This window comes from Bubalus kerabau, chromosome 6 (genome assembly GCF_029407905.1).
Source record: "Bubalus kerabau isolate K-KA32 ecotype Philippines breed swamp buffalo chromosome 6, PCC_UOA_SB_1v2, whole genome shotgun sequence".
NCBI lineage: Eukaryota > Metazoa > Chordata > Mammalia > Artiodactyla > Bovidae > Bubalus > Bubalus kerabau.
In genome coordinates this window covers 72,411,342-72,555,520 of record NC_073629.1, presented here as the reverse complement: position 1 = coordinate 72,555,520, position 144,179 = coordinate 72,411,342, and the positions used below count along the sequence as shown (strand labels likewise).

The following is a 144,179-nucleotide window of genomic DNA, read 5'->3' as shown; positions in this document are numbered from 1 at the left end:
GGGAAACGGTGGTAGACTTTATTTTTGGGGGCTCCAAAATCACTGCAGATGTCGATTGCAGCCATGGAATTAAAAGACGCTTACTCCTTGGAAGGAAAGTTATGACAACCTAGATAGCATATTCAAAAGCAGAGACATTACTTTGCCAGCAAAGGTCCGTCTAGTCAAGGTTATGGTTTTTCCTGTGGTCACGTATGGATGTGAGAGTTGGACTATGAAGAAAGCTGGGTGCTGAAGAATTGATGCTTTTGAACTGTGGTGTTGGAGAAGACTCTTGAGAGTCCCTCGTGCTGCAAGGAGATCCAACCAGTCCATTCTAAAGGAGATCAGTCCTGGGTGTTCATTGGAAGGACTGATGCTGAAGCTGAAACTCCAATACTTTGGCCATCTCCTGCGAAGAGTTGACTCATTGAAAAAGACTCTGATGCTGGGAGGGATTGGGGGCAGGGGGAGAAGGGGACGACGGAGGATGAGATGGCTGGATGGTATCACTGAGTGGATGGACATGAGTCTGAGTGAACTCTGGGGGGTGGTGATGGACAGGGAGGCCTGGTGTGCTGTGGTTCATGGTGTCGCAGAGTCGGACATGACTGAGTGCCTGAACTGAACTGAACTGAACTGGATTTACTTTGATTCATGGACCTAACATTCCAGGAAGATTTATTTGAACCTAAATGTTATTTGAATGATGTTGATGACTCCCATAAATTTTGTCATACATATTGAAACAATAGTTGTAGAATAAATTATGACTTCATGTATGAATTTAACTGTTTTCACAAAATTGTTAATATTCTTCACTAGAGAAAGATTCTTGGTGCTAAACTACATTATTTTAAATGTTTCTCTTGGTTTACACAGAGTATAAATTTTTTAAATATAAACAATGCTCTAGGTTTTTCATTTAACGCTCTGTCCTCTGAAGTTCTTTGGTGAATATTGTATTTATAGCCTCTGATGCCAGCTGCTTTAAAATACAAGGTTTTTCTAACTGCCTCTTTCATCTGTGGCATTAGAGATGTTCAGAGGACAGGCAGCAAAAAATAGCATGATTTGCATTCAATGCAGAAGGTGTACAGTTAAACTTTCAAGTCTTAATGAAAGGTCATAAAATCTTACAGTACTGACCAAATAGCTTTCCTAGAACATTAAATCCCTCATGAATCCTCCTGTACCACTTTAAACACAAGTTAAAATTGCATATCATAAATACTGAATGCTTTCTTCCCTAATGTAAATTCACTATTATAACCTTGTCTGGCAGAGATGCTCCACTTAAAGGTCGGTAACATTTTCATTATCAGCTCTCTCTCTGAAGGGTTGGCAATGCATCTGCTTCTGTTTGTAATGGGCTGAAAATGCTTATACAGATTTTTTTCTTTAAGTCAGCTGCTAGTGTAGCTCTTTTTGGACCCTAAGTTAAAACAAATGGAATTTCTTTAGTTTTCAATTTCTTTTCCCATTATTGTCCAGTTAAAACTACAATTCTGTAAGAGAATATATTTTTTATGAATATATTATATCCAGAGCTTTAGTTTCATTTTCTTATAATATATAGATTGTCTCACTGTGTGTTTGTGTGGGAGTGTGTATGTGGGGAGGGGAGGGTTAGGCATATGTATAAGTAAGAACAAATAGTGTTTTCTCAATGCTTAATATTCTTTGTGGTAGAAGAGATACAAAAGAAAAAAATCCCATTAAGATGCATGAGAACATCTCCACAAATTAAGTTCCCTACTTGAGTGGCACGAGTATACTCCTTCTAGTATAAAGTGTACTTGAAGCATACAAAAGATTAAAATGTTCTGAATTATATTGCATTTCACGAAAGCAATGGCTCTACTTCTCAATGAGAACATATGAAATGCATTTTTGAATGAAGTGAAAAGTTAATAAGAAATCAGTTTCACTTCTGTATTTTGTGGAGGTATTTGCTAAAATGCCTTAAAGTTTTAGCATTATCACAGAAGACTAGGCTGGATCTCATTTCTAGGAAACCTAAACCACCATGGTTGCCAAGATATTTTGAGGCATTGACTTTCTTAATGACAGATATACTCCAGGAAAGAGATGCTGAATGGCATAGTAGGGGGCTCACTGGATGGGTGAGTGAGTTTTCCCTGATTTCATTTCTGAAATTTCATATGCTTGTGTAAATATACTTGCTATCATTGACAAGATCCATTATCCCATTTTCCCTGGCCCCTTAAATTCTGGAAGTAATTTATTTAGAAAGCAGGGAATTATCTGACTCTCAGAAATTTAGAAGCATTTGTTGAATACTCGACATTTATTAGGACAGGAGAATGAAGGAATGACCTGACCTAAAATACAGAAAATGGACCTCTATGATAATTACAATATGTTCTAAGTCACCTCCCAGTTCCACTCACAGCTATCTTCATAATTTACACAGGTTAGGAAAAGTCATTCTTGATATTATCTTGTCCAGACATTATCCTATCCTTTGATCTAAAATTTACAACAGCCCAAAATAAGTCATAGTCAGAGACTTGGGGCATCACACCACCCCTTTATGTTAAAATTCTGTGTTTTTACATATTATATAAGAAACCTATAAAATATTATATCCTTGTTTAGTTAACATTAGGTATTTTACCAGATTTAAGTAGACATTGTATTAGTGCTTTGAGAATAGAAATACATATAGTCTCATACTGTAAATCACAGAAAATAAATAAATGCCTATTCTAGGCAGTTTCATTTTGAGAAGATAATACCAGATTTCTATAATATCAGGACTGATTTGTAAAAGATCCAAAAATATCCATCCAGCTTAATTTACTTCAATTATGTTTGAATAACTGATACACTTATTACTCTTAGGCCTGCTTCCTTATTATGTGTGTATATATGTATATATATATGAACTTGGAACTAAAAAGTAAATGGCTCTTGTGCTTCCCTTGGAAGACATTCTACAGTCTTATGCCACTTGAAATCTTCCCTTTCATTTATCAAGTAATGACTTTAATTATTCTTTTTGTTTATTTCTTTCACTGAAATACTTGAAACTCTAATAGATTCTGCCTTTTCAGTTCAGAGGGAGTTGTACCTGTGGTACTGTGTCAGAAAAGAAACAAATGGATTTATCAGGTGTTCTTTTAAGACCTTTAGTGACACACTAGGTAAGTAAGAAAGATCCTTATTAGGTCCCTTCAGTCCCATCACCTTCCCCAACTTTGTCATTGGGATGGTAATTCTTTGACCCTGCAGTCCACTTGAGCAGCTTAGATAACTTATTTCATTCATTTTCTCTGTTTCCAGGTTGTCCCATGCTAGTGATTAGTGCTCTGGTTAAGGACATGCTCTCTTGTGCTTTTCAACTTGAGCTGGAAGTGTTAGATGCTTGTGATCACTCCTGTCTTTATGGTTATGGTAGTAATTTGCATTTGAGCTGGTTACTGTGCCAATCTTGAGGACCTGCTATGTTCAGCCATGAATAGTAGTTGGAAATTATGGGACTATTACAAAGGATTCAGCCTTCAAGAAGGAGCCTTGATCATAAAAACTCATTTTTCAAGGATAAGCTTGGAATCTTTTGCCATTATAAGCTGTGTGTGTGTGTGTGTGCGCATGCGTGTGCGTGTGTGGCATACCTTCTTTAGTGAATTTTAAGCTTATGACAGGTAGGATATATTAAAATAAATCAGGTGATTTCACTACTCTACTATCAGTGAGAGAGCGTAGTGACCTCTCTCACTACTATCATCAAAATAGTACCGACACTACTTTGATAATGTGTTGCTTTATTAAAGAGATTTAGAAGCCTTCTACTAAGAAAGTTTTATTCTGCCAGACCTTTCTATTTTTGACCAGTTGACATTTGTTCCAAGCTTTTACTTCCTGTTCACCGTGACACTGTCGAACCTTGTCCTTAGCTAGGTGCTCAGTAGAAATATTTTAACAAAACGATTCATTAAAATGTTAACTAGTCATAATAAAATTAATTATAAAAACATGTTTATATAAGACTTAATAGGTATTAGTTACCAAAGATAATGCTGGAAATTCTAATATACTCAGGAAAAGGGTACCAATATTCAAAGAATATGAGGGGAAAAAAGATTAAGTCATTCATTTAACTATAGCTCTGTTGGTAAAGAAATTGCCTGCAATGCAGGAGACCCCAGTTCAATTCCTGGGTTGGGAAGATCCCCTGGAGAAGGGATAGGCTACCCACTCCAGTTTTCTTGGGCTTCCCTTGTGGCTCAGCTGGTAAAGAATCCATCTGCAATGTGGGAGACCTGGGTTAGATCCCTGGTTTGGGAAGATCCCCTGGAGAAGAGAAATGCTATCCACTCCAGTATTCTGGCCTGGAGAATTCCATGGAGTGTATAGTCTATGGGGTCGCAAAGAGTTGGACACTACTGAGTGACTTCCACTTTCACTAAGTCAACTAGATAAAATTTATCTACCTACATCCTTCTGTTATAATTTCTTTCCATTCCCACTATTCTTTATTTCAACTCACAGTTGACAATTAGCTTTGTGTTCTTCACAAACAAAATATGGGAATTCTTGACTTTGGACTTATTTATGTACTACCTATAATCATGTTAAAGCTTTCCTGTTGGTTCAGATGGTAAAGAGTCTGCCTGCAATGCAGGAGAACTGGGTTTAATCCCTGGGTTGGGAAGATCCCCTGGAGAAGGGAATGGTTACCCACTCCAGTATTGTCTGGAGAATTTCAAGGACAGAGGAGCCTGGTGGGCTACAGTCCATGGGGTCGCAAAGAGTCAGACAGGACTGAGCAACTAACACTTTCGCTTTCAAAATCATGTTAAATATTTCATAATCTATGCATGTCACCATTAAAGAAACTCTTTTCTAATTCTAATATGATCTCTTGGTTTTCCGGGGAAACCCAGGAACCTAGGAAAGGGATTTACAAGAAGGCATTAGAAGTGGCTCACTCAGTAAAGAGTCTGCCTGAAATGTAGGAGACCTGGGTTCAGTCCCTGGGTCAGGAAGATCCCCTGGAGAAGGAAATGGCAACCCACTCCAGTATTCCTGCCTAGAAAATCCTGTGGATGGAGGAGCCTGGCAGGCTACAGTCCATGGGTTTGCAAAGAGTCAGACATGACTGAGCAACTAACACATACATTAGATGAAATCCTAACTATATAGCAATAAAAGGAGAGAACTAACAAACAACAGAAAAATCCTCTTTTGTAAGTTAGAAGAAATCATCAGAGCATAAATAGAAAGAAAGCACTACAGAGTAGTATCACTGAGCGATATTGAAAGAATGCTTTAAAGTGATTATGTTTAACTGTTCCAAGCAGCAATTACAAATCAATAATAGCATTTTAAAGTGTTTAATATTATGGACTTTGACATCAAAGAGATTACACAGACAGGTAAAGAGTTGTGAAACTGAAATGAACCACTGGGTCTTGTATTAAATTGATCCTTGGCCATATTCCAGAGCCTGTTTGAAGGAGAATAATGTACTAGTAATCCTTGAGAAAAAATAGACAAGAGTGATGTGTCACTTGATTAAGAAAATAGGAGGGATAATGGCAGTTTAGACTACTCCCACTTCCAAGGATATGTGCATTTTTAGATACAGTATCAAACATCGGCACAAAGTATGTTAGATCGATGGATTTTGATGGTTATCAATCTTCAAATCACATTTCTTAAGGAGCCTTTAGGTTAGTATGGTGTTTTGTTATCATTAATCTCTGTCAATGTGGTGCTGTGCAGCAGAACCATGAGGAGGATTTACTAAAATACAGATTGCTGGGACCACCATACAGGGCTTATTATGCTGAAAGTATAGGGTGCCACTTGAGAATTTGTTTTTCTAATTCCCAAGTGATGCTGCTGGTGGTGATTCATGGACATTACTTAAATATATTAAAAAATGCAGGCATAAGATAATATATTTTTTTACTGTAGTAAATAAAATTACACATTAGGTTAAATTCAGTTCAACAGAGAGGAGAAAAAAAAGAAGGAACATAACATTATTGTGGTAATAGAATGCACTGAAATAAATACATCTCATCTAATACTGAAATATTACCAAACATGCTGTGATAGTTATTGTATAATCACTCATCTTTATGTGAAAAAAAAAAAAAAACTGCTGACTGAACAATATTCTGTTGCCATATCCTCCTGCTGAGGTTTTCTTTTCTAGATGCATAGACTTTGCAGCTCATGATTGCCCATAATTGTCTTCTTATATTTACTTAAGGGGATAATTTGGCTTTCAATAAATAGCAATTAAAACATATAAATATATTTTCAGCCATTTTCTGAAATGTGAGAGTGTAGTTCATACTTGAATAACAATGGTTGTTTATATATTATATAGTGATTTACTATTCCTTTTGCTTATTACAGAGTTCTTTGTTCTATTTATCTTAAATCAAGTTGTTACAATGTAACTGTCTAGATTTTTATCTCTGATAACACAAACACAAATCTAGATTTTTCAGAACAAAATAAAGATTGGATTTATTTTGCCTTTGGATCAGTTAAAAGTGATGAGTGAAAATTTCAACAAAATAACAACATTTGGGTTACCCCAAAGAGAATTACTCAGTTTCTGGGGGAAAAAAAACACAGTCCTACTACGTATATTCTCATAAATTTATAATTTTTGGACCACATTGCTAGTTAATACCTCATCAAATAAACAGGCAGTAGAAGAGGTAAAGTAGTTTGAGAAATGAACTTCAGGAAGTCTTCTAAAAACTTGGTGATGATAAGTGGATATTAATTTTATTGATTTTATTGGCATGTTACATATATTGTATAAGCATTCTAGTATGTTTTCATGTTCAAACATTAAAATTCATAATCCCTCTGCTTTAAAGAGTGTTAAAGAATAAACCAAGGTAGCCATTACTTTGAGATATAAAATTTCAGTGTCCTTTCTTCATTATACATAAGTTCATTAATTTTTTGAACTCACTACATGATCTTGGGTAAGTGATTTGCTTGATTCATACCTCCTTTTTTGTTAATTGAAGGTTAGATTAAATTTCCTTTACATTCTTCTCAAAGATGACACACTACAGTTTTCTGATTCCCTTGTTTCTAAATTTAAGCAGTTGTCATAAGAAAAACTGAAAATTTTTATAGCAATATTATAAAACTCCAATTGTTTACTTTTGAGTAAGACAAGTTCTTCTTTTCCTTTTTGTTTTTAAATTTCTATCTTCACTTCTAATGAGGTGGATGAAACTGGAGCCTATTATACAGAGTGAAGTAAGCCAGAAAGAAAAACACCAATACAGCATACTAATGCATATATATGGAATTTAGAAAGATGGTAACAATAACCCTGTGTACGAGACAGCAAAAGAGACACTGATGTATAGAACAGTCTTATGGATTCTGTGGGAGAGGGAGAGGGTGGGAAGATTTGGGAGAATGGCATTGAAACATGTAAAATATCATGTATGAAACGAGTTGCCAGTCCAGGTTCGATGCACGATACTGGATGCTTGGGGCTGGTGCACTGGGACGACCTAGAGGGATGGAATGGGGAGGGAGGAGGGAGGAGGGTTCAGGATGGGGAGCTCATGTATACCTGTGGCGAATTCATTTTGATATTTGGCAAAACTAATACAGTTATGTAAAGTTTAAAAATAAAATAAAATTAAAAAAAAAAAAAACAAAGGTTAAAAAAAAAAAATTCTATCTTCTAGAATGTTTCCAGGCACCATATTTCTCCCATTACATTTCTATCATTCAGTTCAGTTCAGTTCAGTCGCTAAAGTCGTGTCCGACTCTTTGCGACCCCATGAATTGCCCCACGCCAGGCCTCCCTGTCCATCACCAACTCCCAGAGTTCACTCAAACTCAAGTCCATTGAGTTGGTGATGCCATCCAGCCATCTCATCCTCTGTTGTCCCCTTCTCCTCCTGCCCCAATCCCTCCCAGCATCACAGTCTTTTCCAATGAGTCAACTCTTCACATGAGGTGGCCAAAGTACTGGAGTTTCAGCTTTAGCATCATTCCTTCCAAAGAACACCCAGGACTGATCTCCTTTAGAATGGACTGATTGGATCTCCTTGCAGTCCAAGGGACTCTCAAGAGTCTTCTCCAACACCACAGTTCAAAAGCATCGATTCTTCGGCGCTCAGCTTTCTTCACAGTCCAACTCTCATGACTAAGTATTACCTTACTTATTCTTAAATCACCCTGTTCTCTCGTCCTTCCCAGTTCACAGAAATTGGGCTCACAAAAGCTGGCTTGGAGCCCCCTCCCCTAAGCACTACACCTATTGCTGTGGCTGGTGTGTGTGGACGTGACCTGGCAGGTACTTCTATCATTATGCTGATACAATAAGCTTTTCTAAAAGTTACACCTTTTCTAAAAGCAGATAGAAAATATGAGCTAATCAAGAAAGAAAATGTTATGTCAAGTTGTATAAATGTCCTTTACTCAAATTTCCATAATAAAGTAGGAAACTAATGATGCTAAGTTACATATTTTAAATGAGATAATTTTTATTTTCAGGAAAAATGTTCATGGATATAAATGTAATCAATAGAAGAAGTAAGAGAACTAACTGTTATCATATGTTCATTATACTCTGGGAACACTGAGATACTAATTCTTTTTTACAGAAAAGATACTGTAATGATAAAATATAAATAAAACTTGTGCCCTGAAGAGACAGAATGGTTATTTAAACCTATACAAAATGGAAAATTAACTAATAGAGAAATATCTCTGAATCTTCAGAAAAAAAATATATATTATAGAAAATGTATAATGTAACCTAAGATGCAAGTAATATTAATAAAAGTTATCTACCTGTATATAAAAGATATATTAATATTAGTTACATTTTATTTGATGTCACAAAGAGTTGGACATGACTTAGCAACTGAGCACAAGCACACATCACATATAGATCAGGAGAGAAAGAGAGATTCAGAAAGATTGCATCATTTTCTCAGAAATATCAATTGCTCCACCCAGAGAAGTTTAAGTGGTTGAGAACTACAACATGGAGAAAATGAAATTTTATTCTGTGCTCGAATTATTGTTGTCCACTTGTTTACCCTGGAGCTTCCATGGTTATGTTTAAGAATATTAATTTTTAAGTAGACTGTAAACTTCATGCAACCATACATTATTGATTGTATCAATAGATTTTGTATATGTGTTTGATTTACCCAGGAAAGTGGTAGATATGAGTAGAGGAGATAGGTGGGTGTCAATAGACTTGATTTCTATCCCCCTCCCCTTACTTGATATATCTCTTGATCTTAATTGTGTTGTCCTATCTTTATCAACGGTACAAATAAATTAACAATGTTCTACGTCTCAAACTTGATTTCACACTTCTTAGTGAGTTCTGTGAAATTTTCATGCTTCATCATTTACAGCTACTTACAAAAAGTGTGTGTGAAATAACTGTGAAGGCAGAGAAGCAAAACACAAAGTTGTAATAATTCATCTGTAAAAAATAGTCTGTGTATCCTGTAGGAGCACTGACAGGACTCTTTTTTTTTTTTTTTTTTGACATTCAATTCCAACACTATAGAATTCTGCATTTGTCTAAGAAACTGGAAAAATGAATATTATAGGCCTGCCAAAACTAGGTGATGCTGTAATTATCAGGCCTTTTTAAACTTCTCCATATTTTCCAGATACTGACAATGGCTTAAGCATGGTATAATCATGTCTTATCCAAAGAATTATGTGTTTTTCCTCCTTTAACTGAGATTTTTTAGCAATCTTTTGTTAAGCTTCAGTTGCAAAATCATTTGAAAATCATATAATTTATCACTTTCTATATCTTTATGCTCGACTTATTGACAAATACTAGGTATGCAACTGCAGATACAGTTTTCAAAAAAAGTATAATTGGTATAGTTATTTAAAATTTTTCCTGTTACATAACTCACACTCATCTTAATGTAACAAATAATGCAGGGGCAATAATTTCAATTTTTCCATATGTTGTTATTCATATAAGAATGTTATCATATATCAGATACATTTATTGAATACTACTCTCAGTGAGAAAAGACTAAAGGCTTGTTACTATTAATATAAATGTTCTCAGTTCACTGTCTGTTAAAAGAATTTCAATTCATCAGGAACTAATCACATTTCATTTTCATTGTTTTTGTTTTTCCTGTGGTCAATGCAGAGTAGTTGAGGTGTATGATAATCAAAGAATTGTCCATGGTTGACTCAACTTACACTCTTGCTTCATCAGTGCAGCATATTAAAGACTGCCCCAAAATATTTAGCTTCACTGGTTAAGGCATTCTACTAGATTTCTGATATTATAGATTTCAAATATAGTATGAGTGGGGCAAGGATTTGCTTTTATCTATCTCTTATGTGATATGAAAAGTCTATGAAATAAGTTTCTTTTAAAAAATAAATTAATAAAGTTGTAATCTAATCTTTGCCATGTTAGTGGAGAAACAAACATTAATTTTCTTCTTATAAGGGGAGAATATCATAAATGTGTCAAGATATTTGGGACTGTAAAAACAATAGTGTAATACAAGTGGAAATAGGTATTTGTTTTCTCCGAAATGTAATTTAAAAACAAAACAAAACTTTCTAACCTATTCTCAATAGATTGGCTATAGAGGTCTAATTTAATATGCATTTTTTCACATTATCTGCCATCATGGCTCTTTGTAGAGTTATATAAACTCATATGGTATATTCATTCTTATTTCCTAGTCTTATCTCCCAAATTGTTCATGCTTTTTCAGGTTGCTAATACAAGCACAACCATATTTAAAAGTACTTCTTTTGTCTTGTTTAATTAGAAGTAGAAATAAACATCCACAATAACTCAGATAGGAAATAATTATTTACCCATATGAAAACTTCTTAGGCCTTTATGCATGTAGTTTATATAAATCCATTTCTTCTTCTGGATTAGAATTCCATAGGAAAAAAGAATCAGGTATTTTACTTCTTTGATTCTTCAGTGTTTAATACGATGTTTGACACATAGTAGCCAAAGAACAGAGAAGGCAATGGCAACCCATTCCAGTACTCTCGCCTGGACAATCCTATGGATGGAGGAGACTGGTAGGCTGCAGTTCATGGGGTCACTAGGAGTCAGACACAACTGAGCAACTTCACTTTCACTTTTCACTTTCATGCACTGGAGAAGGAAATGGCAACCACTCTAGTGTTCTTGCCTGGAGAATCCCAGGGATGGCGGACCCTGGTGGGCTGCCGTCTATGGGGTCACACAGAGTCGGACATGACTGAACCGACTTAGCAGCAGCAGCAGCCAAAAGAAAGGCTTTCTTTCTTTTAACTTATATTCACTTAGAAGTATTTGTTCATTCTCTCTCTGTCCTGCTTCCCTCTCTCTCTCTTTCCTGCACTACAATCTCTTATTAGAGTAGAATGATATATGAAAAAACATTTATAGAATTCTCCTCTTCAGATCAGAACAAACTAGCTGACATTAGATGTCTCTTAAGTAAGAAAAAAAATTGATGTGACAAGGTGATTGTTCAGACTATGTACATAGATGAATACTAGAAATAGAACATGACTTTCCGTGAAAAATTCAAGATATAAGATGTGGTATGATGCAATACCAAAATAAGAACTTGGTAGTTATAATCATAGTAAAGAAAAAGAAGACTAAGTTAAAACATCTTTTATTGATTCCCTTCACCTGGGAGTTTAGTGTAAATACGGATTTATACACTATATTAAAAACAAAGACACAAGTTTTTCCAATCAAGGGTTAATAAAGTCTTCATAAAAATTTTAAGATAACAGCATATTTGGTAGGTTAAGAAACTTGAAATAAAGAGTAGGATAAGGATAATGAGCCTAGAGTTTTAAATCCTGTAGATCTTTATGTGGAATAGCACTAGCATTTAAACTCCTATTGTAACCACGATTATTTGAGGGCTCCAATCGCTAACACAATTGTTTCATTGCTTTTTTCCCCTGTATCGAGAGGTTAATCTAGATGACATACTTACACATTTCTTAGATAAATATAAAGGTGTTAAATACCTTTTGAAATGTTAGCCACCAAGTGGCATTAAACTAGTATATTTAAATATGATATTTAATAGCTTAATCCTAAAAAGACAGTGAAAATAAAGTTTAATAATGTATAATCTGCTCTACTGATTATACTGAGAATTTAGAAGTGCAGGCTTAAGTGTGTGTGATATTGATCTGTCACCTCAGGAAAAGTTAATGAGATCACTCATACTTCCCTGGGAAATAAGCAGAGGGCACACCAGAATGGATAGAACATTGGTTCAAAGCTGATTTTATTACAATCTGAGTACTTAAAAGTTGTTTAAATGCTGTAGAAAGGCAACTGGAAATCATTTGACTTTTCCTCTCTAATTAAACCTGCCTGATATGGATTAGTGATCCATGAAATACAGAGAAACTTAGTCCTGATATTATGAATCTTGACCATTTAATTGGTCTATTTTGTGTGGATTACTTTAAAATCAGAACTGATTTTCTTATAGCTAAAATTCATCAAGATACACCCATTGTTTTGTTTCTGGCCACAAACCCCTCACTGGACCACTGGTCATATTACTCAACAACAGAATGACCTTAGAAAGCTCTCAGTTTTCCCAGGCTGAGCCATATAATGGAGAAAGCCTGAGGAAGTGAATGGTAAAAACTTTGGAATCAGGCTGAATGAAGCTTGAATCTTGGCTACTAGTTTATTAACTGGTTGACTTTGGATAGTTTGCTGACTTATCTTGCTTGGAATCAATTTTCTCATTTATCAAAAGTGCATAAAATGACTACCTCATATGGTTGTTTTGTAGACTAGATAATACAGGTAAATTATTTGGCTCTGTGCTTTGTAGCTGGTAAGTTATTATTTTAATTCATAATGTGTTTTATTGTTAATAACAGGGATAATGACAATAAACTGTTTGAGGACCAACAGTATAATCTATAACTGTAGTTTTTTTTTTGCTCTAATTTCAACTGTACATTTTCTGCCAGTGATAAATTCTAAAGTCACAATTTTTTCATTTTGAGATGTGTCCAACCAGTAGAGGAGAAACACTATCTCCCACTAGTATTGATTAAATTTATTTTTTTTATTTAACAATATTTATATAGTGGTTGATAATAGTTTTTATTAAACAAATATTTATCTATGGTTGATATGTACCAGCTATTAGGCACTTAAATGTTATCTCATTTAATTCTCAAAAAGACCCTATGATGTAGGTTCTCTTCTTCTCCCCATGTTACAGAGGAGACATCTGCGACACAGTGACATTACATAACTTGCCTGAGGTCAGTTTGCAGCAGAAAATGGCAGAGTAGGGATTTCAAAGCAGGTGGTGCTTGGTTTTAAAAACTGTGTCATCTGCTTCTCTCTTACATGGCTCTACAGCAGCAGGTTTAATGAGGCTGTTGCAGGCACCACTTCCCTCCAGAGATGCTCACGGTGTTGCCAGCTCCTGACCTGCTGTTGTCCTGGCATTTGCTCCCTTTTACTACCACTGTTGCTGACAAGCTAGTGGTCCTCTTCCCTACTGCTTGCAGCCTACAGCTGCTCTAAAGAAAAACACAATTCTTTTCACCTTGAAACAAAATAAATTTTCATTTTCTAAGTGTGAGCAAAGATGAACAGTCTTCTGTATAAATCCTAACATCTTCTGGCCTTCATTTCCATTGGTCAGATTCTTAAATTTTTGATTGATGGGTTCAGGAAAATGAATGTTGGCAGATTATTTTCCATAAAGGCAATGCCAGATGCACATATCACCAATGATGCATGGGAGTGCCTGTTTTACCATATAATCACTGAAAAAATGAATGCAATCAATGTTTTTAAATATTTTGTTAGTTGGGTATGTTGAAAATTTGTATCTTATTATTAGAGTTTTCAGTAAGGTTGAGCATCCTATGTTTACTGGTCATTTCTTCTTTTCTAAATTGATGGCTACAGCTAACTAGTATGAATTACAGTACTGCATGCTTGTCATGTCCTGACTCTGTGCTGTGCTTAGTTGCTCAGTCATGTCTGACTCTTTGCTACCCCAAGGACTGTAGCCCGCCAGGCTCCTCTGTCCATAGGGACTCTCCAGGCAAGAATGATGAAATGGGCAGCCTATCCCTTCTGCAGGGGATTTTCCCAACCCAGAAATCCAACCCAGGTCTCCTGCATTACAGGCAGATTCTTTACCATCTGAGCCATCAGGGAAGCCTGACTCTGTGCCACTAGCTGTTAACCCAGGTTCATTCCCCTTCTCTTCTCAATAATATCATCTACTTATTCAGTCACTTTTTCTAAGACTTTTCCACCAGAATCTTTAGCAATTTCAACATATATACAAATGATCCATGAATATTCTAGCCTTCTAGTCCTTGAAAAACCATCTCTCATTAGCAATCTTACATTCTACCCTATCTCAGGTGGAACTGCATCAGTTCCGTAATCTTAATATACTCCTCTTCTGAGGACTACTTCTTCATACAAGTTTGCTTTTACCTCTGACCTGATCCTCTGTACTAAGCCTCCAAACCATTGGCCATAGACCATTTTCATTGTTCTTCATTCACTTAATATCTTGACTCCCTTATTTTTATTGTTGTTGAGTCACTCAGTTGTGTCCAACTCTTTGCGATCCTGTGAACTGTAGCCCTCCAGGCTCCTCTGTTCATGGGATTTTCCAGCAAGAATACTGGAGTGGGTTGCATTTCCTTCTTCAGAGGATCTTCCCAACCCAGGGATGGAGCCCACATCTCCTGCATTGGCAGGTGGATTCTTTACCACTGAGCCACCAGGGAAACATGAATCCCTTCCTTATCCAGATTAAATTCTGTGGTTAATGATTATAATCAATTTCTTGCATAGTCTCTCAATTTTCTCAACACTCTTCTTTCAATTATTTGAATTTGCTTGATAATGAAATTTCATGAATATTGTTAAATTCAACTCTCTGCCTTCCCAGTCTCTGTGTTTTTTAGCTGATTACCTTTGTTTCTACTACATTCAGACATTGAATTTAGTAGAGCCACACTCCCATGTATAACCAACTACCATTCTCTGCACCCATATACCTTCCCATTCCTTCTCTTACCATACATTAGAATTTCTCAATGTTGGCATTATTAATGTTTTGGACTGGATAATACTTTGTTGTGGGAGCTGTACTCTGCATTGTCAGGTATTTAGCAGCATCCCTGGCCTTTACCCACTAACTACTAGTCAAAATCCCCCCCACCCCATCAAAAATATATCAAGGCATTGCCAAATGTTCTCTGGCAAGGAAAAGCAGATAAGCGGATTGTCTCTCTCTCTGAGAGTCACTGTCACAGATGAATATTTTTAGTCCCATCTAAGGCCTATTCCTCCTTTGTTTTCTCATCCCCATTTATTTAGTTAAGGACGTGGCTCCAAAAGTTTGATTCACACTTCTCTTTCATATGTCATCTATTTGTCACTCTCAGTTGTATAAACATGAAAACATGTGCATATTTCTATTTGAAGAAAAAGGAGGGAAAAGGTTATTACAATTCCAATTTCCTCTTATCTATCTCTCTATTTTTTACTTTTTTCTCTACTTTGGAGCTGTCAAAGAAAAAGAAGAAACTCACAGACAAACTCATAGTAATGCATGTGTAAAAATGTCCAACTTTTCAGAAGAATTGGATCACAGGAAAAAAAAGAGCAAATTTTATTGTTCAAAATTTAAATTATAAACAATTCTTTTTGGATAATGTTTGGGTTAGTTTTGTTTTAGAAATAGATTTTCCTGTTTCTAATAGGGGGAAAAACAAATTGTTTCTAAATTCAATGGCTTATCTCAGTATAAAAAAAAAGTTCAGGTATCCTTCTTGGTCATGGCTATCTTATAATGCAAAGTTTTCAGGAATGCAAAACCTTTCCATAATATGTGGTATGCTAACTTAATCAATGTGTTTGAGATTAACGAAAAGATGTATTTTTTTTATTCAAAATAAAGCTTCTTCAGAGCTGTCTATATTCACTGCATCTAATTCCTCTCCTTTCTTAGACTCATTGCAATCTGACTTTTGTTCCTACAAGTCCACTTAAATGCCTTTTATTATAGTCACTGACAACATCAACAAGGCTCAATTCATTTGTCAGTCTTTTTCTTACTACATCCACTAGCAGCAGCATTGGGCACAGTAGATCCTCTGTGATACATTTTCTTTACGTGGCTTCATTTTATCAAATTTACTAGAGTTGCTTCTACTTTTCTGGGTGCTCTCTGTCAGATTCTTTTGCAAGCTATTCCTCATTTTCCTCAGATATTAAAGGATACCAGGACTTATCACATACTGTTTTTTTTTCTTTTCTATCTGCACTTATTATCTTAGTGATCTCAAATGTGAAGTTTAATTTCAACTGTTACCCTGTGACTCCCAAATGTATTTCTCTAACACAAATCTCTCTCAAAACCTCCAGATATGTGTATTCTTTTCTTGACATCTCTATTTGAACATCTAATATGTTACTTAAAGTTATTACATCTAAAACCAAACCTGATTTTTACCACTCCACCTACAGTCTTCCCAATTGCAGCTATTGGAATTACAACTCTTTCAATTTTTCAGTAGAAAACCTGTAGTCATCCTTAACAATTATCCTTCTAATATATCAAATACTACTAAAATCTTTCTAGAAACTAGCCACATTTTACAACCTTCACTACTATTATCACCTGGTTGAACCTGCATAATCACTCACTTGGACTGTGTCAGTAGCCATCTGTTAAAGTGTGGTGTTAGTCACTCAGTCATGTCTGATTCTGCGACCCCATGGATTGTAGCTTGCCAGCCAGCCTCCTCTGTCCATGAAATTTCAGGCAAGAATTCTGGAGTGGGTTGCCATTTCCTTCTCCAGGAGAACTTTCTGACCGAAGGATTGAACCCAGGTCTCCTGCATTACAGGCAGATTCTTTACCAACTGAGCTTCCAGGGAAGTGTAGATGGTATTATTTTTATTTCTAATCATCCACATATTTATTGCCCTTTTACCTAAAAAAAGTATTCAGATCTATTTCCATATAACATGCAGTCGGGGCCAACTTCATGGGTTTTAATCTTCATTTGGTTTAATGCTCTGCTATTGCCTTCTTGGAGAAGGAAATGGACACCCACTCCAGTGTTCTTGCCTGGAGAATCCCAAGGACGAAGGAGCCTGGTGGGCTGCCGTCTATGGGGTCGCACAGAGTCGGACACGACTGAGGTGACTTAGAAGCAGCAGCAGCAGCATTGCCATCTTAAAATGCAAAATAATTTTTGAGCAAGAAATCTCATATTTTAATTTCACACTGGGGTCTTCAATTTATGTAGCCATTGTTGTTCATTGTGTCACTCCTTATAGAAAAAGCATTGGCTAATGTAACGCATTGGAATATCAGATGGTATTCCTGGGAGAAGTTTAAAGGGCTATTCTATAGTGTTGCCATGAAATTTTTTTTTCCCTCTGCAATGAGAACTGCATGCCCCAGGTATGGAAAACTTCTTTATCCTAGATGTTAAAATGAACAAGACTCAGGAAACAGAGGCATCACTGATTCTAGCCAATATGTAACATGTGAGCAATAAATGTTGCTGAAGTTAAAAAAAAAATAGCATATTGAGTTGTCTCACTTTAAATTTGGACTGGCCAACCTTTGTAAGGCCCTTAATTAAACATTTCCCTATTCCACTCACTGTCCCTTTCCCAGATGAAAATCTTTTATATTTTGCTTTTTTTTTTTTTTAACATCCAACTCCTTATCTTTTATTCTCTTGCTGAAACTCTTCTTTTCAAATTCCCTTTAAAAAACATATCTCAGAAAACTCCCACAAGCTCCCACAATTATAAACAACAACCCTCCTGCATTTTTGCCCAAATACTGTTCCAAATACTCTCCACATTTATATTGAGGCTATTTCTTCCAGTGGATGTTATCTTACCTTGCTTATTCAAAACATCATAGTGACAACCTTTCCCATCTGCAAAAAATAAATTTTTCAGTCTCTGGAGGATAATTTTTATCAGCATACACAAAAATCACAATTCTCCCATTTTGCAAAAGAAAAAACAACTTATAACTTTAACCAGTTACTGTATCAGTTATCTCCTCTTCTTTATAATGAGGCTCCTTAGGTAGGTTGTCTAACCTAGTTGTCTCCAACTCCTCTCCTTTTGGAATTTTCTTTTACTGCTACACTCTTCTACTTTTTACAAACCACCAATGACCTCCATATTGCTCTATACAATGGTTGACCCTCAAACCATAATGGATTTCATTTCCCATCAGCATTTGACACAGTTAGTATTCCTCTTGGAAATACTCTTTGCAGGTGGCTTCCAGCACACCGTGTTCTGCTATTTTTCTCCTGCTTAACCACTCCATTTCAAGCTTCTTTCTTGTTTTCTATTGCTCAAAGTAACCTTTGACTTTTCTGTCTGTACATGACCTTTGGTAATTTCAGGTAGTCTTATGAACTAAATATCATCTCTATACTAGTGCCTCTCTTCCTTATAAATCAAGATCTTATTTCACTTTTTACCTCCAAATTCACACATCCAGCTTCTTTCTTTCCATCTCTCATTGGATTTTTAGTAGGCATTTTTATTTTAACAAGTTCCAAATTACATATCTGACCTTCCCGTTCCTGCTTTCAAACCTATCATGTAGCTTTTCCTATTGTAGTTAATGGTAATCCCATTCTTCAGATTGCACAGGGCAAAACCATAGAGTTATACTTGAGCTCTTCCATTTTCTTACCCCCATAATCAATTCTTTAACAAATCATTTTAGTTATTTCTTCAAAATCTATCAAGAAATTTACCCACTTTTTTATTTCCTTCACTGCAAACATGATGGACTACATTACTAGTATATCTATATAGTATTATTTACATGACCTTCTAATTGATCCACCTGTTAATGGATTTACCACTTTAGAATATAATCTTATCAAAGTAGGCTCTGTGATTCTTTTAAAATGTAACTCAAATCATTTCATGCCCTGCTTCAAAGCTCCCCAATCATTTACAGCTGAAGTAATGCCAAACCCTTAGATGGTATTTAAAAGGCTCTACAGTTTTTAGCCCTCTCTTATCTCCTGCTTTTTGCCCTTGCTCACTTGTTCTCAACATTGTTGGCTATCTTGTTTTTCTTGAAACACACCAGATTTGCATTTTTTTGATGGATTTTACATGAGATCATCTCTGCCTGAAGTGTGTTATTTTCATACATCCTCACAGGACTGCTTCACTTTCTCTAGCTTTTAACTTAAGGAACAGGTTTATTGTGAACCTGTGACTAATGCTCTCTTTAAAATTATACCATTTTCTGGTATTTCCTATTCACTTTGATGCTTAATTTTTCTTTTTAGTAGTTACCATTTTATGACCTATTGTATTACTGTATATAATATTAACTTAAATAGAAGGAAATTTCAGGAAATCAGGGCATTTTGTCTATTATATTTAATGTTGTGTCTCCAGTAGTACTAATCTGTAATGGTATCTAACAGACACTGAGATATATAAATATGAATACAAAATATACATGCATAATAAATGAGTGGATGAAAAATAATAGAGACTATAAATAAGGAATTCCAACATAAAGAATTGGGATATGCCCCCTACACACACACACACACACACACACACACACATACACACATATATGTTGTGTGTGTGGGAATGGCACCAGGGAACGGTATTCCTACTCCAGTAGTGTTGGGGGCCAGCGTGAGGCACTCCGCCCATGGCAAAGGTCATGAGGAAGGAGGCTGGACATACACAAAGGCAGGATCAAGCCTCAGGAGTCCCCCTGGAAATCCTCAAGCATCTACCCCCATAACCAGAGCCTGCCTACTTTACTACTTTGCTTTCTCCCCTACACCTCTGACTTTACAGGGGGCTGTCCCCCACCACCTCTTTCGGAGAAGGAGTTAACTTAGAGCTCCAGTTAATAATAATTCCTGGGCGTGATAGGAGTGTTTCAACCTACAAACTCCTCTGAAGGTTCTCTAGCCTGCCTGACAGGCTTGTCCGGCCACATGTGATTGCTCACAGCCTCCCAACCGTGAGAGGCATGAGATGCTTTAAACCTTCTAAAAACAGGTTCTTTAGAGAAGTCAGAAAACCATTAGTATAAGTATAATGGGCTGATTAGAAATTGTATTGGTGAAGGGTTTTTCATTTGTTGAGCCAATGTTTGTTGCTAAGTCTCCATATCCCCTGCCCTTAACACACATTAATGAATATATAGAAGAAATAAGTATTAACCTTTGATATAAATCACGTTAGACCTTAGGCTAAGTAAATTCTTTCCTTAACTAAAACCCACTACACCCTCTCCCTATAGGAATGTAACTTTATTTGGGTGGCATCTGTTTTAAGAATAATCACCCCTGGAGAAATAAGTGTCCTGGTTGACTGACCGCTGTCACAAGGAGAGGGTCATAAATTGTCAGCAGGCCCCCTGTCCAGAAGATGATGTAACACCCCTAAGACCTCTGTATACATTTGTATGAAGCACCTGACTTTGATAAAAGTCAGGACTGCTGACCCCACGTGACTTTTGCATAACATCTCAGTGTATAAAAGTAGACCATGGAAAATAAAGAATTGGGATCAGTTCCTCAAAAGACTGGTCTCCCCATGTCTCTCTCTCACTCTGGCTGAGTCACCATCTGGAGCGCGGAACCCACCATGCTTACTAATTATGCCTGGGCTTCTAAGATCGGACCGGGGAGGCCTCAGTGTCTCCTCTCCTTCGGGAGAACGGAAGGACGCCTGTGGCCTACGTAAGTGGTGCAAGCTTATTGTCTTGAAGTTTTATTGGTCCCCCGCGTAAACCAAGCTACTCAGCCTCTTTTCTCCACTGAATTTTCCTACTGAGCTATCCTCATTCTATTACTCTTTATATCTTTGATGAATAAATAATTAAATAGGTCGCCAACGCCATCCCCGCTTCGAATACCCTGGATCAGCCGGGGCTGGACCCCAACACAGTAGGAATGGTGCCTACTCCAGTATTCTTTTAAGAGCCAGGAAAATTCCATGGACAGAGGAGCCAAATGGGCTACAGTCTACCGGGTCATAAAAAATCAGACATGACTGAGCACATGCATACACACACACACACACACACACACATATATATAAATTTACTAGGAGAGTGACATCAGCAACACAGAGGACTAGGACGATCAAGGACTTTGGTTCTTCAGGGAAACTTTAGCAGAGACTGACTAAAAACCTTTACAGGAGCTCTGGAAAGCAGCCAAACATCTCTGGCAACCAAGTAGATATTTCATTAAGTATACCTGTGGCGGATTTATGTTGATATATGGCAAAACCAATACAATATTGTAAAGTTAAAAAAATAAAATAAAATAAAAACAGAGAAAAAAAATTAAAGAAAAAATTCTTTCAAAAAAAAAAGAATAAAACAAACAAACAAAAAAACACATTCTAAAGGAAATTTGGGGGGTGTTTTTACTCACTTGCCCCACCTCCTCTTAGGTACAATGTAACTTTGGTGTGGTCTGTAGGAAGTGGCAGCTCTGTACTCAGTTACTTTCTGTGAATCAGAGAGAGCAGAACAGACCTAATTTACAACATTGTAATGTATCTGGTAGCTGTCTAAGTGAAGCAGAGGAAAGGGAGGAGGTCACAACCTTGTAAAGAATGACAGTCATCAGTTCAGTTCAGTTCAGTCACTCAGTCATGTCCTACTCTTTGTGACCCCATGAATCACAGCACGCCAGGCCTCCCTGTCCATCACCAACTCCCAGAGTTCACCCAAACCATGTGCATCCAGTCGGTGATGCCACCCAGCCGTCTCATCCTCTGTCGTCCCCTTCTCCTCCTGCCCCCAATCCCTCCCAGCATCACAGTCTTTTCCAATGAGTCAACTCTTTGCATGAGGTGGCCAAAGTATTGGAGTTTCAGCCTCAGCATCTGTCCTTCCAATGAACACCCAGGACTGGTCTCCTTTAGGATGGACTGGTTGGATCTCCATGCAGTCCAAGGGACTCACAAGAGTCTTCTCCAACACCACAGTTCAAAAGCATCAATTCTTTAGTGCTCAGCTTTCTTCACAGTCCAACTCTCACATCCATACATGACCACTGGAAAACCCATAGCCTTCACAGGACTTGACAAAAACTGACTAGAACCAGCTAGGTCCTCCATGGTGGAAGATTTGAATTCCAGTGGACCTTGAGCCTCATATATGCTCACTGTAATATGTTGCTGCTGCTGCTGCTGCTAAGTCGCTTCAGTCGTGTCCGACTCTGTGCGACCCCATAGACGGCAGCCCAGAAGGCTTCCCCGTCCCTGGGATTCTCCAGGCAAGAACACTGGAGTGGGTTGCCATTTCCTTCTCCGATGCATGAAAATTAAAAGTGAAAGTGAAGTCACTCAGTCGTGTCCGACTCTAGCGACCCCATGAACTGCAGCCTACCGGGCTCCTCCATCCATGGGATTTTCTAGGCAAAAGTACTGGAGTGGGGTGCCATTGCGTTAGCATAAGCTAAATGACACACCCACTGGCACCACAAGAGATTTGAGGCTGATTATTGAAGATTAAAAAACCTGCAGTGGCTCAGTTCCTGGAAATCTCTGCCCCTTCCCCCAAATGGTTGGAGTAATCCTCCCATTCATTAGCCTATAAAAACTAACCATGCCATATTTAGGTGCCTCTTGCCTTCTGATATGGCCCACACTGTCTGTGGAGTATATTTCTCTCTTAAATAAGTCTACTTCTTACTGATAACTTTTTTTCCACTGAATACTTTCCTCAACAAGACATCAAATTCATTAAGTCCTGAGACTGTGTGATCTCAAGGAAAAGATCTTGGGTTCAAATTCCAATCTCAGTTGCATGGTTTCATAGGGCACTGGTCTCTGTGGGCAGCATAAGTGGGAGTTCAGACCTCAAAAAACAGCATAGTTCAGATCACAGGCTACAAAAGGCTCAGTTCAATTCAGTTATTCAGTTGTGTCTGACGCTTTGTGACCCCATAGACTAGAACACTCCAGGCTTCCCTGTCCATCACCAACTCCCGGAACTTACCCAAACTCATGTCCATTGAGTTGATGATGCCATCCAACCATCTCATCCTCTGTCTTCCCCTTCTCCTCTAGCCTTCAATCTTTCCCAGCATCAGGGTCTTTTCCAATGAGTCAGTTCTACGCATCAGGTGGCCAAAATATTGGAGTTTCAGCTTCAGGATCAGTCCTTCCAATGAATATTAAGGACTAATTTCCTTTAGGATGGACTGGTTGGATCTCCTTGCAGTCCAACGGACTGTCAAGAGTCTTCTCCAACTCCACAATTCGAAAACACCAATTCTTTGGCACTCAGCTTTCTTTATAGTCCAACGCTCACATCCACACATGACAACTGGAAAAAACATAGCTTTGACTAGATGGACCTTTGTTGGCAAAGTAATGTCTCTGCTTTTAAATATGCTGTCTAGTCTGGCCATAAATTTTCTTCCAAGGGGCAAGCATCTTTTAATTTCTTGGCTACAGTCACCACCTGAAGTGATTTTGGAGCCCCCCCAAAATAAAGAGTCACTGTTTCCATTGTTTCTCCATCTATTTGCGATGAAGTGATGGGACTGGATGCCATGATCTTAGTTTTCTGAATGTTGCATTTTAAGCCATTTTTTTTCACTCTCCTCTTTCACTTTCACCAAGAGGTTTAGTTCTTCTTCGCTTTCTGCCATAAGGGTGGTGTCATCTGCATATCTGAGGTTACTGATATTTCTCCAGGCAATCTTGATTCCAACTTGTGCTTTATTTCACATGATGTACTCTGCATGTAAGTTAAATAAGCAGGGTGACAATATACAGCCTTGACGTACTCCTTTCCCAATTTTGAACCAGTCTGTTGTTCCATGTCCAGTTCTAACTGTTGCTTCTTGATCTGCATACAGATTTCTTAGAAGGCATGTCAGGTGGTCTGGTATTCCCATTTCTTTCAGAATTTTCTACAATTTGGTGTGATCAACAAAGTCAAAGTCTTTGGCGTAGTCAATAAAGCAGAAGTATATGTTTTTCTGGAACTCTCTTGCTTTTTTGATGATCCAGCGGAGGTTGACAATTTGATCTCTGGTTCGTCTGCTTTCTCTAAATCCAACTTGAACATCTGTAAGCTCACGGTTCATGTGCTATTGAAACCTGGCTTGGAGAATTTTGAGCATTACTTTGCTAGTGTGTGAAATGAGTGCAATTGTGTGGTACTTTGAACATTCTTTGACATTGCCTTTCTTTGGGAATGGAATAAAAACAGACCTTTCCAGTGCTGTGGCCACTGCTGAGTTTTCCAAATTTGCAGGCATACTGAATGCAGCACTTTAGCAGCATCATTTTAGTATTTGAAATGGCTCAACTGGAATGCCTGAACTCCACTATTTTTGTTTGGAGTGATGCTTTGCTTATAGTAGTGCTTTGTTGGTAGTGAGTCCATTCCAAGACAAACGGGTCATGGTGGAGAGTTCTGACAAAATGTGGTCCAGTGGAGAAGGGAATGGCAAACCATTTCAATATTCTTGCCTAGAGAACCCAATGAATCGTATGGAAAGGCAAAAAGATAGGACACTGAAAGATGAACTGCCCAAGTTGGTAGGTGCCTAATATGCTACTGAAGAACAGTGGAAAAATAACTTCAAAAAAATGAAAAGATCACCTGAAGCAAAAACAAAGTCTCAGGAGGTTTTAAAAATACTATAGATTAACAAATGCCTACCTGTGGCGGATTCATTTTGATATTTGGCAAAACTAATACAGTTATGTAAAGTTTAAAAATAAAATAAAATAAAAAAATAAAAATACTATAGATTAACAAATGCCTGAGGCAAGAGATTACTGACTGAGGAATACAATATAAAAGCTAAGGACACTAGCAGATGAAAGTGATGGAAATAACACACTGAAAAGCAGAAGAATGGGAAACAAGTACATAGACAGGCCTAGGGAAAGTACTTGCCCAGAAGAGTCCTAAGAGAACCATAAGTCTTAATCCCAAACTGATTCTGACTCTCAAACATGTCCTGCTAATTAGTGAAAATCTTCTCTGTCATAGAGGCACCTTCAAAAATGGGAGAGGTAGCTGATTTTTCAATTCTCAATTTCCAACAAAAGATTATAAAGCACACAAACAGGAAAATATGAATATTCAAAAGAACAAATACATTTCCAGAAATCATTCTTGAAAAAGATAGAAATTGAAGTTACTAGACAAAGATCTTGAATATGCTGAGAAAGCTAAAGGAAAATATGGGCAAAGAACTAGAAACAGAGGGAAACTACCTCAACATAATAAAAGCAATATATGTAAAACCCATAAATGACATTATTGTTGTTTGTTTTTTGTTCAGTCGCTAAGTCATGTCTGACCCTTTGTGACCCCATGGACTACAGCATGACAGGCTCCCCTCTACTATCTCCTGGGGTTTGTTCATATTCATGTCCATTGAGTTGGTGATGCTATCTAACCGTCTCATCCTCTGTTGCCCCCTTCACCTCCTACCCTCAATCTTTCCCAGCATCAGGGTCTTTTCCAATTAGTCGGCTCTTTGTATCAGGTGACCAAAGTGTTGGAGCTTCAGCTTCAGTATCAGTCCTTCCCATGAATATTCAGGGTTGACTTCCTTTAGGATTGACTGGTTTGGTCTCCTTATAGTTCAAGGGACACTCGACTCAATGGTAAAAACTGTACATTTTTTTTTTTTCCTCTAAGATTAGGAACAATACCATGGTGTTGATTTTCATCCCTTCTAGTCACCATAATATTGGAACTCCTAGTCAGAAAAATTAGGATAGGAAAAGAACAAATTGGAAAAGAGGAAGCAAAATTATATGCATTTCCAGGAACAATTTTATGTAGAAAACACTAAACCCTAAAGATTTTGGACACACACATGAAAAAAAATGTTTAGAACTAAGAATTCAAAAGTTGTAAATTACAAAAACAATGTTCAAGAAACAATCTGAAAAAATAGTATTTTCATTCAAAAGTAATAAATTACTTAGTAATAAACTTAATCAAGAAGGTCAAAGACTTGCACAAGGTAAGTTATAAATCATTGCTGAAAGAAAGTACATATATATCGAAAGACATACTGTGTTCATGGCTTGAAAGACATAATCTTGTAAAGATATCAATACTACTCAAAGCTGTCTATTCTTACCAAAATCCCCACTTTTTTTGTTTTTTCTAAATTAATGTGGAATATCAAGCAACCTCAAACAGCTAAAACAATCTTGAAAAAGAAGAACAAAGTTGATCTCACATTTCCTGATTTCATAATATACAATAAAACCACAGAAATAAATAATGTAGTACTGGTATAAAAATAGAAATATATAACAATTGATAGGATATAGAGACTAGAAATAAACTATCACATATATGTTACAATTATTTATAAAAAAATGTACCAAGACTATTGCAGAATGATAAGATTTTTCAGTAAATAGTGTTGGGAAAATTATATACCAATGTGCAAAAGAATAAAGTTGAATATTTAAGTAAGACTAAATATGAAACTTTAAAATAGATCAAAAAGCTAAATGTAAGAGATAAAATTATAAAATTCAGTAAAAGTAAATATTTTTTTCTACATCAAAATTAAAACCTTGTGCATAAAGACACTATAAAGTGAAAAGGCAACCTATGAAATGGGAGAAAATATTTGCAAATCTTATATGAGATAAGACTTAATATCCATAATATATAAAGAACTCATGGGAAATAGATGGGGAAACAGTGGAAACAGTGTCTGACTTTATTTTTTGGGGCTCCAAAATCACTGCAGATGGTGACTGCAGCCATGAAATTACAAGATGCTGACTCCTTGGAAGGAAAGTTATGACCAACCTAGATAGCATATTGAAAAGCAGAGACATTACTTTGCCAACAAAGGTTCGTCTAGTCAAGGCTATGGTTTTTCCTGTGGTCATGTATGGGTGTGAGAGTTGGACTGTGAAGAAGGCTGAGTGCCAAAGGATTGATGCTTTTGAACTGTGGTGTTGGAGAAGACTCTTGAGAGTCCCTTGGACTGCAAGGAGATCCAACCAGTCCATTCTGAAGGAGATCAGCCCTGGGATTTCTTTGGAAGGAATGATGCTAAAGCTGAAACTCCAGTACTTTGGCCACCTCCTGGGAAGAGTTGACTCATTGGAAAAGACTCTGATGCTGGGAGGGATTGGGGGCAGGAGGAGAAGGGGACGACAGAGGATGAGATGGCTGGATGGCATCACTGACTCGATGGACATGAGTCTGAGTGAACTCTGGGAGTTGGTGATGGACAGGGAGGCCTGGTTGCTGCGATTCATGGGGTCGCAAAGAGTCGGACATGACTGAGCGACTGAACTGAACGGAATGCAAAAACAACAAAACAGCCTACTTACAGAATGGGCAAAAATGTTAATAAATGTTTTTCTAGAGAAGATATTACAAAGGACAACAATCACACAAAAAGAGGTTGACATCACTAATCATTTGAGAAAGCTAATCAGAACCGTAATGAAATATCACTTCCTACCCATTAAGATGTAAAGTGAAGTCGCTCAGTTGCATCGGACTATTTGTGACCCCATGGACGGTAGCCTACCAGGCTCCTCCATCCATAGAATTTTCCAGGCAAGAGTACTGGAGTGGGTTGCCATTTAGGATAGTTATTATCAAAACCAAAACACAATAATAATAATATTTTAAAAATACAGAACATGACAAGCACTGGTGAGGACATGGAGAAATTAGAATCCTCATGCATTTTAAGCAGGAATTTGAGTTGCTGCAGCCACTGTGGAAAATCCTATGGCCCTTTTTCAGAAAAATTTAAAACAGAATTACCATATGATTCAGCAACTCAAAGAAGAGACTTGAAGAGATATTTGTAAAGCCATGCTCAAAGAAGCACTATTTACAATATCCAAAATGTGGAACCAAATCAAGTTTCCATCAACAAATGAATGAATAAACAAATAATGCAGTACATATATACACAATGGACTATTATTTATCTCTATAAAGGAAAGACATCTTGACACATACCTCAAAAGTGATCAGTCTTGAAACCATTATGCTAAGTGAAATAAAGCAGTCACAAAAGGACAAATGTTGCATGTTTCCATTTTTATGAGATATCTTTAGTAGTTGAAACCTTTATTTTTCAGAAACTTGTGAATTAGAGGAGTTAATTAACTTTCTAAAATGTACACAGCAGATATAGGCAGAATTAGTCTTCCATTTTGGATTAGACTTTATTTTCTGTGGAGTGTTTCCTGATTCCCTAAACCTAGATCAAGGACATCTCCCATACTATCCCACATCTAGCATTGTTGTTTACCTTCTCAGTTTGTATTTAGTCACTTCCTTAATAAACTCTAAATTTTTCAAGGATAAGGGTAGGTCTTTTCTTATTTCACAATTAAATCTTCAGGTTTTATTAAAATTCTCTTTCTACCCCCATGAGCCCTCCTCCCATTTCTTTGATTCTATCTCTATTATTAAAAACAGCCCTTTTATTTAGTTCTAACTATTAATACAAGCACCGTGCTGGGCTCTCATACATATTAACTCCTGTTGTTGCTGTTCAGTTGCTAAATCATGTCTGACTCTTTACAAACCCTGGACTATAGCACCTCATGCTCCTTTGTCCTTCACTATCTCCTGGAGTTTGCTCAGATTCATGTCCATTAAGTCAGTGGTACTACCTAAACATCTCATCCTCTGTCTCCTCCTTCTCCTTTGCCATCAATTTTCTCAGCATCAGGGTATTATCCTATGAGTTGGCACTTCGCATCAGGTGGCCAACATATTGACTTCCACTTTTTCCCCTTCTATTATTAACTTTTTTACACTTCACAATAAGTCCTGTGAAATGGTACTATTTTTACCTTATAATGAAACAATAGGCCCATCCTTTAATTAGGGCTAATTGAGACATTGAAAGTGAAGTCACTCAGTCATGTCCAACTCTTTGCGACCCCGTGGATTGTAGCCTACCAGGCTCCTCTGTCCATGGGATTTTCCAGGCAAGAGTACTGGAGTGGGTTTCCATTTCCTTCTCCAGGGGATCTTCCAAACCCAGGGATCGAACCCTGGTCTCCCACACTGTAGACAGACGCTTTACTGTCTGAGCCACCAGGGAAGTGAGGCTTTACTGTCTGAGCCACCAGGGAATTGAGACATTAGCAGGCCCTAGTGTCTGACCACAATGTTCTTGTGCATGCTCAAATAACCACTCTTCTATCTGTCTTCTCTCTGATAAGAGTTCAGTAGATTTCCTCCAAATACACCATAAAGACAGGTATCAGGCAATTTCTTTATGGAAAGCAGCATACAAGGTACTTTCAAGGCCTTATTTCAACAAAATTGAAAATAGTACCTATGACTCCTTCTCTAGAAGATTCAAAATATATTCATATTTTTCCATTTTGTTTTGGAAACACAGTTACTTCTTTTCTTCTTGTTCTTTTCCTGTTACTCTTTAAAAAAAGCCTATAGGATGATAATATATATAACATTCAGTAAATGAAAATAATATTTCATTCTTTTGAATTGTGATTCATAGGATGTGTAATGGGAGACAAATATGGCTTAATTTTGTTCAATTAATAAAATATTAAAAGATTCACAGTCATTGTTAATCATATAATTACACAAAGAACTAACAGCAAAAATTTGAAGTTGCTTCCTCAGATTTGAAACCCAAAGAATTTCCTTTATTGTATTCTGGCACACTGCAGAATTTGTGACTTCTCATTTTAAAATGCTACATAAAAATTTAGGCTTTCATTTCAAACTTTAACCTATATGTCTAAGTATTGGGAAGATTTATAGAATATTAATGGATATGAGAAAGAATTGATAATTTTATGTTTACAATATCCTGCTTTGTTTCTTCTTTTCTGTCCAGGAAAGAGTGACCCAAAATATTAAATACAAATATTCAGATAAAGTACACACACATTTATCTCACTTTATGTGAATATTATTAGCTAGGTGTACATACAAACTTTTTGTTCTGATAGGGGAAAAAAAAAAAGACCAGAGCATTTTCATATAGCAAAATCCTTTTTCTAAATTCTTCAGTATAATCTCAGAAATTCTTGTTCAGTGACCTGTTAACTGGCATTTGGATGCTTATACTTAGAACTCTATGGACTTCAGCATCTTATTTGATTTTGCAACCACTGCTGCTGACCCAGAAATATTTCGTTATGTGACTTCTTGTGAAGTGCTCAAATTGTACTGAGTAGGCCATGGAAATACCTTGCTTTGAAGTACAGTGTTCTATAACTGAATACAGGACTTAAAGTAAATCATAGCTTGAATAAAAGTAAAATAGGTGAATTGGACCTTACAAAATTGGTTTAGTTTATTGCTGTATTGTGGGATCTTAGAATTGAGGGGACCTAAAGGATCATTCAGCTTAACTTTATTATTTTACAAGTGTGGATTCTGAAAAACACTAAGAAAAGTGATTTTGCTACGACTCACAGCTACTTGCAATCTGCTCTAAGAATCTTTGTAACATAATGCCTGTTCTAGGAATATGTCCTTGTCAAGGAGTAGTATTGATTAATTAACAACATGAACAATACCTGAAGCTGAGTTAGGTTCACATTCTAGCTCTGAAACTTAATTGACCTCTAGCAATCAGCAATGAAACTTCTAAGCCTCAGTTTATTCATCTGTAAAATGTGTGCTAAAACTGGACTAGCCTCTTGTAAGATACAAATGAGATAATGCATATAAATACTTAGCAGTAACAGGCACATGTTAAACACTCAGGAAAGGCTAGTTATTTTTGTGAACCTTATGGGTTCCGTTTGTTCAATAAATATTTTATCTTTACTTATTTTAGTTATTAGTGTCTATACCCAAAATATTGTGGTGAGGCAAAGATATGTTTAAGAAGATAAAAATGCATAGTTATTTATTGGTTTGATTACAAAACATAAGCATCATTATTATATGTTTATATATATACACCTGCTTATGAATTAAAAGAACAGTTTCATATCCTTTGGGCAACATCTAATCTTTTTATACCTTTGTTATTTGCTATGAAAAAATTTTAAAACCCTCCAATTGCAGGAATGTATAAGGAGTAGTGGTGAATGCTTGATTATAAACATTAAAGACATAGGTGTAACTTTTGAAAACTGAAAGTAGTCTAGTTTAAAATGGGAGATTAAACAGTGCAACAATTAATACATTTCAGGCATGCCTCTTTGCACTCTTAAGTTACTAGAAGGAAGGAAATCTGTAATGAACTTTATAGTTATGACCCTGACACTGATATTGAACTGACAATTACAAAAGGCAGCTTGAGGGGATGGAGTGATGCATTGGCATCGAAACTAGGGCATCTGTTCTGCTTCTAGTACCCGTACTGTTTAAGCAAATATCAAGGGTCTAACAGCTTGATGTGTATTCATGGCCCAGAACCCTTCAATTATACCATGTGTCATGACATTGATGCAAATGCTATCCTCAACCATTTGAGGGAAAAAAAAGTTTAAAAAAATATACTATTGTGGGAGTGCATTAACCTGCTCTCAGCTACTCAGCAAGAGACAATATAAGTGTGCTTCAGTTAAGGATGACACAAACCTTTGCCTTTGACTAAAAGGGCTATTAAGTTAAACACAGCTCTTATAAAAAAGGTATTTATTGTTGGTTTGAAGACTATTACTATGTCATTACGTTCAGTTAATGAATTTTGTTATTTTAATAATAACTTGGAAGTGCAAAATTATTTCCTGCAGTTTCTGAACTTTAGAAAAGCAACATATCAAACTTTTGAGTTGCCTCAGTGTATTCTGATTGCTCTAAGTTTATGCTTCTTCATAATACAATATCTCCATTTGTTGATCTGGAAATGAGAAAGGACTTGCTCAATCATAACCAGAAGGAAGGAGCTGTTTTTGCTCTCCTATGAATACCAGCTTGCTTAAAGTGTACTTTGCTCTCAACTTCTAGGCTTATGATTATGTTTAATAATAACTCTTTAAAACACAAACTCTTAAAAATCAAATAAACACTTCCAAAAACAGCTGTGCCCTAATAGTAGACTGATTAATTTTTGATTCTCTTTAACATAACTAACTAAGACAACTTGGCTCCATTTCAGCTGAAAATGCATTTCTTCTAACACTAAGTTGGCATTTATCTAATGACTGTAATGAAGGCAAATGTTACACGTTAATATTTCTGTAAAAATGGAAGGAGCTTAAGAAAATCAAAGGCATGTTTTATTTACTTCAAAGAAACAAAATTGTTCTGAAGGCTTCCAAGGAGCTTTAAAATGATTCAAACCTACCGTCTGTGTTTTACTATTGTGACGGCTTATGTAGGAATAACTCTCGGTCTGATAGAACAAAAGCAGAGGGGAGTTGCCATATTGTAAGAGGCCATTGTCCCATCTGGTCTGATTCCTGCCTGTAGCCAACTAATTTTCTTTTACATCAAGCCTATATTACAATCCCATGACTTTTGCTGGGCTTCAATTCCCTGTGATCCAATTTTCCTACACAGGTGGTGGTAGGAACTGGAAATTCACCAATAGAAAAACTGGTTTGTGCCACCAGAAATAAAAATTTTTGTTTAATAATTCTAGGATGTAGAAGAGGTGGATAGTTTGTGGTTGGGAACAAAATTCGATATCCACCATGTACAATTACTTTCTGCAGTGTTTTTTATTATTCAAATAATTTTGAAATTTTAGGATGTGTATAATTACAGTCAAGGACTTGATTGTTTCTTTTTAAAGATCATGTTCAATACCATGATGATTATCAAGATATTTATAGCTATATCTAACCTTTATCAACATTGAATCTTCACATTGATGTTAATAATGTAGTAAAGTGTGTTGGCACATTAATTTCTGGGGCATTACTCATCACTGATATGGTATTTAACAAAAAAAAAAATTCATCTAAGATGAAAAATTTAAAACCTAGTTCACATTCTATAATTTTGCACAAAAATTATTAGTGGGCCAACATCAACTTCATATATTGAAAATTTTTCTGAAATATGTTTACTTAAAATCACTTGCAACTAATGCTTCTCTAAATAATTTTTGAAGATCTTATACAAGGACCACACAGTTCATAAGATCAATCACAATTATGAATTTGGAGACTGTGTATCAGTAAATCTCTAGGCTTTTAATTTTCTTATCTGTAAATAAGTGAATTGCACTAGATTTTTTTAAGTGACCTTATACAGAAAGACCCTAGACTGTATCTCCTACCATTTATTATGAGCATGAAATTCATGATTGTTATATAGTACTTTTGTTTTCTTTCATCCCATTAGATTTATTTTTTCCTGTGACAAAAGCTAAAATAAATTTACTTCTTTTCAACCTATCGTGTTATAGTTTCTATACTACTTAATTATTGAATTCTTGAGAAGATCCTCTATAGTTGAGAGTTAGTCAACAATTTATGGTTTAGTGGTGTCAAAGTCCAAAGCATTTCCTTTCATCCTATTTAGTCAAATGAATCATAAAGACTTGGTGTTAATATCTTACCTTTTCATAGTCAACTGAAAAAAGTACACAACCTGAGAGTTGTGAATTAAGTTTTATTTGGGCCAGTATGAGTACTGCAGCCCGGGAGACAGCACCTCAGAGAGCTCTGGGAAAGTGTTTCAAAGAGGAAGGGAGAAAAGACGGTATATATGTGATATATACGGTAAAAAGGGGTACATGCAATTAAGCAAGTACATGTAATCAAGCACATATTTTTGTAGAAAGTTTCTGCTGGGCTCATGAAGCTTCTGCTAGTCACAAGAAACAATTGTCACCATAAAGGATTTTACTGTTATTCTAGGTATGAGGAGAGAGCATTGGGCTCATAAAATCAGCTCCTGAGAGTATCTAATTATCTTAAGACCTGTCCTGCCAGTTTTCCTGGAGCACAGAGTGTGCCATTTCTGCTCTCAACCCTTAACTCCTTCAGGAGGTGTTGGAGGTCAGCAGCTGCAGTGACATGATTTAATCTTTGTAGAGGTAGATGGCAAGCACCATGGCAAGTGCCAATTTGTGTTTGACATAATGCATAGCCCTCTAAACCTCATCTTTTCCATATAAAAAATGGGATAAGTATATATAACACACAGTGCAGTTGTGAAATGAGATAATGCATTTTAAGGCTCTTGTATAATGCTTAAGCAATGGCACCCCACTCCAGTACTCTTGTCTGGAAAATCCCAGGGATGGGGAAGGCTGGTGGGCTTCCGTCTATGGGGTCGCACAGAGTCAGACACGACTGAAGCTGCTTAGTAGCAGCAGTAGCATAGTGCTTAAAACATTTATTTTTCAATATTGTGAACATTAATATATGAGCATTATCTTTACTAAGTACATCATTTTAATTTATTTCCCCGAATATAAATTTCTCTGTTGGAAAAAAAAAATACTGGTGTTCGGTTCAGTTGCTCAGTCGTGTCCGACTCTTTGTGACCCCATGAATCACAGCACACCAGGCCTCCCTGTCCATCACCAACTCCCGGAGTTCACTCAGACTCCCGTCCATTGAGTCAGTGATGCCATCCAGCCATCTCATCCTCTGTTGTCCCCTTCTCCTCCTGTCCCCAATCTCTCCCAGCATCAGAGTCCTTTCCAATAAGTCAGCTCTTCACATGAGGTGGCCAAAGTACTGGAGTTTCAGCTTTAGCATCATTCCTTCCAAAGAAATCCCAGGGCTGATCTCCTTGAGAATGGACTGGTTGGATCCCCTTGCAGTCCAAGGGATTCTCAAGAGTCTTCTCCAACACCACAGTTCAAAAGCATCAATTCTTCAGCTCTCAGCTTTCTTAACAGTCCAACTCTCACAACCATACATGACCACTGGAAAAACCATAGCCTTGACCAGATGGACCTTTGTTGGCAAAGTAATGTCTCTGCTTTTCAATATGCTCTTGAGGTTGGTCATAACTTTCCTTTCAAGGAGTAAGTGTCTTTTAATTTCATGGCTGCAGTCAAATACTGGTATAGTAATTACATTATTTACTGAGCTGAATAACTGTTTTTGATGCACCCAAGTCCATATTCTTGGAGTCTCTCTTACTTAAGCTGGATATAGTTTTATGGATAATTTAGTGTGTAATATCTTAATTTACTTGAACTGATAATATGGGAGTGAATTTACTCTTCAGTTCTAACTCAGCTGGTAAAGAATCCACCTGTAATGCAGGAGACCCCTGTTTGATTCCTGGGTCAGGAAGATCTGCTGGAGAAAGGATAGGCTACCCACTCCAGTATTCTTGGGCATCCCTTGTGGCTCAGCTGGTAAAGAATCCACCTGCAATGTGAGAGACCTGGGTTCAATCCCTGGATTGGGAAGATCCCCTCGAGAAAGGTAAGGCTGCCCACTCCAGTATTCTGGCCTAGAGAATTCCACGGACTGAATAGGCCATGGGGTCGCAAAGAGTCAGACAAGACTGAGCCACTTTCACTTTCTTTCTCTCCTTGGAAGAACTTTCAATATGAGGGTATGTGTGTTTCATATTGTTATTTGCCAGTAAAATGTGAATAGTCTGGATTCTCAAAGATAAATTTTATTCAGCATTTGCATGCCTTTCCTAAAGGAGCTGATGGATAAGAGGAAAAGTAATATCTGTTTTTCATTCATCATCCATCCATCTACCCATCCATCCATTTATTTTTAGTTTCTCTGCTATATGCCTTAGTGAATAAACCTTTTCCATTTTTGAATTTCCTGTAGCTTATTTTCACTGTTGCTAGTTTCTTCATAAATTCAGGTCAAATTCATTCTCTAGGAAGTCTCTCTTGTCTCTTCTAATTGACATGATTTTGTATTTCTTTGAGCATGCAAATCCTATAATATATAGATTTGCCTGGTAAATAGTTACATATTATGCTAAGTTGCTTCAGTCATGTCTGACTCTGTGCGACCCCATAGATGACAGCCCACCAGGCTCTGCCATTTCTGGGATCTTCCAGGCAAGAATACTGGAGTGGGTTGCCATTTCCTTCTCCAATGCATGAAAGTGAAAAGTGAAAGTGAAGTTCCTCAGTAGTGTCCGACTCCTAGCGACCCCATCGACTGCAGCCTACCAGGCTCCTCTGTCCATGGGATTTTCCAGGCAAGAGTGCTGGAGTGGGGTGCCATTGCCTTCTCCAAATTAGTTATATATTGTGTTTTAGTATCTTTTGAATTGATATTAATCTACTGTATGGTTATTTGTTTTCAAACATGTATGTTCAATTTCTATAATTTAAATTTTAAAATTCTTAAAATTACAAGTTATGAATTATGCTTTTTATATTCTTTCACTTGTAGAAACACAATAATTATTTTGTGATTAGTTAATGCTGTAAGCAAAGACTACATATGTAGACAAACCCATTAGTGTCAAAACTGAAAGCACTAACTCTATTAAATAAAGACTCACTACAGACTTGGACTTAATACTTCCCAGGCATATAGATTCTTTGCTCTATGATTTTGCCAGAAAATGCCAGATTCTACCTTCTTGCTAGTAGAGAAGGAACAAAATAAATACCTGGCCTAAGCGTGACTTAACAAAGCATGATTTATTACTAGAAAGCTTAGTTTAACTCTAGAAAAAAAAAATATTCATGAGCTAGTTTAAATCTCTGTTTAAATACTAGTAATACTCTAAAACATGTTTTAAACCAAAAAATCTTCTTTTAGCCTAAATTTGATTTTGCAGACTGTGTCTCATTTCTTTGTACCTATCTTCATATTTTTCAGCAGCTGCTGAAATCTCCAGGGAGTATCTCTCCAAGGATACAGAGCCAGACAGCCCAAGTCTCTTCTCTGTTCTTGAGTTCCTGTTTTCAAGTAATGATTTGGATAAACTAGAGACCAGTTTTCTTTCGTGCAGCTCTGGCAGCTGAAATTAATTCTCTTAAGACTCCACTTTGGAGGCAAGCAGATGGTACACATGCACGTGTTTTAGTTTTGATTGTACCAGTTCTGAATAATTTAAAGTTCCAAATCTCTATAAAACTACTGTATTCCCATTTCCCAATGCAATTTTTTTTTTCTTTTGGCCTCAGAAATTCCTTCCTTATATTTTGACATTGGGCTGAAACTTCATTCATTTTGTACTGGCTTCATTGTCACACACCTCCTGCTGTTCTTTGTTACAATTTTAGATAAGTATGGCTTTAGAAAAGTAAGATGCTTTTAGAAACTATTTTGCTGGTGATTTTCCCCTTACCATTTGCAAAGCATTTTGTATACATAAACAGCACATTAGCCAAATGATGTTGTTATCACAGTTCCTGTTGGTCTGCGCTTGGCTCTCGCTTTAGAATTACCCCAAATAGGTTTGCAGAGTTTTATAGTTGCATTATGAGGCACTCAATAATATGTATGAACTTAGGTATTTTTCCCCCTGATATTTTCTTTGAGAAACAGCTTGTCCTATCTCTGTTGAAGATTCACTGCTGTTGCCAGTACAACATGGTAAGAAAGGAATGGTCACAAAGATCTCTAAGTAGGTTTCTCCATCTTGCCAAATGTAGTCCAAATTTTTCTGTGAGGGCTAGTGGTTTGTGAAGTTAATGGGGGCTGTGAGCTATGCATGTATGCACACTCACATGCATATATGTGAGGTATGCATGTATGCACACTCACATGCATATATGCACACACACGGATAGCTACCCAACTCAATAAGAAAGCTCTGCTGCTGTAGGCACTGTAGCTATGATTCAGTTCTGGATGAGTTTCACTAAGTTTTACTGTCATCTTCTCTTACCATGGCTAATGTACAAGCATATCTATAAAATAGAATGTGATGTATTAGCACAAGTCAAGAAATTTAACCATATAATCAGATAAAGATAAATAACAGTTCTAACTACAATATATAATTAGCCTTTACCAAGTGATGCTTTTATATTGTTTTGTGGTTCATTCAACCCTTACAAAAATTTCATAATTTTGTGTACCATAATGTGAATGCAGAACTTAAGCCTCAGAGAGACTTAGTGGCTTGAGTATAAACAATGCTGCATTGAAATAAGGATACTAACTCCAGGTGCCCTGATACCAAATTCTATTTTTTTCCCCACAGAAAATGGAACAAAATAAAAAGCATAGCATTTATAGAACACCCAAATACATTTTTTCCAGAATAACTTTACATCATTATTGAAATATAACTACATACAAAACACTATATTCAGTTCAGTTCAGTTCAGTTCAGTTCAGTCGTTCAGTCGTGTCTGACTCTTTGCGACTCCTTGGACTGCAGCACACAGGCCTCCCTGTCCACTACCAACTGCTGGAGTTCACTCAAACTCATGCCCATTGAGTTGGTGATGCCATCCAACCATCTCATCCTCTGTTGTCCCTCTCTCCTCTTGCTTTCAATCTTTCCAAGCATCAGGGTCTTTTCAAATGAGTCAGTTCTTCACATCAGATGGACAAAGTATTGGAGTTTCAGCTTCAACATCAGTCCTTTCTATGAACATTCAGGACTGATTTCCTTTAGGATGGACTGTTGGATCTCCTTGCAGTCCAAGAGTCTTTTCCAACACCACAGTTCAAAAGCATCAGTTCTTCGGCGCTTAGCTTTCTTTATAGTTCAACTCTCACATCCATACAAGACTCCTAGAAAACCCATAGCCTTGACTAGACAGACCTTTGTTAGCAAAGAAATGTCTCTGCTTTTTAATATGTTGTCTAGGTTGGTCATAACATTTTGTTATTTCTTGTATATGAATTTTGGAAAACAGAAACTTAGAACAACTGAAGAGAGCCTCAGAAATCTCATCTATTTGATAGAACGCTTCCTTTTGGGACCATAACAATTGCTATGCAGAATCAACAAATAAATAACTTTCAGTAGTGTTTCATCTCTCTTGATTTCAACCATTCAAGTGATGTGACGTCTACCACTTCCCTTGAGGGATAATTCCATAATCCAGCAGTTTCAGTGTCAAGAAGTTTTTCATGTATTCCATCCAAAATGTCTTTTCTCTAACTTCATTCCATTTCTCATAGTTACACCAGATCTGAGCCCATCACTAAATGATTTCTTATTCCCAATGAGGGTTACCCTCTTAAATATTTGGTGGCCAGATATTTTCTACTTTTATCTCTCACTTTTCCAAGAGTTACATATTTACCGCCAACAAACTGCCTTCTTCAGTCTCTTCATCAATTTTAAATTGCCTTCATCAATTTTAAATTCTTCCCTGAACAGCTATTTTTTTTGCTAAATGCCTTGAAGTCAGGCATAGGAAGATTATGGGTTTTCATTACAAAGCTATATCTAAACATATCATTCAAGATATTACCAACATCTATGCTTTTCAGTTCAAACATAATGCACAGCCAAATAATTAAAATAAATGACAATAAAATTCTCACCTTAAAGTAAGCTTTAATTTGACACCTGTTAGATCCCTTCTCAGGAGAAGGCAGCAAACCCCACTCCAGTACTCTTGCCTGGGAAATCCCATGGACGGAGAATCCTGGTGGGCTACAGTCCATGGGGTCGCTAAGAGTTGGACATGACTGAGGGACTTCACTTTTATTTTTCACTTTCATGCATTGGAGAAGGAAATGGCAACCCACTCCTGTGTTCTTGTCTGGAGAATCCCAATGACAGAGGAGCCTGTTGGGCTTCCGTCTATGGGGTCACACAGAGTCGGACACAACTGATGTGACTTAGCAGCATTAGTAGCAGCGGCAGATCCCTTCTCAAGAATACAATGAAGGGACTTTCCTGGAGGTTTAGTGGTTAAGAGTGTGCTTCCTCTGCAGGGGGCGCTGACTTGTTTCTGATTTAGGAAACCATGATCTCACTTGCTGCGTGCCACAGTCAATTAAACAACAACAGGAAAAAAAAAAAAAAAAAAAAAAGCAAGGCAGAAGCAGTGTGATAAAAATCTAAAAATCCCTTTTAGCATAATGTATATTTAAAAGGATGCCTTTTCTCTTGGTGAGCACAGAATATTTTTGCATCTACAAAAGTGGAAGTTTACTGCTAAGATAAAAAGATGAATTGGTGAGTTGGTAGAGGGACAAGGGGATTTGACCGTCCAGTTCGGCTAAGTTGCTCAGTCATGTCTAACTCTTTGGGACACCTTGCAATGCAGCACGCCAGGCTTCCCTGTCCATCACCAACTCCCAGAGTTTACTCAAACTCATGTCCATTGAGTTGGTGATGCCATCCAACCATCTCATCTGCTGTTGTCCATTTCTCCTCCTGTCTTCAATCTTTGCCAGCATCAGGGACTTTTCAAATGAGTCAGTACTTCGCATCAGGTGGACAAAGTATTGGAGTTTCAGCTTCAGCATCAGTCCTTCCAATGAATATTCAGGACTGATTTCCTTTAGGATGGCCTGGTTGGATCTTCTTTCAGTCAAAGGGACTCTCAAGAGTCTTCTTCAACATCACAGTTCAAAAGCATCAATTCTTGGGTGCTCAGCTTTCTTTATATTCCAACTCTCACATCCATACATGACTACGGAAAAAAACCATAGCCATGACTATATGGTTCTTTGTTGGCAAAGTAATGTCTCTGCTTTTTAATATGTCATCTAGGATGGTAATAACTTTTCTTCCAAGGAGTAAGCATCTTTAATTTCATGGCTGCAGTTACCATCTGCTGTGACTTTGGAGCTCCCCAAAATAAAGTCTCTAACTGTTTCCATTGTTTCCCCATCTATTTGCAATGAAGTAATGGGACTGGATGCCACGATCTTAGTTTTCTGAATGTTTAACTTTAAGCCAACTTTTCCACTCTCCTCTTTCACTTTCACCAAGAGGCTCTTTAGTTCTTCTTCATTTTCTGCCACAAGGGTGGTGTCATCTACATATCTGAGATTATTGATATTTCTCCCGGCAATCTTGATTCTAGCTTGTGCTTCATCCAGTCAGTGTTTCTCATGATGTACTCTGCATATAAGTTAAATAAGCATGGGTGATAATATATAGGCTTCAGGTACTCCTTTCCTGATTTGGAAGCAGTTTGTTGCTGCATGTCCAGTTCGAACTGTTGCTTCCTGAACTGCATACAGATTTCTCAAAAGGCAGGTCAGGTGGTATAGTATTCCCCCCTCTTTAAGAATTTTCCACAGTTTGATATATCAATAAAGCAGAAATAGATGTTTTTCTGGAACTCTCTTGCTTTTCTGATAACCCAACGGATGTTGGCAATTTGATCTCTGGCTCCTCTGCCTTTTCTAAATCCAGCTTGAACATCTGGAAGTTCACAGTTCACATACAGCTGAAGCCTGGCTTGGAGAATTTTGAGCATCACTTTATTAGAGTGTGAGATGAGTGCAATTGTGTGGTAGTTTGAGCATTCTTTGGTATTGCCTTTCTTTGGGATTGGAATGAAAACTGACCTTTTCTAGTCCTGTGGCCACTGCTGAGTTTTCCAAATTTGCTGGCATATTGAGTGCAGCACTTTCACAGCATGATCTTTAAGAATTTGAAATAGCTCAGTTGGAATTCCATTACCTCCACTAGTTGATACTTTCTAAGGCCCAGTTGAATTTGCATTTTAGGATGTCTGGCGTAGGTGAGTGATCATACCATCATGACTATCTGGGTCATCATTTCTTTTTTGTATGGCTCTTCTGTGTATTCTTGCCACCTCTTTTTAATATCTTCTGCTTCTGTTACGTCCCTAGAATTTCTGTCCTTTACTGAGCCCATCTTTGCATGAAATATTCCTTTGGTATCTCTAATTTTCTTGAATAGATCTCTAGTCTTTTCCATTCTATTGTTTTCCTCTATTTCTTTGCACTGATTGTTGAGGAAGGCTTTCTTATCTTTCCTTGCTATTCTTTGGAACTCTGCATTCAAATGGGTATATCTTTCTTTTTTTCCTTTGCTTTTCTCTTCTCTTCTTTTCACAGCTATTTGTAAGGCCTCCTGAGACAGCCATTTTCCTTTTTGCATTTCTTTTTCTTGGGGACGGTCTTTACCATGTCTCTTGTACAATGTCATGGACTTCTGTGCATAGTTCATCAGGCAATCTGTCTATCAGATATAATCCCTTGAATCTATTTCTCACTTCTCCTCTGTAATCCTAAGGGATTTTATTTAGGTTATACCTGAATGGTCTAGTGGTTTTCCCTACTTTCTTCAATTTAAGTCTGAATTTGGCTATAAGGAGTTCATGATCTGAGCAACAGTTAGCTCCTGGTCTTGTTTTTGCTAACAGTATATAACTTCTCCATCTTTGGCTGCAAATAATTTAATGAATATGATTTCAGTATTGACCATCTGGTGATGTCATGTGTAGAGTCTTCTCTTGTGTTGTTGGAAGAGGGTGTTTGCTATGACCAGTGTGTCCTCTTGGCAAAACTCTATTAGCCTCTGCCCTGCTTCATTTTGTACTCCAAGGCCAAATTTGTATATTATTCTAGGTATCTCTTGACTTCCTACTTTTGCATGTCAGTCCCCTATAAGGAAAAGGACATCTTTTTTTTGGTGTTAGTTATAAACGTTCTTATACGTTTTCATAGAATCGTTCAACTTCAGCTTCTTCAGCATTACTGGTCGGGGCAAAGACTTGGAGTACTGTGATACTAAATGGTTTGTCTTGGAAACAGATAACATTCTGTCATTTTTGAGATTACATCCAAGTACTGCATTCCAGAAGAGAAGGCAATGGCACCCCACTCCAGTACTCTTGCCTGGAAAATCCCATGGATGGTGAAGTCTGGTGGGCTGCAGTCCATGGGGTCGCTAAGAGTCAGACACGTCTGAGCATCTTCCTTTTCACTTTTCACTTTCATGCATTGGAGAAGGAAATGGCAACCCACTCCAGTGTTCTTGCCTGGAGAATCCCAGGGACAGCGGAGCCTGGTGGGCTGCCGTCTCTGGGGTCGCACAGAGTCGGACACGACTGAGCGACTTAGCAGCAGCACTGCATTCCAGACTCTTTTGTTGACTGTGATGGCTACTACATTTCTTCCAGTGATTCTTGCCCACAGTAGTAGATATAATGGTCCTCTGAGTTCAATTCATCCATTCCAGTCCGTTTTAGTTCACTGATTCCTAAAATGTTGATGATCACTCTTGCCATCTCCTGTTTGACCACTTCAAATTTGCCTTGATTCATGGATACAACATTCCAGGTTCCTATGAAATACTGCTCTTGCCAGCATTGGACTTTGCTTCTATCATCAGTCACATCTACAACTGGGTGTTGTTTTTGCTTAGGCTCCATCTCTTCATTCTTCTGGAGCTATTTCTCCACTGATCTCTGGTATTATATTGGGCACCTACCGACCTGGGGAGTACATCTTTCAGTGTGCTATCTTTTTGCCTTTTCATACTGCTCATGGAATTCTCAAGACAAGAGCACTGAAGTGTGTGATCAGATTGGTTAGTTTTCTGTGATTGCGGTATTCAGTTTGTCTGCCCCCTGATGGAGAAGGAAAAGAGGTTTATGGAAGCTTCCTAATGGGAGAAGCTGACTGAGGGGAAAACTGGGTCTTGTTCTTATGGGTGTGGCCATGCTCAGTAAACCTTTAATCCAATTTTCTGCTAATGGGTGGAGCTGTGTTCCCTCCCTGCTATTTACTGGGGCCAAACTATGGTGGAGCAACCCCCTGTCCAAGGAGCAGTGGTTGTGAGGGCACAGGAGGGCTGAGAGGAGCTACTCCACATTCAAGGTAGGAGGGGCGACTATGAGGAGATACCCCTCATCCAAGGTAAGAGAAACCCAAGTAAGATGGTAGATGTTGCAAGAGGCATAGGAGGGCAGACACACAAACCATATTCACAGAAAGCTAATCATTCTAATCACATGGGCCACAGCCTTGTCTAACTCATTGAAACTAAGCCATGCCCTGTGGGGCCACCCAAGATGGGTGGGTCATGGTAGAGAGCTCTGACAGACTGTGGTACACTGGAGAAGGGAATGGCAAACCACTTCAGTATTCTTGCCTTGAGAACCAGATGAACAGTATGAAAAGGCAAAATTATAGGATACTAAAAGAGGAACTCCCCAGGTCAGTAGGTGCCCAATATGCTACTGGGGATCAGTGGAGAAATAACTCCAGAAAGAATGAAGGGATGGAGCCAAAGCAAAAACAATACCCAGCTGTGGATGTGACTGGTGATAGAAGCAAGGTCTGATGCTGTAAAGAGCAATATTGCATAGGAACCTGGAATGTTAGGTCCATGAATCAAAGCAAATTGGAAGTAGTAAAACAGGAGATGGCAAGAGTGAATGTCGACATTGTAGGAATCAGTGAACTACAGTGGACTGGAATGGGTGAATTTACCTCAGATGACCATTATATCTACTACTGTGGGCAGGAATCCTTTAGAAAAAATGCAGTAGCCATCATGGTCAACAAAAGAGTCCGTAATGCAGTACTTGGATGCAATCTCAAAAACGACAGAATGATCTCTGTTCATTTCCAAGGCACACCATTCAATATCAGAGTAATCCAAGTCTATGCCCCAACCAGTAATGCTGAAGAAGCTGAAGTTGAATGGTTCTATGAAGACCTCCAAGACCTTTTAGAACTAACACTCAAAAAAGATGTCCTTTTCATTATAGGGGACTGGAATTTAAAAGTAGGAAGTCAAGAAACACCTGGAGTAACAGGCAAATTTGGCCTTGGAGTACAGAATGAAGCAGGGCAAAGGCTAATACACTTTTGCCAAGAGAATCCACTGGTCATAGCAAACACCCTCTTCCAACAACACAAGAGAAGACTCTACACAGTGGATCACCAGATGGTCAACACCGAAATCAGATTGATTATATTCTTTGCAGCCAAAGAATGAGAAGCTCTATAAGTCAGCAAAAACAAGACCGGGAACTGACTGTGGCTCAGATCAAGAACTCCTTATTGCCAAATTCAGATTACATTGAAGAAAGTAGGGAAGACCTCTAGACCATTCAGGTATGACCTAAATCAAATTCCTTATGATTATACAGTGGAAGTGAGAAATAGATTTAAAGTACTAGGTCTGATAGGTAGAGTGCCTGATGAACTATGGATGGAGGTTTGTGACATTGTACAGGAGACAGGGATCAAGACCATTCCCATGGAAAAGAAATGCAAAAAAGCAAAACACCTGTCTGGGGAGGCCTTACAATAGCTGTGAAAAGAAGCAAAGGAGAAAAAGAAAGATAAGCATCTGAATGCAGAGTTCCAAAGAATAGCAAGGAGAGATAAGAAAGCCTTCCTCAGAATTCAATGAAAAGAAATATAGGAAAACAAAAGAATGGAAAAGACTAGAGATCTCTTCAAAAAAATTAGAGATACCAAGGGAACATTTCATGCAAAGATGGGCTCGATAAAGGACTGAAATGGTATGGACCTATCAGAAGCAGAAGATATTAAGAAGAGGTGGCAAGAATACACAGAAGAACTGTACCAAAAAGATCTTCACGACCAAGATAATCATGATGGTGTGATCACTCACCTAGAGCCAACACCCTGGAATATGAAGTCAAGTGGGCCTTAGAAAGCATCACTATGAACAAAGCTAGTGGAGGTGATGGAATTCCACTTGAGCTATTTCAAATTCTGAAAGATGATGCTGTGAAAGTGCTGCACTCAATATGCCAGCAAATTTGGAAAACTCAGCAGTAGCCACAGGACTGGAAAAGGTCAGTTTTCATTCCAATACCAAAGAAAGCCAATGCCAAAGAATGCTCAAACTACCGCACAATTGCACTCATCTCACACGCTATTAAAGTAATGCTCAAAATTCTCCAAGCCAGGCTTAAGCAATACATGAACTGTGAACTTCCAGATGTTCAAGCTGGTTTTAGAAAAGGCAGAGGAACCAGAGATCAAATTGCCAACATCTACTGGATCATGGAAAAAGGGAGAGAGTTCCAGAAAATGTCTATTTCTGCTTTATTGACTATGCCAAAGCCTTTGACTGTGTGGATCACAATAAACTTTGGAAATTTCTAAAAGAGATGGGAATAACAGACCACCTGACCTGTCTCTTGAGAAACCTGTATGCAGGTCAGGAGGCAAAAGTTTGAAGTGGATATGGAAAAACAGACTGGTTCTAAATAGGAAAAGGAGTATGTCAAGGCTATATATTGTCACCTTGCTTATTTAACTTATATGCAGAGTACATCATGAGAAACACTGGGCTGGAAGAAACACAAGCTGGAATCAAGATTGCTGGGAGAAATATCAATAACCTCAGATATGCATATGACAGCACCCTTATGGCAGAAAGTGAAGAGGAACTAAAAGCCTCTTGATTAAAGTGAAAGAGGAGAGTGAAAAAGTTGGCTTAAAGCTCAACACTCCGAAAACTAAGATCATGATATCTGGTACCATCACTTTTGGGAAATAGATGGGGAAAGAGTGGAAACAGTGTCAGACTTTATTTTTGGGCTCTCCAAAATCACTGCAGAGTGTGATTTCAGCCATGAAATTCAAATACATGTACTCCTTGGAAGGAAAGTTATGACTGAACTAGATAGCATATTCAAAAGCAGATACATTACTTTGCCAACAAAGGTCCCTCTAGTCAAGGCTATGGTTTTTCCGGTGGTCATGTATGGATGTGAAAGTTGGACTGTGGTGAAAGTTGGACTGTGAAAAAAGTTGAGTGCCGAAGAACTGATGCTTTTGAACTGTGGTGTTGGAGAAGACTTTTGAGAGTCCCTTGGACTGCAAGGAGATCCAACCAGTCGATTCTAAAGATCAGCCCTGGGATTTCTTTGGAAGGAATGATGCTAAAGCTGAAACTCCAATACTTTGGCCATCTCATGTGAAGAGTTGACTCATTGGAAAAGACTCTGATGCTGGGAGGGATTGGGGGCAGGAGGAGAAGGGGACGACAGAGGATGAGATGGCTGGATGGCATCACTGACTTGACGGACGTGAGTTTTAGTGGACTGTGGGAGCTGGTGATGGACAGGGAGGCCTGGCGTGCTGTGGTTCATTGGGTCACAAAGAGTCGAACATGACTGAGTGACTGAACTGAACTAAAACTGTGGTGGAGGTAATGAAGATAATGGCAACCCCATTCAAAAGATCCCATGCATATACTGCTACACTCAGTGCTCCCAATCCTGCAGCAGGTCCCCACCGACCCACGCCTTCGCAGGAGACTCCTCCACACTCCCAGGCAAGCCTGGATCAGTCTCTTGTGGGGTCACTGCTCCTTTCTCCTGGGTCCTGTGCACACAAGGTTCTGTATGTGTCCTCTAAGATCTATTTCCTAGTACTTTGTCAGTTCTGGCAGCTCTATGATAGGTTTAATGGTGAACTCCTTCAAGAGGGCTTATGCCATACCCAAGTGTGCTGCACCCAGAGCCCCTGCCCCTGCAACAGTCCACTGCTGACCCATACCTCCACAGGAGATGCTTAAACACAGTTCTGTCTTAGTCTCTGTGAGGTCCCTGCATCCTGATGTGCACAAGGTTTGTTTGAGCCCTCTGAGCGTCTCTGGAGGGAATGGGGTTTGATTCTAATTGTGAATTCGCCCCTCCTACCATCATGTTGGGGCTTCTCCTTGCCCTTAGGCATGGGGTATCTCCTCACAGCCGCCCCAGCGCTGTGCAGCCACCACTCCAGCACCTATTGTCTTAAGGCTTAAAACAGATACCTGCATTGATCATGGCATGGGTCTTTGGAAAATAAAGGATTGCTACTTTTCTTTCAAATGCTAGGTCTGGCCCCTTGAGAATATCATATACGAATGGTTAGTTTTAGTGTTTGCCTTCCCTTTTTTGGACTTTAGTTCCATCCGAGTTTTATTTTTCCCATTTTTAATAATTTAAGATTTCTTGATTGTGCATCCATGGTCTTTATTTGCTGTCTCTAAGATTTCTATTTTTTAAATAACACTTTGATTATCTTAAAGTAGGAGCGCTTATATTGAAGCTAAATCATGATTTTAATTTACCATACAGCTTAAGGAATACCATGATATTCTTGATGTTAATTGCTAAGTCGTGTCTGACTCTTTTGCCACACCATGAACTATAGCCTGCCAAGCTTCTCATCTAGGTGACTTCCCAGACAAGAATACTGGAGTGGGTTGCCATTTCCTCCCCCAGGGTATCTTCCTGATCCAGAGATCTAACCTGTGTGTCCTGCACTGCAGGTGGATTCTTTACTGCTGAGCCACTGGGGAAGCCTCTTTATTTATGGTTACATATTACAAAACTCAATAGGGCCTATCTTGGCAGAAAATTGTTTTCACCTTTAAGTTGATCTAAAATATAATTTTTTAGGAAGCAATTATTAGATGTCTATGATGTTCAGACAAAGTGTTATGTTCTAGTTACTTATACTTGTCCATGTCTAGTGTGGGAGAAGCATGCAATTAAATTTCACTTATGTAATTACAATTAGATAATAGCAATCCATACAGGGTACACTGAGGCACACCAGAGAGAGATCAACTCTGTGAACAAGGGGGAGGGGGGAGCTTTTAAGGTTATTCTTCATCTGGGTGTTCAGTAAGAATAGCTTTTTATCAAACATCCAGAAGCAATGACCAGGTGATGGAGCACTGTGAGGTCACAAAGCACAGAACAAACTTATATGTTCAGAAATATTAAAATCTTTAAGTCCCTGGAGCACAGTAAACATTGAAATTTAGAGAAAAATGACATTTGTGATAAAGCCAAATAATGAGAAGAAAATACACATTATTAAAAAGATTGGATTTTCACCTCTTGTATATAAAAAGCAAAACAAAACAATTGTCGAGACACAGTCATACCAATTGTTTATATAGTGTCTATGGTGGCTTTGATGCTACGAGTACAGAGTAGTAGCAGTTGAGTTGAATAGCAGAGACCAAGTATCCTGCAAAGCTGAAACTATTTACTATCCAAGTCTACAGGAAAAGTTTTTTGATGTCTTTTCTGGGCAATGTTGAGCCTCTGAAAAATTTGAGTTGAGAGCTAGCATGATTGGATCTCCAATTCAGGAAGTTGAGTTTGGTAACAGTTTGGACAATAGATTGGAGGCATTATAAAAGTGATAGTCTGGCCTGTAATAAGTGCTTTTTATCTGTTGTGTCTAATTTGATTCCTGTCTTTTCCTTTCTATTTTCCCCCAAACTCTGTTTACACTGATGCTAACTGATACTTTGCCCTCTTGCTTATTATATAATTACTAAATATTTTACTTTAAAGATATAAGGGGCAAACAGTAGTTTCATAAGGCCTGTTTCAAAGATAATTGATAAAAAAAGATAAATCATAAAAAATATAATTCATAATGCATGGCTTATAAAACACAAATGTCTATTCTTGGTTATAAGCATTTTCTATTTTTATATAAAAAAGAAATCAATAAACATTTATTGTGCATCCACTGTTTATAAAGAATTTTTCTAGGTTCAAATGTAGTATATTGAAAGTTCTTCAGGATGAAGGGCAATGTAATTGATCAATACATTAGCTCCAGGTTTCTCAATAGCAGCATTATTGACATCTTAAGGCAGATCATTCTTTGTTGTAGAGAGCTGTTTTGTACATCATAAGATGTTTAGTGGCATACCTGGCCTCTCTCCACTAGATGCCAGTGGCACCTCCTACCTCAGCTGTGATAGTCAAAAAGATCCCTGGATGTTACCAGATGCCAAACGTCTCCTGAGGGAACAAAATGTGTGCTTATTGAGAACCATGGTTTTTTTTTTTTTTTTTTTTTTTTGCTTTCTCTTCTATGCTCTCACAGAATATATCTTTGCTAAAAATAACAAAAAAAAAAAAAGAAAAGAAAAGAAAGAAAGAAAAATGCTGTTTTTTTTTTTTTTTTTTAAAGATAGGGAGCTCTTTAATCAGGAAGTTGAGATCACAGGCTAATGGTATGATGAGGATGGATTCAGTCTGTGCTGTGTCCCAGTCTGTTCTTGAAAACTGACTTCATGTTGTTGAAATGTGACATTTTCAATTTTTGCAAAAATATTTGTCACAAAAACAAGGTATCAGATTTCAATTGTCTCATTTTTACATTCTTCTGTTGTAGTTTGTTGATCTTTTCAGTATTCTAAGCAAGATTAGACCAGCTTGAAAGAGCTGACCAATCCTTGGTCTTCCTAATAAAAAGTACAATAACCTATTGTGGAGACTAAGCCAACTGAGTTGAAGAATTTAGAAATGTAGAAATGGTCCATCATGCCAGATATTTCACAGTGGCTCAGCAGTAGACAAACCACCATCAATACAGGAGACAGGGGTTCAATAGCTGGGCCGGGAAGATCACCTGGAGGAGGGCAAGGCAACCCACTCCAGCATTCTTGCCTGGAGAAACCCATGAGCAAGAGGAGTCTGAAAGGGTACAGTCCATCGGGTTGCAAAGAGTCAGATGAGACAAAGTACACAAACATAAAGCATTTTGTTTGTTTTAACTATTTTTTTAAAGTAAAGTCTAATCCAGAGTTTAAAGAAAATTAAAGCATGCCTTGATTAATGCTCTTCCTAAAGTTAGTCTGACTTGTCGTAAAGCTTTTGCCGTGTGGTCATCATAGGGAAATAGAACTTTTATAACTCCAGTTCAGAATAATAATTTTTGATACTGCTAGGCAACTATCTGTAGTCTTTCTGAGCCCTGGGAATACTTATATCTCTGTGAGTTTACTCAGCTCTACAGAATTTCCAGACAAAAAAGGTAAAACTCATTCAAATAAGAGACATTGCATTTTCTGCTTCCTCAGCAACACTGCAAGAATTTCCATTTAACAAAGTGTCAGCATCAGCAATACCATTATCAATGGACATCTGGTTTTCATTCTCATATACATAGGCAGCAAATTTAAGGTACGGTTTAGAATATTCAGTGAAGTAAATGTTTAGGAGGGATATTGGTGGGGGGAGGTAGATGTGTTTCTGCACTTCCTTTGAATCAGAATAGAATTTTAAATTACTTAGATATCAAAAAGCTGAATGTATTAGAACACAAGACTTGTACTAATATAGGGACTTTAAAATACAATATTTGTAACATATGTAAATGACATGAATTCTTGAATACAACAATCATGTAAAATTGTGCCTATTCTCTTTGTATTTAGTACCTGGAAGTACCAAGGGACACAGCTGCTGCCTGAATACTCAATACTAAACTGAAACAAAGGGTAGCAATTGGATACCAAAATATATTTTCTTCTTGTAGTTTGTGAAATCAGTTTACAGGTGTCTTGGGAACTGAGGGAGAGGAGTGACAAGTATAATGTAAACTAAAGCAAAAATTGTCTTAACACACTGTTAGCTATATGTAAAAGGAAAAATGGCTTGACCCTCACATTCAACATTAAAAATTTTAATAATAAAGTTATTTCTGACCTATGAGTCAGCATATTACATCTCCTAAGGCTGAAATTTCAGAGAAGTGAATATGGTCAGTGCATATTTTCTGTAGGGGAGCATAGAGGCTCTTATCCTTAAAAATAATTCAAGGTAGGAGTCATAAAAACTGGTTTTCAGTTTACATCATGTGTGCTTTTATCTCAAAAATTTAGGTATATGTTGTATTTCTTGGCAGATTTTCTTCAGGGAGATGATATTAATAAAGCTAAATTACTTAAAGGGGAACTATTGAAAAGCTATATTAAGTTAATAGGTTTATTTTATATTATACTTGGAAGCATCTACATTCACAGTGCTTGGAGTTTCACTTATAAAAATATACTTTGTTTAACAATTCCATGTGCAAAATTGAGAGGGGAATAGAAAATGTACAATAGATTGTTTCTGCCTTGAAGAAATTATTCTCTAAAAGAACAGGGAAAAATGAAAATACTTTGATAAGTAAAGTATTGTATAGCTTAAAACAATATTTAATTATACAAATCTGATCAATAAATTTTTGATTCCCATTATAAACTAGATACCCTGGTTGGCTAGGAAACACTGAAGAATTGTTTGTGATTTTGAATAGCTTATAGTCTAATTAGGGGGTATGGCATTCCAAGTATTACAGATGTAGTATACAGGTAAAGATGTAAAAAGTGTGTAACAAGGAACACAAAGAATAGACTGGTATAACTAAATTCAGATGTGAAAAGATAAGACCAAAATAGTTACATGCCTCAGTTCAGTTCAGTTCAGTTGCTCAGTCATGTCTTGACTCTTTGCAACCCCATGAACCATACCATACCAGGCCTCCCTGTCCATCACCAACTCCCAGAGTTTACCCAAACTCATGTCCATTGAGTCAGTGATGCCATCCAACCATCTCATCCTCTGTCATCCCCTTCTCCTCCCGCCCTCAATCTTTCCCAGCATCAGGGTCTTTTCCAATGAGTCAGCTCTTCTCCTCAGGTGGCCAAAGTATTGGAGTTTCAGCTTCAGCCTCAGTCCTTCCAGTGAACACCCAGGACTGATCTCCTTTAGCATGGACTGGTTGGAACTCCTTGCAGTCCAGGGGACTCTCAAGAGTCTTGCCCAACACCACAGTTCAAAAGCATCAATTCTTTGGCACTCAGCTTTCTTTATAGTCCAACTCTCACATCCATGCAGGGTTACTTGTGGTCAAAAATTAGAAGATTCAGAATTAAAATTCACATTTCATGCTTCCCAATCCAAAACTCTTCCCATGGCAGCTACTATCTTTTACAGTATATATTTACAAATAGAATATATAAGCCAGAAATATGTGAGTAAAAACAACAGATACAGAACATAATAGATATTAGGTGGTAAAAAGACAGTGTTATTAAAGCTAAAACAATAGCAGATTCTCTCTTATATTAATAGCATGGTGCATGGCAGTAATAGATGTCAGTATTTTTCAAACCTTTCAAGACAATCTTTGCAGGCATGTTGATGTGTTTACATATGTGAGCATGTATGTATATGTACACACATATATGTGTTAACATAACTCATGATGATAACTCATGAAAGTAATTGAGCTTTCTATACAGAGACTCATTATAGTATTCATACATCAATGTCTCTTCTTTGAGTACATGCATATGTATATGTGAATTCAAGCTCCTCTTGCAGTAAGCCTAAATTCTCCCAATGGCTGGATCAATACTTGAAAACAAATAGTACAAACAATTACTCATTGCATCATGGTCAGTGATATAGTAAACAATGATATGATAATACAATATATTATTGATATACTTATTTTTGCAATTTCACTATGCAAACTAAATCAGTAACTAGTTGAATCACTTATTTTGTAAGTAATGAAAATCTAAAAGTGAAAGTCGCAAAGACTTTGTGAACCCATGGACTGTAGCCTGCCATGGTCCTCTGTCCATCGAATTCTCCAGCAAGAATACTGGAGTGGGTAGTCATTCCCTCCTCTAGGGGATCTTCCTGACCCAGGAATAGAATCCAGTCTCCCACATTCTGTCTGCAATGCAGGAGTCCTGGGTTCAATCCCTGGGTCGGGAAGATCCTCTGGAGAGGTCATGGCAACTCAGTATGAAATCAAAATCTAAAGACTGTGCTAAATAAATATCAATAGCTAATTAAGTAATACTGTACATACATGATAAATTTTTCTATAAAGATTGTTTTTGTCAATCCTTACAGTCTGAAAACATTTTGGTAATTAGAGTCTTTGACTTGAGGAGCTGTGTTTAAAACACTAGAGTGGACTTCAGGTGACTTGTAGATCAGTCTCTAAAATTCATGAATCTTCAATTGAGTAATTTCAGGCTTGGTTATCTCACTTGCAAAAGAAGGAGTTAAAGCTACTGTTATCTCTAATACTCAATAACTTCAGATTGTTTTGTGTAATTAATCTCCTTCTCCCCCCCCCCACAGATTTATCATAATTACTAAATATTCTTTCCAATTTTACCTACTAAGCCTTAAAAGTCTTAACACATTTCATTATCTTTTCACATAAATCAGATTTTTGTATTATAATGCAATAAAATTTGATACCAACAACAAAAACAGCAAATATAAAACATATTAAAGTAAAAAAAGACTGAGCGAAATTGAGTTCAAACCAAATTATTTTTAAGAAATATTATCTTGTGGTAGACATATATTTTTAAATTCTCTTTATATAGTTAATTTTCACTTTATTTTCCCTCTGAAATTCAAATAAACTTCATAGAAAAACTATATGCAGAACACCCAAGATTGTCAGTTACATCACATGGTATTTGCTGATTTTTAATCTTAGAAAAAGTGCTGCTGGGTTTCTTAGAGAAAATTATAATAGATCCTCTCGCTCGCTCTGTCTCAGAGAAAGAAAATCTATTTTTATATCCACTAACAAACGTGATTGCTTTTCCTTCTGTTGTATACAAGTTTCCTTTTCTAAATTCACTGTCTACTCAGCATATTGCTGTATTATTAAATAATATTTTACATGACTTTTGTCAGCACAAATGATGTATACAAACCTTTATAAATTATGAGCATATAGTATCAAAATATTTCATGAGTCATTTAAATATGGCTTTAATAATTCTATCTAAAATATTAGATGCTGGACACACTGACAAAAATTCAATCTTTTGTTATAATGTAATGAGAAAATTTATTCCAACCTACTAGATAGTACTTTCTTTTAAATATATATCATAGTAAGAACTGCATGTGTCATGTATAAAATAAAATTGAGAAATGATTTAATACTTTTAATCAGAATGATGCCATCATAATCCAATATGAATCCAGACTTTTTATGAATTCCTTTTTAAAAGCTGAATAATTACTCACTTTTGGCTTACCAAACTAATTCACCATATAATAAATAATTTAAAGGACCTTAAAATAATTACCAGGCAAATAATTTACATAATTGATTACAATTTATAGACAATAATTACTTTGATATTTTATAATATCTTAATCAATTCAGTACAAGTAACTAAAATTAGCCAAGTCTTATCATATAATCCCTCTAGTACCAGAAAATAGCGTATGACATTTGGGAAGAATATTCTTTCTTTCAGACCACAGGGATGCTATTTAATAAACTGCCACTTCAATGTGCTAAATGATGCCCCAATGGATTGAAAGAGAAGACTTGCTTCCAAAGCTCTAATTTGCACTGCAGGAGCATTTTTATTCACCGGACAAGTGCTGACCTGATCTATCATATTTTGAAGTGCCAGCAGATTTATACAAGAATAATTGATGGCAAATGAAAGCTACAAAAGATGACTTTTTTCTTTATCCACTTCCAAACATTAGATCCCCAGTTCACCAATGTATGATTTTACAAAGAAGACATTTTATTACAGCACAGGGACTTGATGTTGACATTATAATTTAATAGATCTTCTCAGGATATATTATATGATATGACTCAGAATTTCTTTTTAATTAGTTCAGGTGTTGTCATTTAAGACAAATTTTCTGACAAATTCTCTTTTTTAGACTTGATATTGTATAAATTTTTTATTTTTATATATCTATTGCATGATGCATATTTTACAAAATAAAGTATGACACATTAAAAAAGAAATGCAGAGTCCTGTGAAAAATTCTAAGAACATCTTTTGTTTTAAAAAAGACCTTTAGAAACTATTTTAGACTTTGCCAAAATGGTGACAAGTGCTGGTCCATTAACATCGTTCTAGCTCTCTGGAGAAGAAGTGCCATTAGTATCAATTTCTTAATGTGAATGATAAGGCATTTTAATGTAATATTAAATATTCTCTTTGACACATTCTTTAGGGACCATTTTAAAAAATGCAAATGATAGGATCCAATGAGAGATATAATAAGCAATTCTGATCAAGGTTGTTAAAAAGTTTGGATTGGTCCAAAGGGATGACTGAAAAGGAAGCATGCTTTTCAGATGGCAATTGAAAGGAGGGTTGGAAAGGTTAACAGGGAATTCCCTTTTGCTTTCTTTTAACTTTGGCTCAAAGTCTGTTTTGTTGTTATTGTTTGTCTGTTTGTTTTTGCTTTTTAAACTATGTAGTGCCTCAAAACTTCTGTATATGCAGCATGCTATGCAATTTACAGTATTCAGCTGAACCATAGTACTTTAAAGATATAAAAGAACTTAAACATTTCATTACAATCCTTTCTAGTTAGTGGTGAAGAAACTGAACCAAAGATTAGAACACTGGTAAACTACTATATAGTTAGATAACAGCAGAGCCAGAATTTTTTTTTTCTTTTCCCTTGAGCCAAACTATCTTTTAAAATAATAATAGCTCAAACATTTGCATGATGTGTTTTAAAAGCATGAGGGAAAATTAGCACAAATTTTTATTTCTCAATTGAGAAGATCCACTATTTTTTATTTGATAAATCTAATAGCTCTTTCAAGGGATATAATGACATTTTACCCTGTTTCTTCTGTTTTCTTTAGTAGTGCTTTTGGAAATAATGTACTTTGGAATACAGTGGGATGGTACTAAATATTTTTTTTCAATAAATCATCATTTAATGAGAATTATATTTTAAAACTGGAAATTTACATGTTTATTTAGAAGACCATTCAGTCTCTACTTGCCTCATGATAAAAGCAAAAATGGACCAATTTATCCATTTACTGACTAAAGCAAGCAATTTAGAGGAGGACTGTCTACAGGCGTAAGGGAAAGCCTCTCCCTTTGTTGTATGTATTGTGGTCTGGGAATGAATTAGATATGGGGAAGCAAAACACTCTAAATATATGTCCTGAATTCTTCTCTTTGGGTGAAAGTATTGATACTAGTGAGAACTTCCAGATGTTCAAGCTTGGTTTAGAAAAGTAAAGGGAACCAGAGATCAAATTGCCAACATTTGCAGGATCATAGATAAAACAAGGGAATTCCAGAAAAACATCTACCTCTATTTCATTGACTACGCTAAAGCCTTTGACTCTGTGGATCATAAGAAACTGTGGAGGAGATGGAAATACTAGACCATCTTACCTGTCTCCTGAGAAACCTATATGTGGATCAAGAAGCAACAGTTAGAACCCTGTATAAAACAACTGACTGGTTCAGGACTGAAAATGAGTACAACAAAGCTGTTTATGGTCACCCTGTTTATTTAACTTAACATCAGGCAACATTCCAGGCTGGATAAGTTACAAGTAGAATCAAGATTCCTTGGAGAAATATCAACAGCCTCAGATATGTGGATGATACCAGTCTAATCACAGAAAGCAAAGAGGAACTAAAGAGCCAAAAGCCAACTTAAAACTGAATATTAAAAACAAAACAAAACAAAAAACAAAACTAAAATCATGGTATCTGGCTCCATAACTTCATGGCAAATTGAAGGGGAAAAGATGGAAGCAGTGGCAGATTTCTTCTTCTTGGGCTCTACTGCAAATGGTGACTGTGGCCATGAAATTAGAAGGCAATTGCTTCTTGGAGCAGAAGTTATGATAAATCTAGACAGCATGTTAAATTTAAGGTTAAAAAGGTCCCTATAGTCAAGGCTATGGCCTTTCCAGTAGTCATGTATAGGCATGAGAGTTGGACAGTAAAGAAGGCAGAATGCCAAAGAGTTGGTGCTTTCAAACTGTGGTTGTGGAGAAGACTCTTGAGAGTCACTTGGAAAGCAAGGAGATCAAACTAGTGAATCTTAAAGGAAATCAACCCTGAATACTCTTTGGAAAGACTGATAGTAAAGCTGAAACTTCAATACTTTGGCCAGCTGATGCGAAGAGCTGACTCATTGGAAAAGACTCTGATGCTTGGAAAGATTGAAGGCAGAAGGAGAAGAGGGTGACAGAGGATGAGATGGCTGGATGGCATCACCAATTCAATGGACATGAACTTGGGAAAACTCCAGGAAATGGTGAGGGACAGGGAAGCCTGGTGTGCTGCACTCCATGGGGTCTGAAGAGTTGCACACAACTGTGTGACTGAACAACAACAAACATTAAAACTAGATTTGTAAATCACAATATTTAGGCTGCAGAAAAACTTTACACAGGAATAATCTATCTATTGTTGTTGTTCAGTTGCTAAGTTGTGTCCAACTCCTGTCTATCTATCTATCTATCATCTATTTGGTGACCTGAGAATAGACTGCAATGGAGAGTGGCCACATGCCAACATTGATGTGATCAAAACAGTAGTAATAGTGGAAAGTGTCTGTGGATAAGCCTCAAGTAATCTCCTGATCCTCCCCTTTCTGCATGCTTCATTCAAGGGAACCCAGAGTCACATACCCAGGTGAGGGAATAGGTAGATAACCAGAGAACAGATGGACCAGCAAAGGATTGAGGTCACAATAAATAGGCCGTATTATTCACGAATTTAAATTGGAAATAAATGTTGAGGATGATAGTCTCCAGATGTGGGTATCAGCATGGCATTACCAGACTAGTTATAATATGTAACACTGACCTCTCTATAGTCCAGAGACTAAATGGTGCATATGTGGATACGCAAGTCATTGTAAATACAATATGCTCCTTTCTCTACTGCTGTTATAGAAATGCTTATGCCCACACCCAAATCTTTATCAATCTAAAGAGAAGGGGGAGTGGAAAGGGGAGCATGAAAATTTTACCCAAAAGAGAATAACCTGTGAGATACTTGTATTTAACTTAAATCTTAATTTAAAGCATTCTACTTTTTTTTTTCATTTAAAAAATGTATTCCACGTACTTCTCAATGGCCTATGTGAGAAATATGATCACATACCCCAAATCAAGGGATCGACTTGGAGACATGAAACAGTGAAAGCGAGACTTCTAATAATGGTCTTGTAATAACGGATATCTATCTGGTGAGCAGGCATACCCAGGACAGTTACAGCAAGCACCTTTATTCCCTGGCACGCAGATCCCTCCCCAGTTCCTCACTGACTGAGCACTGTGGGGTTACAAAATCTTCCCAGGTTGTAAGTCCAAGTCTAAGTAAGCCTAAGTCTCATAGGGTATTCTTTCTTTTCCCTTCCAATCCTAAATCCACATTTTTCAACAAAGACTTTAGTTTATCCCTTCTCAAACATCCTGTTAGCTTAGGGACTCTCCAGGTATAAGCTGTTAGGCAAGACTAGCTTTCCAGTAACTTTCCAGGACAAAACTAGCTAGCTCTGAGTGGAAAACCATTTTGAAATAATTTTCCACCCAAGGTCAGCTACTTCATTTTGAAAATAGACCACATCAAGTTCCATTTCTTAAAATTGTAAAATCATGAAAAAGATCTTATTCATCATAGTCAATAAAGAAACCACATTTTCTTTACATTTTCTTTGAAACACAATGTAGTACAATGTTCAATATTACAATACAGTATAGAATGCAGATTAGATGAAAATAGATGAGAGGCATATTTACAAGAATTGATATTTGAATACAGAATGAAATATGAGTATACAGCTATTCTTATACAGTCTGAAAATCCCTAGAAATACTAGAACAAGCACTGGAAAAGCAGAAAATTCAACCTATTGACCAAATAGTTTGTCAAATCCCTGAAAAATAGAAACCATATGATATAGAAAAACTTCAGAGAAACTATCAACTTAACCAACCAAATATGCAAACAAAGAGGGAAGCAGAGGGGACCCAGGAATTACAATAACTCCTGGGGAACTGGATTCAGAAAAACAGTCTCCTTCTCTCTCTCCACTGTTACCCTTGGGCCGAGTCAAAGTACTAGGATCAGAGAGGGAGTTCACAGACCCAGCTGCTAATAATTCTTCAAGTAGCATTAGAATATTCTTATGTAAATGATTAGCTACCTATACACTCCCAATTTTCCTAATGCCTAACCTTTTTTACAGACCAGAAAAACATAGTCATAGACTGTTTTTCAGAGTTCATATTCACAGACTGTTAATCAGAAGTTTTCAATTGAAGAGATATAAATTCACACCAAGTGTCTCAGGAAAATCAACATCCTGAAAATGGATCATTAAAGATGACATATATATATATATATATATATAAAATGAAAGTGAAGTCGCTCAGTTGTGTCCGACTCTTGGTGATACCATGGAAAGTAGTCTACCAGGCTTCTCTGTCCATGGGATTTTCCAGGCAAGAGTACTGGAATGGGTGGCCATTTCCTTCTCTAGGGGATCTTCCTGACCCAGGTCTCCTGTATTGCAGGCAGAAGCTTTACCCTCTGAGCCACCAGGGAAGCCTATATGTATGTGTATATATATATATATATATATATATATATATATACACATACAATAGTCAACTGATCGCTGGTAAAGGAACAAAGGCAATACAACATAGCAAAGATAATTTTTTCAGTAAATGATGCTGGAACATATGGCCATCCACATGCCAAAAAAAAAAGAGAAAAGAATCCAGGCATTGTCACATGAATCATTATTTAGGAGATAGCACAGGAGAAAATCTAGATGACCAAAGGTTTAGTGATGCCTTTTTAGACACAAGACCAAAGATACAGTAAGTGAAACAAATAATTGATAAGCTGTATTTCAGTAAAAGTTATTGCTCTGCAAAAGAAACTATCAAAAGAATGAGAAAGTACAGATTGAGAGAAACTATTTGCAAATCTAAAATATACAATGAATGCTTAAAAATCAGTAGAAGAAACAAAGAACCCAGTTGAACAATGAGTAAGCAAGCAGTTGGCAATAAACAATGAAAAGATGCTCTAGGTAATATGTTATTAAGGTAAGGCATATTAAAAAATAACAATGGAATACTACTAGACACACCCATAAGAATGCCCCGAAGCTGGAACACTGAAAACCTCTGTCAGGATGCAGAGCAATCAGATCAGATCAGATCAGTCGCTCATTCGTGTCCAACTCTTTGCGACCCCATGAATCGCAGCACGCCAGGCCTCTCTGTCAATCACCAACTCCCGGAGTTCACTCAGACTCACGTCCATCGAGTCAGTGATGACATCCAGCCATCTCATCCTCTGTCATCCCCTTCTCCTCCTGCCCCCAATCCCTCCCAGCATCAGAGTCTTTTCCAATGAGTCAACTCTTCGCATGAGGTGGCCAAAGTACTGGAGTTTCAGCTTTAGCACCATTCCTTCCAAAGAAATCCCAGGGCTGATCTCCTTCAGAATGGACTGGTTGGATCTCCTTGCAGTCCAAGGGACTCTCTAGAGTCTTCTCCAACACCACAGTTCAAAAGCATCAATTTTTCAGCACTCAGCCTTCTTCACAGTCCAACTCTCACATCCATACATGACCACAGGAAAAACCATAGCCTTGACTAGACGGACCTTTGTTGGCAAAGTAATGTCTCTGCTTTTGAATATGCTATCTAGGTTGGTCATAACTTTCCTTCAAAGGAGTAAGCGTCTTTTAATTTCATGGCTGCAGTCACCATCTGCAGTGATTTTGGAGCCCAGAAAAATAAAGTCTGCCACTGTTTCCACTGTTTCCCCATCTATTTCCCATGAAGTGGTGGGACCGGATGCCATGATCTTCATTTTCTGAATGTTGAGCATAGAAACTCTCAATTATTGCTGAAGGGAATCAGTTATCTAATAGGCTAAACATTCTCTTACCCTACAATGTAGAAATCATGCTCCTTGATATTGATCCAAGGGAACTGAAAACTCATGTCTACACAAAAACTTCCACATGGATGTTTATGCTCATGTGCTTAGTTACTCTTGGGAGAAAGAAATGGCAACCCACTCCAGTATTCTTGCCTGGAGAATCCTGTGGACAGAGGATCCTGGAGGGCTGCTGTCCATAGGGCCGCACAGAGTCGGACACAATTGAAGCAACTTAGCATGCACGTGTGCATTGGAGAAGGAAATGGCAACCCACTCCAGTATTCTTGCTTGGAGAATCCCAGGGATAGAGGAGCCTGATGGGTTGCTGTCTATGGGGCCGCACAGAGTCGGACAAGACTGAAGCGACTTAGCAGCAGCAGCAGCAGCAGCTTAGTCACTCAGTCATGTCCAGCTCTTTGTGACCCCATGGACTATAGCCTACCAGGCTCCTCAGTCCATGGAATTCCCAGGTAAGAATACTGGAGTGGGTTGCCATTTCTGTCTCCATGGGATCTTCCCAACCCAAGGATCAAACATGCATCTCCTGTGTCTCCTGCATTGCAGGAGGATTCTTTCCTGTCTGAGCCACTAGGGAAACCACCATGGATGTTTATAGCAGCTTTATAACATAGTCATCAAAACTTGAAAGAAACCAGGATGCCCTTCAGTAGATGAATGGATAAATAATAGTAGTACTATTATTAGTAGTAGTAAATAATAGTAGTACTAATATTATTATTATCCAGAATGTGTAGTATTATTAAGTGCTAAACAAAAGTGAGCTATCAAAGCCATTAAAAGACAAGTATTACTTAAGGGAAAGAAATCAAATTAGAAAGGCTACATACTGTACAATTCTAACTATATGACATTCTGGAAAGTCAAAACTAGAGATACAGTAGAAAATCAGTGGTTGTTGGGGATTATGGAGCAGGTGGATGAATAGGTAGAGCAGAAAGAATTTTTAGGGTAGTGACAATTTTCTGTATGGTATCATAATGATGAGTTCATGTCATTATATATTTGTTCAAACCCATAGAATATACCCAAGAGTAAAATCTAATGTAAATTATGGACTTTGGGTTATAAAGATATCAATGTAGTTTCATCAATTATGACAAATTTACAACTCTGATGAGGGGTGTTGATAATGAAGAAGGTTATGCATGTGAGGGGCAAGACAGTATGTTAGAAATCTCTGCACCTTCTTCTCAATATTATTTTGAACATAAAATGCTCTAACAATAAAGCTAATATAAGAGTAATGATAATAAAAGTAGCAAATACAAAAAATACTTATAATTTAGTATAATTAACTTAGAATGACTTCAGAGGATACTAAAGCCATAAAACAAAATATTGTTATAATAAAAGAGAAACAACTACAAAATCTTGGAAATTAAAAATAGGATATAAAAATTTAAACAGATGGGCTAAAAGAAGAATGAATGCAACTGTAGAACAAATTATTATGTCTTGATGATTAAGCTAAGAATTCTCTCAAGAAGTTTGGCAAAGGAACAAAGGGATATTTCCCTTCTAATACTAAGACAGACTAGATTTTATGAAATTACCTTTTATTTTTATACTTCCAAGTGAAAAATAAAATAACCATAAAAAAGGCATGCTTAGCTAGAAAAAAAAAAAAAAAGAAAATCCTTAGTGTAGAAGATAACATAGTGTTATAATAACACCAGAGGGATTAAAAAATAGTGCTAGGGTTTTGCTGGACACTGTTGCCAGCCCCAGGAAATTTTAGCTTTGGGAATTGACATTTGCATGATGGTCAACAGAAGAGGTCTTTTGTCAATTCAAAGAGAGAGAGCTGAATTTGACATAAAAGCATAAACCTAGAACATGTATGTAGCCATTTCCTTAAAATAATCTGAAAAAAAAATAGACAAGATTATAAGTGGAAACAAAGTGAAGCATTGAGGGAACCTGCCTTTCCATGGGATCTCCAGGTGGAATAATAAGAATAATTGTTTACAGTGGGAATCTGAAACATTAATGCTTGGCTCACACTGGAATATGATTCTACGTTACATTACTCATGTAGCCAAAAACATCATGTTGAGAAATCAAATTATTTTTAAAAATGGTAGAACCTATCTGGAGGTCAGCAAAAACAAAGGTAAATATTTTATGGAGTGAAGAATTCCCATTCCAGGTTGCTCAAGATTTCTCAAAATTAAGTTTTGTTAAAGATGAGCACATAAAAAAAATACACCAAACACAAGAAGGAAAATGTCACCATGAGATGAAGACAATAAATAACATATTACACTCTCAATAACTTGAAAATTGTAAAGACCATTTGCAAAACAAAAAATATGCATGGGATAAAAAATAAATTTACCTTATAGTTTATATCTTCCAATATATTAGTCTATGGTGCAAAATCACATTACATGTGTTATCTAGAAAATTTCATTTCAGAATTTTTTTAATTTCTGTTAGTATTGCCTTAATAGCTTGATAAATATTAATACAAATTCTCCACCCAAATGAACTCTCCAGTACAGACTTGCAAAACTCTTATTTGATGAGTATTGGAAGAAATATGCATTCAGTTGAAAGAACCCACATATGCATATGTGATTACACACTTACACACAAATACACACACACACACTCTTTGGATGACCACAAAGAAACAAGACTTTGTGACTGAGAATTAACAGGATAAGAAAATATTAATCATTATCATTTTTCCTAATATTTTAAATATAGGTGTTATCAGATAACTCTTAAAGTTAAAATAAATATATTTTTCAATAAATGAAAAAGGAAGTAGACATAAAAGAGAAGATCCAGTAGATTTGAAAATGAATAAAGCATCCAAAAATGTAAAATATAATCATTCATTTGAAATATAATTATTTCATTGGTTGATTATATACTAGTGGGTACACATTTGTATATTGGAGTAGGAAGGCAAAAATAAGTGAAGGAAAACAAAACAAAAGAAAGAAAGAAATATAGTCACACAGTTGTGACCAACTCTGAGATCCCATGGATGGTAGCCTGCCAGGCAGATATAAATACATAGTTATAAATATAGCTAGATGTAATATTGAAAAGTTCCCTGGTGAAATGCATGAGAAAGAAATAGCAGATAGTATTTAAGGAGAGAAAAAATGCAAATATAAATGGATGGATCAGAAAAAAAGAAAGCTCCATATTCCTCTCTCCAGGGGATCTTCCTGACCCAAGGATTGAATCCTAGTCTCTTGCATTGCAGGCAGATTCTTTAACATCTGAACCACCAGGAAAGCTTTAAAATGATGACATTTGCCCAAAGATTCGGAAAGATGTCCCCTAGGTGGCACAGTGGTTAAGATCCATCTGTCAATGGAGGAGACACTAGAAATGTGTGTTTGATCCCTGGGTCAGGAAGAGCCCCTGGAATAGGAAATGGCAACCCACTCCAGCCTTGCCTGGAAAATTCCATAGACAGAGGAGCCTGGTGGGCTACAATTCATGGAGTCACAAAGAGTTGGATATGACTGAGCAGGGAGCAAAATATAACACAGGTCTGAAAACTATTGCAGGAAAACCAACCTGGGCCTGTAGCATTCTTTCATCTGGCCTGGGAGCTAAAAGACTATTTTTCTTTTTTCTTTGGTTTAAAGATTGAAAAAATGAGAAGTTGTGACAAAGTTTATAGATTGCCTAGAAAACCCAAAATCTTTACTATTTGGATTTTTAAAGAAAATATTTGCTGACTGTATTTGAGAGGGAAAAAATGTGGGTAGAAGGCAAAACAAATGAAAAGGTTATTTGTAGATGGTGCCAGAAAAATAATTTAATGGGAAAATAGTGAAATTGAGTCCATCAGTTCAGTTCAGTTGCTCAGTCATGTCCAACTTTTTGTGACTCCATGGACTGCAGCACACCAGGCCTCCCTGTCCACCACCAACTCCCAGAATTTACCCAAACTCATGTCCATTGAGTTGGTGATGCCATTCAACATCTCATCTTCTGTTGTCCCCTTCTTCTCCCACCTTCAATCTTTCCCAGCATCAGGGTCTTTTCAAATGAGTCAGTTCTTCACATCAGGTGGACAAAGTATTTAGTTTCAGCTTCAACATCAGTCCTTCCAATGAATATTCAGGACTGATTTCCTCTACGATGGACTGGTTGGACCTCTTTGCAGTCCAAGGGACTCTCAGAAGTCTTCTCCAACACCACAGTTTAGAAGCATCAGTTCTTTGGTGCTCAGTTTTCTTTGTATTCTAACTCTCACATCCATACATAACTACTGGGAAAACCATAGCCTTGAGTAGACAGACCTTTGTTGGCAAAGTAATAACTCTGCTTTTTAATATGCTGTCTATATCTTACACCAAACAGAGAAATCAGTTTCAATGGGTTAAATGCTGAAATTTGAAAGGTCAAACTTTAATACTTCTACTAGAGAATATACAAAAATATATTCATTAATTCGGGATAGAATCAGATTTCTTAAACTAAAGTAGAAAGTGATAGCCACAAAAGTATTTATAGAACCATGACAATATTAAAGTTAAGAACTTTTTTTTTGTCAAAGTGTAGCAAAAGGATGTCAGATAAATTTTGAAAAGAAAAAGAATTATGACACATTTAAAACAAGGAAGAATTAGTATATTGAATATACAAAGAACTTAAAATAATTGATAAGAATAAAATGAGTAACTAAGCATAAACTAGGCAAATGACATAAACAGATATTTGTTCTGGTGAGGAAACAAGATTAACATATAAACATATGGGAAGATGACATAACTGAAGTCAATGAACATGCACACATGCACACAGAAAGATAGTTATCCTCATTTAAAATATAAGGAAGCAAATTAATTCCACAGTGACATACTATTTTTGACAAACTATGTTGGAGGAGATTAAGACACTTTGCTTAAGGATGTGAATCAATGAGACCACTATACACTGATAATGGAAGTATGAATTATTAATATTACAAATATTTTCAGAAGCTATTTGGCTCTTGCTTATTGAATTGGGCATCTGTGTGATCTACAATACTGAAATTAGAGTCCTGGATATGTATTAGTTTAACTTACTCTGGAAGCTGACCCAGTCAAAAATTTCAGGAGACTCCATTCTCCTGAAAGGAGTATGAAACTGAGATAGAGACAGAAAGAAAGTTAAAAAGTAAAAAACTGAACAAACCAAACCAAACAAAAATGAATACATAGATACAGAGAACAGGGAAGTAGTTACCAGAGAGGAAGAAAGATGGGAAGAGAGCAAGGAAGTTAACTGTATGTTGATGGATAGAAGCTAACCTTTTTGGTGTTGAGCATGCTGTAGTATATGAGTCAAAATATAAACTTACATATTAAACTTATAATGTTATAGACAAATGTTACCTCAATTAAAAAAAATAAAAATAGATTATAGAGCAAGTTACCACTGTAGGCCAGTGCAGTGTTAAGCTAGTAATTCTGAGGCAACATGTGGCTCTAGGGTTATCCCACATGCAGGGGAGCAAGGGTGAAGCAGTGGGATGTATTTATGGACCAACTTCCATCGGTCATTGAGTTCAGCTCCTTATACCTTTTAGTCTCCCAAGATTTTTGACCTACTGAAAGGCAAATCATGCTTCAAAAGTCAGAGAAAGTCATCAGGCAAAGGTATGTATGTGCTCAGTCATTCCTTCATGTCCGCCTCTTTGTGACCCCATGGACTGTAACCTTCCAGATTCCTCTGTCCTTGGTATTCTCCAGGCAAGAATACTGGAGTGGTTTACAATTTCCTCCTCCAGGGGATCTTCCAGACCCAGAGATGGCACCCATGTCACCTGCATATCTTGCCTTGGCAGGTGGATTCTTTACCACTGAGCCACCTTATAGTTTGCATAGGCAAACGTATGCATCAGCTTTTGTGAAGCAGTTAGATCCCAAATAAAAAAGATAAAGGAAGAGGCATACACGGGGAACACTGGTCTCTTCTGCTACACTGTATATATTAGAGGATATTTTGCCCATGGGTAAGAATATAGCAGAATGCTCATAGAAACATTGCTCATGGTAGTTAGTTAATATACAAAAAGAATTGGAGTCTCAAATCAAGCTCAATAAATTAGGGATTTTAAACAGTACCTAGTTTTACTGGTATTTTCAAGGATATAATAAATCAAGAGAGTAAGATGAAGCAGGTTGGGATCTGGGACAGATAGCAGCTCTCCAGGCCCTCCAATGATTTTTGGAAAAACAAAAATCACATAACAAAGGACTTAGGGCAGTGTCTAATGGTAAAAGACACACATTGTTTTGCTTTTTAATTAGATGGATATTGTATTATGCCAAATTGTAAGTAATGCAAAAAGTAACAAATATTAAAAAAATCACCTTCTTGAACCTCCTTAATCTGTATGAAATAAACAATTTCTGTAAAAACACTATTAATTAGAGTTGTGATACAATGGATCTTTGCTTTAACATTTAAAAAATAAGCTAAAATCAATATGAAGGTATATTTCAGTTTTGATTTTAGTATACTTCAAAAATTAAACATTGTGATTTGTGTGATTGCAAGTATTCAAAGTAGCTTATATTTCTACAAAACTGGCCATTTTAAAGCCATATACAAATGGAAAATGCATAGTCTCTTTTAAGCCCCTGCATTTTTCGCCAGGGATTACCACTTTTCTCCATCTCAAATACAGATAGATTGAAGTAACATAGTTTCAGATTCGTTATTTTGCAAAAATTTCCTTTCTTCCAAACTTGAAGCTATTCAATTATATTGACTATTCAATAGCATAAAATAAATTTTGAGGAGACTATATGGTCTTCAGTTTGGTCAACGTTGAAATTAACATTTTGGCTTTTCTGTTTCTAAAGCAGTATATTCTAAAATCAATTCAGAGAGTGCTGGTGAGAAAATTTGAACTACTACCTTTTATATAAAGCAAAGCATTACTTAAATAACTTTTAGCAAACAAAATGAACCTGTGATTAAGAATATAAAGGCTAACAGAAACTCAATGTTTTTTTTTGTTTTTTTTTTTCATTTATTTTTGAGTTTCCAAACACAGGAGATAGCAGCTCTGTTCCTCTCTGCTTTATTGCACATTGTGTCTTAGTTGCCATTGTTTTCTTTCTTTTTTTTTTTTTTAAGCATTTTTTTTTATTTTATTTTTTTTTTAACTTTACAATTGTTTTCATTATACTTGTATCAGTTTCTTTCTTGACTTTCTGACATAAAGCATTAGAGTAATCTATGTTTGGTAAAGACTCTGGAGCAAAGCCATTTCTGTTGAATGAAGCACCACCTACAGAAAAAGGATTTCAAAGCTTTAGCTGAAAGTCCAAGATGGTTCTTGTCAGGAACTCTTCATTAGAACAAGCCTGCAGTCTCAACAGCTCTGAAAACCACTCTGAGGGAAGTTTGCCTGGAGAGAGTATATCTATTCCTTAGATGTCCTATCTGAACGGTGATGCGTTTTTACTCCTTTTCCTCTCTCCCAAAAGTTTGTGTAATTTTGTTTTTTCCCCCCAGACTGTTCTTTTGATTAGGTTTATGGCCACTCATCATCATTTTGCATATATTTCACAAATGCTTGCATTTTGCTTTGAAAACGATATTTCGCTGTCCTCAGTAATAATAAAACAATGAAAACCATTGTAAATTTAGAATGCTTCAAGTGCAGCAAAATTTATGGAAGTAAAGAGTAGTCTCCCTTTTTTTAATGAATACATATAAATAAGGAAACTTTATATTTCTAGGCTCTTAGAAGAGCTATTCCCTTTCCCCTTAACTATTTCTGTTATTTCCTTAACAACTGAAAACTTCCCTTTGCTCTTATTTCTTTTTGTTGCTATTAATCCTATAGGTTGCTAAAATATGAAAATTGCCAGTTTTATTTGAATATTCCCATATCTAAACTTACCAAATATGTTCTTAAATCCAATACAAAAAGAAAGTCAAATAACTCATAGTCTTAGACATGCTTTATATTTTGTTAAGAATTTTTAAAATATCAGAAAATGTTATTCTTCAACTGCTGCATCATATACTTTGTGGTATAATAATGGTTCTTAAATGAGTACAATATTGCACTATATTTTTCACTTTCTCTAGTATAGCTAATTCCTTAGCAAGCTACATATTCAACACTTAGGAGCACATAAAATAGAGTAACCTGTTTCCTTCAATATGATTTCCAATTATAACTCAGAATATTCTTTGGAATCATTATATTCTATAATCCTGCCAATTTGCATTATTTACAGTTTTACTTTCCCTTTGGAAGACACAATTCTTTACAAATTCACACTTCGTTTTTTGTTTGTAGAAAACAACCATACTGCCAGTAGTATTTTCTGAATTCCTTCTGTAAACTGCTACTTAAATATTGGCGTGGCCAAATGTGCATGGCTTTGGGCAAAGTCAAGAAGCATAATATATAGCATGGTGCAAAGTTAAATTAAAATTGCTTTATTTATTTTGTATTTACATATCTCAGGTGTTGAATTGGTTTCTTATTTAAAGAAAAACCCCTCTGATTCTTATTATGGATTGTAAAAACTTATGTATATCTATAGCATTTCATGATGAATACAGATCATAGAAATTGGATTGAATTCACTGAGAACAGCACAATTAATGAAAATGACTGAATTGTAATTATAATTTATATCATATAATGTTATAACCGAATGACTCTAATATACTACTCAATATTACATATGTTAAAATGAATCTTTTTTATTGCAAAATTGTTATAATCCAGCCATATTGATTTAATGAGTATTAAATAACATTTTTAATTTAGTACTCACACATACCAATTTCTATAGTTTAAGTTAAAATTTAATTAACATTATAATAGACTGGAAGAAGAAAAAAATATAAAGCTGTTGACAAGAAATATATTTTAATGCCACTCTCAAATTGTTTTCATAGTCCTTTCTTTTATTAATTCAGTATCATATCTATAAGCAAATAGAAATAAATGCTTAATAGATGCAGTTAAACAACATTGTTATCTCCCCTTTTCCTCACTCGTCTTTTTCTTCTCTTTTCTTTCACCCTGTACAAGAATCTCCCCTGACCTCTGCTTCCAGATTTGCCCATGTGTAAGCTTTTGTGCTGGTGTGAACACATATGCAAACACACACACACAGTAGAGAAAACAAAAACAGATTTTGAAGCAACTCTGCTTGCCTTTGAACGTTTGCTCTGGTTGTAGCTGGACATGGGCAAATTACTTAATGACTCTATCAATTTTCTCATCTTTCAAACAGAGATTATGATAAAACCTATCTTACATAAATGTAATGAAGTTTGAATGAATTAATATATGTAGAACACTTAGATGGGTGCCGGGAACACTGTAAGGTTTGTAAAATGGTGTTTGTTTGTTTGTTTGTTTCCATAACAAACATTTAGATATATGAATAAAATTAAAATTGGAAATATTAACATATATTCTCTTTGGCCAATGAATGAAGCGTATATGATATCTATGAGGTATAGTGAATATCTAAAACTTTTGTAAGAAGCCAAATTTGCATATCTTAGGCCGATCACTGAATTTATAGATGTTATAGTTAGTTTCTCTTTAGATCAGAACTAAAATACGAATACATTTTAACTTAGAAAAAGTCATAAATATGCATAATGATTAATATGCTATCTTAATATGGAGGTCTATAATAATGATTAAAATTTATGAAAAGCTGCTTCACAATTATTCTGTTTTTATTGGCTAAAATAGTCATCAGACACTTAATTCAGTTCCTCATACAGTTGTAATTTTATAAACTAGCATGGATTCTCACCAACTAAATTTTTAGTAATTGCTCTATGGTGTTCTAAAGTAAAACACTATAGTATATCTTTTAAGATTGGTAAGCAAGGTACTGATTTTAGTAGATGTTATTGGGATTTCTTCCTAGGCAATGGTGACTCCTGTTATGAGCATCTATTGATTCCACTGGTTGTTTGTAATTTGTAACCCACCTTCTGATAGTTGATTGCAGGAAATCTGATTCCTAATCCAAATTGGAATATTCAACTATTTGTCCTCAGTTCAGTTCAGTCGCTAAGTCATGTCCGACTCTTTGTGACCTCATGGACTGCAGTGTGCCAGGCCTCCCTGTCCATCACCAACTCCCAGAGCTTACTCAAACTCATGTTCATTGAGTCGGTGATGCCATCCAACAATCTCGTCCTCTGTCGTCCCCTCCTCCTCCTGCATTCAATCTTTCCCAGAATCAGGGTCTTTTCAAATGAGTCAGCTCTTCATATCAGGTGGCCAAAGTATTGGAGTTTCAGCTTCAGCAACAGTCCTTTCAATAAATATTCAGGACCCATTTCCTTTAGAATGGACTGGTTGGATCTCCTTTCAGACCAAGGGACTCTCAAGAGTCTTCTCCAACACCGAGCATCAATTCTTCAGGGCTCAGCTTTTCTATAGTCCAACTCTCACATCTACATATGACTAGTGGAAAAACCATAGCATTGACTAGACAGAGCTTTGTTGCCAAAGTAATGTCTCTGCTTTTTAATATGCTATCTAGGTTAGTCATAACTTTTCTTCCAAGGAGTAAGCATCTTTTAATTTCAGGGCTGCTGTCACCATCTTCAGTGATTTTGGAGCCCAAAAAAATAAAGTCTGACACTGTTTCCATTGTTTCCCAATCTATTTCCCATGAAGTGATGGGACCAGATGCCATGATCTTAGTTTTCTGAATGTTGAGCTATAGACCAACTTTTTCACTCTCCTCTTTCACTTTCACCAAGAGGCCCTTTAGTTCTTCTTCACTTTCTGCCATAAGGGTGGTGTCATCTGCATATCTGAGATTATTGGTATTTCTCCCAGCAATCTGGATTTCAGCTTGTGCTTCATCCAACCCAGCATTTCTCATGATCTACTCTGCATATAAGTTCAGTAAGCAGGGTGACAATATACAGCCTTGACGTACTCCTTTTCCTATTTGGAACCAGTCTGTGTTCCATGTCCAGTTCTAACTGTTGCTTCATGACCTGCATACAGATTCTTTAAGAGGAGTATGTCAAGGCATCCGGTCCCATCACTTCAAGGCAGATAGATGGGGAAACAGTGGAAATAGGGGCTGACTTTATTTTTCTGGGCTCCAAAATCACTGCAGATGGTGATTGCAACAATGAAAAAAATGCTTAGTCCTTGGAAGAAAAGTTATGACCAACCTAGATAGCATATTAAAAAGCAAAGACATTACTTTGCCAACAAAGGTCCATCTAGTCACAGCTATGGTTTTTCCAGTGGTCATGTATGAATGTGAGAATTGGACTATAAAGAAAGCTGAGTGATGAAGAATTGATGCTTTTGAACTGTGGTGTTGGAGAAGACTGTTGAGGGTCCCTTGGATTGCATGGAGATCCAACTAGTCCATCCTAAAAGAGATCAGTCCTGGATGTTCATTGGAAGGACTGATGTTCAAGCTGAGACTCCAATACTTTGGCCACCTCTTGTGAAGAGTTGACTCGCTGGACAAGACCCTGATGCTGGGAAAGATTGAGGGCAGGAGGAGAAGGGACGATAGAAGATGAGATGGTTGGATGCCATCATTGACTCGATGGACATGGGTTTGGGTGGACTCTGGGAGTTGGTGATGGACAGGGAGGCCTGGCGTGCTGCGATTCAATGGTTCACAAAGAATCAGACAAGACTGAGCGATTGAACTGAACTGGACTAAGAAGAAGGACACCTTCCTTGGTTATTTTAAAGAAATTACCTATAAAATTTATTTGGACCAGTGTAATGACTATCATATGTGATTTTATCATTCTTCTGATGAAAGAGTCTACTTCTTAGTAAATATGAGAATCAGGAAACAATCAGTTACCAGTGAGGTCATAGAAATCATATTCCTAGACTCAGGCATTGATTTTGGGATGGGCATCTTACCCAGTAGTGTTATATCAGATTCTGTTAATTATCCAAAAGGTGTGCTCAGGAAGATGCACTGACGCTCTAAAGAAATGCGTCCATGGAGAAGACATAGTTCCAGGCCACAGAAAGAAGAAGGAGAAAATGTAGCTAATGACACCCAGCTAAAAATAAAAGGCAGGAGGCAGAAATAGATTCTTGATGGCCTTATATTCATAGTCCCAAGAAGCTAATGGGTTGCAATTGTGTGAGGTAAACAAGTCTGTTTTAGTCAGATTTTTTTTTTTTTTTTTACTTTGGCACGCTATTGGACTCATGAATTTTGCAATAAGGAGTTCATGATCTGAGCCACAGTCAGCTCCCAGTCTTGTTTTTGCTGACTGTATAGAGCTTCTCATTCTTTGGCTGCAAAGAATATAATCAATCTGATTTCAGTGTTGACCATCTGGTGATGTCCATGTGTAGAGTCTTCTTTTGTGTTGTTGGAAGAGGGTATTTGCTATGACTAGTGCATTCTCTTGGCAAAATTCTATTAGCCTTTGCCCTGCTTCATTCTGTATTCCAAGGCCAAATTTGCCTGCTACTCCAGGTGTTTCTTGACTTCCTACTTTTGCATTCCAGTCCCCTACAATGAAAAGGATATCTTTTTTGGGTGTTAGTTCTAAAAGGTCTTGGAGGTCTTCATAGAACCATTAAACTTCAGCTTCTTCAGCATTACTGGTTGGGGCATAGACTTGGATTACTGTGATACTGAATGGTTTGCCTTGGAAACGAACAGAGATGATTCTGTAATTTTTGAGATTGCATCCAAGTACTGCATTTCGTACTCTTTTGTTGACCATGATGGCTATTCCATTTCTTCTAAAGGATTCCTGCCCACATACTTGATATAATGTCATCTGAGTTAAATTCACCAATTCCAGTCCATTTTAGTTCGCTGATTTCCTAGAATGTCGATGGTCACTCTTGCCATCTCCTGTTTGACCACTTCCCATTTGCCTTGATTCCAAATTCAGACTTAAATTGAAGAAAGTCGGGAAAACCACTAGACCATTCAGGTATGACCTAAATCAAATTCCTTAGGATTATACAGTGGAAGTGAGAACTAGATTTAAGGGACTAGATCTGATAGACAGAGTGCCTGATGAACTATGAATGGAGGTTCGTGACATTGTACAGGAGACAGGGGTCAAGCCATCCCCATGGAAAAGAAATGCAAAAAAGCAAAATGGCTGTCTGGGAGGGCTTACAATAGCTGTGAAAAGAAGAGAAGGGAAAAGCAAAGGAGAAAAGGAAAGATATAAGCATCTGAATGCAGAGTTCCAAAGAATAGCAAGGAGAGACAAGAAAGCCTTCCTCAGCGATCAATGCAAAGAAATAGAGGAAAACAACAAAATGGGAAAGACTAGAGACCTCTTCTGGAGAAGGCGATGGTACCCGACTCCAGTACTCTTGACTGGAAAATCCCATGGACGGAGGAAACTGGTGTGCTGCAGTCCATGGGGTCGCGAAGAGTTGGACACGACTGAGCGATTTCACTTTCACTTTTCACTTTCATGCATTGGAGAAGGAAATGGCAACCCACTCCAGTGTTCTTGCCTGCAGAATCCCAGGGACAGGGGAGCCTGGTGGGCTGCCGTCTATGGGGTCACACAGAGTCGGACACGACTGAAGTGACTTAGCAGCAGCAGCAGAGATCTCTTCAAGAAAATCAGAGCTACCAAGGGAATATTTCATGCAAAGATGGGCTCAATAAAGGACAGAAATGGTATGAATCTAACAGAAGCAGAAGATATTAAGAAGAGGTGGCAAGAATTCACAGAAGAAGTGTACAAAAAAGAACTTCATGAACAGGATAATCACGATACTGTGATCATTCACCTAGAGCCAGACATCTTGGAATGTGAAGTCATGTGGGCCTTAGGAAGCATCACTATGAACAAAGCTAGTGGAGGTGATAAGTTATTTCAAAATCTAAAAGATGATGCTGTGAAAGTGCTGCACTCAATATGCCAGCAAATTTGGAAAACTCAGCAGTGGCCACAGGACTGGAAAAGGTCAGTTTTCATTTCAAAGCCCCAAAAAAGGCAATGCCAAAGAATGCTCAAACTACCACACAATTGCACTCATCTCACATGCTAGTAAAGTAATGCTCAAAATTCTCCAAGCCAGGCTTCAGCAATATGTGAACCATGAACTTCCAGATGTTCAAGCTGGTTTTAGAAAAGGCAGAGGAACCAGAGATCAAATTGCCAACATCTGCTGGATCATGGAAAAAGCAAGAGAGTTCCAGAAAAACATCTATTTCTGCTTTATTGACTATGCCAAGCCTTTGACTGGGTGGATCACAATAAACTGTGGAAAATTCTGAAAGAGATGGGAATACCAGACCACCTGACCTGTCTCTTGAGAAACCTATATGCGGGTCAGAAAGCAACAGTTAGAACTGGGCATGGAACAACAGACTGGTTCCAAATAGGAAAAGGAGTATGTCAAGGCTGTATATTGTCACCCTGCTTATTTAACTTATTTGCAGACAACATCATGAGAAACACTGGGCCGGAAGAAGCACAAGCTGGAATCAAGATTGCAGGAGAAATATCAATAGCCTCAGATATGCAGATGACACCACCCTTATGGCAGAAAATGAAGAGGAACAAAAAAGCCTCTTGAGGAAAGTGAAAGAGGAGATTGAAAAAGTTGGCTTAAAGCTCAACGTTCAGAAAACAAAGATCATGGCATCTGGTCCCATCACTTAATGGGAAATAGATGGGGAAACAGTGTCAGACTTTATTTTGGGGGGCTCCAAAGTCACTGCAAATAGTGACTTCAGCCATGAAATTAAAAGACGCTTACTCCTTTGAAGGAAAGTTATGACCAACCTAGATAGCATATTCAAAAGCAGAGATATTACTTTGCCAACAAAGGTCCATCTAGTCAAGGCTATGGTTTTTCCGGTGGTCATGTATGGATGTGGATGCTGGACTGTGAAGAACGCTGAGCACCGAAGAATTGATGCTTTTGAACTGTTGTGTTGGAGAAGACTCTTGAGAGTCCCTTGGACTGCAAGGAGATCCAGCCAGTCCATTCTGAAGGAGATCAGCCCTGGGATTTCTTTGGAAGGAATGATGCTAAAGCTGAAACTCCAGTACTTTGGCCACCTCATGTGAAGAGTTGACTCACTGGAAAAGACTCTGATGCTGGGAGGGATTGGGGGCAGGAGGAGAAGGGGACAACAGAGGATGAGATGGCTGGATGGCATCACTGACTCGAGGGACATGAGTCTGAGTTAACTCCGGGAGTTGGTGATGGACAGGGAGGCCTGGTGTGCTGCAATTCATGGGGTCACAAAGAGTTGGATACGACTGAGCGACTGAACTAAACTGTACTGTACTCATGATTAAATCCTTCTTTTCCATTGTCTCCCAGGATTATCGTTCAATAGTTTTTCAGTCTTCTTGAACCAGTTTTGAAAATGTATGTAATATTTCCATTTCATCAAAACTTTCAAATGTATTATCATTGAGTTTTAAGTAAATTATATTCTTTAAAATTTAGATCAATTTTTAGTTAGTCTTTCTAAGTGTTATGTCTTAAAGCCTAAAATATTTTTTTGGCTTTATATTTTTCTGAATGGGTATATTCAATTATTAAATAATCCTTTTTTTAAAGTCTGTTCTTTCTTCCAATGAATTGTGTTGCACTTACATTGAAAATAATTGAACAATATATGTGTGGGTTTATTTCAAGTTTTTCTATTCTGTTATACTGATCTATATATCTATCCTTAGGGCATTCTGATTGCTTCAGAATTATGGTGAATCTTGAAATCTATAACTATTTCATTTATTTTTAACAATCAATTCTTGGCTGATACATAAAAATTTTTTTAAAATTTATTAAAAGTTCTCCCTCTATTATTATTTTTGTATTTTATTGTTTTCTTAGACATTTTTTCTAAGCCTGCTATATAAGTTTAATTTCTTTCTCAGTTTTTTAAGTAATTGGAGCATTATGTCTTGAATTTTCTTATTTTACTTTGTAAAATTTTCAAATGATGTGATATATGGTCTTATTTAGCTGTTTTTCAAATAACAATATCTGGCTGTATTTTACTCTATATTTCATTAATTTATATTTATTGTCATAATTTTTTAGTTGTCATCAATGTTGATTTTTTTAACATTGTTACATCTCATAATGAAAAATTAAATTTGCTATTATTAGCATGTATAGTTTTGAATGGCCCATTTTCATTAATATCTCTATGTGGAACTTTTTTATTTCTGAAAAAATTAGTTAAAATTTACACATATATAAAAATTATGTTGACCCAGAAGAATATTAATCTTTACTCACTACAAATAACAGAATATGATTTATAATAGTCAAAAGAAAACCAACATTTGCAGTTTAGACAAATAGCATTAGAATTCTCTATAATAATCCACATAAAGAAAAGCAAGTGAACATAAAATTCATTAATTTTAAATATAGAACTATATCTGCACAGGTTAAAGAACATGTGATATATATCTTGTATATATCACATAACATGTAATTTCAAATGTGGCCAAGGACTCTAATATTCAGTAATAAATCAATCATAGAGAAGACAACTGAATTTTGATTTATGGAAGAGATTTATGACCTATTTTCTACTTTGGAAGGAGAACATACTGTCATCTAAAAGAATATTTTTGCATATGAGGAATGAATATCCATGCATTCCTATAACCAGAAAAAACTAATTAGAAAAGATTTTATTTTAGTTGAAAAACAAGATTGTTTGCTTTTGATTAGAATCCCTTTGCAAATTTTATATCATTTCTCCAGAAGCTGTATTTATGTACCTTTAATAAAATTCAAGCAAATATACCTGTTGGACTGGTAGAAGCACACCTATGGAGACAAAGCCTAAGCCTTTAATGAAAGAAATCAAAGAATCATTATATGTAAGTTTACTACAGACTAACTTTACATTCATTTCAGCTTCCTCACTTTTACCTACTCAGAGTACTGGGTTTTTAACTTGAATTTAAAAATCCATTTTTTCAGACCAATATTTTCCCTATGTATGAGTAGCTCTTATTTTTCTATTTCAGAAATGTAAATGTGGAATTCATTCTTCAAGTCCTCACATATGTGCTGTAATCTGGTGTTCTGCCTAGGCATTTTTTGCATTTTAGTATCTAACCAATTCTTGATTTCATTTTTCACTACAAGAATTACTACTCTTCTTTGCATAATGTCTTATATAATTTCTGCTAGGAGACTGACATGATTGGAACTTGATATTATTTTCTAGTGAAATTGTTCTTGATCTTATTGTTAATAGTTGTTACATGGATATATTCCTTTGTTAATCTCATCAAATCCTATGCTTAAGAAATGAACATTCTATTTTATATCAGTCAGACCTCAAGCTATCAAAGTAATAGGAGGAGCAAAGTAAAATTCAACAAATACAGACTTGATTTTTGAGGTGGTTTCTTTTCAATGAGTGTAGATAACAAGTAATTGATGTTATCTGCTATATGAAGTCCAACTATATGAAATTGTATATAACTATATGAAGTCCAAAGAAATTTTCTTTTGTTATTTTTTTTAATTTCATTTTATTTTTTAACTTTACAATATTGTATTGGTTTTGCCATATATAACTGGGATAATTAACAGATATTTTCTGTGTTGATGAAAATAATCAATAGAGAAATAAGCAATGAGGGTGAGGAATACAGGCAAAAATGCAGTGACTGTGCTCATGGGTAAACAAAAGTGGATGAAATTCAGTATACCGGCCATATGTTGTGGAGAAGGCAACGGCACCCCACTCCAGTACTCTTGCCTGGAAAATCCCATGGGCAGAGGAGCCTGGAAAGCTGCAGTCCATGGGGTCGCTGAGGGTCGGACATAACTGAGCGACTTCACTTTCACTTTTCACTTTCATGCATTGGAGAAGGAAATGGCAACTCACTCCAGTGTTCTTGCCTGGAGAATCCCAGGGACGGGGAGCCTGGTGGGCTGCTGTCTATGGGGTCGCACAGAGTCAGACACGCCTGAAGCGACTTAGAAGCAGCAGCAGCAGCCATATGTTGGCTTCAAATAGAATAAGAGGTCATATGTGTATATGATAATGAGAGAGAAAGCACAGATACAGAGAGTGACTTGTTTTGTTAATTGGAATTTACAAAAGTTAATTTCTGATTGTTTTTATTTTATTCAGATAGATAAGCAGGTATCAGGTTTGAGAAAAAAGAAAATAAAAAGGGTCTTCCCTAGGTGATGCAGTGATAAAGAATCCATCTGAATATTTAGGATATGCGAGAGATATGGGTTCAATTCCAGGATTGGGAAGATCCCCTTGAATAGGGAACGGCAACCCACTCCAGTATTTTTGCCTGAAAAATTCCATGGACTGAGAAGCCTGGTGGGCTACAGTCCATGGGGTCACAAAGAATTGGACATAACTGAGCATGCGTACATGAAAAAGGAAAAAATAGGACAAACTGAAGATGTATTTCCAAAGTGGATTTAGTACCGGGTTTAGTACCAGGTGAGGTAAAATTCAGTGATGAGCCTAATTTCATATTTTTGATGGATTCTGTGTTTTACCTATTTGATCATGATAATACAAGAGGTAGATAATTATAAACACCCAGAATAATAGTGACTGTCTTGGAATTGTTTCTCTGGATAATCATTCTAACTATATCAAGATCACTGGAGGGATATTTTTCATGGAATTCTTTCTAACTTTTGTGAAATAGAAAGAGGATCTTGGAATTGTGTTATAAAAAGAACTTGTGTTATAATATATACAGGTTTTATGGCTCTGTGAAAATTACTGGGCAAGATATTTTAAAATTTCTAATACTGGGGGAAAAAAATCATTGATGAGTTCTAGCAGCTTTCTGGTAGCATTTTGGGGATTTTCTATGTATAGTATCATGTCATCTGTAAATAGTGACAATCTTAATTCTTTTCCAACTTTGATTCCTGCTAATTATTTTTCTTCTTTGTTTGCTGTGGCTGGGACTTCCAAAACCATTTTGATTAAAGGTAGTGAACGTGGGTATTATTACCTTGTTCCTGATATTAGAGGAAATGCTTTCACCTTTTTCATCATGGAGTATAAAGTTAGCTGTGGATTTGCCATGTATGGCCTTTACTATGTTGAGGTAGGCTCCTTCTATGCCCACTTTCTGGAGAGTCTTTATCATAAATGGTTGTTGAATTTTGTCAAAAGCATTTTCTGCATCTACTGAGATGATCTTATGGTTTTTATTCTTCAATTTTTTGATGTGGTGAATCACACTAATTAATTTGCATAAACTAAAGAATACCTGTATCACTGGGATAAATCCTCACTTAATTGTGGTGTGTGTGATCCTTTTACTGTATTGTTGGATTTGGTTTGCTAATGTTTTGTTGAAGAGTTTTGTGTCTATATTCGTCAGTGATATTGTCATAATTTTCTTTTTTTGTGGTATCTTTGTACGCTTTGGGTATCAGGTTGATGGTGGCCTCACTGAATGAGTTTGTGGGTGTTCCTTCCTCTGAACATTTTGGAAATGCTTAGGACAGGTGTTAACTTTAGAAGGATAGGTGTTAACTTCAGAAAAGTTGCAGAACACAAAACTAATACCCAGAAATCTATTGAATTTTTATACACTAACAATGAAATATCAGAAAGAAATTAAGGGAAAATCTTATCTACTATTGCATCAAAAATAATAAAATACCTTTGAAAAAACCTACTTATGGAGGCAAAAAACCTGTACTCCAAAAACTGTAAGATGCTGATGAAAGAAATTGAAGATGACACAGACAGAATGATATACCATTTTCTTGGGTTGCAAGAATCAATATTGTCAAAATGACTATACTACCTAAGGCAATCTACAGATTCAATGCGATGTCTATAAAATTACCAGTGACATTTTTCACAAAACTAGAATGAAACATCTTAAAATTTGTATGGAAACACAAAAGACTCCAAATGATGAAAGCAATCTTGAGGAAGAAAAGTGAAGCTGGAGGAATAAGGTTCTCTGACTTCAGTCTATATTACAAAGCTATAGTAATCAATAATATGGTACTGGCACAAAAACAGAAATATAGATCATTGGAATTGAATAGAAAACTGAGAAATAAACCCACACACCCACTGGTCAATTTATTTATGACAAAGGAAGCAAGGCTCTACAGTGGAGGAAACACAATCTATTCAATAATTGGTACTGGGAAAACTGGACAGCTACATGTAAAAGAATGAAATTAGAGCACTCCCTAACACTATACACCAAAATAAACTCAAATGGATTACAGATCTAAATGTAAGACCAGTTAATATAAAACTTCTAGAGGAAAACATAGTCAGAACACTTACATAAATTGCAGCAATATCCTTTTGGATTCACCTCCTACAGTAATGAAAATAAAACAAAAATAAACAAATGAGACCTAATTAAACTTAAAAGCTTTTAGACAGAAAAAGAAATTATAAAAGTGAAAGGGCAGGATGTGTGTTGTGTTAGTCGCTCAGTCGTGTCCGACTTTTTGCGACCCCATGAACCACAGCTCACCAGGTTCCTCCATCCATGGAATTCTCCAGGCAAGAATACTGAAGTTGGTTGCCATTTCCTTCTGCAAAAGGACAGGATGGGAGAAAATATTTGAAAATTATGTGACTTACAGGGGAACAGTCTCCAAAATATATACACAGTTCATCTAGCTCAATATAAAAAAACCCAACAACCCAACCAAAAAATGGGCAGAGGAACTAAATAGATATTTCTCCAAAGAAGACATACAGATGGCTTAAAGGTACATGAAAATATGCTCAGTATTATTAATTATTAGAGAAATACAAATTGAAACTACTTCAAAGCATCACCTCACATCATTCAAAATGGTCATTCCTCCTGTAAGAATTGCCAGTGCTTACCTAACCAAGAGCTCTTTTTCTTTGTCTCTAGTCTCTGAATTTCTTAGAAATGGGTTTTAACTGGGTTGAACTAAAGGAGAGTTTGGAAAGAAGTCACCAGAAGGATGATGGTGGTTAGGACTACACTGTAGCTCATGGAAAAGAAAAAAAAAAGTGTAAATGAGTATGCTGTGCATATGAGAAGGTAAATATTGTTAGAAGTGGCTTCAAATATAGATTTTAATTTGGGGATGAATTGCTAACCACCACAAAATTATAATTAAGAAACAACAATTATAAAGAGATACTGCCATAAAAAACCTAAAATATGGCTTTTTAAATGTTTGACTATTACAGAAGTCATTTCTATGAATTAATAGTTTAGCATACATTGATACCTATTAAAGGTACTAATTTTTTGTCTTTTCCAAAATTATCCTCTAATTTTACTCCATGAATCAGGTAAATCCCTAAATTTTTTCTTTTCATTGGGTAACTTCAAGTCTTCTGTCCTTAGCTTAATATACAATATTGTTTATTCAGGCAAAGTAAGATCAGAGCTGTAATCATTTTTTTGGGTAAATATGTTTCTAAAATGAGTCTTAAATATAACTAGCTCCTAAAGAAACCCAAACTTGTAATCTTTTTAAATAAGGCTATTGTGTGTATGCATGAGTAACTCCACTTTAAAAAACAAAACAAAACACACTGGGTATCAAGCTTTACATTACCTACAGGGGAAATCAGATTCATTCTTTGTGAAATAAGCAACTGTTGCCATGGTGAGAATCTGACTGAGATACAGGTTGCTCTCATGTATAATGTTTCAAAATCCTTAATACTTTATCAGTGTGACCAGAGTGTCTGAACACTCTCAAAGGATTTACTAGCAGCATAAATACATTCTGTGTTTATGGTAACCATACAGTATTTAACAGATGATCTGCATTCAAAAAGTATCTGTTAAAATTTTATCATAAGTATGAAACTATGCCAAGTTCCTTTGGATAGATACAAAGTAAAATAACTCCACAAGGAACATACATTCCAGCTGAAGAGATGACATACACCCATTAAAATTTGAACTGAGAATTAAATAAAAACATGATACACAGTTCAAGAGAGGTTATACAAAATGTGAGGTATTTGAGGAATGGTAAAAATAATTAGGACAGAGTGCCAAGGGGGAAATAAAAATCTCTTAGAGGAGTATGTGAGATTTCTTTAAATGGCTTTCAGTAGTCTATGGCAGTTATATCTTAAAGAAGAGGTAAGATTTGGAAAAACTAAATGAAACAGAGCATATATTATCTTCTGGGAATAAATGCAGAGGATCTGAGGAAGCCTGGGGCCTACAGATTGTAAAAAATACTCAGAACTTTTACAAGGAGCAACAAAACAGCAATCCAAATAATAGAACTTTGGAATAAGGCTGATGCATTCAAGGCCAAGTAGAAGTCCCATTGTCAAAACTTCGGTACAAACTGTGAGCAAAATTAAGGAAGCATTAAATTTATATGGCCAGTGCATATATCTTTGGGGCTTACCAGATGGTACTAGTGGTAAAGAACCGACCTGCCAATGCAGAAGACATAAAAGACAAGAGAGACTTGGGTTCAGTCCCTGGGTCAGGAAGATCCCCTGGAGGAGGGCATGGCAACCCACTCCAGTATTCTTGCCTGGAGAATCCTATGGACAGAGGAGCTTGGAGGGCTAACAGTCCATAGGTTGCACAGAGTCAGACACGAATGAAGCAACTTAGCATGTATATATCTTTGACATTTTCATTAAGAGGACTGGATTTAACGTACAAACAGTGATCCTTTTGTGATTAACTGTTGCCAAAGGAGGTAAAAGAGATTTATGTAAGAAGCCTTTCCCCTGGGACTATACCTTTCAAAAAGTAGCCTTATAATTGTTAAAGAAAGATGTCTGAGGCTTAGAGTCTCCCAGATATGGTTCCACTCTCTCTGCCCTTCTACTAGCATGCACTCCATTATCCCACTTCAAAAAGGCTAGTAAAGTGATTACTGTACAACTGCAGTTTGCCTTTTTCACCCCCATCCATGGATTCAACCAACTGTAATTCAAAACTTTGAGAAACATTTCAGAAAGCTCCAAAAGCAAAATTTGAAATTGCCATGCACTGGCAACATAACATTTACCTAGTATTTACAACTATTTACATAACATTTATATTGTACTAGGTATTATATGTAATCAAGAGATGATTCAAAGTAGATGGGAGGATGTATACAGTTTATACATGGATATTATGACATGTATAAGGGACCTCAGTATCTGCAGATTTGAAATCTGAAGGTTTTTCTGGAACTAATACCCCACAGATACTGAAAGACAACTGCAACCTTCTTTAAATTTCCATGGACGACTCCTGTTAATTATTAGACTGAATCTCTGTTTTCTTTAATCCATCTTTCTATTCTATCCATTTAGAAAAACTCAAACTTTTTATCACAATTACTACATTCATTTCATTACAACCCATTTACTCCTTTGAAATCTGAAATAAGTAAGAAACAATGATTTCTTATTTATTCACTTCAGTGAACATTTCACCACTAGTATCTAGAGACATATCTGCAGCATTCGGCTTTTCTGACATGCCCTCTGTTTGGAAAAACTCCATTTTGTTTCTTTCCACAGCAACAAAATGCTAGTTACCCTCATGCCTGTGTGATCCTTCATCTTCATTTCTGCTTTATTTCACCATCAGAATTTGGAATGCCTGTTAATCTTCTCCTTGAATTCTGATGCTTTTAAATTTTTTCCTTGAATTCTGATGTCTTCTGGACAATGTCCTATGGTAAAATTATTTAAATTGCACGCATACACACACACATGCTGATAATGCAAAGATTCATATATCCTATTATCCGCTAGACACCTTGACTTGAATGTTTTCACCTATGTCTGAAATCTAGTACCTTGCCCTAAATCTTACTCTTAGGTTGTATTTTAGTTGATAGACACAGTATCCATCTGTTCACCAAAGTGAAAGCCTGATAGGCAAATTTGACTCATCCATTCCTCAGCCTCCAAATATGCTAAATCAAGTCTCACAGCTTGCTTCTAGACATTCTGATAATCTATTCTGCCCAACACTGTGCTGTAAATACTTAATGACTAGTTCTCTGGGAAAAAGTTTACAGCTTGATTTTTGGCACTTGATAATTATCTTTGGGTAGATAATATCCACCACAGCAGATTTCAAGCCATCAAAGTGATATAACTGAACACATAGTTCATTCAATTCTAATGAGTCAGCTCATTTTCAAGTGGCCAATTTTCTGCCTCACTTTCTACAACTGTTTATCCTTTATTTAGGGGCTATTGAATAAAGGATATTTTGCATTGCTAACATGGTAGTTTACTATGCTACTTCAACCGCTTCCTAACAGGCATCCTTGCCTCAACTGTTGTCCCTTAATAATTCATCTTCCATCCTGCTTGCAGAAATTTTCCTAATACATAAATTTGATCTTTTCATTTTATTGTCTAAATCACATCAGTGGCTTCCTGCTAACACATTCACATAGTCCAGAAAAGGAGAAATGATTGTAAGGTCTCTCATGGTTTGGTAGGTGTTGTCTCATAAGCATAATCTTTTCAACCACCTATATTGCACTTTTGTCATTCCACTTATACACCATGCAGTTTTCCCCTTTATGCAGTCTGTCACTTCTGCTTGAAATGAGCATCCCATTCTACCCACTTTCACACACTTACATCAAGTCTGGCTAACTCATGTTTAAATGTTTAAGATATATTAAAATTATTTTAATTCTAAGGAAGTGTACAGTGATTTTCTGCACACTCCCTCCCTGCTCCCAGTAAGCTAACCTCCCTAGTTTCACAGCTATTTGCATTACAAATGATAAACTGTGTCTGACTAGTCCAAAAAGAGAAGAAAGGAGGGAAAGGTAGGATTAACAGAAAGAGAACGTTCTCCATTAGATATGAACTAAATTTTGTCAGTGTTTCTATACAATGTATTTTAAATCTATATAAAAAAGGAAGATTGTTACAGAAAGTAAATAAAACAATATCCTTCTTACAAGAAAAAATATATCAAATAAATGCATATAAAACTTCCAATTAAAAATATGGAAAGATATGTTCTGTAAACATATTACAGAATAGTTACTTTAATTATCTTTCCCTCTTCAAAAACACACAAAATCTATTACGTCTATACAAATATCAGACAAAATAAACTCTAAAGAAAAAATTACTTGAGAAATACAAAGGCCCTTTCATTATGATTAAGAGCTTCTAACAATATTAAATCTGTACACACATAATAATATAACTTCAGACATTAAAACAAGCATTTACAATATTAAAAGACAGGAGAGACATAAATATACCTGTAAGTGTTAAATAAATGTTAGTTGCTCAGTTCAGTTCAATTCAGTCACTCAGTCGTGTCTGACTCTTTGCGACCCCATGAATTGCAGCAGGCCAGGACTCCTTGTCCATCACCAGCTCCCGGAGTTCACTGAAACTCACGTCCATCGAGTCGGTGATACCATCCAGCCATCTCATCCTCTGTAGTCCCCTTCTCCTCCTGCCCCCAATCCCTCCCAGCATCAGAGTCTTTTCCAATGAGTCAGCTCTTCGCATGAGGTGGCCAAAGTACTGGAGTTTCAGCTTTAGCATCATTCCTGTCAAAGAACACCCAGGACTGATCTCCTTTAGAATGGATTGACTGGATCTCCTTGCAGTCCTTTGGACTGCAAGACTGCAAGACTCTCAGGAGTCTTCTCCAACACCACAGTTCAAAGGCATCAGTTCTTTGGCGCTCAGCTTTCTTCACAGTCCAACTCTCACATCCATACATGATCACTGGAAAAACCATAGCCTTGACTAGACGGACCTTTGTTGTGGAAAATTTTGGTAAGGACATCCAAAAAGCCTCTCCTCTATAAAGACAGTGAGAACACTGGTAAAAATTGTCAGAATTGCCATTTTTATAACTGAAAATTTGCTATAAGCTTGCAGCAATTCATAGGGCATTTTAAAAAAGGATAAATGTCATTAAGAAGAGCAAGCTTTACAGTGCTTTAAATTGCCCTATTCCCACTCCCACCCCGAAAATTTTAGTGGCCTTGAAAACCAACAACCACAACCATAGCTAAAGCCAGCAGTTTGGCAGCCTTTGTTAGTTGCTCAGTTGGGTCCAACTCTTTGCAACCCCATGAACTGTAACCTGCCAGTCTTCTCTGTTCATGGAATTCTCTAGGCAAGAATACTGGAGTGGGTAGCCATGCTCTTCTCCAGGGGATCTAACCTGGTCTCCTGCACCACAGGCAGATTTTTTACCATCCGAGCCACCAGGGAAGCTCTACATATACCCATAGTAGGGACTTTGAAATGCTTCTCTCAGAAACTGATAGAAAAAACAGACAATAAATCATCAAGTAATCAGAAGATCTAAGCAACTGAGCAACTAAAAATATTGATCCAAGTGACATCAATGGAATAGAGCCTCCAGTGTTAACAGCACATGCATTCTTTTAAGTGTGCATGAAACACTTACAGAAGCTGATTATCTACTGTGTTACTAAGCGAGTATAATCTTGTTTACAATTGTGAACCTTCAATGAAATCCAACCATTGTCAATAATAACTCTGAGAAACATCTATAAATATTAACTATCCCTCTGCTGAAATCAAATTATATGTACTCATGTTATAAAAGTGGTGTATAAATGCTCTTTCTAGAATATGACCATTGGATTCTAGAAAAATGCAGAAGAAAAGAAGGGAAATTTGTGTTAGTCACTGGCAATAGGCTGAGATAGGAAATGGGAGAGATCTTTGTGTTTCAATTTCTCCCAGGTTGTCTCTTTTCTCCTTTCTTTCTGTCCCATGATTTTGCTTAGGTAAAAGCCTCAGAGCAAGATATTCAGACTGGAAAATTTTTTAAGTCTCCTCAGTGCATTGTTGATGATGAAGGAAATAGAGTAGAACATCACTAATATTTCTGATGTTTACATTACATTAGGGGAGAGAAATATTTCTATATATTAATTAAAGAAAGAAAATTAAATATTTCCACTAAACTGCCTGGTCAAACCTTAATAAAGACTTGAATCAATAATGAATACTCTAAGTATTTTTTAATTATACTCTGTTATCATTTGAAGAAAATATTCATTTATCAGTTAGTTATATTCACAAGATAATCTATATCACTCAATATTAAAGTATTACTGTGAATATGGTGGAAGATAGGTAAACATACCCAATACAATATGCAAAACCATAGAAATATCTTTTTTATTATACTCACTGTCTTACTTTTCACTCACTGTAATGTCTCCACCATATTCAGTGTATATAAGTTCTAAACAAATATTTAAATTTATTAAACTGAGCAGAATCCCATGAAAACCAAAAATGTGTAATAGTATATGGAGAAACTGTTTAATTATTTGTCCTAGAGATTCTTCATTTATAAATATAGATTCATTATCAAATATTGGAATTGTACAGTGAAGTTTTTGGAAGTACATATCGAAATGCAGTACTTGGATGCAATCTAAAAACGACAGAATGACCTCTGTTCGTTTCCAAGGCAAACCATTCAATATCACAGTAATCCAAGCCTATGCCCCAACCAATAACACTGATGAAGCTGAAGTTGAACAGTTCTATGAAGACCTACAAGACCTTTTAGAACTAACACTCAAAAAAGATGTCCTTTTCATTATAGGGGACTGGAATGCAAAAGTAGGAAGTCAAGAAACACCTGGAGTAACAGGCAAATTTGGCTTTGGAATACGGAATGAAGCAGGGCAAAGACTAATAGAGTTTTGCCAAGAGAATGCACTGGTCATAACAAACACCTTCTAACAACACAAAAGAAGACTCTACATGTGAACATCACCAGATGGTCAACACCAAAATCAGATTGATTATGTTCTTTGCAGCCAAAGATGGAGAAGCTCTATACAGGCAGCAAAAACAAGACTGGGAGCTCACTGTGGCTCAGATCATGAACTCCTTATTGCCAAATTCAGACTTAAATTGAAGAAAGTGGGGGAAACCACTAGACCATTCAGGTATGACCTAAATCAAATCCCTTATGATTATACAGTGGAAGTGAGAAATAGATTTAAGGGACTAGATCTCATAGACAGAGTGCCTGATGAACTATGGACAGAGGTTCATGACATTGTGCAGGAGACAGGGATCAAGACCATCCCCATGGAAAAGAAATGCAAAAAAGCAAAATGGCTGTCTGGGGAGGCCTTACAAATAGCTGTGAAAAGAAGAGAGGCAAAAATCAAAGGAGAAAAAGGAAAGATATAAGCATCTGAATGAACAGTTCCAAAGAATAAGTAGGACAGATTAGAAAGCCTTCCTCAGCGATCAATGCAAGGAAATAGAGGAAAGCAATAGAATGGGAAAGACTAGAGATCTCTTCAAGAAAATTAGAGATACCAAGGGAACATTTCATGCAAAGATGAGCTCGATAAAGGACAGAGATAGTATGGACCTAACAGAAGCAGAAGATATTAAAAAGAGGTGGCAAGAATACACAGAAGAACTGTACAAAAAAGATCTTCACAACCAAGATAATCATGATGGTGTGATCACTCAGCTAGAGCCAGACATTCTGGAATGTGAAGTCAAGTGGGCTTTAGAAAGCATCACTACGAACAAAGCTAGTGGAGGTAATGGAATTCCAGTTGAGCTATTTCAAATCTTGGAAGATGATGCTGTGAAAGTGCTGCACTCAATATGCCAGCAAATTTGGAAAACTCAGCAGTGGCCACAGGACTGGAAAAGTCAGTTTTCGTTCCAATCCCAAAGAAAGGCAATGCCAAAGAATGCTCAAACTACTGCACAATTGCACTCATCTAAGCCAGGCTTCAGCAATACGTGAACCGTGAACTTCCAGATGTTCAAGCTGGTTTTGGAAAAGGCAGAGGAACCAGTGATCAAATTGCCAACATCCGCGGGATCATGGGAAAAGCAAGAGAGTTCCAGAAAAACATCTATTTCTGCTTTATTGACTATGTCAAAGCCTTTGACTGTGTGGATCACAATAAACTGTGGAAAATTCTGAAAGAGATGGGAATACCAGACCACCTGACCTGCCTCTTGAAAAACCTGTATGCAGATCAGGAAGCAACAGTTAGAACTGGACATGGAACAAGAGACTGGTTCCAAATAGGAAAAGGAGTAGTCAAGGCTATATACTGTCACCCTGCTTATTTAACTTATATGCAGAGTACATCATGAGAAACGCTGGGCTGGAAGAAGCACAAGCTGGAATCAAGAATGCCGGGAGAAATATCAATAACCTCATATATGCAGATGACACCACCCTTATGTCAGAAAGTGAAGAATAACTCAAAAGCCTCTTGATGAAAGTGAAAGAAGAAAGTGAAAATGTTGGCTTAAAGCTCAATATTTAGAAAACAAAGATCATGGCATCTGGTCTCAACACTTTATGGGAAATAGATGGGCAAAGAGTGGAAACAGTGTCAGACTTTATTTTTTTGGGCTCCAAAATCACTGAAGATGGTGATTGCAGCCATGAAATTAAAAGATGCCTACTCCTTGGAAGGAAAGTTATGACCAACCTAGATAGCATATTGAAAAGCAGAGATATTACTTTTCCAACAAAGATACGTCTAGTCAAGGCTATGGTTTTACCAGTGGTCATGACTTCCCTGGTGGCTCAGATGGTAAAGCACCTGTCTACAGTGCAGGAGACAGGGCTTCGATCCCTGGATTGGGAAGATCTCTTGGAGAAAGAAATGGCAATCCACCCCAGGAGTATTGCCTGGAAAATCCCATGGACAGAGAAGCCTGGTAGGCTACAGTCCATGGGGTCGCAAAGAGTTGGACACGACTGAGCGACTTGACTACTATTCACTATGTATGGATGTGAGAGTTGGACTGTGAAAAAAGCTTAGTGCCAAAGAATTGATGCTTTTGTACTGTGGTGTTGGGGAAGACTCTTGAGAGTCCCTTGGACTGCAAGGAGATCCACCCAGTCCATCCTAAAGGAGATCAGTCCTGGGTGTTCACTGGAAGGACTGATGCTAAAGCTGAAACTCCAGTACTTTGGCCACCTCATGCGTAGAGTTGACTCATTGGAAAAGACTCTGATGCTGGGAGGGATTGGGGACAGGAGGAGAAGGGGACGACAGAGGATGAGATGGCTGGATGACATCACCAACTTGATGGACATGAGTTTCAGTGAACTCTGGGAGTTGGTGATGGACAGGGAGGTCTCGAGTGCTTTGATTCATGGGGTTGCAAGTAGTCAGACATGACTGAGCAACTGATCTCAACTGATGGTCATATTAAAGTAAAGTAAAGTAGTCGCTCATTTGTGTCCAACTCTTTGCACCCCCACGGACTGTATCTACCAGGCTCCTCTGTCCATGGGATTTCCCAGGCAAGAGTACTGGAGTGGGTTGCCATTTCCTTCTCTAGAGTCTCTTCCTGACCCAGAGATCAAACCTGGGTCTCTAGCATTGCAGGCTTTAAAAGAAGTTAGAGGGTGTCTTGGAGAGTGCAAAGTCTGGGCATTAGAAAAGCAGACACTAACTGACACTGTAACTCTAACCATATCTTTCTATTTTATGTACCCTGATTCTTCCAACTATATAATGAAGTCCTTGTTTCTAAAATCATTTTGATGCCATTCTAAATCATTTTGAAAGGAATCAGTAATTAGATCAAGAAAAATAATAATTATAAAATATACTTCTGCCTGTATTTATCATGCAGTATGTATTCATAACAGAAGTAAATACTTAATAACTTCTGAATTAAAATTGTGCATTATAACCAATACACACATGAACACCAAGTATACCATACAATAATTTCAATATGTTAAAGTCAACCAAGGGAAATTGGTAGTCAGATTTGTTTTTCCCCCACACTTAAGAGAACCAGCATTACTTTTCACTTACTAGGAATAAAAGTACCACTGTAGTAACCCCATCTCTCACAAGTTTTAAAGCATTTAATATGTATATTTCTGACTATAACACATTTACATTTTTTAAACGTTCCCAGGGCATAATAACTAAATGATCTCATTCTCTCACAAATTAAACAGGCCATACAGACTTTTTTCTTATTATTCTTGCCTATGAAGTTAATCCTCACTGAGCTCTCATAAAGACTTCTTTAAGCCTCCCAGGTGAGGGAGAAGCAGCCCTAATGAGCATGAATCAGTGGCATTTGATCCCCACCATAGTTAAATGCCGACACAGATACAATCTTTTGCTCTTCCAAAGCCTTTTAACTCTGAGAATAAAGAACTCAAAATCTCCAACATCAGCAAGCCTTTAAACTAGTTCCTTCTTCTATCCAACAGCTTATCCTCCATTATTTTGCAAAAACAAAGCTACAAGTGTTTTATGGGTTTCATTTGGAGAGAATATGGGGATTGTAGTAGAAAAGGGACCTATATTCCTTGTATTAGAGTTTCTCGTTTCTTCCATTTGATCAGGGAAACTTTTCCTTCTAGAGTATATTGAGCCAAATTGGCAAATAGAAAGAAATTAGTTTATACCATGAGTCAGTGAAGTTACCACATAAGTGTGGATTTATATAAGAAATATTTTAGATGAATTAAATACTCCTTTGGGAAATAGCTGGAAAAGACACAATACAGATAAGGCAAATAGAAACAGCACGATAAATTAAGTACATTCTCATTACATCGTTGCACCCCCTTGACCAGAAACAATAACCTCTCCCCCAATAAATACACAGTCTCAGAAAAAAGATTAGTGTACCCTCAGGGCAAAGCAAAGAGATATATCTTGTGATATGTTCAAATAATCGTAAAGCTGTACCTCTGGCAGATGATGGGTAGAAGTGAATTAGAGAGGTCTAGGTGAATTATAGAGGTGGGAATCTTCCATCAGGGAGGCCCAGCTGTCTGCCTCAAGGTGCTTGACCCTGGAAACAGACAACAGGAGAAGCCAAGCAAACGACAGCTGTTGCAGAGGGGAAAAAGGAAATAAGTGAGATTCTCATAATTGGGCCTGGGGATGGTAGGAAGTATTTTCCATCATCATATCTTTTAAGCTTGAGTCAACATCATAGTATTATTAAACTATGAAATTGTAGATGTACTATATATCATGCATACACACACGTTTACACAATGCATACACATATGCTCACACATACATACATAGTAAAAGGTAATTAGTATTGATATTGAATCTTTAAGTGATTTTTCCCATCTTAAAAAAAAAAAACTGATAACGAAAAGAAAGCACAAGTAATTACATGAGAGTATCTCAACAAAGCTGAAGATTTCTCTCTGACACATTCTCAGTTCTTGATGTTTTCTGTGGCTGCTCTCATTAAATTTTATACTACAGAAAACCTGAACAAAAGCCTGTGCAATGTAAGGGAACAATGATTCGCTTTTGCAAGGAAAAGATTTATAGAGAAAAATCACTTGTATCTGACAGTCACTGACATCAGTCCTTAGTTCATGAAAAGCGACTGGGGCCTGATAGATCCTTCTGCCGTTCATCATAAAGCAACTGTTTTTCTTGTCTCAGCAATAAATGGAAAATGAATAACGATCACATTGATGTGTGGGAAAAAGTCTCGTTTTATAACTAGAGAAAAGTTTTTACAAATTGAATGATGAATCATTAAAAAATGCAGATTAGACACCTGAAAGTATTTCACAGAATAACACCCTTCTTTTCTCTTTTTTTTTTTAAAGAAAATATCTACTTAAGAACAGATTTTAAACACATACATTTAAAAATAAAATTAGCTACTAAAATATTCCATAAAAACACTATTGAAAAACAAATTTGACTTCTGGGGAAGAAAGATCACTTATATTTACATTAACTACATAAAGCAAATATATAATACTTAACAGTGCACTTAATTTCTCATCACTAATAGTTTGTCTCTTTAGGTAGAAGCAGAAACTGTCCCTACATTACTAGTAACAAGCTTTGTTTGTCACTGAATTACACCTCCAGTATGAATTTACATCTTGACCAGATTGGAGAAAGCTCTAAATAGTCTCAATGATTTAATACATTGCTTAAATACAAAAGTATTTTCCTCTAGGCCTCTATTATTGCCCAGAATTATGTCAGTATAGCTTTACATGCCTCTATTGTTTATTAAAAAAAAAAAAAAAAGCTACTCTGTTTCTACTTGTATAGTAAAGGGTTTATAATGAAGAATTATGTTTAGTGATAAAACAATTGTGTTATTCCAAGAACAAGGCCTATAGCCATGGTAAGGTCCTTAGAATCCAGATTCTCTGGAATTGAAAAGAGTTCCTGGTTTCAGATATAAGAATTTAGCAGCTACAAAAACTGCCTGATTGAGTGACAACAAATGAGACTCATCAATATGGCTCTATCATGATCAAAACTAGGACTTCTTCCAAGGACTGGTACGTGATAGAGATTGACTTTGACTATTCCCTAATAGACATATCCAGTGAGAGAGGCTGCACAACTAAGGGAAATAGTAAACAGTACAACTCAAAAGAAAAGAGCAAGCTATACCTATCTATATAATCTATACAGCAGAAACTTTGGAATAGAAATATAAAAATATAAAACAAATTATAAATATCTTTAGAGAGGTAAAGAATGCAAATCATTTGAAAGTAAGATAAAAAAATATCATTTGGATATATTGTATATAAAAATGATAGGTGAAAAAGACAGAACCCACTAGATAAAGATAAATAATAGAATGAATAAAGACAAATAATTAAAGATCAGAGTGAGCACCTCCTACAGAAAACAGGAAAGAAATAAGACACAAAATACTTAAAAAAAAAAAAATCTTACCTAAAAGTTAAGTTCAAAATTCTAGATAGTAAAAATCTCTGAAGAAGAAAATACAAATAAAATGCATAAATATTTGAAGAAAAATTGGCATAGATATTCCAGGAGTATAGGCAGAAATATATTTATAATGTCAAAGATTAGAGATTACAAAAACTTAAGCATGTTAAGAAAAATTTGAGGAACAATTGTACATGAGTTTTATCAACAGACACACTGGAAGCATAAGGGACATTAAATAGCAATTTTAACGTTTTGATTTAAAAGGATGTTGAACTTATAATTTATATCCAGAAAGTTATTTCACTTAATCTATTATTATAAAATATTACCAAAATACAATTATTAAAGATTTGTAACCAAGAAACATAATAAAAATATTTTTAGAAGAAGTACTCAGATAATGCCACAAGACAAGTAAGAATTGTGAAATAGCTCGTTAAAGTTTAGGATGAGGGAAATGAAAGGATTTTCATTCCAAACTTGGACTAAAATTGTGGGCAATATTAACTTAATACAGTGAAGACAGAACTTATATTCATGAGAAGATTTATGAGAGGTAGCATTTTGTGTAAATACATATTAAGATGGATCTTAAGCTAAAAAACCTAACATAAGAAAAAGACAAATAACTTTTAAATAAACAGAAGAAATCTTAGTCTATTCAATTTAAATCAATAAAAAAGAAGAAAATAAAAAGAGACAACAGTAAAAAGAAAATAATATAAGAATCAAATCTTAACATAATAGTGAATGTAGAAATACATAAATTAAAAGTGCTGAGCTATAGGTAAACATTTGTAACCAGAGTAATTCACCTTGAAACAGGGAAATTTCACTTTAGATATATTAGATTAAAATTATAAAGTAAGATAATGTTAATCACCAGCAGGAAGCTAGGGATATAAGAACTCTAATCCTCTCCAGGAGGGACTGAAAATTAGGGCATCCACCAGGAAGCCATTTTGGCACAGTTTGTTCCAATTGCATAAAACATATTCTTAGAATCAAAAAGTCCAATCCTGGACATTTAAGATCCCAGTAAAATCTTACAGTTTATTAGGAATCATGTTCTAGGATAATCATTGCCACATTCACTGTGGTCAGAAGTTGGAGACTTCTGTATCCATAACATATCAAATAAATGTACAGAATTCAGTGACTGTGTCCCACATGTTCTTATTCAACAAAAAACAACATACAGTTAAAAATTATATTGTAAATTTGCTAATATGGATAGACTTTGAAATCAAAGCTCAATTAAAAAAATGAAACAGACTTTAATATACAACATAATGCTGTTTATGTAAATAAATAAGCACAATACATCAGCATATATTTTTCAAGAACATTTAAACATGAAAATATTAGAAATATAACGAGAGAGAGAATTTGAGTGGGTTGAGGGATGAAGCTTTAAATAAATAAACCAAAATGAGTAGACAAGTCAATAGTGAAGATGTGCTTTGAACTTCAGGAATATAATTAAATCAATTTTGCTCCTAAACTAAAAATAGTAATAAATATGAAAACCAGATGAATAAGGCATGGAGATTCAAATTATCTTTATAACAACTAAAGATAATAGTGGAAAATAAGATTCTAATATAGTGAGACTGCTAATGCTTCACACTCAGATTATTCATGTTTATTGGCAGTGCTGAACATACATAGACTGACATTGTGAGGATCTGACCTTGTATAGAACGCAGGTGCAGTGTTGATGTGTGTTCCCTATAGATAATTGTGTATCACAAAGAAGAAAAAGGAGTACCTTACAAAAGGAGTAATAAACAACAAACCTCCAAGTATGTTATTCTCCTTCTCTCTAGCTAAGCGCTTAGAAAATGGCAGGTTGAGTTGCCTTGTAGATGCTCCTCTATAAGGACTGGAGAATGGGCCCCTCTCATACAACTATATCTATAAACCTGTCGGATCTACTTTCTGAAAGGTGGAGCAGCCAAATAGCTACTGACTGGGACCATTTGAATTCTACTGCCTTGTGTTATTAAATGCTGTATCTGAAGAGACCACTATCCAAAAATATGAGATAAAGGAAAATAAAGTTATAAGAACATTGAGTCATGTAAAAATTCTACAGCACAAAGGAAAGAGAAATTTGCCTTGAAGACACAAATTTGAAAATAATTTACATAACAAACAACAATGTAGAGGAGAACTAGTGGAATCGTTAGAATAGATTTATTGTGAGGAACAGATATGAATGGACTGAGATTAAATGAGAGATGAAAATAGACTGGTTACAATAAGTAAAAACCATGACAACATGAAATAAATTCTTCACTGAAGAGAGTTAACTGCAAAAGATAATCATAAAGAAAATCAAGTGCATGATGATAAAAATACTATCAGAATGTAGAAAGATTAAAAGTAGGAAGAGGTTTATGAAAAAAATTTGAAAAAAAATGTGACAAATGACAAAACATTGCTATCTTTAAATATATTAAGGATGACAATAAAGCAGTATTAGTGTTAATTGAAACATTTAAAAGAAAAATGCAATGACAAATCTCAAAATAGAAATGTAACATATTACAATAATAAAGTAATACAAAATTTAACTTTATATATAAACAAAGTAAATTAAGTTAATATGAAGTAAAAAAAAAATCTACCCATAAAATAAAGAAGGCTTTTAAAATAATAATCAAAGACACTATCAGTCTGGTTCATTTATAAATATCAGTTTATATAACACAAATTTTCTGATTTAAAGTTGGAATTTTTTTTTTAATTAAAAAGATTTTTTGAACATTTTTTTTGAACAAACTACCATACGATTGAGCTCATTTCACATGCTAGCAAGGTAATGCTCAAAATCCTTAAAGCTAGGCTTCAACAGTACCTGAACTGAGAACTTCCATGTGTACAAGCTGGATTTAGAAAAGGCAGAGGAACCAGAGATCTAATTTCCAATATTTGTTGGATTATAGAAAAAGAAAGAGAATTCCTGAAAAAGACCAACTTCTGCTTCAGCTACATCAAAGCTTTGACAATGTGGATCACAGCAAACTGGAAAATTCTTAAAGAGACAGAAATACCAGACCACCTTACCTGTCTCATTAGAAACCTGTATGCAGGTCAAGAAACAACAGAACTGGACATGAAAATACAGACTGGTTTAAAATTAGGAAAGGACCATGACAAGGCTGTCAATTGTCACCCTGCTTACTTAATGTATATGCAGAGTACATAATGAGAAAGGCCAAGCTAGATGAATACAAGCTGGAATCAAGATGAATACAAGCTGGAATCAACAACCTCAGACATGCAGACGATACTACTCTAAGGGCAGAAAGTGAAGAGGAACTAAAGAGCCTCTTGAGGAGGGTAAAACAGGAGAGTGAAAAAACTGGCTTAAAACTCAACATTCAAAAAACTAAGACCATGGCATTCAGTCTCATCATTTCATGGCAAATAGATGGGGAAACAGTGGCAGATTTTCTTTTCTTTGGCTCCAAATCAATGCGGATGGTGACTTCAGCCATGGAGTTAAAAGACACTTGCTCCTTGGAAGAAAAGCCATCACAAAGTTAGACAGCATTTTAAAAAGCTGAGACATCACTTTGCTGTCAAAGGTCTGTATCATCAAATCTGTGTTTTTCCCAGTAGTCATGTATGTATATGAGACCTGGACCATAAAGAAGGCTGAGCACAGAAGAATTGATTTCAAACTGTAGTGCTAGAGAAGATTTTTGAGAGTCTCTTGGACAGCAAGGAGATAAAACAAGTCAATCCTAAAGGAAACCCTGAATGTACATTCGAAGGACTTATGCTGAAGCTTAAGTTCCAATACTTTGTCCACCTGATTTGAAGAGCCAACTCATTAAAAAAGACCCTGATGCTAGGAAAAATTGAAATCAGGAGGAGAAGCTGACAACAGAGAATGAGATGGACATGAGTTTGAGCAAATTCTGGGAGATGGTGAAGGACAGGGAAGCCTGGCGTGCTGTGGTCCATGGAGTTGGAATGACTTAGGGACTGAACAACAGCAACAACTAAGATTTTTCATAGTTTGATAATTTATCTGTAAGAAGCCTACGATGAAGTTTTAATTGGTGAAACACTACATGCAAAAAGATGCTTACTGCAACATAATGTATAAAGTAAGAAATAGACCCTGATGCTGGGAAAGATTGAGGGCAAGAGAAGGGGGCGACAGAGGATAAGATGGTTTAATGGCATCACCAACCCAAAGGACATAAGTTTGAGCAACTCCAGGAGATACTGAAGGACAGGGAAGTCTGGCATGCTTATGTCCCTGGGGTTGTATGTCAGACATGACTTAGCAACTGAACAACAACAAGGAATAGAAACACCAATGTATTCAGAAATAGCATTTGATGTGACAAATTATTATGCACTCATTTAAAAAATATTTTCAAGAACTGTTCAATGGTATTTTTCACAATGAAACAAATGTTCAAAGGTATTTATAACAATGAAAAAAAATGAAATAATGATTAATGTATATATTTTTATTTCAGTCTCCTAAAGAAGTTTCATAATACATTGTAATGTATGTGATATTAAAGATAACTGAGTTGGATGGCATCGACTCACTGGACATGAGTTTGAGCAGGCTCCAGGAGTTGTTGATGGACAGGGAAGCCTGGCATGCTATAGTCCAAAGAGTCAGACATGACTGAGTGACTAAACTGAACCGGAATAAAAAAGGATGAATAAAAAAGTAATTTCTGCTACATCATGAAATTAATGGTGATTTATATTTCATCTTTGTAGTTTTGTTATTCTCATATCATCTACCTTGGATTTATATTGGTTTATTAATGAGTAAAAGTCCATTGAATATAAAGATAAAAGTTAGAAAATATAAACAATTTCCTTGATCATATTGATTCTGAGTTGCATAAAGACATTCAGAAAATATATTTAATTGGAATTTAGAAATGTTAGTTTTAGTTATGGTGGTTTAGAAGGATTCATCTGTCAGTAACCCACATCAAAAGTACCTGAAACAGAGTGAGTATGATAATATTGAGAGAGTTTATAAACAATGACAAAAGTTGAATGTGTATGCACCCTGTGAAATTCCAACATACAATGAAAAGTAAATTATGAAGTAGTCTACCATTGTTTTTTTCTCACCATTACAGTTTTTGTACAATGAAGTAAAAACTGATCAATTTAAATTGTTAAACTAGGAAGTAAAAAGTGAGGGCAATTCTCTGGACAAAAAATGGAAATGCACTGAGAAGTTGTAAATGTGTTTGCAACTATGCACAGTTTTTCATCAGTGTGTAAAATTTCTCATGATCAAAGTTGCAAATTGTATCCATTATTTCCATTCAGGTCATTAACAAGGAGCATTCAAATAGGATTTTTTAGTATTGCCTTATTGAATGCACTCAAGTAGCACTTTATAAATGCACAACAACAACAGAAAAAAAATATCAACAAATATTTAGCTCTATTAAAGGATATGAAGACCAATAATAATGCCTTTGATTCAACTCCATTTAAAAACCATTTCACTGGATACAAAAACTATCAGCTCATGTGGCACTTCTATCTGTGTCAGCTGATTACGGAGTCTCATGCTTCCAATCTTTACTACAGAAATGTGTAACAAGTTGTTAATAAAACCAACTCAATTAAACTCAAAGTCTTAGGTTTGTTCCTAAATTTGTCTTTATATCACTTTCAAACAGTTAAAATCCAATAATTGTCAATGCATATGAACCTAAGCTATTCATGTTTTTGGGAAGGGAAAAAAAATCACAGTGAAAGAAACTGACATTTATAGAATGTCTCATGTGTTACAGACAAGCTGAGAGATTATTTATCATCATTATCTCATTAATTCAGAAAAGTCCTTTGTGAATTTGAAAATATTATTTCTATTTTATAAATGTAGAAAATTGATAGAATTGATAGATTCCCTAACAACCAGTGTAACAGAGCTAATAATTGCTGGAGCTTACAATGTCCTAGAGGTTAAAATTTTTGTAAAAACTGAGAAACTAATTTCAAAATTTAATTCGAAATGTGAGTTACCTAAAATAGTCAAAACAACTTTGAAAAATTATATTTAGAAGTATTAAAGTACCTACTTTAATGACTTACTTTAAAATTATAGTAATCAAGATATTGTGGTGTTGGCCTAGGGACATACATATAGATCGATGGAACAGAACATAAAGTTCAGAGACAAACTCATAGCCAGAGATTTTTCACAAAATAGTTTAATAATAAACTCTTTGTTGTTTAATCACTAAGCTTTGTCTAACTCTTTGCGACTCCATGGACCATAGTCTGCCAAGTTCCTCTGACCTTTGGGTTTCCCAAGCAAGAATACTGGAGTGGGTTGCTGTTTCCTTCTCTAGGGATCTTCCTGACCCAGGGGTTGAACTCACATCTCCTGCATTGGCAGGCGGATTCTTTACTGCTGAGCCACCAGAGAAACTCAAAAATAAACTGGGTAATCTTTAAAATGAATTTTGCTAAAATAGACTGCTATCTGGAAAAACTGAACCTCAACTTTTAGCTCACATAATAGACAGCAATTATTTGAAATGAATAATAGACTTAAAACTAAGAGCTAAATGTATTAAAAAAAGAAAAAACAAAAACAAACCTAGGGGAAAAAGAGATGAAAGCTTTTCTACCCTTGGATTAGGCAAAATCCCTAGGACATAAGAAGTCTGAACCTTTAACAACTATTGTATGTAGATAGATAGATAAGAGTTGAAATTCATCTAAATTTTAAAACTGCTCATTAGATGACATGTTAAGAGAATAAAGAGGCAAGCTACAGACAGGGAGAAAATATATGCATAACATGTATTTAATAAAAAACTTATCTAGAATGTTAAAATGAATGCTTACAACTCAGCAACAGTGGAGTAGAATATTAATATTAAAAATTGAGCAAAAGATTTGAAAAGTCATCTCACCAAAGAGTGACAAATAAGCATATGAAAGAACTCTTGACATTTGTTGTGGGAAAATTCAAGCAAAAGCATCAATGAGATACAACTACACAGAATTATGAAGGCTGAAGTGTTAAAAGATTGACAATATATGCATTGCAAGAAAGTGAAGTAATGACAACTTTCATATGTTGTTGAGAAAATGCAAAATGGTACTCCTACTTCAGGACAGTTGGTGGTCTCAAAAAAATTAAACACCAACTCATTATGCAACCCAGAAATTTCAGCTTCTAGGATGATACATAGAAGAATGAAAACATATCCATACAAAGAATTAGACAAAACTGCCCATAGAAGATTCATTTATAATAGCTAAAACTTGGACCAATTAAAATACTTATCATTCTGAATTAATAAACAAAAAGGTATATATCATTTTGAAAAACACCACTATTACTAATTAGTGAAAGGGAATAAACTAGTTATTTATACAGAGAACATGCATGGATCTCAAAAGCATTTTGTTGGGATAAGAAACACAGACATAAATGATCACTTAATGTTTCTATTTATATAACATTTTAGAAAGGCAGAAAAATTGGGATAGAAATCAGCTCTGTGGTTTTTAGAGACCAAGTTTAGAAGAAGGAAATAGTTGCAAAGTGGCACTAGGAAACTGATACAAATGTTCTATATGCCACTGCTGGGCATACACACTGAGGAAACCAGAAGGGAAAGAGACACGAGTACCCCAATGTTCATCGCAGCACTGTTTATAATAGCCAGGACATGGAAGCAACCTAGATGTCCATCAGCAGATGAATGGATAAGAAAGCTGTGGTACATATACACAATGGAGTATTATTCAGCCATTAAAAAGAATACATTTGAATCAGTTCTAATGAGGTGGATGAAACTGGAGCCTATTATACAGAGTGAAGTAAGCCAGAAAGAAAAACACCAATACAGTATACTAACGCATATATATGGAATTTAGAAAGATGGTAACAATAACCCTGTGTACGAGACAGCAAAAGAGACACTGATGTATAGAACAGTCTTATGGACTCTGTGGGAGAGGGAGAGGGTGGGAAGATTTGGGAGAATGGCATTGAAACATGTAAAATATCATGTATGAAATGAATTGCCAGTCCAGGTTCGATGCATGATACTGGATGCTTGGGGCTGGTGCACTGGGACGACCCAGAGGGATGGAATGGGGAGGGAGGAGGGAGGAGGGTTCAGGATGGGGAACACATGTATACCTGTGGCGGATTCATTTTGATATTTGGCAAAACTAATACAGTTATGTAAAGTTTAAAAATAAAATAAAATAAAAAAAATGTTCTATATGTCAATTGCTAAGGTAGTTACATAAGTACATATATTTGTCAAAATTCATTGATTTGAGAACTTAAGATCAATGAATTGTAGTGTATGTCAATTATACCACAACAAAGTTGAATTTACAAAAATTGGATTTGGCTAATACTGGAATCCATACTCTTGTGCACTGATAATTCTAATATAGCCAAATCATTAATCATGTCTGAAAATGTGCAAAAATTATTTTGTGTTCAATTTTAGTATCTGGGAGTTTGTCTGTTCACACTCAACCTATAGGTTTAATTAGAATATGAATGACTTTATCTGTATTTTGCAAGCACAAATGTTTCTTGATTCTAATCTACCTGGCATATCTTTTAAATAATGTAGCAAACATGGTGGTTTAGAACTGTTTTATTTATTTATTTTTTTTAATTTCAGTCACCAGTAATCTTTGAAATTAAGTAACTCTTAGGTATAATGGTAACATCTTTCTAGTCTTGATATTGTCCATATCACATGTCTGTCTAACTGTGAGTTAAAGTATATGGAAAACATTATAATTACTGGACTGCCATTTATTGCTTTGATTGCTAGTTGGCATTGCTTTTGTTTATTTGACCTGAAAACTGCATCTATTTTGATTGATAAGCAATATCTAGATAAACATCAAATAATGCATTCACTTATAATTTTTATGAATCCATATAAGGATATCAGAGAAGAAAGAATTTTATGAATATTTAATGAATTTAATGAATGTTAAAGAATATTTACAATTAATGACTGAGTTAACAAAATATCTAAACTTAATTAAATGGAATTCACATTTTAATAAATACATATATAATTTAATACATGTAGTATTTGTGAAAAACAGATGGTTATGCCCTGTTTTAAATGTATATAGAAATTGCTATTTGACTTTGCTATAAGAAGAAGTACAAAAAGGAACTAATATTTACTTAATGCCTTTTATTTATCAGTTGATTTCAGTTCTATTCATTCCTTTATTCATTAAGCAAGTCTTCACTACTTTTTAGTGATTATTATGGATGCTCTACCTTCAGTGATTATCAAGATTGACATTACATTTTCTGGTCCAAGATTGTAGGCTGGGCATATATGGTTAACTGTTTATGAAAGGACTTTAGCAAAAAACAAAATATATTTGACCTGAAAATCTTGGAGATAGGAAGGAACAAATAAGAGTATTTATCAGAGACTTCTAAATCTCCTCTAATGTCTCATCATCCCTCTAATTTTCAGTAGGTCCATTGTTGCATAGAATAAGGGTTACATTTTTCAGTTCTCGGGGTCAGTTGTAAATATTTGGCAAAGTTTTGCGGGGCCTGGAAGCCAGCTTCTTGGAAATTTATCTTCATTGAATCCTCCTTTATGATGACTGGAATGATGGAAGTAGCCCAATGCCATTTTTTGTATGGAGCACAAATGTGAGAGTACTTTCAAAGCTCCATGTAAGTACTACACTGATTTCCCATCTGAGGGTGATGTTCTCCACAGTTGTCTCAAACCCTGCTCCTGATTTTATATTCACTATCCTATTCTTGCTAAGTTTCCCTAAGCCTACTAGGCAGCTAATGGTGTTCAGCACATTCTACTCCCAAATATTCCACCTTGGCATATTGAATATTTTAAGTTGTAGGAGCTTGAACGGAATAAACAGGAAGTTCTTTCATTGACCTTCTTCTGTCCTTCTCCCCTGAATCATATCATGAAACCTTTATGCAAGAGTTACCCGCTCTATACCCAAGGAAATAATCACCTTTGATTTCAAGATAGCTGGACATTGAGGAACATCCAAATGAACAGGCCTTTCTAAATTTTCATCAGTTTAGCAGACTTAACTCATGCTCTTTGTAGAATCATATTTTTCTGTGATTTTCTGCTCATCAAACCTAACATAAAAACACACAGGATTAACCAGTTTTTCTTTTTATATTTATTTCCTTAGGAGATATTTCATCATGTAAAACTTATGCTAAAAATGTGTCCTCTTTTTTTCTGTTCATCTGTTTTTGCCAGTTTAATTTTCAGACATGCCAAGGACCATAAGAGCATAGGAAAAAACTGTTTTTTCCTGCAGTTTCCCCTTGAAGAACCTTCTCTGACTCAACTTAGAATTGAGAACATATAATTTAATGAATAAGATATAAGGATTGCTAAATGTATCATTACCGTTCACTCTCCTTTCCTAAATTTATGACCCAAATTATTCAGGCAGACAGCAATGTCTATGCTCATGTGCACTTCAGATTAAAAAGGATACATGCCGATTTTTTTTAGGAATACTTTCACATACTTTTATTTCTCTTCTAATGATTCATCAAACATCCAGTTGGAAAGCACGAGGCCAGCATCTCTTCTTTTCAGGCTCCTCAATTATCTATGTTTTGTTTTGTTTTAGTCTACTCAGTGGTATCTGAGAGGCAGCTTATATTGACTACAAGGAGCAGATTCACTGTATCTCTTCCCAACTATACATTCTCTGATATTAAGTTGGTACCTTGAGGAACCTAACACAGTATAAGTATTTATACCAAAAAAATTTACAAATACTCAAAAAGGTTTCTCTTTTGAGAAATTTATTAACGCAGTATTGAATCCATGTGTTCAGTTTGGGGTGTAGGGACTCTAGGTCTCCAAAATAGGATGATAAAACACTTACACATTCATTTATTTCTGTTAACTCTGGTATCATGATCATACAGACTGGTTGGAATAAGTGATGGGAGAGTTAAAAGGCAAACACAGCCGTCTGTTAAGTAGCACTGTACTTGATATATGTCAGCTCTTTTCACATAAAAGGAAAAGGCCCATTTTAAATATTGCTGTAAATTATAGACTTAATTATGACTGTGAAAGAGAACTTATTGATTACTATGTTTTAAATTTTAAAACTAACAGTCATCAGAAGTTTGGAGGTCATAGAGAAATATGTTTAGGCTCTAGATTTTCATGTAACAAATTAAGGAATCAAAAGATTGGCCTATAGATCCTGATCGAGAGAAAACAATAACAAAAAAGTCCACAAAATAAAAATTTGAGTATATTATTAAAAGTTAAAGAGATATTATAAATACAAATTTAGACAGAAGAGGAGTTTGGTTAGACCAAGTTAAATTTTCATCTATTATTATGAGAAAATAACTGCTAATGTGTTTTAAATAGCTCCAGAAACATTGACAGAAGCATATTATATGAAATTATGAGATCATATCTTAGAAAATGTAGATAGTCTAAATAGATCAATTTCCTTTGAGAAAAATAAAACTGAATGTTGGAAGTATGGGAGCAGTTTATATTATAAGCACCTTTGTATTATCAGATATTTTAAATAATTCATACATTACTTTGGAAAAAAGTCTTTTTAAAAGAGAGATTTATTTATCCTTGGTTGTTAGCAGTATAATATATTGAAAAAGATGTGCAGTTAAGTCAGAAATTTTAAATATTGCAAAAAAAGAGATATAATTGAAGGACATCATGGATGTAATACTAACCTGAGTTAAAGGGTCAGGAATGGCTGCATAAAGGAAGTGATGTTTAAGCTCAAACTTTAATAATAAATAGAACTTAATTAATTAAAATAAAGCAAAATTTCATTTTTAATGTCTGAGTAGTATTATTCTATTATATATCTTCAATCACATCTTCTTTAGCCATTCATCTGTTAATGAAGGTTGCTTCTGTATTCTTACAATTAAAACAATCCTACTATGAACACTGGGGTGCATGTATCTTTTCAAACTGGTGTTTTTGTTTTTTCAGATATATGCCCACAATTGGAATTTCTGGGTCATATGGTAGTTTTAGTTTTTTGAGAAAAACTCCATACTATTTTCTTCAGTGGTTGCACCAATTTACATTCCCATTGATTGTGTACAAGCATTCCCTTTTCTGTCCATCCTCACCAACATTTATTATTTATGTGCTTTTTGATGATAGCCATTCGACTTGTGTAAGTTAGTGCCTCATGGTTTTGATTTGCATATCCCCAATTATTACTGGTGTTGAGCGTCTTTCCATGTGTCTGTTGGACATTTGATTTCCTCTTTGGAAAAATGTTTACTCAATTCTTCTGCCAATTTTTTAACAGGGTTGCTTGATTTTTTGATGTGGAGTTGCATGACCTCTTTATATAATTTGTATATTAACTGCTTATTGGTAATATCACTTACAAATATTTTTTCTGATTAAGCTGTTTTTTTTTTTTGCTTTGTCAATGGTTTATTTTGCTTGCAAACGCTTTTAAATTTAATTAGGTCCCATTTGTTTATTTTTGCTTTTATTTCCTTTACTTCAGAAGAGGGATCCAAACAAATATTTGTGAAAGTGTTCTGCCTATGTTTTCCTCTAGAAGTTTTATGGTATCTGGTCTTACATTAAGATCTTTAATCTATTTTGAGTTTATTTTTGTATGTGGTGTTAGAGAATATTCTGATTTCATTCTTTTACATGAAGCTGTCCAGTTTCTCCAGGACCACTTATTGAAAAGTTTTTTTTTTTCTCTGTTGTATATTCTTTTCTCCTATGTCATACTGTAAGTGCATAGGTTTATTTCTGAGCTTTCTATCCTGTTGCATTGATCTATGTGCTTGTTTTTGTGCCCATACCATACTATTTTGATTATTATTATTTTGTAGTAAAATTTAAAGTCAGGGAACACGATTCCTTCAGCTCTGTATTTTCTCAAAATTGTTTTGGCTATGTTGAGTCTTTCATGTTTCCATATAGATGTTTTGTTTTAGTTCTGTGAAAAATGCCACTGTATTTTGATGTGGATTGCATTGAACATGTAGATTGCCTTGGGTAGTATGACCATTTTAACAATATTGATTTTTCCAGTCAAAAACATGCTTTATCTTTTTATCTGTTTGTATCATCTTCAAGTTGATACAAACCTTAATTGAAGGTTTATATCACCTTCATCAATGTCTTCTATTTTTCCAAATGCAATTCCTGTGCTTTCTTAGGTAGGTTTATTCCTAGGTGTGTGTGTGTTTTTTTTTTTTTTTTAATTGAAGGATAATTGCTTTACAAAATTTTGTTGTTTTCTGTCAAACCTCAACCAAATCATCCATACGTATTCATATATCTCCTCCCTTTTGAAACTCCTTGCCATCTCCCACCCCATCCCACCCCTGTAGATTGATACAGAGCCCCTGTTTGAGTTTCCTGAGTCATATAGCAAATTCCTGTTGGCTATCTATTTTACATATGGTAATATGTTTCCATGTTACTCTTTCCATACAGCTGACCCTCTCCTCCCTACTCCCCATGTCCACAAGTACATTCTCTATGTCTGTTTCTCCATTGCTGCCCTGTAAGTAAATTCTTCAGTACTATTTTTCTAGACTCCATATATATGCATTAGAATACGATATTTATCTTTCTCTTTCTGACTCACTTCACTCTGTATAATAGGTTCTAGGTTCATCCACCTCTTTAGAATTGACTCAAAGGCATTCCTTTTTATGGCTGAGTCAGACTTTATTTTTTGGGGCTCCAAAATCACTGCAGATGGTTACTCCTTGGAAGACGCTTACTCCTTGGAAGGAAAGTTATGGCTAACCTAGGTAGCACATTCAAAAGCAGAGACATTACTTTGCCAACAAAGGTCCATCTAGTCAAGGCTATGGTTTTCCCAGTGGTCATGTATGGATGTGAGAGTTGGACTGTGAAGAAGGCTGAGCGCCAAAGAATTGATGCTTTTGAACTGTGATGTTGGAGAAGACTCTTGAGAGTCCCTTGGACTGCAAGAAAATCCAACCAGTCCATTCTGAAGGAGACCAGCCCTGGGATTTCTTCGGAAGGAATGATGCTAAAGCTGAAGCTCCAGTACTTTGGCCACCTCATGCGAAGAGTTGACTCATTGGAAAAGACTCTGATGCTGGGAGGGATTAGGGGCAGGAGGAGAAGGGGACGACAGAGGATGAGATGGCTGGATGGCAGCACTGACTCAATGGACGTGAGTCTGAGTGAACTCTGGGAGTTGGTGATGGACAGGGAGGCCTGGCGTGCTGCGATTCATGGGGTCGCAGAGTCAGACACGACTGAGTGACTGAACTGAACTGAATATTCCATTGTGTATATGTACCACAATTCTTTATCCATTCATCTGTCGATGAACATCTAGGTTGCTTCCACGTTCTAGCTATTGTAAATAGTGCTGCAATGAAAAATGGGATACATGTGTCTTTTTCAATTTTGGTTTTCTCAGAGTATATGCCTAGGAGTGGGATGGCTGGGTCATATGGTGGTTTTATTCCTAGTTTTTTAAGGAATCTCCATACAATCTTCCATAGTGGCTGTATCAATTTACATTCCCACAAACAGTGCAGGAGTGTTCCATTTTCTCCATTCCCTCCCAGTATTTAATGTTTGTAGACTGTTTGATGATGGACATTCTGACTTTCTGATGGTGTGAGATGGTATCTCATTGTAATTTTGATTTGCATTTCTCTAATAATGAGCAACGTTGAGCATCTTTTCATGTGTTTCTTAGCCATCTGAATGTCTTGTTTGGAGAAATGTCTGTTTAAGTCTTTTCCCACTATTTGATTGCGTTGTTTGCTTTTCTGGCATTGAGTTGTATGAGCTGCTTGTATATTTTGGACATTAACCCTTTGTCAGTTGTTTCATTTGCTATTATTTTCTCCCATTCTGAGGGTTGTCTTTTCACCTTGCTTATAGTTTCCTTTGCTGTGCAAAAGCTTTTAAGTTTAATCAGGTCCCACTTGTTTACTTTTGTTTTTATTTCCATTACTCTAGGAGGTGGGTCATAGAGGATCTTGCTTTGATTATGTCATCGAGTGTTCTGCCTATGTTTTCCTCTAAGAGGTTTAGTTTCTGGTCTTACCTTTAGGTCTTTAATCCATTTGGAGTTTATCTTTGTGTATGGTGTTAGGAAGTGTTCTAATTTCATTCTTTTACATGTAGCTGTCCTGTTTTCCCAGCACCATTTGTTGAAAAGGCTGTCTTTGCCCCATTGTATATTTTTGCATCCTTTGTCAAAAATAAGATACCCATAGGTGCATGGATTTATTTCTGTGTTTTCTATCTAGTTCCATTGGTCTACATTTTTGTTTTGTGCCAATACCATACTGTCTTGCTGACTGTAACTTTGTAGTAAAATCTGAAGTCAGGAAAGCTGATTCATCTGGCTCCATTCATCTTTCTCAAGACTGCTTTGGCTATTCGGGGTCTTTTGTGTTTCCATATGAATTGTGAATTTTTTTATTCTACTTCTGTGAAAAATGCCATTGTTAATTTGATAAGGATCATATTGAATCTGTACATTGCATTTGGTAGTATAGTCATTTTCACAATATTGATTCTTCCTACCTGGGAACAAGGAAAATCTCTCCATCTGTTGATGGGTGTCTTTGATTTCTTTCATTAGTGTCTTATAATTTTCTGTGTAGAGTTCTTTTGTCTCCTCAGGTAAGTTTATTCTTAGATATTTAATTCTTTTTCTTGCAATGGTGAATGGGATTGATTCCTTAATTTCTCTTTCTGATTTTTCATTGTTAGTATATAAAAATTCAAGTAATTTCTGTGTATTGATTTTGTATCTTGCAACTTTGCTAACTTTACTAATTAGTTTCAGCAATTTTCTGATATTATCTTCAGGGTTTTCTATGTACAGTATCATGCCATATGCAGCAGTGAGAGCTTTACTTATTCTTTTCTGATCTGGATTCCTTTTATTTATTTTTATTCTCTGATTGTTGAAGCTAGGGCTTCCAGAACTATGATGAGTAATAATGGTGCAAGTGCACACTCTTGTCTTGTTCCTGATCTTAGGGGGAATGCTTTTCCCATTAAGTTTTTCACCATTGAGAATAATGTTTGCAATAGGATTATCATATGCAACCTTTACTGTGTTGAATTATGTACCTTCTATGCCCATTTTCTGAAGAGTTTTAATCAGGCTTCAGTAATACATGAACCATGAACTTCCAGATGTTCAAGCTGGTGTTAGAAAAGGCAGAGGAAACAAAGATCAAATTGCCAATACCCACTGGATCATCGATAAAGCAAGAGAGTCCCAGAAAAACATTTTTTTCTGCTTTATTGACTATGCCAAAGCCTTTAACTATGTGGATCACAATAAACTGTGGAAAATTCTGAGATGAGAATACCAGACCACCTGACCTGCCTCTTGAGAAACCTGTATGGAGGTCAGGAAGCAACCATTAGAACTGGACATGGAACAACAGACTGGTTACAAATAGGAAAAGGAGTACTTCAAGGCTGTATATTGTCACCCTGCTTACTTAATATATATGCAGAATACATCATGAGAAACGCTGGGCTGGAGGAAGCGCAAACTGGAATCAAGATTGCCAGGAGAAATATCAATAACCTCAGATATGCAGATGACACCATGCTTATGGCAGAAATGAAGAAATAAAGAGCCTTCTGATGAAAGTGAAATAAGAGAGTGAAAAATTCGGCGTAAGGCTCAACATTCAGAAAACTAAGATCATGACATCTGGCCCCATCACTTCATGGCAAATAGATGGGGACACAGTAGAAACAGTGACAGATTTTATTTGGGGGGGCTTCAAAATCACTGTATATGGTGATTGTAGCCATGAAATTAAAAGACTCTTACTCCTTGGAAGGAAAGTTCTGACCAACCTAGACAGCATATTAAAAAGCAGAGACATTACTTTGTCAACAAAGGTCCATCTAGTCATGGCTATGGTTTTTCCAGTAGTCATGTATGGATGTGAGAGTTTGACTATAAACAAAGCTGAGCACAGAAGAATTGATGCTTTTGAACTGTGGTGTTGGAGAAGACTCTTGAGAGTCCCTTGGACTGCAAGGAGATCCAACCAGTTCATCCTAAAGGAAATCAGTCCTGAGTGTTCATTGGAAGTACTGATGTTGAAGCTTAAACTCCAGTACTTTGGCCACCTGATGCGAAGAGCTGACTCATTTAAAAAGCCTCTAATGCTGGGAAAGATTGAAGGCAGGAGAAGAAGGGGAAGACAGAGGATGAGATAGTTGGATGGCATCACCGGCTCAATGGACATGAGTTTGGATAAATTCCAGGAGTTGGATGATGGACAGGGAGGCCTGGCATGCTGTGGTTCATGGGGTCGCAAAGAGCTGGACACGACTGAGCGACTAAATTGAATTGAATTGAATCATAAATGGGTGCTGAAGTTTGTCAGAAGCTTTTTCTGCATCTAATGGGATGATAGTATTGGTTTTATCATTCAATTTGTTAATATAATGTATCACATTGGTTGATTTTCCACATATTGAAGAATCCTTGCATCCCTGGAAGAAACCCAAGTTGATCACTGTGTATGAGCTTTTTGATGTTTGCTGAATACTGTTTGATAAAATTTTGTTGAGGAATTTTACATCTATGTTCATCAGTCGTTAGTTCAGTTCAGTTCAGTTCAGTCGCTCAGCCGTGTTCGACTCTTTGCGACCCCATGAATCGCAGCACGCCAGGCCTTCCTGTCCATCACCAACTCCCAGAGTTCACTCAGACTCACGTCCATCGAGTCAGTGCTGCCATCCAGCCATCTCATCCTCTGTCGTCCCCTTCTCCTGCCCCCAATCCTTCCCAGCATCAAAGTCTTTACCAATGAGTCAACTCTTCGCATGAGGTGGCCAAAGTACTGGAGTTTCAGCTTTAGCATCATTCCTTCCTCATACTGGCATGTAATTTTCTTTTTTGGTGTTGTCTTTCTCTGGTTTGGTATCAGGGTGATGGTGGCCTGGAAGCATGAGTTTGGAAGTGTTCCTTCCCCTGCAATTTTTTGAATGTGTTTTGGAGGGATATGCATTAACTCTTCTCTAAATGTTTGATAGAATTCTCCTGTGAAGCCGTCCTGTCCTGGGCTTTTGTTTTTGGAAGATTCTTGATCACAGCTTCAATTTCAGTGCCTGTAATTGGGTTGTTCATAATTTCTATTTGTTCCTGTTTCAGTCTTGAAGATTGAACTTTTCTAAGAATCTGACCATTTCTTCCAGGTTATCCATTTTATTGCCATATAGTTGTTCATAATAATCTCTTATAATCCTTTGTATTTCTGCATTGTCTGTTGTAACCTCTCCTTTTTTATTTCTAATTTTGTTGATTTGACTCTACTCTCCTTTTTTCTTGATGAGTCTAGTTAAAAGCTTGTCAGTTTTATCTTCTGAAAAAACCAACTTTTAGTTTTATTAATCTTTACTATTGTTTTTTTCATTTCTTTTTCATTTATTTCTGCACTGATCTTTATGATTTCTTTCCTTCTACTGATTTTGGATTTTTTTGTTGTTCTTCTTCTTCTTCTTTTTCCAGTTTTTTATGTGTAAAGTTAGGTTGTCTATTTGATGGTTTTCTTTTTTCTTAAGGTAGAATTGTATTGCTATAAACTTCCCTGTTAGAACTGCTTTTGCTCTATCCCATAGGTTTTGAGGTCTCGTGTTTTCATTGTCATTTGTTTCTAGAATTTTTTGATTTCTCTTTTGATTTATTCAGTAACCTGTTGGCTATTTAGAAATGTGTTGTTTAATCTCCATGTGTTTGTGTTTCTTACAGTTTTTTTTTTTCTTGTAATTGATATCTAGTTTTATAGCATTGTGGTTGGAATAGACGTTTGATATGATTTCAATTTTCCTAAATCGACTGATGTTTGATTTGTGACCCAAGATGTGGTCTATCCTGGAGAATGTTCCATGTGCTTTTGAGAAGGTGTATTCTTCTGCATTTGGATGGAATGTCCTGAAGATATCAATGAGATCCATCTCATCTAATGTATCATTTAAGACTTGTATTTCCTTATTAATTTTATCTTTTGATGATCTGCCCATTGGTGTGAATGAGGTGTTAAAGTCTCCTACTATTATTGTGTTACTGTCAATTTCTCCTCTTATGTCAGTGTTTGGCTTATATATTGAGGTGCTCCCATGTTGAGTACATAGATATTTACAATTGTTATGTCTTCCTCTTGAATTGATTCCTTGATCATTGTGTAGTGTCCTTCCTTATCTCTTGTAATCTTCTTTAAGGTCTATTTTGTCTGTTATGAAGCTTGCTACTCCAGCTTTCTTTGGCTTCCCATATGCATGGCATGTATTTTTCTACCCTCTCAATTTCAGTTTATATGTATCTTTAGGTCTGAAGTGGTTTCTTGTAGACAGCATATATATGGGTCTTGTTTTTGTATCCATTCAGCCAGTCTGTGTCTTTTGGTTGGGGCATTTAATTCATTTACATGTAAAGTAATTATTGATATATATGTTCCTATTGCCATTTTCCTAATTGTTTGGGGTTAATTTTGTAGATCTTTTTTCTTCTGTTGTATTTCTTGCCTATGTAAGTCCCTTCAACATTTGTTGTAAAGCTGATTTGGTGGTACTGAATTCTCTTAACTTTTGCTTGTTTGAAAAGCTTTTTATTTCTCCATCAGTTTTGAATGAGATCCTTGCTCGGTACAGTAATCTTGATTGTAGATTTGTCCCTTTCAATACTTTAAATATATCCTGCCATTCCTTTCTGGCCTGCAGAGTTTCTGCTGAAAGATCAGCTGTTAAGCGTATGGGCTTTCCCTTGTATGTTACTTGTTGCTTTTCCCTTGCTGCTTTTAATATTCTTTCTTTGTGTTTAGTCTTTGTTAGTTTGGTTAGCATGTGGCATGTTTCTCCTTGGGTTTATCCTGTATGGGACTCTTTGTACCTCTTGGACTTGATTGACTATTTCCTTTTCCATGTTGGGGAAATTTTCAACTATAATCTCTTCAAAAGTTTTCTCATACACTTTATTTTTCTCTTCTTCTTCTGGAACCCGTATAATTCGAATGTTGGTGTGTTTGATAGTGTCCCAGAGGTCTCTGAGACTATCCTCAGTTCTTGCCATTCTTTTTTCCTTTATTCTGCTCTTCAGAAGTTATTTGCACCATTTTATCTTCCAGCTCACTGATTCATTTTTCTGCTTCATATATTCTGCTATTGATTCCTTCCAGAGTATTATTAATTTCAGTAATTGTTTTGTTTGTTCTGTATGTTTATTCTTTAATTCTTCCAGGTCTTTGTTAGTTGTTTCTTGCATTTTCTCCATTTTGTTTTCCAGGTTTTTGATCTTTACTATCATTATTCTGAATTCTTTTTCAGGTAGTTTGCTTATTTCCTCTTTTTTTTTTTTTTTTTTAAATTTGGACTTCTGTGTTTCTAGTTTGTTCCTTCATTTGTGCAGTATTTCTCTGCCTTTTCATTATTCCTTTTTTTAAACTGATTGTGTTTGAGGTCTCCTTTTCCCAGTCTTCAAGTTTGAATTCTTTCTTCCTTTTGTTTTCTGCTCTCCTAATGTCAGTCCAGTGGTTTTTGTATGCTTTGATAGGGCGAGATTTGTGCTGAGTTTTTGTTTGTTTGTCTGTTTTTCCTCTGATGGGCAAGGCTGAGTGAGGTGGTAATCCTCACTCAATTTGCCAATGATTGGGTTTGTATTTTTGTTTTGTTTGTTGTTTAGATAAGACACCCTTCACAGGGTGCTACTAGTGGTTGGATGATACAGGATCTTGTATTCAAGTGGTTTCCTTAGTGTGAGTTCTCACTATTTGATACTTCCTAGGGTAGTTCTCTGGTAGTCTAGGTCTTGGAGTCAGTGCTCCCACTACAAATTCTCAGGGCCTGTTCTTGAGATTTGTGTGGTTCTGTATATTCTTTTCTTCTGGTCAGGTACTCCTGTCCACTCTCAGCTGGTGTTCTGCAAGCACTTCTGTGCCTGAAGGTGTATTCCTGATCTATCCATGGAGAGAGATGTAATCCATGTCCACCTACTCATCTGCCATCTTATTCTCCTGTTTTTGTTTTTTTTTTTTTCTTCTTTTTTTTTTCCTTTAAGCTTTCTAGTTTCACTGGCTCATTAGGTGGCCAGGCCCAGAGGCCTCTCAGCTTGTATTTCGGACCCAAGTCCTTACTTAAAGAAAAGCAGAATTTACCGGTAGAAAAGATCAGAGGAAGGAAATCCAAGCAGTTTTCAAGTCAAAGCAGGGGAGATGCTGAGTTTTTCAGGTAAGAGAGGGTTTACTAGCAAAGCAGCCCAGTGAGGATACAGGAGAGAAGTATCAAACCTGCCTTCGCAATGCAATGGGATTGCACATGGATGGACTTGGAGGGCATTATCAAAAGTGAAATAAGTCAGAAAGAGAAAGACAAATACTATATGGTATCACTTATATGTAGAATCATAAAAGTAAAACAAGATACTGAATATAACAACAAAAAAAAGCAGAGTCACAGATATAGAGAACAAACTAGTAGTTACCAGTGGGAGTAGAGGGAGTGATGGAGGAGAGGAGCAATGTATTGGTGGGAGTGTGGGAAGTATAGACTATTGGTTATACGAAAGGCTCAAGGATGCATGATATAACCTAATTGGGAATATATCCATTATTTTGTAATAACTGTAAATACAAACTCACCTTTAAAAACTGTATAAAAAGGAATTTTAAAATGTTTAAAAACATAAGATAGAGTAATATAGAAGAAAATATTCAAGAAGTTATTTTGAAGACAGTCAAAAGCACTTATGATTTGATTGGAATAAAGTCATGGAGGTTGAAAGAGTTAAAGTTTTGTCACTCTGGAGAATAGGAGACAGAGAAATGGGGAAGAGCACAATGTTTGGGAGACTTGAGGTGAAAAAAAAAAAGGTTACTTTATATTTGTATAAATCTGAGAAATTCTGAAATTTTCTTCAGTGGTGCTAGACTGGCACAACACTGTAACAAGAGTCCTGAGAAAATTTGTAATGAACCATTGGCCATGGCGAACCATGGTGAACTGAAGAGGGCAAGGAATAACATTTGTGGAAAGAAGTAAAAAAGTAGAGGGAAGAAGGGGCTGGAAATGTTTGATAAAAGCAATATATTGGTGAAAACAAGATGATATTTAAAAAAAAATAGGAGTTTCAAGTTATTATGTTAAAGGAAAAATAACTTCAGATAATTATAAGAAATATAAATGGATGAACTTACAGAAAGAAGTCAATCTCAGAAGATGAAGAGGCCAACAAACTGAAATGCCAAGTAATTGAATGGATACTGAAGATACCTGGAAATGGTGAGAATCAGGGATGAAATAGTAAGAAAACAACTGAGAGAAAGGAATCAAAAATGGCCTGAGGAAACAGTGGATATCAGCAATGCCAAGAGTTGGAGAATAATACAGGTGGTTGACAGAAATATAGATTTTACAGAGAGATGTAAACTGAACAAAAGCATTAGCATAAGCAAGGGGGATAATTAGTCTGCTCACCAATACTTTTAACTCATTAATCTATTTGTTTATTCATTCACTCTTCTCTTTATTCTTTCAACCATGTTTACATTTGTTCATTAAGCAACTTAATTCATGATTTACTATGTACCAAGTTCTGAAAAAATTCTTAAAGTTAAATACATACTTTCTGCTCTAGTTTTCCTAATCTAGTTGAGTAGAAAGATGTGTAAAAAGAGAATTACACATCAGCATAAGTTTTATAACAAAGATCTTTGCAAAATGCTCTCTGGAAATAAGAGAGAGATTATATGGTTATTAAAAGGACCCAATCATAAGCACTCCATGGAGACTCTGGAGGAGCTGTATTTTAACTGAATATTTACTTCTGAGAAATGTGAAGTAGAGAAGAATATAAGGACATGAGAAGGACATATGAACAATTCACTTAGAAAACACTCTCAGCAAATTTAGGAAATAGCAATGGCCATGAGGTAGTCTCTTGAATAAGTAGACCTTGATTTCTGTAGAATACCATTAATAGCAATTACCGAAGCATAATGAAGTAATACCTCTTGCCAAGTGCACTGAATTTAGCCTCTGTATCCATGATCATGTGGAGTCCAGTGATCTGCAGATTACTTACCTGAAAAATTTTAATTTAACTTTCTTTGTACTCAAGTGTCTAATTTATCTTTGAAGCAAGATGGATATTAACACTTTCTGATCTAATCATCCTTGTGCTTAATGTTGTCTCTCCTAAAGTTCTAATTAAATCCATTCTTCTTCTCCCACTGTTAAAACATCCCAAAGAGCATTGATTTAATGAATTATTTGTATACTGATGCTGTGTTGAATCTTTTCTTTTAGGTGTATATGAGAAGATTTTAAACATTCTGTAAAATATTTTCATTCATCCACAAGGAAAAATGTACTGGGCCCTTTGTTACTTGACAGAACTAGTTGTTCTAAGTCTAATATGACAGTGAAAATAAGATGCATATTTTCCACTGTTTTTTTTTTCAGGTCTAGGATTAGCAATTTTAATTTTAACTGTTACATTCACAGGCCTTCAACTGGCAGAAGACAAGCTGCAGAATAGGTGACAGTAGTTGGTACATCTTTGAAGATATATTTTAAAGACATTTAACAACTGAATAAAATATGATTATAAATAAAGAGACTGTATTATTGTAGTTATTTTTTCTGAATTAAAGATTGGTTTTCCTCTTCATAAATTTCTGAAGTAAAATAATAGTAAAAGTAAATAAAATTTTTATTGTCCTCACACTTTTCATTTGTTAGATCTGTGATATAACTAACCCAGACAAAACCACTGTCCTTTCAAGGCATCAGTTCAGTTCAGTCGCTCAGTCGTGTCCGACTCTTTGCGACCCCATGAATTGCAACATGCCAGGCCTCCCTGTCCATCACCAACTCCCAGAGTTCACTCAAACTCACGTCCATTGAGTCAGTGATGCCATCCCGCCATCTCATCCTCTGTCGTCCCCTTCTCCTCCTGCCCCCAATCCCTCCAAGCATCAGGGTCTTTTCCAAGAGTCAACTCTTCACATGAGGTGGGCAAAGTACTGGAGTTTCAGCTTCAGCATCATTCCTTCCAAAGAACACCCAGGGCTGATCTCCTTTAGGATGGACTGGTTGGATCTCCTTGCAGTCCAAGGACTCTCAAGAGTCTTCTCCAACACCACAGTTCAAAAGCATCAATTCTTTGGTGCTCAGCTGTCTTCACAGTCCAACTCTCACATCCATACATGACTACTGGAAAAACCATAGCCTTGACTAGACAGACCTTTGTTGACAAAGTAATATCTGCTTTTTAATATGCAATCTAGGTTGGTCATAACTTACCTTCCAAGGAGTAAGCATCTTTGAATTTCATGGCTGCAGTCACCATCTGCAGTGATTTTGGAGCCCCCAAAAATGAATTCTGACACTGTTTCCACTGTTTCCCCATCTATTTCCCATGAAGTGATGGGACCAGATGCATACATTAACATTATTCACTCAATTATATATTTAAGAAATATTTCTAGGTACTGAAAATTGTGGTCATAGTTAGATAAGACTGATTGGATAAGAAATATTTATTATATCTTTAATTATATCATCTATAATCTCTGATTAATATTAATATGGAGAAATTCTGATATCTAAGAATTGATGTATAAGAAAAAAACATTTATCTGTTCTTTTTTTAATCTCCACTTATTTATTTTAATCTAAAACTATTCATAAAGTATAATTCTGAAGCAGGAAGTCCAATTTTCAGAAACCAAACCGCAGTAGCTATAGTCTGCTTCATCTTTTTATCAAAGCAACTATTCCAAGATTCCCTCTGAGTCACATATAACCAATCCCTATATGCTCCATTGCCATCCTGCTCCTCAAGTTTGACATGAAGTATGTTTCAACCTCAGTGCCATAGCTTAAGTTTTCCTTTCTTCCTACAATATACAAAATTCTCTTCTCTTACTCTCATCATATATCCTTCTCCATCTGGAATATACATAATTATTCTTCCCATGGCTTAGTTATTTTATAACCAGAAGTTTGCACCCTTTGACCTCCTATTTGCTCATTTTATCCATCTCCAAGCCCCTTTCCTTCTGGCAATCATCAATCTGTTCTCTTTATTCATACTTCTTTTGTTTTCTGGATTCTATATGTAAGTGAAATCATACAGTCTTCAACTCTCTGATTTATTTCACTTAGCATAATGCCATCAGGTCCTTCCATATTGCCACAAATGATTGTTTTTTAAGGCTTAATGATAATCCATTGTGTATGTATAAAGAAGCAATGGAAAATTATTTAAAATCTACTCTAGAAGGAACATTATTGAGATAAATTTTAAAAACAGATTGAAAGACAAAAAGTTTAAAAATAAAATAAAAGAAAAAAAAAGTTATGAGAGTCTACTATATAATAAATGGTCATTCAAAAAAGCAAGTCACTATTTTTACAATTATATGTGAAATTGAGCTTCCTTGATAACAGATCATGTAGCATCGTAGTTTCATATATTTAAGAGCATTTTGTCAATAAATTGATGTCCATAGTATTTCCATCACAAAGTATCAATGAATAAAAATGGCTGACCTATTGAAAAATAGTCTATAAAACATTGGATTTTTAAGTTTTAAGTAGATATGGAGAATATAAGAATGGTGATTAATTAGCAATTTTTTAATTTGCAAAATTAATAAGGTAAACAAGATAAGGATGAGATGCTTCCATGGGTTTCACTGCAGACTATCCGTATAAGACATTTAGAATATAATTAGTGTCAGAGCTGCCATATCAATGAGAGGCCTATAATTAACTAGAAACAAAGATGAGTTAGTTGAATGAAATATATGATTTTACAGAAAAATTTTAACCTGTGAGGTGTAATCTTTTGCCTTTATAAAATATTAGAACACAGTCATTAATAAACTTGTTAGCTAAAATAATATATAAAAATGTTAAAGCTAAAGAGTATCTTAAGTTTGATTAATGTTGATAATTAAAATCTTGAAGACTGACCTTGCCTACATTGGATATTGCCATATTTTCCATTTTACCAGTGTTGTGACTCCTTTCATGGAATTTAATTTGCATTTCCTAATGAACTTTTTATACTATTGGTCATTTGGATACACCCTGCTATGAAATATCTGTTCAAGTCTTTAGCCCTTTTTGCTTTAGGAGTCCTAAACATACTTTGTAGGTGGAGCTATCACACTGCCTTCTCCCACTCTGTGGACTTCTGTACTCCTGTAATTCTATAATCTGGTAAAAAGAAGTCCCTAAACACTTTTTTTTTTTTTTTTTTACTGTGCCTTTGGCTTGTGGGTCTTAGTTCCCCAATAAGGGATTAAACTTGGGCCCTCAGGGCAGGGAGACCACCGGGTTCTAACCACTGCATCAGTGATGATTTCCTAAGTCCTTAATCTTTATATTATTCAACTAATCCCTTTTTTTTTTTTTTTTTTTTTTGTCATTTCGAGTCAGTTCAGTCACTGTCATGTCCGACTCTTTGTGACCCCAAGAACTGCAGCACGCCAGGCTTCCCTGACCATCACCAACTCCCGGAGCCTACTCAAACATGTCCATCACATTGATGATGCCATCCAACCATCTCATCCTCTGTTGTCCCCTTCTCCTCCAGCCTTCAATCTTTCCCAGCATCAGTGTCTTTCCCAGTGAGCTAGTTCTTTGTATCAGGTGGCCAAAGGACGGGAGCTTCAGCTCCATTCCTTACAATGAATATTCAGGACTGATTTCCTTCAGGATGCACTGGATGGATCTCCTGGCAGTCCAAAGGACTCTCAAGAGTCTTCTCCAACACCACAGTTCAAAAGCATTAATCTTTCAGCACTCAGCTTTCTTTATAGTCCAACTCTCACATCCACACATGACTACTGGAAAAAGCATAACTTTGAGTAGATGGACCTTTGTTGGTAAAGTAATGTCTCTGCTTTTTAATATGCTGTCTAGGTGGTCATAGCTTTTCTTCCAAGGAGCAAGTGTCTTTTAATTTCATGGCTGCAGTCACCATCTGCAGTGATTTTGGAGCCCCCCCAAAATAAAGTCTGTCACTATTTCCATTGTTTCCCCATCTATTTGCCATGAAGTGATGGGACCAGATGCCATGATCTTAGTTTCCTGATTGTTGAGCATTAAGCCAACTTTTTAACTCTCCTTTTTTTTTTTCCATATATATCACCTCAGAAATTTCTCTTAAGCTCTCTCTATCCGGTTTTTAGTGACCACTGATCTGAATTCTGTTACCATAGTTTTTCCTTTTTCAGAGTGTCGTATAAATTGAAATGTGCATTTTCTAGCTCTTTCTTTCCTAATTTTTACCTTTTCCTTTTCTACTCTTTTCCATACAATTCTTTAATTAAATAAACTCTATATTTTTTCTGGCTTTTCATGCTAATATAAAATTGCTGACCTTTAACACAAATGAACATTTTGAACCAATTCACTTAAACATTATAGTAGTATAAAACACCATATATTATGCAAATACATACTCTTGAAAAGAAAATTTACATATACAGTTTTATCTACTAGAAAGACATATAAAATATTTTATTACATAGAATAGGATAAATCAACTAAAAGCCATAAGTGATCAGTTAAAACTGGCCCTAATCAGTGAGGGAGGAATCAACTAGAATAGCTTGCTAGTGCATATGAGGAGATTATTGGTTCTACCCTATGTTTGTGCCCATTCCTATCTAAATCATTTATTAATGTTAATTTTAAAATCAAAATCAGGAAAGACCTTTGATCAAAACATTCAGTTCAGTTCAGTTGCTCAGTTGTGTCCGACTCTTTGCCACCCCATGAATCACATCACGCCAGGCCTCCCTGTCCATCACCAACTCCCGGAGTTCACTCAGATTCACATCCATCGAGTCAGTGCTGCCATCCAGCCATCTCATCCTCTGTCGTCCCCTTCTCCTCCTGCCCCCAATCCCTCCCAGCATCAGAGTCTTTTCCAATGAGTCAACTGTTCACCTGAGTTGGCCAAAGTACTGGAGTTTCAGCTTTAGCACCATTCCTTCCAAAGAAACCCCAGGGCTGATCTCCTTCAGAATGGACTGGTTGGATCTCCTTGCAGTCCAAGGGACTCTCAAGAGTCTTCTCCAACACCACAGTTCAAAAGCATTAATTCTTCGGCACTCAGCCTTCTTCACAGTCCAACTCTCACATCCATACATGACCACTGGAAAAACCATAGCCTTGACTAGATGGACTTTTGTTGGCAAAGTAATGTCACTGCTTTTCAATATGCTATCTAGGTTGGTCATAACTTTCCTTCCAAGGAGTAAGCATCTTTTAATTTCACGGCTGCAGTCACTATTAACATTGTATAATTTGGAAGTCTAAATATTCTACTGGTCAGCCACTGCATTTGGTAACCTTAGTATTTAATAAGAACAATGACTAAAGATATTTACTTCAGGTATATCTATAAAAAAGGGACTAAGAGGAAGAGGTCAGAAAAATACTATGGTCACTAACCTATGAAGATTTATTTATTTATTTAATTTAATTTTATTTTTAAACTTTACATAATTGTATTAGTTTTGCCAAAGATCAAAATGAATCTGCCACAGGTATACATGTGTTCCCCATCCTGAACCCTATGAAGATTTTATATAAAAATTTTCAGCTTTAAAATGATGCAAAAGCGATATGGATTCAGTAGAAACCCTACTTCGAATTTTGATTCCTGCCCACCCCCGTCCTCTGCCCAGGGTAGTGATATGTTATGTCATGATGCTAGGCAGCAGTAGGGAGCCACATCTGTAGGTCAGTCATGGAATCTCCAGGGTAACACGCTCATTCTGTATCCATAAAGCCATTATATTTCACTTTCAGAGTAGTATTCACTAAACGCATTAGATAGTCAACACTTTATTATAAGATGTCACATTTGATGATTTTCTCAACTGTAGGCTAATGTCATTGTCCTGAACATGTAAGATGGACCAAGTGGTTATGATGTTTGGTAGGTTAGGTGTATAAAAGGCATTTTCTTCTTAAGATGTTTAAGTAACTTATGTTAAGTTACTTAAGAAAAGTTCAAGAAACTTCTTGTAAGTTTTTACTTTAAACTTACAACCAGTTTATTGAAATATTATCCCAATATATTTTGAAGAATATCTGTAATCTGTGAGTTTGTTGTTATTCATCTGAAGTCTGAAGGAAGTTCCTCAAAAAGGAGATCCTAAAGCTGCACCTTTAGGCTCAAGGCTGTATATTGTCACCCTGCTTATTTAACTTATATGCAGAATACATCATGCAAAATGCTGGGCTGGATGAAGCACAAACGGAAATCAAGATCACTGGGAGAAATATCAATAACCTCAGATATGCAGATGACACCACTCTTAGGGCAAAAAACAAAGAACTAAAGAGCTTCTTGATGAAAGTGAAAGAGAGAGTGAAGGAGTTTGCTTAAGGAATTTGCTCCTTGATTAAGGAGTTTGCTTAAATTCAACATTCGGAAAACAGATTATGGCATCTGGTCCCATCACTTCATGGCAAATAGATGGGGAAACAATGGAAATAGTGACATACTTTATTTTGGGGGGCTCCAAAATCACTGCAGGTGATCACTACAACCATGAAATTAAAAGACACTTGCTCCTTGGAAGAAAAGCTATGACCAACCTAGACAGCATATTAAAAAGCAGAGACATGACTTTGCCAACAAAGGTCCATCTAATCAAAGCTATGGTTTTTCCAGTAGTCATGTATGGATGTGAGAGTTGGACTATAAAGAAAGCTGAGCACCAAAGAATTGATGCTTTTGAACTGTAGTGTTGGAGAAGACTCTTGCGAGACCCTTGAACTGCAAGGAGATCCAACCAGTCTATCCTGAAGGAAATCAGTCCTGAATATTCATTGGAAGGACTGATGCTGAAGCTGAAGTTCCTATCCTTTGGCTACCTGATGTGAAGAACTGACTCATTAAAAAACACCCTGGTACTGGGGACGATTGAAGGAGGGAGGAGAAGGGAATGACAGAGGATTAGATGGTTGGATGAGATCACCAACTCAATGGACATGAGTTTGGGAGTTGGGGATGGGCAGGGAAGCCTATCATGCTGCAGTCCATAGTGTCACAAAGAGTTGGACATGACTGAGTGACTGAACTGAACTGAAAGCTGCACCTGACAGATACATCATTTAGCTGCTAAACATCATTATTTGCAGATTCCATATTTGCAACTTCACCTACACACTCATTTATTTGCAACCCCAAAAACAATACTTGAGGTTTTTTTCCCCAATTGTTTGAAGATGCAAAGCAGTAAAAAAAAAAGAAATCAGTATTGCCCAATATGCTTGTTTCCAGCTCAGGTTGAAAAAACAACTGCTCTGTTTTCTGTTTTCCCCTCTCATACTGTATTCAAGTATCCTGCCAATCTTTTTTTTTTTCAATTTCTGTGCTTTTGTGACTTTGCTGTTTAAAATGGCCCTCATGCTGAAATGCTGTCTAGTGTTCCAAAGTACAGAAAGACTGTGATGGACTTTATGGAGAAAACATCGGTGTTAAACTAACTTTGTTCAGGCATGAGTTATAGGGTGATTGGTCATGAATTCAAACTTAATGAATCAACAGTATGTAGTATTTAAGATATCTTAAGGTATGAGCTCACAAAATTGATGAAAATGCTGTAATGGAACTCATAGGAGCCTAATCCTGTTTTTCTCCTCTGGGTAACAATTCATACTTGCTCATTCAGCATTCCTGACAACCTACTAGAATAGAACTCTTCTGAATAATAAAAATCAACTGTACTTATAAAGAGATTTTTTAAAAGAAGCAAGTGCTTAAAATTTTTTATTAAAAAAAATAGATAAACATTATTTTCAGGGAGATATCAACTAAACACTAGTAAATACTATATTTAATTTCATATTATCCCCTATATCATAATATATTCAGTGCTATGGAACTGCTATGTAAAAGTAAAAAACTTGAAACTTCAGAATAATTTGAATGTTACTTTGGAGCTGGTATTTATTGATCAGCTTATTACAGAAAAATTATGTAACTGTAACTTCTAGGCATTTAGAATGATAAAATTTGAGCAACTATTATGTATGTAGCTTTGACAATTTATAAGTAACAAAGTATTTGCTTAATGTCAGTACTAAAAACAATTCCAATATCTAAGAATGCTGCCATTTATCTCTTTTAATATTTATTCACAGTGGGGTGATTACTTGATTCATTCCACTATATTTCAAGTATATACCAATAATTTCAAGAATCAACAAAATGTCTGTGCTTCTTCTGTATGAACATTTTAGTAAATATTGTCTAAGTTCTTGTTTCACTCCTAATTTTATATGTCAAAACATGTTTGCTTTAACTCTGAAAGATTGTCAGAAGGTTTTACATATATTTACTCTTTCAAGCTATTGTTAAGTTTTCTCTTACTCTCTGTTAAGTTTCCTCTTGCTTCAGGAATAGGCACACAGACATGGAGAATGGATATGTGGACATGCCACAGGATAGGGGTGGCCAGAGAGGAGAGTGGGATAAATTGGGAGATTAGAAATTGACATATATACACTACCATGTACAAAACAGATAGCTAGTGGGTACCTACTATACAGCACAGGGAACTCAGCTCAGTACTCTGTGATGACCTAGATGGGTGGGATGTGAAGTTGGGAGGGAGATTTAAGAAGGGGATATATATGTACAAATAGCTGATTCACTTCATTGAACAGTAGAAACTAACCCAATATTGTAACACAATTAACTCCAATAAAAATTAAGTTTTTGACTTTTTAGTGGTATCTTGGTTGAATTGCTAAGATACACATTTGTGCCATTAAGGCAACTTATAAGTTTTAAAAATGTTTAAATTTTCAAAATGTTTTTTTACTGGAAGCAGTTAGATTACAGAGCTTAAAATAATTTATTTTGTTTATCACATCAGAATGGATGTTGAGTTTGAATCTTTATGACTTTGTATTCCTTAGAACACAAGGTTACAGTGTATTCTTATAAATAAATGTGAATAATGAAAAAGTACAACATTCTTGTTTAGACTAATGTCAATAATACAAAAATGAATTCTTCAAGGTATATTAAAATATCTTTATTACAATCTGTAATATGGTGGTAGACTCTGAAATATTGAAATGTCAATGTTAGGGGAAAACCAGCATGTCATCCTTGTATTGGATAATTTATGTCTATTCTAAAAACATACAAGATAAAGATATGTTCAACCAAATTAATTTAGTTTCCTAAATGGTCATACATTTGTTCATTTAAATATTATTTCAATTATTGTTCATAACTCTATGCTTTAACCCTGTGTCCTGAAACTAAGAGACATTCTTGTGGTGACAGGATCTTTTTGTCTTAGAGTCATCGATTCAAAAATCCATATCTACTACTTATTTGCTATTTGCCATTTAGCAAGTTATTTATATAATTAAAATGATTATCTTCCTTATCTCATTTTGTCTTGATTATTTGTTCACTTGTCTGCCCTAGATTGTGAGTTATGTTTGGGTAAATGTTTAGTTATTTTCGTCTGTATGGCACAAAGTTGTTAATATGCTTAGTGAATAAAAATGAAATATAATGAACAGCTAGTGGAAAGGGAATGAGTAAAAGAAGAAAGACATTTTCTTTTTGTATAAAAAATTCTATTACAAATTATGTTGTCCAAATAGAATAAATATCTTGAATATAGTAAATAGTCTTCCAAAAACACTTTTATGTATATATCTTTCTTAGAAATAACTTTTATGTAAAGTTTAAGTATGTTATTTAAGAAACTATATACTCCTGGGTATTTTATCACACATCAAATTATTAGATACTAATAATAAGAAGCATTAGTCAAATAATTCAACTTTCATGTTAAAACTTTACATTCATTGCAAAAATTATGAGAAGTAGTTTTTAAGGAAGCATCTATTTCACAGTTTTTTTAATTGAATTTCAAGTAAAACATAAATGTGATTTTCTTAACGTTTTTATGTAACACAATTAGTGATATATGCTTTTAATTGTCAGGTATGTCTTGTGTTTATTTTTATTGCAATATTTTGGTTCATTGTAATGTGTTGGGCTACTTTTTAAAAATTTCAGAGAAAGAATATCATTAGATTTTCTATATAGACAGACTCTGTGATTAAAGTTTGTCAGATAAAATAATGATTGATGTTGTAGTATGAATTTTTAATTAAGCTATTTTCTGTGGCTAATGCTTTAAAAGGAAGTTGAACTATAGCCTGAGTTGTACATCAAAAGTCACCATCTTCTGGGTTTTAAATAGTTTCAAGGGGTCATTTTGGATATGCTATGCTAATCTGTTTGTTCGACCTCTTATTTCTCTTAGCTCTTGTTCATCATGAATTTCAGTGAATACAAAAAGACTTCTTGACCTATCTGAGCTCCACATCTATGCAATGTGTTTATCACTTAAACTGTCTGTGAAGATCTCACACTTTCAATCAGTACAGCAGATTCACCTCCTATTCAGAACTTCTCTAGAAAATGCCTCACATAGAGAAATAATTCAGCTAATCCTTATCACTTTTTTGATAGTTTTATTAAAATAATTAAAGATCATATCATTGGAGGAAGAGGAGTGGTGGATAGGATAAAGTTAACAGACCAAGCTTCTAAAACTTACCCTTCCTCACTCAAGTCACTAAAAATGATAGAGAAATTTAGTGTATCCAGTGTATACACATGCAGATACATATACATACAAAAGCACACACACATACATTTTCTTGTCATCTTAGGATATGGACTGGAATATCAGACCCAAGGGGAATAAATGATAAATACATCATTCTAAAGTAAAGTGACTAGTTGGATCCTCCGGCAATCCTTTTTGATATCCCACCTGCTGCCTATACAATAGGGAACTTGTGCTATGGGACCAACATGATGTGGTGACAATGTGACAGAGCTAATACTAATTTTCTTTCCCTCCATTTGGACTTGCCTGTTCTGGATATTTCATGTGAAAAAAATCACTCAAGTTGTACTTGAGTTGAAGTTGTACCATATATTCCTTTTTGTGGATGAGTTCACTGTATGTATATATTAATAACAACTTTTTGTGTGGCTTTCACCTGTGTCTGCTATGAGAAGCCTGGCAGGCTACAGTCTTTGGGTTGTAGAGTCATACATGACTGAGCTATTGAGGAGGCATGCACATTTTATGAAGAATACTACTGTAAACATCCTTACAAAATTTTCTATGTAGACATATGTTTTTATGTCTCTTTGATATGTACCTAGGAACGAAATTGCTGGGTAGTATGCTAATTCTATGTCTAACTATTTAAGGAAACAATAAACTGATCTCCTCAGAGCCCATACATTTTACATTCCACTAACAATGTATGAGGATTTCTATTTATCCACAGCCTTATTAACACATTTTTTACATTAAGAAAATTATTGTACCATTCCTTGTAGGTAAAAGGTAATATCTCATTATGGTTTTAATTTGCATTTTGCTAATGCCTAGTGCTGTGGACATATTGTCATGTGCTTATTAACCATTCATATATCTTTGGAGAAATGTCTACTCAAGTCCTGTGCCCACTTTTTAATCAGGTTGTTTGTTTTTGTTGCTGCTGTTAAGTCCTAGAAGGACTTTATCAAATATATTATTTACAGGTGTTTTCTTCCATTCTATGGGTTTCATTCTCAGTATATTGATAGTGCTCTTTGAATATACAAAAGTTTATAAATTTGATGAAATCCAACTTATCTATTCTTTATTCCCTGTGCTTTGGGAATTATATGCAAGGAATCATAGCCAAAGTCAATGTAATGAAGTTTATCCCTATGCTTTTTTTTCTAAGAATTTAATACATCTAGCACTTGAATTTAGGTCTTTGATTCATTTTGAGTTAATTTTGTTTACAATGCAGTGTCAAGATTCAAATTGATAGATGTATATCTCTCTCTCTGAAAGTTCTGAAAGTGTACATATATATATAATATGTGTGTATATGTATACATATGTATATAAACATAATACATTGCTATATATATGTATGTGTTTTATATATAAGTATATAAATAAAACAATATTATGTATTTATTTAGTCATCCAATTTTCTTAACATCATTTTTTTAGAAAATTTTCTTTTCCTTATTGAGTTTTCTTAATACCCTTGTCAAAATCATTTGGTTATATATATGTAATGGTTTCATTCTGGTTCTTTACTTTATTCCATTGGTCTACATGTATTCAGTTCAATTCAGTCACTCAGTCATGTCTGACTGTTTGCAACCCCATGAAACACAGCACGCTAGGCCTCCCTGTCCATTACCAACTGCCGGAGCCTACCCAAACCCATGCCCATTGATTTGGTGATGCCATCCAACCATCTCATCCTCTGTCATCCCCTTCTCCTCCTGAACTCAATCTTTCCCAGTATCAGGGTCTTTTCAAATGAGTCAGTTCTTCACATAAGGTGGCCAAAGTATTGGATTTTCAGCTTCAACATCACTCCTTCCAATGAACACCCAGGACTGATCTCCTATAGAATGGACTGGTTGGATCTCCTTGCAGTCCAAGGGACTCTCAAGAGCCTTTTGCAACACCATAGTTCAAAAACATCAATTCTTCAGCTGCTCAGCTTTCTTTATAGTCCAACTCTCACATCCATACATGACTACTGGAAAAACCATAGCCTTAACTAGATGGACCTTTGTTGACCACATCCATACATGACTACTGGAAAAACCATAGCCTTAACTAGATGGACCTAAGGTAATGTCTCTGCTTTTTAATATGTCATCTAAGTTGTTCATAACTTTCCTTCCAAGGGGTAAGCGTCTTTCAATTTCATGGCTGCAATCACCATCTGCAGTGAGTTTGGAGCCTCAAAAAACAAAGTCAGCTACTGTTTCCACTATTTCCCCATCTATTTGCCATGAAGTGATGGGACTGGATGCCATGATCTTAGTTTTCTGAATGTTGAGCCTTAAGCCGAATTTTTCACTCTCTTCTTTCACTTTCACCAGAAGGCTCTTTAGTTCTTCATTTCTACCATAAGGGTGGTGTCATCTGTATATCTGAGGCTATTGATATTTCTCCTGGCAATCTTGATTCCAGCTTGTGCTTCCTACAGCCCAGCATTTCTCATGATGTACTCTGTATATAAGTTAAATAAGCAGGGTGGCAACATGCAGCCTTAAAGTACTCCTTTTTCTATTTGTAACCAGTCTATTGTTCCATGTCCAGTTCTAACTGTTGCTTCCTGACCTGCATACAGGTTTCTCAAGAGGCAGGTCAGGTGTTATGGTTTTCCCATCTCCTTCTGAATTTTCCACAGCTTATTTTGATCCACACAGTTAAAGGTTTTGGTATAGGCAGTAAAGCATCTTTATGCATTTACCATAGTGTTTTAATTACTGTGGCTATGTAGCAAGTTTCAAAATTAGTGTTAGATCTCCAAATTTGTTCTTCATTTTCAAGTAGTTTTATCTTCTTGGGATTTGTTGAGGTTTCAAATTAATTTTAAGGTATACATTTTTAATTATACAAAAGACATCATGGGGATTTTGATAAATATTATACTGTTTGGTCAGTGTTGATATCTCAACAGTATTAAGTTTTCCAATTCATGAACTTGAGATATCTTTCCATTTATTGATGTATTCTTTAGTTTCCTTCACTCATACATTTAGTTTAGTTTTTAGTATACAAATCTTTTCCTCTTTGTTTACATTTATCCTAAATCTTTTATTATGATTAAAATACTATTGTAAATGGGAAAGTTTTATTAATTTCATTTTCAGATTGTTTATTGTTAGTGTATATAAACACAACTGATTTTGGCATACTGATTTGATATTTTTCAACTTTGCTGAATTCACGTATTTTTTTTTTTAAATACAGAAGCTGTAAGGTTTTCTATACAGAAAAACATGTTTCCTGTGAACAGTTAATTTTATTTCTTTCCAATTTGTATGATTATATTTCTTTTTCTTGCCTTTAATTGTTCTGGCTAGGACTTTGAGTTAAGTAGAAGTGATGAATGCAAGAATCTTTGTCTTGTTCCTGATCTTACAGAAAAAATTTTCCAGTCTTTCACCATTGAGTATAATGTTGCCTATGGGTTTTTCATACATGGCCACAAATAAGTCAAGGTAGTTTCATTCTATTCCTAGTTTTCTGAGTTATTTAATCATCAGAGAGAGTTTAATTTTGTCAAATGCTTTTCCCACATCAGTTAAGATAATAGTGAGTTTTTCCTCCTTCATTCTTTAAAGTGGTATATTCCACTGATTTTCCTTTATATATTGAACCATTCTATCATTTCAGGAGTAAATTCCATTTGATTATGGGGTATAATTATATACAATTTATCTTGCTATTTTTAAGGCTTTTTTGTTTTGACTTTTGAAAGTTTACTCAAATTACTTAGATTTTTCATACATCTAAATCCACATCTTTCCTCAAATTTGGGAATCTTACAGCCTCTATTTCTTCAAATAAGCTCTTAGGCTTTTTATATCTCTTTTGTGTATCTGAAAGTGAAAATGAAAGTCGCTCAGTTGTGTCCAGAAACCATAACTGAAAGAGATACGTGTACCCCAATGTTCACTGAAGCACTGTTTACAATAGCTAAGACATGGAAGCAACCTAGATATCCATTGGCATACAAATGGATAAGGATGTTGTGGTACATATACACAATGGAATATTACTCAGCTATAAAATATAAGTCATTTGAGTCAGTTCTAATGAGTTGAATGAAACTGGAGTCTATTTTACAGAGTGAAGTAAGTCAGAAAGAGAAATACCAATACAGTATGTTAACACATATATATGGAATTTAGAAAAATGATAAAGATGAGTATATATGCAAAACAGCAAAAGAGACACAGATGTAAAGAATAGACTGAACTATGTGGAAGAAGGTGAGGGTGGGACATTTGAGAGAATAACATTGAAACCTGTATATTACCATAGGTAAAATAGAAGACCAGTGCAAGTTTGATGCATGAAGTAGGACACTCAAAGCTGGTGCTCTGAGACAACCCAGAAGCATGGGATAGGGATGTAGCTGGGAGTGGTGTTCCTGATGGGAGGGACATATGTACACCCATGGTTTAATCATGTCAATGTATGGCAAAAACCACCACAATATTATAAAGTACTTGGCCTTCAATTAAAATAAGTAAATTAATTTAAATGATAAAAAATAAAATAAAACCATTAAAAGCATTTAAAAAAAAAGGCTTCTACTGCACCACATTTTGAAAGTATCAATTCTTCAGCACTCAGCCTTCTTTATGGTCCAACTCTCACATCCATATATGACTGCTTGAAAAACCAGAGCTTTAACTAGATGGACCTTTATAGGTAAAGTGATGACTCTGCTTTTTCATATGCTGTCTAGGTTTGTCATAGTTTTTCTTGCAAGGAACAAATGTCTTTTAATTTCATGGCTGCAGTCACCATCTGCAGTGATTTTGGAGCCCCTAAGAATAAAGTCTCTCACTGTTTCCATTGTTTCCCCACCTATTTGCTATGAAGTGATGGGGCCAGAAGCCATGATCTTAGTTTTCTGAATGTTGAGCTTTAAACCAATGTTTCCACTCTCCTCTTTTACTTTCATCAAGAGGATCTTTAGTTCTTCTTCACTTTCTGCCATAAGGATGATGTCATCTGCATATCTGAAGTTATTGATATTTCTCCCAGCAATCTTGATCCCAGTTTGTGCTTCATCCAACCTGGCATTTCTCATAATTTATTCTGCATATAAATTAAATAAGCAGGGTGACAATATACAGCCTTGGGATACTCCTTTCCCAATTTGGAACCAATCTGTAGTTTCATGTCCAGTTCTAACTGTTGCTTCTTGACCTGCATACAGATTTTTCAGGAGGCAGGTAGGTGGCCTGATATTCCCATCTCTTTAAGAATTTTCCAGTTTGTTGTGGTCCACACAGTCAGAGGCTTCAGCATAATAAATGAGGCAGAAGTAGATGTATTTATGGAATTCCTTTGATTTTTCTATGGTCCAAGGAATGTTGGAAGTTTGATCTCTTGTTTCTCTGCCTTCTCTAAATCCAGCTTGTGCATCTGAAAGTTCTTGGTTCATGTATTATTAAAGCCTGGCTTGAAGGATTTTGAGCCTTACCTTTCTAACATGTGAAATGAGCGCAATTGTGTGGCAGTCTGAACATTTTGCATTGCCCTTCTTTGTGACTGGAATGAAAGCTGACCTTTGCCAGTCCTGTGGCCACTCCTGAATTTTTCAGTTTTACTGTCTTGCTGATTGCAGCACTTTAACAGCATCATCTTTTAGGATTTGAAATATATCAGCTGGAATTCCATCACTTCCACTAGCTTTGTTCATATTAATGCTTTCTAAGGCCCTCTTGACCTGACTTCAATCTTCAGAATATATGTCAGAATGATAATTATTAATGGTGGAGGAAGGAGAGAGTGGGACAAAGTGAGAGAGCATCATTGAAACATATACATTACCATATGTAAAATATATAGCTAGTTTGAATTTGCACTATGATGCAGGGAGTTCAAATCCAGTGCTCTGTGACAGCATAGAGGAGTGGGATTGGGTGGGAGGTAAAAGGGAGGTTGAAAAGGGAGGGTATTTATATATACCTATGGCTGATTCATGTTGATATATGGCAGAAGCTAACACAACACTGTAAAGGAATTATCCTTCAATTAAAAATGAATACATTTTTTTAAAAAAGGAAAGAAAAAATGAAAGAAAAACTAGGCAATAAAAAATTGTAATTATTTTTGTGGGAAATAAGGGATATTTTGAGGCTGATATGTAGTATATTAGATTGTGGACTTAGTAGTTTAATGACAGGTATAGATATATACAGATACAGTTAAACCTATAACTCTTTGCACTTATAACTCTGGTCTTGTGTGTGTGTGTTTGTATTTGTGTAAGGATATGTGTATGTATGTACAAAGAAAAGAAAGGAAGATAGAGACTTTTGTTTTGGTTTTTTTTATTATCTAATAGAATTCTTAAAGATTTATCTGTTGATTCTTGCCTCCTTTGTCAAAGATAAGGTGTCCATATGTGCGTGGATTTATCTCTGGGCTTTCTATTTTGTTCCATTGATCTATATTTCTGTCTTTGTGCCAGTACCATACTGTCTTGATAACTGTGGCTTTGTAGTAGAGCCTGAAGTCAGGTAGGTTGATTCCTCCAGTTCCATTCTTCTTTCTCAAGATCGCTCTGGCTATTTGAGGTTTTTTGTATTTCCATACAAATTGTGAAATTATTTGTTCTAGCTCTGTGAAGAATAGTGTTGGTAGCTTGATAGGGATTGCATTGAATCTATAAATTGCTTTGGGTAGTATACTCATTTTCACTATATTGATTCTTCCAATCCATGAACATGGTATATTTCTCCATCTGTTAGTGTCCTCTTTGATTTCTTTCACCAGTGTTTTATAGTTTTCTATACATATAGGTCTTTAGTTTCTTTAGGTAGATATATTCCTAAGTATTTTATTCTTTCCGTTGCAATGGTGAATGGAATTGTTTCCTTAATTTCTCTTTCTGTTTTCTCATTATTAGGGTTTTCTATGTAGAGGATCATGTCATCTGCAAATAGTGAGAGCTTTACTTCTTCTTTTCCAATTTGGATTCCTTTTATTTCTTTTTCTGCTCTGATTGCTGTGGCCAAAACTTCCAAAACTATGTTGCATAGAAACGAATGAAAATGAAAACACAACAACCCAAAACCTGTGGGACACGGTAAAAGCAGTCCTAAGGGGAAAGTTCATAGCAATACAGGCACACCTCAAGAACAAGAAAAAAGTCAAATAAATAACCTAACTCTACACCTAAAGCAACTAGAAAAGGAAGAAATGAAGTACCCCAGGGTTAGTAGAAGGAAAGAAATCTTAAAACTTAGAGCAGAAATAAATGCAAAAGAAACAAAAGAGATCATAGCAAAAATCAACAAAACCAAAAGCTGGTTTTTTGAAAGGATAAATAAAATTGACAAACCATTAGCCAGACTCATCAAGAAACAAAGGGAGAAAAATCAAATCAATAAAATTAGAAATGAAAATGGAGAGATCACAACAGACAACACAGAAATACAAAGGATCATAAGAGAGTACTATCAACAATTATATGCCAAAAAAATGGACAACGTGGAAGAAATGGACAAATTCTTAGAAAAGTACAACTTTCCAAAACTCGACCAGGAAGAAATAGAAAATCTTAACAGACCCATCACAAGCACGGAAATTGAAACTGTAATCAAAAATCTTCCAGCAAACAAAAGCCCAGGTCCAGACGGCTTCACAGCTGAATTCTACCAAAAATTTAGAGAAGAGCTAACACCTATCCTGCTCAAACTCTTCCAGAAAATTGCAGAGGATGGTAAACTTCCAAACTCATTCTATGAGGCCACCATCACCCTAATACCAAAACCTGACAAAGATCCCACAAAAAAAGAAAACTACAGGCCAATATCACTGATGAACATAGATGCAAAAATCCTTAACAAAATTCTAGCAATCAGAATCCAACAACACATTAAAAAGATCATACACCATGACCAAGTGGGCTTTATCCCAGGGATGCAAGGATTCTTCAATATCTGCAAATCAATCAATGTAATACACCACATTAACAAATTGAAAAATAAAAACCATATGATTATCTCCATAGATGCAGAGAAAGCCTTTGACAAAATTCAACATCCATTTATGATCAAAACTCTCCAGAAAGCAGGAATAGAAGGAACATACCTCAACATAATCAAAGCTATATATGACAAACCCACAGCAAACATTATCCTCAATGGTGAAAAATTGAAAGCATTTCCTCTAAAGTCAGGAACAAGACAAGGGTGCCCACTTTCACCATTACTATTCAACATAGATTTTTTATTTCTTAAGGGTTCAGTCTTGGTTGATTGTATGTTTCTACGAACATATCCATTTCTTCGAGGTGACGTTTGCATGTAATTCTTCAGTCTCATGAGCTATTGTATTTCTGTGGCATTGATTGTAATGTTTTCTCTTTCCTGATTTTGAGTTTTTTTTTTTTTAATAATTAGCATGGCTATATATTTTTCAAATTTATATATCATTTATGAGAACATCTCTAAATTTTGTTGGCCTTTTAAATTATTTTTCTTGTCTCTATTTCATGTATTTCTACTCATGAAGTAGAGTAATAACAGTCCTCTAAACTTTACACTCTTTCGGTATTGAGTTAGCTGATATGCATCTTTTCCCTGTCTGTATAAACTTTAGATGTCGTTCGTCAATATCTGAAAAATGACTTGGAATTTTGGTTGGACTTGTTTTAAATCCATACTTCTGGTTGAAAAGAACTGACATCTTGACAATATTGAGTCTTCCTATTCAAGAATATAACATATTTCTCCATTTATTTAGTTCTTGGTATGTTTCATCAGAGTTTTATAGTTTTCCTTACAAAAATAGTGCCAATATTTTGATTTTTACCTAAGTATTTCACTTTTTTTTAAGTATTTCACTTCTAAGGGTGCTAAGGTAAATAGTATTGTGCTTTTAATTTCAAATACATTTATTTTTTTATTATTGATCTGTAAGAAATCCATTAACATTTGGGTATTAACCATACATTTTGCAACCATTATAACCACATCTTTGCCAGTTTACTCTTTATTCTTTAGGCTCCTCTACAAATACTATCATTCCATCTGAAAACAAAGACCATTTTATTTCTTCCTTCCCAATCAATGCACCTTTTATTTTTCTAGTCTTATTCTAATTACTGCTTTAAGGTTTGATTATCCACCACTGCAGCAATGATAGATCCACATACCACAGAAATGAGAATGATATACTTTGCATTAGAGTTATACTATCTTTTTAGTTTCAATTCCTCAACACAATTTTAATATTAGTCCTATTCAATTCAGTCGCTCAGTCATGTCCAACTCCTTGCAACCTCATGGACTGCAGCATGTCAGGCTTCCTTGTCCATCACCAATTCCTAGAGCTTGCTCAAACTCATGTCCATCGATTTAGTGATGCCATCCAATCATCTTGTCCTCTGCCATCCCCTTCTCCTCCTGCCTTCAATCCTTTCCAGAATCAGGGTCTTTTCCAATGAGTCAGTACTTCCCATCAGGTGGCCAAAGTATTGGAGCTTCAGCTTCAAAATCATTCCTTCCAATGAATATTCAGGACTGATCCTCTAAGATTGACTGGTTTGATCTCCTCACAGTCCAAGGGACTCTCAAAGGTCTTCTCCAACACCACAACTCAAAAGCACCAATTCTTTGCTGTTCAGCTTTCTTTATGGTTCAACTTTCACAGTCATACATGTCTACTGGAAAGACCATAGCTCTGACTAAACAGATCTTTGTCAACTAAGTAATATCTCTGCTTTTTAACATTCTGTCCAGGTTGTTCACAGCTTTTCTTCCAAGGAGCAAGTGTCTTTTAATTTGTAGTGATTTTGGAGACCCTCCCCCCAAAAAAAAATAAAATAAAATCTGTCACTGTTTCCATTGTTTTCCCATCTATTTGCAATGAAGTGATGGGACTGGATGCCATGACCTTTGGTTTTTGAACATTGAGTTTTAAGCCAACTTTTTCACTCTCCTCTTTCACCTTCATGAAGAGGCTCTTAAGTTTCTCTTAGCTTTCTGCCATAATGTGGTACCATCTGCATATTTGAGGTTATTGATATTTCTCCTAGCAATTGTAATTCTAGCTTGTGCTTCATCCAGCCCAGCATTTTGCATGATGTTCTCTGCATATATGTTAAATAAGCATGGTGACAATGTACAGGCTTGATGTACTCCTTTCCCAATTTGAAACCAGGTTCGCTGTTCTGTTTCTGGTTTTAACGGTTGCTTCTTGACCTGCATACAGTTTCCTCAGGATGCAGGTCAGGTGGTCTGGTATTCCCATCTCTTTAAATATTTTCCACAGTATGCTGTGATCCCCACAGTCAGAGGCTTTAGTGTAATCAATAAAGAAGAAGTAGATGTTTTTCTTGAATTCTCTTGCATTTTTTATGATCCAACAGATGTTGACAATTTGATCTCTGGTTCCTCTTCCTTTTCTAAATCCAGTTTGAACATCCAGAAGTTCTTGGTTCACCTACTATGGAAACCTAGCTTGGAGAATTTTGAGCATTACTTTGCTAGCGTGTGAGATGAATGCAATTGAATGGTAGTTTGAACATACTTTGTCATTGCCTTTCTTTAGGATTGTAATGAAAACTAATCTTTTCCAGTCCTGTGGCCACTGCTGAGTTTTCCAAAACTGCTGGCATATTGAAGGCAGCACGTTCATAGCATTATCTTTTAGGATTTGAAATAACTGAGCTGGAATTCTCTCACCTCCACTAGCTTTGTTCATAGTGATGCTTCCTAAGGCCCACTTGACTTCACATTCCAGGATGTCTTGTTCTAGGTGAATGATCACACCATGGTGGTTATCTGAGTCATTGAGATCTTTTTTGTATAGCTCTTCTATGTATTTTTGCCGCCTCTTCTTAATATCTTCTGCTTCTGCTAGGTCCATACCATTTCTGTCCTTTATTGTGCCATCTTCGCATGAAATGTTCCCTTGGTATCTCTAATTTTCTTGAAGAAATCTTAGTTTTTCACATTCTATTGTTTTCCTCTATTTCTTTGCTTTCATCTCTTAGGAAGGCTTTTTTTTTTTTTTTTAATCTCTCCTTGCTATTCTTTGGAACTCTGAGTTAGATGGATATATCTTTCTTTTTCTCCTTTGCCTTTGGCTTCTTTTGTTTTCTCAGCTATTTGTAAGGGTTCCTCAGATAACCATTTTGCCTTCTTACATTTCATTTCCTTGGGTATGGTTTTGATCACTATCTCTTGTACAATGTTATGAAGCTCCATCCATAGTCCTGCAGGCACTCTGCATATCAGATCTAATCCCTTGGATCTTTTTGTCACTTTCACTGTATAATCAGATAAATGTGATATTAGGTATTTAATTTCACTAACTCTTCTGATTTAATTTCCAATACATTTTTTGGAAATGTGTATAATGAAGAAAAATTACTACTTTCCAAATTCTTTTTTCTTTTTGATGATTGTTACACCTTACAATTCCATTCAATTACCTTAGTTTTTCAAAATTGAACTTGTTGGTGTTTGTTTACATGATGATTAGTCTAACAGTGAAATAATACTAGCACTTTTAATTGATTTTCTATCATTGTTCTGAGATGGGGTATACGTTATCCTTTCTTTTGACACTTTTTCTTCATAATATGAGTCATGCATGATGTAGCTTTTTTTGTTAAGAACCATAAACCTAGTGAGTTGAGATTGCATCAATCAGTTCCATAAGCCCGCTACCATTTCTTTCATTATTTAAAAATGTTTGAAGCAAACAAAACACATGTGGCTTAACCTTGGCCTACCAGATTTCCAAGTTTGTTGAAAATTTGGTCTTACCAATAAATGAGCTATGTTTGGCTAATTTCATGAATTTGCTTTTGATAACTAAAATTATACCATTTTTTCAAATATCAGCTAAAGGTTTATGTTTCCCAGTATTCAGACACAGTTCTACAATTAACTACAGTTATTGATTCCTAAATCAACTATGTCCCTGTATTGGTTTGTTGTGGTTTTCCATCTATAAGCATAGCCTAGTTAATTTTTATCCATATTTTTATATCAGTGGTTATGGCAGGACACCACTCTTGGGAATTGTGCACTTGATGTTAGTATAGACAATTTAATCTTTGGTTTTTAAATTTGGAAATAGTAAAATTATATCCATATATTTTATGAGTTTAGCAATTTGAGTTAAGAGATCATTGTTATGTTATGATTAACAACTCTTATACTTAAAAAAAATAGTATCTAATTTAATATCACTTAATGATCCACTAAATATATTCAAGGGTTCATTAGAATCATTTAAATGTTCTCAAAAAACATAAATTTAAAGTACATACAGCTGAAGATGGTTCAACACAGTTCATAAGGCATAAAATGTGTCATGAGCTGATACTCAGCTGCTTGCTTTACTTACTAGGGAAACCTGAAGACTTGTATTCTTCTTCTTATTGAGCTGTAAGGATGTAACAAGCTTTCTTCCAAAACTTTTCAAGGGAATATAAACTATCCACACCTTTTATAGCATAGGCTGAACTTAAATCCACTAGCTGTGAAAAATGTTGGAGAAGACCTTCATACTGAATTATTTCCTCTAAATTTCTTTTACTAGTTCAGATAATGATAATAATAATCTTAAATGTGAATCAAATTCTTATGATTTCCCTTTACAAAACATCTCAGATATATCTCTATTGCCTTAGTTAATGTATCACTCTAGAAGTGAAACATTAAGTTGCATGCAAAACCTTTGCTTTCTAGGTTGAACTCACTCAGGGACAGGTATATTCTCAATTTGACCCTGGAGGTATTTCTAATGAAGAGATACTTGTTTATTTGCTGTTTCCTAGAAGAAGAGAAAATGAATTTACTTCAAGAAGAGAATATTACTAACATCAATTTAGAAAGCTTAAAATGTATGCCCTAAGAAAACCTATGAAATGCCATATGGCTTCACCCCTAAAATTATGATAATAAAAATGCTAACAATGTTTCTATTCCATATGCTTCAAATGCCTCAACTTCCCTATATTCAAGAAATAAGTGGATAAATTTATCTCATCTTTTGGCCAGAGGCATTGTGAGAAATTAATTTCAAAATTATTTTTCCTCGTTATATAAAAGTTGCTAGGACAATAGTCATAAAAATTATGACAGTCTTCCAGACAGGCAGCATTTTGGAAATTTGTACTCTTTTAGGTATTAGATGATTACTTAGGTCAAAACTTTTTTTCAATTTCCTTTGATGAGCTTGAAAAGCATCATGAATACAATGAATTACTTGTGCCTTCTTTTTAAAAATGACTTTGATTCTTCTAATACAAGTTTCTTAGTCACAATAGACTTGTTTCTACTTGCAGCACATATAGTAATCTTGACTACAGCTTCCTGTAGGTTCTAGGATACCCTGCTAAGCCTCACATGACCAACATTATAACAGAACTGCTTGCAACCCACTGCTTATCTACTACATATTCTCAACTCAAGATTATTCATCTCTTTCCCCCAGATATTAGGGGTTATTTAGCTCCTGTGACTTTTAAAAATCTGAACAAGGTCATTTTGGATTTTCAGGTCAGGATGGTAACCAGCCAGTTAATGCTTTCCCCAGACTTCCACTGAAAATGCAGAGAGAAGGAAAATTAGTAGAAATAGCAATTCAGAAAATTGGTTAAATTCTCTCAGGCCTTAAGAGAGTTTCTAATGACCAAAAGATGCTGATATGAAATGTCAGAACAATGCAGGAAATCAGTAAATTAGAACTAGAAATTATACCTAGTGTGTTCTCTGTGTCAGAGGTATGGATTATTTGCTGACCTAAGGGGAGATAGCCAGGCCTCATATCACATTGGATCTGCTCTATGAGGTAGGAAAGCAATGAAAAAGCCTTCATTTTCCTATTCCCCTCATTGGTGTTTCTTTTTGTCTGCCTCACTTATCAAATAAATTTCTCAGCAGTGTTCCTGGAAGGAGCAGGGGAAATCAGTAGTGCACTATGTCCTGGGATGTGAAATCAGCAATAGAAAATGGGTGGAACAAGAGCCTTATGGGGGTACAGTTTTATTTGATTGTTTTCAGGCAAGAAAAGAGTTCCAGACTGCTGCAAACTGTCTGTAAGAAATCCCCTTCTCAGAAACTGAAGATCAGGAATGGTGAGCAGGCAGAGCCATGGTAGATGAATGACTGCCAGATACTGCAAGTGTGACTTAGATTTAAATCAATAAACAAACAAAATATCAATGACATAAGTGATGCTTTTAGCAGGCACTCAGCTGATGCTTCCCGGTATGTGCTCCATGTACCACCTATATCAGCCTTACTTTGGAAGCTTGTTAAATGTATAAATCCCTCAGCCTTCCCCCTTAGTCACATTTGTCAGCTATGTTGTAATATAACAGTCCCACAACTTCAGGTACTTGCAACAACCTTCTGTTTATGGCTCAGAACTGCTGGTGATTTGAAGTACATGCTTCATGTTTTCTCATTCTTGGACTTACCCTGGAAGAACAGTTGCTTCCTGGCACATATTGTTCTCCTGACAGAGATGAACATCAAGAGATGGATTGGACTTGGATAATTTTGTTTGGAATGCATGTTTGGATGTGGTATGTGTTACATAAACATATTATTTTGCCCAAAGATACAAATAGGAAGTACTCTAAACCATGTAGCAGTAGGTGAGGATACTACTTCCTCTTTACAGGGAAGGAAGGAAACAGTTGTGAAAAATTCTACATGATCTCAGAAAATAATTTTTGAGTAGGTATAGTGGGGCCCATAAATTACATTTTAGCAGTCCTCCCATGTTATACTGATATATGTTTAATTTGAGAATCACTGAACCATGTAAATAGTGACAAGCTTTGTGTCATTTCTTGTATGAAAAGAAAAATATATTTTGGCAAAAATATTTAGGATACATTTAAAAAATATCTTTCTGAGTTTCAATATTATAGCATTAAACACTCTAAAATTGGGTAAATGGTGATAAAAATACAAGATGCTGAAATCAGTGGAAAGCAAATTATGAAACAAGCAGAAGTTAAATGAGACTTGAAGAGATAATCTTCAACATCAAGAATTTAATATGGATTAGAAACGGTGGTGAATGTAATTGGCAATGCAGAGTATCAAATCTACAATATTGAGAACTATCTTGAGAAATCATTCTCAAATATAGAGGAAAGTATAAATAAGATGAAATGGACAGAAGATTAACTTCCAAAATATACAAGCAGCCCATGAAGCTCAATATCAGCAAAACAAACAACCCAATCAACAGTTGGGCAGAAGACGTGAACAAATATTGCTCCAAAGAAGACATACAGACAGCTAATAAACACTTGAAATGATGTTCAACATTGTTCATTATTAGAGAAATGCAAATCAAAACTACAGTGACTTATCACTTCACACAAGTCAGAATGGCCATCATCAAAAATTTACAAACAATAAATTTGGAGAGGTTGTGGAGACAATGGAACCCTCCTGCATTGTTGGTGAGAATATACATTGAT

At 35.9% G+C, this 144,179-nt stretch overlaps 1 long non-coding RNA gene across 1 annotated transcript; it reads left to right on the top strand.

The window, feature by feature from the left end:
• The first annotated feature begins 43,630 nt into the window (after positions 1–43,630).
• On the top strand, positions 43,631–118,679 carry LOC129656191 (uncharacterized). Its single transcript, XR_008716259.1, has 2 exons — positions 43,631–43,708; positions 118,371–118,679. It is a non-coding gene; the product is annotated as an uncharacterized LOC129656191 (long non-coding RNA).
• The last annotated feature ends 25,500 nt before the right edge of the window (positions 118,680–144,179 follow it).